The sequence below is a fragment of the Trachurus japonicus genome, chromosome 3, assembly GCF_045865225.1.
Source record: "Trachurus japonicus isolate A0001 chromosome 3, Traja_1.0".
NCBI classification, from domain to species: domain Eukaryota; kingdom Metazoa; phylum Chordata; class Actinopteri; order Carangiformes; family Carangidae; genus Trachurus; species Trachurus japonicus.
In genome coordinates, this window is record NC_140909.1 from 8,339,208 (window position 1) to 8,483,386 (window position 144,179).

The 144,179-nt window shown below is 40.9% G+C and overlaps 6 protein-coding genes across 10 annotated transcripts in view; 3 read left to right on the forward strand and 3 right to left on the reverse strand.

Annotated features, from left to right (window-relative positions):
* Window positions 1-1,249: 1,249 nt before the first annotated feature.
* Window positions 1,250-34,058, forward strand: lgr4 (leucine-rich repeat containing G protein-coupled receptor 4). The gene is made up of 18 exons (XM_085759117.1): window positions 1,250-2,168; window positions 13,169-13,240; window positions 18,614-18,685; window positions 19,503-19,574; window positions 22,440-22,655; window positions 24,180-24,251; window positions 25,274-25,342; window positions 26,192-26,263; window positions 26,463-26,534; window positions 26,717-26,785; window positions 26,880-26,951; window positions 28,318-28,383; window positions 28,514-28,585; window positions 28,679-28,750; window positions 28,853-28,978; window positions 30,125-30,222; window positions 31,977-32,030; window positions 32,156-34,058. The coding sequence occupies exons 1-18, from the start codon at window positions 1,987-1,989 to the stop codon at window positions 33,583-33,585; spliced, it is 2,958 nt and encodes a 985-aa protein (XP_085615243.1). The 5' UTR covers window positions 1,250-1,986; the 3' UTR covers window positions 33,586-34,058.
* Window positions 34,059-39,026: 4,968 nt separating this feature from the next.
* mybpc3 (myosin binding protein C3) lies at window positions 39,027-76,897 on the reverse strand. Its single transcript, XM_085759178.1, has 33 exons — window positions 76,817-76,897; window positions 73,132-73,401; window positions 71,505-71,648; window positions 71,259-71,336; window positions 70,876-71,024; window positions 70,241-70,358; window positions 70,082-70,130; window positions 69,038-69,076; window positions 66,559-66,615; window positions 65,612-65,638; window positions 61,446-61,612; window positions 61,221-61,353; window positions 61,051-61,053; window positions 60,836-60,960; window positions 60,636-60,741; window positions 59,495-59,661; window positions 57,526-57,691; window positions 57,339-57,445; window positions 57,217-57,246; window positions 56,399-56,538; window positions 55,936-56,007; window positions 54,274-54,433; window positions 53,684-53,788; window positions 53,036-53,224; window positions 48,420-48,554; window positions 47,479-47,646; window positions 47,246-47,334; window positions 45,587-45,782; window positions 45,337-45,476; window positions 42,919-43,078; window positions 42,641-42,777; window positions 41,414-41,600; window positions 39,027-39,956 (listed from the first exon to the last, which is right to left on the reverse strand). The coding sequence occupies exons 1-33, from the start codon at window positions 76,839-76,841 to the stop codon at window positions 39,880-39,882; spliced, it is 3,915 nt and encodes a 1,304-aa protein (XP_085615304.1). The 5' UTR covers window positions 76,842-76,897; the 3' UTR covers window positions 39,027-39,879.
* Window positions 76,898-81,368: 4,471 nt separating this feature from the next.
* Window positions 81,369-88,715, reverse strand: spi1b (Spi-1 proto-oncogene b). 3 transcript variants are annotated; one of them, XM_085759145.1, is made up of 5 exons: window positions 88,336-88,645; window positions 87,680-87,770; window positions 86,271-86,425; window positions 84,207-84,363; window positions 81,369-82,142 (listed from the first exon to the last, which is right to left on the reverse strand). In XM_085759145.1, the coding sequence occupies exons 1-5, from the start codon at window positions 88,375-88,377 to the stop codon at window positions 81,829-81,831; spliced, it is 759 nt and encodes a 252-aa protein (XP_085615271.1). In that variant the 5' UTR covers window positions 88,378-88,645; the 3' UTR covers window positions 81,369-81,828. The 3 variants fall into 3 exon arrangements, with proteins under 3 accessions (XP_085615271.1, XP_085615263.1, XP_085615256.1); XM_085759137.1 differs by having other exon boundaries at window positions 81,421-82,142; window positions 86,271-86,467; window positions 88,336-88,715; XM_085759130.1 differs by having other exon boundaries at window positions 81,542-82,142; window positions 86,271-86,506.
* Window positions 88,716-101,210: 12,495 nt separating this feature from the next.
* Window positions 101,211-117,164, forward strand: slc39a13 (solute carrier family 39 member 13). 3 transcript variants are annotated; one of them, XM_085759150.1, is made up of 10 exons: window positions 101,211-101,434; window positions 103,022-103,387; window positions 106,562-106,669; window positions 107,912-108,045; window positions 109,662-109,784; window positions 111,297-111,386; window positions 113,947-113,997; window positions 114,697-114,829; window positions 114,917-115,016; window positions 116,192-117,164. In XM_085759150.1, exons 2-10 carry the CDS (start codon window positions 103,060-103,062, stop codon window positions 116,265-116,267), a joined length of 1,143 nt encoding a protein of 380 aa, XP_085615276.1. In that variant the 5' UTR covers window positions 101,211-101,434; window positions 103,022-103,059; the 3' UTR covers window positions 116,268-117,164. The 3 variants fall into 3 exon arrangements, with proteins under 3 accessions (XP_085615276.1, XP_085615289.1, XP_085615284.1); XM_085759163.1 differs by having other exon boundaries at window positions 101,221-101,434; window positions 107,912-108,049; window positions 109,669-109,784; XM_085759158.1 differs by lacking the exon at window positions 101,211-101,434 and adding an exon at window positions 101,597-101,716.
* A 3,943-nt stretch (window positions 117,165-121,107) lies between these two features.
* tmem276b (transmembrane protein 276b) lies at window positions 121,108-131,945 on the forward strand. The gene is made up of 4 exons (XM_085759187.1): window positions 121,108-121,735; window positions 125,933-126,046; window positions 129,686-129,823; window positions 131,354-131,945. Exons 1-4 carry the CDS (start codon window positions 121,291-121,293, stop codon window positions 131,602-131,604), a joined length of 948 nt encoding a protein of 315 aa, XP_085615313.1. The 5' UTR covers window positions 121,108-121,290; the 3' UTR covers window positions 131,605-131,945.
* A 1,410-nt stretch (window positions 131,946-133,355) lies between these two features.
* Window positions 133,356-144,179, reverse strand: part of gas2b (growth arrest-specific 2b) — a 25,229-nt gene continuing 14,405 nt past the window's right edge. Inside the window, exon 8 of the mRNA XM_085759199.1 lies at window positions 133,356-136,928. Coding sequence (XP_085615325.1) covers window positions 136,695-136,928 — 234 coding nt within the window. The 3' untranslated portion in view covers window positions 133,356-136,694. The remainder of the gene's footprint in view (window positions 136,929-144,179) is intronic.

A 144,179-nucleotide genomic window follows, 5' to 3' on the forward strand; every position in this document is an offset into this window, starting at 1 on the left:
CTAATAATGTTCTCTCATAACTTGAAAGCTCAGTAGTTTAACTAAAATTTGAAATAAAAACATGCCTAATGGTAGCAGGCATGTGATTTAGAAAGGGAACAGGACACTTATATGTATGAAGACAGACAGAGATGTTTGTTGTTGTTTAGTTTTGCATTAACCTTTAGCTGCTTTGCATCTAATTTTGGTTGTTTTGAGTCACTTTGTGGTTGATTTACATCTCTCTACAGTGGTTTGGGTCTGTTTTCATTTCAATATTGTTTTGCAGTATGTTCATCCTATTGTTTATACTTTCTGCATTTGCCATGTTGTTGCATTGAGTCTATTTTAGAGATAATTTTCTTTTTTTCTTCTCCATATTACACCTATTTAAAGTCATTTGGCATCTCTACCTACTTGTTGTCTTATAAATGCGTGTACTTGTGGTTAATTTACGTGTCTTTGTTCACCCCCCCCCCCATTCTTTGTGTTTTTGCATCCTTTAATAGTTGCTTTAATGTTCATTTTCTTTTCTTTATTAATCGAAAAATCAACATTCATCCCTTTGTGCTTTTGTTCCTCTCAGTCTAATTCTTGCATGTTAATGGTCATTTGTTGGGGGGGGGGGGGCAGAGGGCTCTGGGCCAATGTCTGTGGTAGCTCCGTCCATGCTTGGATGGAGCATTTTTACAGTATTAGCGCTGATACTAAAGAAAAAGGAGCTGACTACTTTGGGAAAAACTTTTACACTCTGTGTTTGTTAGTTGGTTGCTTTGTTGTTGCATTTCTGTACCCCTACCCCTAGTTTTTAAGTTTTTGCATCTGCAATTGCTTATAAATGAAATTAATAAAACCAGCATTAGGCTACATCTCTTTGTGCTTCTATTTATCCCCCATCTCTGTTATTGTTGTTTTTTCTTTTAGTCTAATTCTTGCATGTTAAGCCCAGGGGGGCCCCTGGTCATTTGGGGGGGGCTCTGGGCCAATGCCTGTGGTAGCTCCGTCCATGCTTGGATGGAGCATTTTTTTTTTTTTTTTTTACAGTATCAACGCTGATATCAAAGAAAAAGGAGCTGACTACTTTGGGGAAACTTTTACATTACCTGTGTGTGGTTGTTTGTTTGTTTGTCTGCGTGCGTGTGTGTTTGTTTGTCGGTCGGTTGTGGAGTGTGCATGCATGCAGCCCTGTGGGTTGGCAGCGGCTGTGTCTGTCTGTCGCTGTGGTGCAGGTCTGAGCACAGGCCGGGCCCAGTGCTGCAGGTTGTCCGGTAGGGTGCCTGCAGAGCTACAAGCATGCTGTTAATGTCAGGAGCAGCAGCAGCAGCAGCAGCAGCAGAGGAGGGGAACGTGAGGAATGGCTGAAAACTGACGGTGATCTCCCGCAAGGAAACATACCAGGACAGCTAATGATTGTGTGCGCTGCTGTGTGCTTTTAAACTGAAACATTTCGCTGTCACCACCACCGGGGTCAGTTTCTTGTTTGCGACGCGTTCACAGCCACCTACTCGTCTTCTTTTTTTTTTTTTTTTACTATTATTATTTTTTTGGGTTCAATTTAATGGGACAACGAAAACGCAAAAAAACGCAAGGTAGGCTGCTGCTACCGCTCCTGTCGCCAGCACTGCTGCTACTTTATTTTCATGGACTAATACGACACACACAGGGGGCTGAGAAATGTTTCACAGCGAGGTAAATCAGAGACGGTGTTTGGTTTCGAACTAGACGTTAGCGTGGATGTTTGTTTTTTTCGGTTGGAGCCGTTAACGTACCGAATGTTCGAACGTTACATTTTGTATTTTTAAAAAAAGCGACGGTTAGGCTTCATCTCTCCTTCTTCATGCCTCAACCGACCAAACCACATGAGAAGTCGACGTCCGGAATAGATTAAAACCGCAAACAAAGCCTCCCCTGTCCTGTCCGCCTTTTTTTTTTTGTTGTGTGTTGTGTGTGAGTGAGTGTGAGTGTGTGTCGCTTTCACCTGAACCCGACGAGGAGGAGAAGAAGAAAATGCGTGTGGATTTGTTTTGGATATGTTTGTGGTGTTTCCTTCGTCCTGGTGCCGCTGGTCAAGGGCAGTCCGCGGCCGTTTGTTCGCCCTCATGCAGCTGCGATGAAGATGGAGGTGCAGACTGCTCCGGGAGAGGGCTGACCACCGTCCCGACCGGACTCAGCGCCTTCACCTACTACCTGTAAGTACTAACCTAACCTAACTTAACATCCACAAACTCTATAAACAACCTTTACAAGCCTCACCGTGAAGGCCCAGTGCGTGCATTATGTGTAAAGTGTATGTGTATGTGTGTGGGGGTGATGTTGTATTGTATTTGCATCGCAAGTGAATGATGGACGTTCACCATCACCATCGGGTAAACTTTCCACAAACGTCTCACAGGAGGGAATTAGGCTATTAACCCCGGTTGAAGATGTTTTAGCAAGGCTGCTCTGACTAGGGGGTTAGTGAGGGGGTTTGTTGTACTGTAGCCTGAGTCATTATTATTCAATGTGTCACAACTCTCAAGGTCTTCCACCAGGTCAGTGAACTACACACACAGTTTTCAGCTTTTACAACTTGTTCCCAACTTATCTTCAGTGCAGCTGAAAAGTTACAGTCCCATTAGAAACAAACATCTGTGGGGCTCAACTACTAGTAGTACTTTTTTTTTTTAACTTTTAATCAAAGGCTGCAACTGATGCTTGTTTGCATCATCCATCATTTCGTTATTGATTAAAAGAGTGAAACTGCCTGGTTGAATTTCCTCAAAGCCAAGATGTCCAAGTCTCGTCCGATCAACAGTTCAAGACCCAAGATGTTCACTTTGCTATGAGATACAACAGAAAAGTGTTCACATTTCACATTTGAGGTCCTGCAACCAGTGACGTTGATATAAGAATGACCAAATGATTATTGAGCTATCAAAATCAGTGCAGATTTATTTTAAGACAGTCAAGTGATGGATTAAACAACAAATGGTTGTACCTCAGTCTTAAATCAGTCATGTTACAGTTAAGTCCTTCTGCAAAAAACAAACCCACAACTGTTCCATCATTAATGACTAATTTCAGCTCATTTGAGCAATTTGTGCCTCCAGCGTCTGAAAGTGAACTATTTCTGTAGTTTGGTTTTGTTCTCTGGGATACTTGAAAAGGACATTTTCACAACTCTTTTTTTTGACACTTTTTGAAGCCTGAGCTGTGTATCAAGAAAGTAAACAGAAGATTGACCAAATACTAAGAACAATTGTCAGTTGCCACTTGCCACATTCAGACAAAATAGTCCAAAATGACAGTCACAAGCTTTGAGATCCAGCAAGACAACTTTAAATAGTTTTCTCCAAACTGGCGATATACAGCAATAGACAGTCAGCAAAATCTCAGGTTTGAGTGTCTGGAGCCAGTGAATGTTTATGACTTTATGATCAGCACGGCTTAGCTCTGTTTATCACTGAAGCACTCCATGTGGTCCCTCAAACCGTTATTTGTTACGTCTTATGTGTTAAGTGGTATTTCTGCAAACTCAAATAAGTCTTCTTTCTGCCAGGAATGGTAAAATGTTTGTCTATGGCCAAACCTGCTTACATTTGGATTGAAAACTGGTCAATATTGGATTTAAACTCTAGCTTGGCCCCTAATAAATATTGTATTTTTTTAGGCAAACAGAAGATGTTTCTGGGCTTGCAAAAACACCTTTTAAAGGAAAACCTACAGCTAGATAACGAGTGAAAACATCACTATTTGAACTGCTTCCCACATGTTTGGGTTGGAAATGCTATGCAACTGAATCATAGAGTAAAGTTTGGAGAGTGTTGGTCACGAATTGGGCTTGATTCTGGTGAGTTATGCTGCATGGATTGTAGCCAACAACGCCTTGTTCCTAGTGCTGTATATCTAAAATAATTAGAATTCAAACTTGTGCCATTATCATACTCTTACTACAAAAATTTTAACCACTGTGTCAAATTAAGTGTTTTTGCAAGATGTGGAGCTAATGTGCACCAGGAGGGTGGGATCAGTATGAGGTGGTGCAGATACAGTTGATGATTGCCCCATGAAGAAAACTTCTCAGTTTGTTCCGCGGCCACTGAGTTAATCATAAACCAAAGTAACCACCTCTGCAACAGCACTGAAAACAGCAATTTATTGTGGCTTGTTGTAGCATTACTGTGCTCCCATGAATAACAAATAGAAGGAGTTATGACTTTAAGTTTACTCAGGCACTCGTCTATTCAGAAAGCGTTGGTTAAGAAAATAACCTGTGTTTCATTGTCACCCCGCCTTGAAGTGTAAAGCTTTGTGTTTGTTTTCGGGGAAACCTCTGTGTTGTTTTTGCCACCTTCTAATAGTGGCCAAGGCCTCGCTACACCAGAACCAATATTGTGCCACTTGAAATCGCTATTGTTAGGAGAGTGTGTTCAGTAAAATAAGAGAGGGAGTGGATTCATATACCAGGCTGTCAAGACATGTCACGCAAGGCCTGCTGCTTACAGCTGAAACTCTCAGCGTACTTCTTCCTCTGGGAGAAGAAAATGCTCCAGTGTATTATGGGCAGTCCATCTCAACATGAAACAATGTTTTCACAAAATGATATCATACCTCTTATCCCTTCTCTGCTGGCCTATTTATGCCAAAATGGAAAACAATATGTTGTTTTCAAGATCTTGTTGTCTCACAGTCTGCTCTCCCCGTTGGTTATCTTGAAACTTTTAAACACCAAAGTGCCAGATACACTCACTTCAAAACCCCTTAAAAGTATGTGAAAGGTTGTTTGTCCCTCTCTCTCTGTCCTACTCTCATTTGTTCTCCTGGTCTCTTGAACTTTAGTTGTCCTCTCCCACTCCCTCCGTCTTTTGTATGTGAAGCACTGGGGTTAGGGATCATGATGGATTAGTGAGACATATTGCAGCTGCAAGGGCTCCTTCTCTCTAGGCTAATGCACCCACAATGGCCTGCTGATGTGTAAGGGAAAAGTTTCATATAGGAGTGTTTTGTTATTGAAATGATCTTCAGCTCAGCCTGTTCACATTTGTTTGTAGTTATCATGTCTTAAGAATAAAGTTGCTAGCATGAAGGCACTGAGGAGAAAACCCAGTCTAGGCAGTGTTAAAAAAAACAGGGAGGAAGGCGTGTTAATTTAAAGGTATGAACATGCACACATAATAGCAGAAACAGGCAGATTCAAGGTCGTGTTTTGTAAGCTGAACTCTGTCCAGAGGTCAGGAAAACCACTCTGTTCAACTCTTGAGTGTGTAAGGCTGTTTATTCTGTGGAGTTGTACCTTTTAGGAAAAAAAAAATACGTATGGCAATGGAGGCTCATACATTGTACAATAAATCATACGACAGTGTCTGAGTGGACTCTTACCTACAGCCCACAGGGGCTTGAGTTTTGGCATCTGTAATGGAAACAGCCCTGTCACAGGAAAGCAGATGAGAGGGAGAGAGAGAGAGAGAGAGAGAGAAGAGGAGGCCCCTCAGCCAGTTACAAAGAAAACACTCCTTTTTAAGGTATGTAGTTTACCTGTCACCGAGTCTACTCTGCACAGGTTTCGTTTTTGGCACCGCAGCTGTGTTAACTCTTGTGCATTTTAAAGGAGCGAGAGGGAGTTATTGCAGCTTACATCTCACTTGAGTTAGGCCCTTTCATAGTGTGAACAAGGTTGGGACTTAGGGAAAACAGAGGGGTGGCGTCAGGGGTCCTGCACTCTGCTGGTGAAGCTTGCCGGCTTCACCACTGGTGCCCTCAATCCATTTTTAACTGAATGATACTTTTGTTCTTGGTCAGCAGAGGTGAAAGGAGCCAGTCAGTGGTTCCCGCTCGCAAACAGGATGACTTGTGGATGGGGGAATATTAACGCTCTCTCTCCCCCCGTCTCCGCGTCCCCAATCCTGTCCTCCACTTACACACCTATTCCCATCCCCCCCATCACATAGTTTCTAACTGCTGTAGGTTGCATGGTTGAATCTGGATCTAAATCTGGAGCCCAGTACGTACTCAAAAAACTATACCAACCCCAAGCTGAGTGTGGTAGATTTGAAAGTTTTGAAGTTTTTGACTCAAATCATATAAAGGACAGGGTGTAGGTCTGAGAAATGTTGATAGGACGTGAAAGGTTTTAAAGAATAATGGGTAAATGCTCAGGAGTCAGTCTGAAACATTGCAAATAATCCTTAATGTTGTCGTGTGGAGAGCTTGCAAGGACTTGTGACAGCAATTCTGGATAATCTTGGGTAGTTGACATTTATTCAGTGTAATAGCCCAGGACTGAAACAGGAGGAAACTGCTACTTGTGAATTCACCATCCGTAAAATAACTGCACCGAAACTCCCATTTGTTTCTTTTTATTAATGTTGCATAGTAGAGATAAGTTGGATTTTGAATGTTCCCAGTACTAAACAGTGCACATATCCCCTATGTCTTTATCTTAACTGTCTATTTAACAATAACATCACTGATTAGGTCTTGACAGTTGTCTGCTGCAGCATGAATTTAATAATCACTATCTAAAATACTATCTTGAACATCCTTGAGTTTATGTTCTGTGGACATTGATGCATTGCACCACTGGCTTATTGAAGTTATCTATGATTTATGAAGGGTGACAGTTTTCTTGTGTGTTGTAGAAATAAGGTTTGTTGTGAATCAGTGTTTGGTTACAACAAAGCGACGATGTCAGACCTGACGTTCAGGACCAGTAGTTTCTCAAAACTGATAGAAATCTTAGCAGAGTTTGGTTAAGTCTTGGTCTTTGCTGTCAAAAGTTGAATTGTTAAATCAGGCAGAGAGAAGGGAAAGCTCTTCTACGTCCGGAAATCAGGTTTCACAAGAAGGAGATGATGGAAGTTAAAAGAAAAGTATGAAGGAAGTGAACTGGTAATTTGCATTCGAAGATATGTAAACCCTGCTATGAATATGCAAAACCAGTGTGAGTACTATTAAAAATGTTGTATGAAAATGTACTTCATACTGTTATACACTAGATTATTATTATTATTATAAAGGGCTCTTCACTGTAGAAATAGGTTTGAAATTTATCAAAAAAGGAAAACTTTGTTGTTTATTCAGAGCCTTTGCTATGACAACTGATTTCTTTCCTCAGGTGCCTCCCACTTCTCTTTATCATCTTTTGAGATGAGAGTCCAGAAGTTTCTCTCATGGATCTCTGGAGCTCAGCCAGAGTGGCCATCAGGTTCTTGGTCACCGCTTTTAACCACGGCGTTTCTCTTCTGGTTACTCAGTTAAGCCAGACGTCCAACTCCAGTCAGAGTCCTAGTTTCTCTAAGCTTCTTCCATTGAAGAATTAAGGAGGCCACACAGGGCTCTTGGGAAACGTCAGTGCAGCAGAGTTTTTTTTTTGTTTTTTTTTTTTTGCAGTGACCGTCAGATCTGTGCTTCAACACCGACCTGGCTCTGAGCTCTGCAGGCAGCTTGTTTTGTCCTCATGGTCTTTGCTCTTTGCTCTGATAGGCATTGTCAGCTTATATAAACAGGTGTGTGCCTTTATGAATCATGTCCAACCAGCTGATTCGACCACAGATGGACTCATGTCAAGGTGTAGACAAATCTCAAAGATGATCAAGAGAAATGGGGAAACAAGCGTGATGTGATATTTCAGTTTTCCCCTCTTTAAAACATATTTAACTTCTCAGTTTTCACTTTGTCAAGACACTGAGTGCAGATTGATGTGGGAAACCATTTTTTTAGTTTCAGCATAAGGCTGTAACATCACAGAATTTGAATAAAATGAATGGATTTGAACACTCTGAATGCACTGTACAGGCCCATGTAGGTGGTTGTGTTGGCAGAAGTTGCATTTTTTCTTCTTCTTTTTTTTTTTTTCAACTCGGATGATTAATAGATTAACGAAGTCGTTCCTGATTAATTTCCAGTCGGTTGACTGATCCATTAGTCATATAATTGCTTTAGTTCTGACAAATCCCAAACTGCAACCATTTGCTCTAAAATGTTCACACACTCAATTCCCTGCGAGCGGCGTGCGTGGCTTCTCCATCAGCAGACCGCCCGAGTGACCCAACAAACTGTGACAGAAACATTAATGAGAACATGCAAAAGATTGTCTCCATAAACGCCTTGAAATGTCTCCATGGAGGAAGGAGGTGTTTTTCTGTTTCATTTTTCCAATGTTCCCTCCGGAGATGACTCACCCCGTCACACATTTATATGTCACTTATAACCACAATCTGTTGCTCTTTTTTTTTTTTTTTCTCGATTGGCTGGCTGTGGTCAATTAAAATCATAAAACACATATTGTTCAGCAGTTTAACCACCGTCAGTGTGCAAGTTTTATTAAACAGTGGGTAACCATAGCAACAGGTCCCCTTCTTTATGCTACCAGTACCATCTCGTATTAGCTGTTGTCAGTTAACGGTGTGTTGTAACTCACAAATGCAAAACATGTCGTTGCATGTGTGGTGATGTATAGCTCAACAACATATATTTACATTTAATAAGGTTGTCATCTCAATGTGAATTTATGGTGTTCTCTGGTATTATATCATCCACTGCAAGAATATACAGGCTAGTCACGTTTACAGACCGAAAAAATAGGCACTGATGTGATAACACATGTACTGTAGAAGCCAGCACAATAATAAGTCATAAGTGTTTGTTAGGACTTTGGGGAGGTCGTTTTGGGGATACTGTACTGGTTAGGGAAAAAAAGCCTCTTTAAAAAATATTTTCATTTTGTACCTCACTTTCAAGGAAGGTGAAAACTAGGGATGCACACTTTTAATTTTTTTTCTGACCGATAACCGACGCTCGTCAACCGATAAGATTAAAACGCTTGCGGGGGCAATCGATGGTGCTTTTTTTCCCCGTTATAAAACACACACACTTGCGCTGCAGCAGCTGATAAGCGCCGCATCCACTGATTGCACTCAGATGGAGGTTAAATCTTCCAATGTTGAACTATTTGAACGTTTTTATACAAAGTGCAGCCAAACACCAGGCTGAAGAGAGTCTGATAGCTCCTCTGTGGAGCTGCAGGTGAACCGGCTGGAGAGCAGCGCCATCCGTTTTTCTTTTTTTTCTCCAGCGCCGTTGTGTTACAGACGATGCACATCTTTGTCTGTGTGGGCTACATTTATTGTCTGACCTTCCCTCACGAGGACTGCGCTGCATAAGGCACGTAACTGTCAGTCCTCTTGTGTTACTTTTTGCTGCGAAATATGACTGAAGGCACGAGTGGAAGTCTGCGGGTGTCGACACACATTGATTTGAATTGATTTATTTAGCACACTCAATTACAATAAAATAAAGTAAAACAAACAAGAAAAAAAAATTAACCGATAGTATTAATCGGTTAAAGTTCTTGTTATCGGTTAACGGTTAATCATGTGCATCCCATAGTAAAAACAAATCGATGTACCTGAATTTATAGCTAAAATGTAAAAAAATATTTTGATAAGCATGCAAACAGTTTTGCAAAATGGAGTTGGAGTATGTTTTCAGTATGGTGTCTGGTCTTTTATACTATAATGGCTGAATTGTTGGATTTTAGATTTATCAGGCCACAGGATCTCTGTTGAAAATCTGTCTCTTTTTTCCGAGGAGTACGTTTGTTTTGGCTCGGACACACAGGCTTGATTTGTGAAGTGCTGCGCTGATTGTTGTCCTTCCGGGGGAAACCTCTCATAGGAACCAATGAACTCTCTAGTTATGTTACAGTAGCTCTTGGCATTTTGGCTTCTGACCTCAGAGTCTCTTCCTGCTTGTTTGGTTTGGTTTTTGAGTCGAGGTAGCATATGTTTTTTCTTAGGCAGGAGGCCCATTGTGCTTTTACAAATCACTTCACAAAGTTTCCCAACAAGTCAGTTTTATCAGGTGGTTAAAGCGACTCCACAACAGTTACGCCCTGTAGTTATGAAGTGTAAATATTTAGTCACAATTAAGCTCTTTGTGTGACTTAGTTTGTGAGGTTTTTAAGTGACCTGCAAATCTGTGCTTGGTAAATACTTCACACTATACATTTGCCAAGTTTGCAACTGCAACTGGTTTCTGCTGTATGCTTCATTTATGTGTTAAAGTCCTGTCTTATGTGGTGCTGAATATGTGGTTGTGTAATTACAGTGAGTTGCAACAGATACACGGAGATGAACATACAGTACGTGTTGGAGCAGGAACACATAATTTCTGTAGATGTTCACTGCACAAATGACACAACAAATTGATCTCCTAAACTGAAACCTATACCTTTTATGGCCTTTTACACTGTCACTCCTCCTGTTGTTGGACTGGACATAATAATCCAAGATAAGAATCAGGACATTCACAGATGAAACAATAAGTCAATTATTAGATTGCAAGAAAGGTTTATAGATAATCAATTGATTTTTATTATTTATTCCCCAGTGTCGGTATGGGCCTAAGATGTCTGGACATGAAGTGATTTATGACATTATTGTGTTTTCAAAAGGGTTATTGCTGCATATCGCTCCTATATCATTTCATCAACTTTATCTAGTTTCAATCTTATCTTTCTGTACGATGGCAATCTACGTCTGCCCATAGCACTGTATGGTAAAATATTTAGAAATTGGGCACACTAATGGGAGGCATCCATGTGATGCTTCTCATGAAATTAAATGTTAGTGCCTCCATCATGAAAAATCTAACTTGGTATGTTCACATGTGAAGTTTGAATGTTTGGAAGGAGGTACCAAAAGATTTGTTGGATTAAGCCAAGATTAGTGCACTTCTGTGATATTATATTGGTGTAACTGACTTCCTGGTATGTTGTGGTAAAGTGTTGATTGACAGTTAGCCAAACTCTTTTCTAGTTAACAGCTTAGTTCTTCATGTAGTGACTGGATGTTGAAATAGAGCGAAAAAGCCATTGCTTTACTGAGGTTTGGAAGTAGTTCTGGAAACCGCTGGTGTTGGTGCTGACTCCGATGGCTGGCAAGCAAAGGGCTAGCTAACAAAGGCTTACTATTTCCTGTTTCCTGTTCCCAAGACAAAACTCCAACAGATTCACTTTCTCCGAAGATGAAAGTTGGCCCAGATGATCTTCAGACTGAGTTGAAAAAAAGCTACCAGATTCTTGGTTTTTGAAAATGTCCATTTGTCACAACAAATGAGAACGTCTTTATACGAAAACTAAACTCCATATGTTGACTCCATCAGCAGGTAGCTCAAGAAATCTGGAGTCCTTTGACTTCTAGGGGGCTATCTATGCAATAAGGATTAACATTTTACCTTACAACTGTTGATGTGCCTTAAAATCAAAAGTCTGTCTAGTAATACCATAGAAGCGCCAAAGATTCTTCTACAGCTTGTCATCATGTCGACCTCGTTGATAGTTTTTTAATGTAAAGATGTTTTTTTGGCTACTATTCTGAAAACCTTGTCCGATCTTTGCACAGATTGGATCAAATCATCTTTGGATCAAGTCTCAGAAATTGAGTCATACCTGAACCAGTTATTAACCACCTGCTTGCTGCGAGTGCCTACAACCATGCCCTTGACACAATGACACCATGTATCCATGGCAACTGTGTCCTGCCGGGCAGCTGGACCCCTCACATCGCTGCCTGCAGCTATATAGTTAGAAAATGCCCTTACTATACCGTAGCAATCATATTTTCCTTTTCTCAAAGCATGTCTGGTTTTTTTTTTCCTCCGTGATTCTCTGCTTCCTCTGCTAAAACGAAGCCAAATGGCACATGTGAGAGAAATTTACTGATACCTGTTTGTAGAAGCATTTAGGCTTGTCACCATTTATCACAGCTGCATTTTTAGTGTCCTCTTCAATCTATCTTAGCTGGGACAGGCCAGGACCTTGATGAGTAAAGCAGCCAGGCACAGAGGGAGGGAGGAAGTGTGATAGAGTCGTGCAGGCCTCCCTTAACTCCCCAGCCCTGCATGTGGTTCAGAGCAGTCAACAGTCTGCGGAAGATTTAGTCAAACGGTTTAAAATGTGGTTTGGGATGCATCCATCTGACCATCAGTGGTGGCAAATCTGCAGCGGTGGTTGCAGCAACACCACCAGAGATGTTGTCAGGGTAAGAAAAGAAAAGGAAAGAACCATAAGCAATGTGTTGGTGTTGATGGAAGTGGTGTTATAGCTGCACAGTCTATATGGTAATTGGATAAGCAGGTAAGTGGAGATAGGACATAAGTCGCAGGGATGATGAGGGTTCTGTCAGGGCCCGCCTTTTAAGGCCTCTTTATGTGTATGTTTGTGTGTGCGGTGTGTCGTTGGGACTGCAGAGGAAGGGCAATATGATCCTTGTAGGATTCAGGGGCCCACACACAAGGTCCTAGAGAGATCTGGCAGTGAAATTCAAGATGACCAGTTGGAGAGTGAAGAGGAAGGGGCGGGGGTGGAGGAGTGGAGGGGGTGAATCCTGGATGTTTTTTCAGTCTTGATATGAGCCATCTCTTTACATATGGCGTCCGGAGGTGGGGAAGAGGAGGAGGAGGGGGGTGGGGACTTGGGGTATTTTGAAGCAGGTTAGTAAATTCCCACTCAAGATTAAATTAAACATCCAGAGTTGAGTTTACTTTCACAATATAGCTCTCCCTGATAGACCTAATATAGCTTTTAGCCCCTTACATTGCAGCACCAGTCGCAAAAACACAGCCCTGCTTTCCTAAGGATAACACAGTCTCATTCTTAGCGAGCGTATACCTATCAGTGTTTTCTTTGAAATATCATTATGAAGATGTAAACACATATCCCTGTATTAGCTTTGGCGGGGAAGCAAATCAAGTCCTGTGTGCATATTTTTCATGCTGCTACATGCCTATCTTTACTTGAAGTTGGTTTGAAAACTGAAGATCCCTGCGGCTAAGGAGAAGGGCTTTTTCAAGGCTTTTTTTTTTGTCGTTGAGGTTGCACTCATGCAGGCACAGTCAAAAGACATGAAAAAAAAATAAAATAAAACTGCCATAAGGGATGTGTCACACAGCTACCCTGTTGTTTGTATATGGAGTTTACCATCGCAAAGACTCATCATGTTAAGATCTTAATTGCATGTTTGCCATAGTTTTTTTCAGACCCCACACACAAATGAGTTTCTCTTATTGAAAGTAAAGAAGAAAATCCTAATATCTGTTCACTTTTGAATAACATAGTTTGCTGAACAAGATCTTTAAGGAAATTCAGACTTAAAGGTTTCAGGTTTTACTGTTTCTAATGAATTCTCTCTCTTTTTTTTTGTCTCCACAGTGATCTGAGCATGAACAACATCACTGAGCTTCCAGCATACGTATTCAAGAACTTCCCCTATCTGGAAGAACTGTGAGTACATGCCCCCCACCCACCCCTCTTTTTCTCTTGTTAATGATGTATTTACTCTGTACAATGTTGACATGAGGGCCGGGCTTTATGATATGCACCTGGGTATTTGAGTTTGTGCTGCAAAACACACACAGCGTAGGTGCACAACATGCCCTCATTCTGCGCCGAGGTAAGATAAGCGTGGCGTTACCGCGAGCGAACGAATCACTCACCATTCATGAATTGAGCAAGGGCAGTTATAAAAGGTGCAGTAAAGCTCAATTAAAAAGGTGAGGTGAGACAACATGTATTGAGGCTGCGATCATGTGACATCCTGTGTGCATTTTTTTTCCTTTTAAGGGATTATCAGGGTGGCAACAGAACATCTACGCTCTGGGACTGTGCTGAGTGGCACACAGCTAATCTTAGGGAGGGGGGGGGTTTGTTATTTCTTTATTCTTTAAATACTCGCCTGTCTGGCTAGGTGCTGCTGGGAGTCAGAGATAAAATCTGTCTACCTGATATCAGGTAACATGCAGCCCTGAGAATGCAAACTGACCAGCGAGTGAACAAGCGAACGCCACTTCCAGCTCCCGTTGTTTTTTTTTTTTCAGCTCTCGTCGTCGTGCATCTTTCAGCCGGCCGGGTCTTCACCCTCTTCTTTTCCATACACCACTCCAAATCTGCTTTGTCGAAAGGGCAATTTACTTTTCATCACATTGTGTGGAGGAATGCAAGGCAGGAAGGAAGAGGGCAAAACAATGGTTTCCATGGTAACGGGGCTAAAAAAAAAAAAAGCTACCCAGTCTTACTGCCATGTCTTAGATCATCGTAATGGATGGACTTGCCTATGGGGTGTCTTGTTTTTAAAGAAGGGTATTTTGATTGACATATACCCTTAGTTCATGTGTGTGTTTGTTTAACTGGTGTTTTGGGGAGTGTGTGTGTGTGTGTGTGTGTGTGGGGGCTCGTCTCAGTGAACTTAAGTGCATGAAGTTTTCTCGCTGCGAGGCTGCTGCAGTGTCAGTGAACCAGAGCATGGGCCCTGAGGGCAAAGGCAGAAAGAGAGAGGGCCATCCTCTTCATACAGGACAGGACCGGAGACGAGTGAGGAATATAGCCTCCTCCGTAGTCACGCAATCTCCTCTTCTCTCTTTCTTTCTTGCCAAAGGCACAACAAAGCTGAGCAGACGTGATGACAGGTATTCTCTCACTCCTTTGCAGTTTGTTTGTATTCTTGAATATAACCTGTGACCAATAGGCTCTATATGTATCCACAGTGAGCTGTGATACTGACATCTGGGTCAGTCTTGCGTAGCGGATATGTTGCATTTTGTGGAGAGAACGATTCAGAGCACTTATTTCCATTGATTTAATGGGTTTTTTAAAATAATTTTTATTCACGATTTGCACACGGTGCTGCATCCATTCTGTTTTGGCAGTACACAAAAAACATGGGCTCATCACCACCAATTACGCAAGAGCTCACCAAGACATTTAAGGCTGGTGATCAGTAGGGATGTGCACGGTTACCCGAGTAGGCAATCTGCTATCCGGTTATGAATTTATTATCCGGTTAACCTAGGATTAAAAAAACGGCACGTTAGAGCGCAGTCTAGTGTCGGATCAAACTACATTATCATGCCATGGTTCTGCTTTTTGTAGTGTTAAACGGTTTCGGATCAAGCAACATATGTGCATCTTAAACTCCAGTCTCTACTCTTATTATCCACCTAATATTTTGTCTGACGACGCTGTGTGTCAGTAATGCGGACTGTCTGACGGACAGAGCGCATTTATGCCCCGGCTGCGCTCTGTCCATCAGACATGACGTCATTTTATTTTTTATTACAGTATTCGGTTACCCGGTTACGACAAGGTTAGGATACTCGGTTAGGAAATGATTCGAAATGCCTATCCCTAGTGATCAGTTGTGTTAATGTGATTGTGGAGCTGCAATCAGTACGTTTACATGCAGAGCTTAATCGAGCTATGCTCAAAATTCGATTTTGGCGTCTAATCAGACTTCTGTCCTTGTCCCAGTTTACATGCAACTGAGAAAATCGACTAGGTGGCGATATGCGGCATTTCAGCGGGTTAACACGGCCTCCTTTCTGGTTGACCTATTAGCCAGGCGGCAGACCGGCATTTTGGAACAACAGCCAGATGGTTAATCGTACAGTTTTGTTCATCTCGTACGTAATGTGCGCGTTACTTGTTGTGCAGATAAGGTGCACGCTATCCCTTGTGGTCGTGGTGATTTCGAGAGGCAGACAAGAACGCTACAACAATAGCTTTGGGACCGACTTTCTTGGATGTTTTTGTTCCGGGGTCTTATGCCAGCGCGGAGGGTGTGGAGTCCAGTTAAACTCTGATTAAGGCGTACACATGACGGGGAAAGTCAAATTCCAATTGCATTATGTGGGCGTCTTAATCGGAGTTGGAGAACTCAGATATTAGTCGGACTAACGCGTTTACATGCACTCAGTCAGTTGTCCAGTTATAGTGTGTGTCATAATAAGTGTAAATGTACTGACTGACTCTTCCTCCACAGACACAAACACCTGAGAGCCTCTAGCTTCAACACACCTTTTACTACCGTCTCTATTGCTCCGTCCATACTCTGAGCTGAGATTTGAACTTATGCTGTGGACTTTGAACCCATTGTTTGTTTCGCCTTGTTCTCTACAGTGTATATGGATATCTCAAGAGCCTTGGCTGCATACTGCCATGGAGTTACACTTATTCCGTCATCCGAAATTCAGTGAATGTGATTGGATGGTTTCCTGCTTACATTTAGAGGTTATTTTTTTTTACGTTTCACCTTCAGATTGTTTTTAAATAAAAAGAACTAGATGTTTTAATTCAGTGGTAAATCTCATTCACAGATGACTCCACTTAGAGAGTTTCATGCCTGTGACTCCTTGTGAGTCTGTTTTCTGTTACTGAGGCACTTACCAGCTGTGTTACGGTGACATGAACACGGTGACATGAACATTTTCATTGACAGCGTGAACATAGGAACTGAAGTCATGGGCTTATCTTCTATACCGACACTGATACAAAAAGGTGTGTATTTCACATGTGCGAGCATGTGAGCACGTTGTGGGGGAGGGGTTGCCGGGTTTAGGATTTTCTTTTTTTTTCAGTTGTCGCTTCCGATACAGAAAGTTCAAGTGAATTGTTACAGCAAAAGTTGAAGCAAAAGCCTTTTTTCTTTTCTTTTGCTAAACTTAATAACTCATGTTTATTGCCCTTCTGTCAGACAGCACTGCAGGGCTCTTTGTGAATCTGCTCTTGACAAAAGTAGACCTGAAGGAGTGGTGTTGCACAAGGAGAGGATTTAGCCTTTCCTCGGCGAGATTTAGCACATTCTTCTGTCCTCATCAAAGCCTGGGGGGACGCACTGAATTTGCTGAGAGATGCAAGAGGAGGAGAAGCTCTTTATATTGTGAAACCTTGAAGGATCTAAAAGATTTGTCAAACCACCTTTGCATGTCGTGGTTAGAAAACCTGCGACAGACGCTGCAGGTTCTGCATTGTGTGAGGTTTCAAAGAATGAAAGTCTTATCGAATTAACCAGATTGGCCACTGTCTGTTTGGAAATCAACCAGAATGTGTCATTTTTAATTTGTAGGCGTCCACAATGCGTGCGACAACTCGTACTGTAGTCATGACTATAACTGCAGGTCCTGGAATGAACATGCACTTTCAGAAAAGCTGTCAGAAGACACGCTTTTGACAAATTGTGGCTCGGAAAGAGACAAATGTTCGCAGTGATTGATTTGGTAGTATTGTAAATTGTTGAATATGTCTTTGTTTCAAAGCCAAGTCGATCTGAATTGACAGCCTTTTCTTTTTATGAAGCTGCTGCTGAGCATTCACATCAGAAATAACAGCTGTAGTCAACCACAACAAATCAAACTTAAAAATTGCCTGCAGATGTGAACGTCCAAAATCTGCTCATGATCATGTGCATTCGGAGCAGTTGGTCTGCCGTTGGTGAGATGTAAGTAAGATTCTCACTCTGGATCTCAATCTCTTACTCACATCCTGTCAAGATGTTGGAAACTTTCAATTTAAAAGCACAAGAAAGATTTTTATTCAACTGTTTGAAGAATCCACCGTCTTTTTTTTTTCTTCTTTTTTTTTGGACGGGCCATCTTCTCTGACATTGTCTCCTGGCTGCAGCACAGGTGACTTTCCACTCATGTGGTAGATGGAAATTTATTGGTAATTTGTTGCCTGTTTGAGCCAGGTTTCCATTGAAATGTAATGTAGCAGCTCTAACCTGGACCAAAATTTCCAGAAAATCTGCAAAAGATGGTACAAAATAAATCTGCATTTTTTACATTCATGTTGGTGTGTTTTAATAAAAAGTTGGTGGTGCAGATTGTCCAGTTGATTGTGAGAAGAAGAGGACACAATGAGGTGATTAAGCAACCTATTCAGAGGATGTTTCACTCACATGCTTCATGATTATCAAAAGTTATTTGTTGTGCTTGTGCATGAGGAACTCCGTGCTTTTTTATGTGCAAATGATAAATGCATCTGGACAAAAACAAGCCAATTGAAAACTTGTGAGAAACCAGTGCGATTTTTTTTTTTTGCACACAAACAAAAGGCCAGTTTCGAGCCCATGTGAAGGGTACATGGTCTTCTAGCACAGTGAGCCTCGGTTCTCAGGCTCACACCCAGCAGCTCTTGTTGCAGGGAATTCGGTCTGCCTGACTCACATTGCAGAGTGATAAATCTGTTGCTAATCTCTCAGGCCAGATAGTGTACCCGGGCTCTGTGTGCCAGTCGGCCTGTCCCATGCTTATTTACACCCCTATTTCCTATACGCTTCCTGTTCCGAGCAGGAAAGGGAGGCGTCCCCTCAGCCTCAAGTTAATTCGTGCTGAGACTGAAGCAGCTGCCTTTATGATAAATGTTACAAGACAGGACTGTAAAAGGGAAATAACGCTGGAGTCATACACAGTTTGTATCAGCCTCAGGGGCGCTGAATTATTTTTTCCCTCTCTCTCTCTCTCTGAAAGCCTCTCTAAAGGGGGAGCATTGAATAGTGATGTCTGGGAGGCCAGGAACAGTTTCTAATCTCTTGTGGGTGACAGACGAAGTGACAACAGGCCGTGGCACAGACGCATGTCTTTGACACCCCAGACCCCGTGTTCAGCTCGAGTGCTGGAACCTGATCTACCGAGCCACTGGATGTCGAAGACGTTCTCAACGCTGTGTATTTGCTTTTATTCAGAAACATAATCTCTCAATACTCTCCGGGTTGTTGCAGGATGTTTTCTTCATGCACAAATCACGGCTTCCTGTTGCTTTTAAAAAAAAGAAAAAAGAAATATCTGCAGTAAAAGCATTTCTCTTTCTCTCTCTTTCACCCAGACGACTTGCGGGGAATGACCTGTCATTCATCCACCCTGAAGCCCTGTCTGGACTGCATCAGCTCAAAGTCCTGTAAGCACACATCCTCTCTCTGCCACCACCACCATCAGTGTCAGAGCACACACACACACACACACACACACACACACACACTTATGACAGCGAGAAGTTTTCCACACACACTGGGGGAGAGCGTAAACACTGTAGTTTGTGGTTACATTGTGGTACTGTCAGTTGTTGCCCCCCCCTCCGTAATCATCATAGTCGTTGAGCTTATATCCAGTTGGAATAGACCAAATGCACTTTTCCATTCCTGCCCCAGCTGCAACATCAACAAAGAGCAGTATACAAGCTTGAAGAATTAGTTCTGCATAATTTACAACAGGCTACACACACACGCACAAAAAAAAAAAAGCAGAGCCCTGTTGATTCTGCGCCGAGCCAAAAGTTTAAAGTCCTGTTGAGTCAGAAGAGGTGAGGGCTTGGATACGAGACAGTAAACAAAAACACACAGAGAGGTTTGTGTATTCTTATGTCAGTCGGTTTGTTGTCACTTGTGTAGTTACAGGTAACAATGTGAATAAACTGTCAAAGTATTATTTTGAAAACACTTCCATTCATGGTGGATTATTAGACACAGTCAGTGGGCGTCCAAAGATTCAGCTTTGCAAACACTGCGAGAGGAAAAAATCAGAAACCACTGTCCAAAGGAATAACTGTAACCAATCTGGATGAACATAAACAACAACACAGATGAGACCTACAGGACGCTCACAGCCAGAGTTAGCAGGGAATATAACTGAGGATACATATTGTTTTGGGTTCATGGTGTAAAGAAAAAATGTTGCAAATTGAGTTGAAACCTTCACTTTGACCATTTCACCTGCAGGATGCTCCAGAACAACCAGCTGAAGACTGTTCCCAGTGCAGCGCTGAAGACCCTCCACTCTCTGCAGTCTCTGTAAGTCATGTGTCACACGCTCACAAACACAAACAGCGAAGGCATAATGCATGCAAACTGGAGTGTAGGGCATTGTCTGCTCTCACTAGAGCCGTTGAATCGTTGCACCGGTCAGATATTCAGTCGGACTAATGAAGCTTCAGATGACGGCACTGTCAGACACCTCCCTACAGGAGAGAGGAAACAATAACAAAGGGATGTAGAAGTGGTGCTGCTCTACTACTCTGCTATGACAGTCTTAAGTCACGGTGTCAAACCAGCCCTGGTAGTGAGTTTTCTGAATAAATAGCCCTTGTTCTCTTTAAGAAGTCGCTGTTAATGAAAAAAAAAAAGTTATTTAGTCTTGAATTCCTGGAGCCGAAGATACACTGCAGTCATCAGAAACAGCACTGCAGCGTATTTACACAGCCTGTTATCCAAAGTGGAATTCATAGAGTTTGTGCCAAACTAACAACCACGTTCGAGACAGTTACTCACAAAGATAATAAAGCCACAGCAACGGCAGAGCAGCAATAAGACTAATCTACCAAAGATCTAAACGTTTTGTGCTAAAAATTTGCAAAACAAATTTATGCAAAAGTTGGTATATCGGCAATAATGGAGTTTAGTTTGAGGCTGCTGAGGCGTCAGCGTGAATGACAGATGAGATGCACCCAGAGCACATACAGAATTGAGTTCAGTCGTTTCTTTTGCGACACAAGGTGCGTGAGTGACTTTATAGTTCAGTTGGAATAAAACATAGAGTTGGATCACTTCCTCTGACTATAGTGACAACACCAATCCGCTGATATTTGTTATTCTGAGTTAAATGTCTCATCAACAAATGGAAAAAGCTGCCATGAAGTTTCTCACAGGCGTTCAGTTGAACTGCTGATCTTTGTCGCTCAGCATTTTTCAGTTTTGCAATACTTGAGCTTTAGATTGAGGGTGGAACTAATCAGTAAATACCATTATGACACATTTCAAGATGGCGAACATGGTAAACGTACCTGTTAAACACCAGCATGCTGCTAACACAAGAACGACCTCACAGAGCTGCAGACTCCCAGCCCTCGTAGACACATAAACTTTAAAAGCATCCACTCTGTGCTCCAAACAACAGGGATTTGTTCCATATTGTTTAACATAAATATTTACTCTGTGTCACATAACAGCTGGGCATCCACATGGAGTCGAGTTGATTGTTCCAACTATATTTAGGATAATTGTAATTCACCATGATAGTTTGAATTAAGTTAATTAATATGTGGCTGCAGCCTGCACTTCTCATATGTCAAATAATATTTACAGTACATGAAGACAGTGAAGGCTTAAAATGAAGCAGCCGAAAACTAATTTTCTCATCAACATTATTGACGTCATTTAGGAGCTGCAGCGTTTGTTGTGAAACCGAGCCAAGCAAAAGCCCTGTGCAAATGTCAGTCAGTCCAATTCAGCAGCTTTTTCAATGAGCTTGTGTGTTTCTACATGTTTACTCATAACTGTCAGCCCTCTCACCGTTTCCTGATCTGCTTGCTTGCCCTCCAGTCTCGGCATTGTATTTCTGCGTCTACTCAATGTCAGTTTCACTGAGACCCTAACATGTACACGGCTTCATTTGCACCACCTCCCAACACCACTGTGCCTTTTTGAATTTGACAGTGACTAAAAGAGAGATGGATCCAGCTGGAGAAACGTGCTCTCAGCCATTATCACTCCTCTATACCCCTCCTTATGTCTCTTGCTTCCTCTCGTCTTTTTTTTTATGTGCCTCTCTTCTTGCTTTTTAACAGATGTCTTTTCTCTGTGAGGGTTTTAAGGTCTGTAGCTGAAGTAATATGCTTTGACAGAGCCAGGACTTGGTTTGTATAAAGCCTTAGAGAGCTAAATGTCAATCAAGACTGTTTTTCTTCCAGCCCAGACACTTGAGGAATTTTGAGGGAGGGTGAGACACTCAGTGAAGGAGGACTGCACAAAAAACAGTGCGATGATGGTGAAAAAAAAAACACTTGTGCATAGTAATCTTTAAGTTACGAATATTTCCCCTTTTTTAAATTCTTTGATCAGGATTTCATCCACAGGGGTCAAAGCTCTCTGGTTTATTACAGTCCATAGGGAACAATCAAACATCACAGACATGGCATGAAACTTACGTTCTGTCATAAAACTTCCATTTTGTAAATAAAGCAGTAAGAAAATGACAGGTTAATATATCGCATTTACCAGATAAACATTCATGACTGAATCTGAATCTGACATCCCCCCACCGCCAACGTTTCCCCCAAGAGACGAATCGTTGGCATTTTTGTTTCTCATTAATGTAATGTTAAAAAAAATAAGACATTTGAAGATTACTGTGGTTGCAATGATGCAGGTGTTGCTCTGCCCAGTCGTTGTGTAAAGTTTGGAAATGACCAAGGCAGACTAGAGTTTTCAGTCCAGGCGGATGTTGATGTTGAGCTGCTGCCCCTCTGCACTGAGGTGCAGGTGTGAGGTTATGCAAATGCCACATAGGTGCTTTTTTTTGGAGGTGTTGTGGGTGGAGCTAATACGGTGGTGGAGACAACATGAGCTCTGTGGTGAACACAGAAAAAAAACAGGCCCAGGTTGTAACAGCGGTTTACAGAGTCTGGATGCACTGAATAGATTTATCTTATGCAGGGATTGAGAGCACATTGGGTTCTGTAGACGGTGCTGTAAGAAGTTGTTGGTACAGGTTATTTGCTGCTTAGTTAAAAAAGTAAAAAGAAGGATGCAATGCTACACGAATGAAATAAAAGAAGTGATTGAAGTAAAATAAAAAGTGTTGTGAATGTGAATACTTTTGCTTTAGAGTCCTATTTTCAAGACAACATCATATTAATTAAATTAATCTGTGATTTGCAGTCGTCTGGACGCCAACCATATAACCAGCGTCCCAGATGAGAGCTTCGAAGGCCTTCAGCAGCTGCGCCACCTCTGGCTGGATGACAACAACCTGACGGAGGTCCCCATCAGTTCTCTGAGACACCAGGCCAACCTCCAGGCTCTGACGCTGGCACTCAACCGAATCTCGTACATACCAGACAACGCCTTCGCAAACCTCACCAGTCTCGTTGTGCTGTAAGTTATATTAAGCTACTGTACTAATCCTTTCCAAATTGTTTACGCAGCAGCACTGATCTCCTCAGGTGCATAAAACCAAACACTGTTGTATTTTACATCGCTACGATATGTAAAAACACTCAGAAGGATGCCTTTTTGTAAATGAAGGTAAGTGTTGTGTCGTGTTGGGAGTCAATCGGCCTCTGGATTAAGTGTTTACTAATTAAATTTTAATTATTCAGGCAGTTATGTATCAGTATATTTCATCAGTCAAGGCTGTGGGTCAGATGACTTTACTTTATGTGAGTAAAAATAGTCTCAGAGCTTCCGTGTGTGAAGCCTTTGTAGACCTAAATAACTGAATAACGTAAAATAACTCAACAGGAACAACCTGCTGGTGTACTTCTCCGAAACCTTCATTAATCTGCCACACTGACTAAGAACATGCTCATGTTTACCGAAATGACCTGAGGGAGAAGCTGAAGAGGTCACAGTCACACGGTGTGGAGCAGAACGGGATATTTCTCAAGTTGAGAACCCAACGCATGCAAATCCTCGGCAGAGAGATTATACAGTAACAGTGTGACGTCTCTGTGTAGTATCTGAACCATGAGGTGTAACGAGTGGGTGGACACGTTTTTAAATTAATGTTTAGGGATGTTTGGGGGGGTGGGGGGGTAATCTCTCTAATTAACTAACTTAAACTCTTTGTGTTTGTAAAATATTACTGTGCAGTTAGCTCTCCCTCTGAATTAAAGAAGCTGTAACTCACAGTTTTACACACACATCATCGACATCATGTCACCACAAATCAATGCAAAGCACCTCTCCTTGTTTTCTGCTCGGGCTCTGAATGTGTCCTGTGAGCAGCTGCAAATCAGATTCACACAACACAACACAAACTATGTTTTATTTATCTCCGCAGCTTAGAGTTAATAAGTCAACAAAATGGCTCGCTGCTCGTGCCCTGTTGTGTTTCTGCATGCAAGAACTTTTACAGCGAAATATGCCATTGGGGTTTGAATTTGAATGTTAACGACACTTTGATGGTAATGTAAAAAAGAAAAAAAAATCAACATTATCTTGTTGTTTTATGCATGAAACCTTCCATGAGAGGAACTTGTGCAAATACTGTTATGTGGTGCATTACAGATCTCAGGGATTGTTCCAAACTTAGGTTTTCTTTTTCTTTTCCCCCCCTCGCTTCTGCAGCTGTTATAGAATCGCACAAACACGGACACAAGCACACAGACACACAAGACACACATTGAATGGTATTGCTGCAGGCTTCGTATAAACATGTCAGGATAAACAGGAAGAAAAGACCTCGGATCTATTAGGCTGGGAAAACCAGGCTCTACTGCATATACACATTATAGTAGTACACACACTGTATTTCGCAAATCACATGACTGGATTAAAACGCACAATGAACGTGAAATACTATCTGTCACAACAAGAAAACCTCCCAGATGTGCGTTTTAAACAGCTTTTTTTTTTCTTTTCTTTTCTTTTTTTTTTTTTGCATTTTTTTTTTTCCAGGCATCTTCACAACAACAGAATCAAAGAGATAGGAGACAACTGCTTTGGTGGACTCCTGAACCTGGAGACACTGTAAGTGGACAGTCAGTCGTACAGTGTGCATCAGTTAAAGTGTGTTTGTGCTGGTGTTTGTGTGTGCTAACAGCTCCCCCACCCACCTCTGCCCCAGTCCTCCAGACATCATTGTGTCCACTTCCTCCTTTAATTGCTCTAGGATAAATAGAGCAAAGTACATGATGCTTATCAAATCTGCCCTCCCACTGTTCACTTCCTCCTGACACACAGCCTTTACCTAATGGCACAACAGCTACTGTACAGGCCACAGACATTTACAGGAGACCCGGGATCTCCTGAGCCGTTTTAGTTTTTTTTTTTTTTAGTTTTTTATCCTAACTTCCAATCTCATACATTTGAAATGAAGTATTTACTGGTAATCGTGCTGATCCGCTGTTTACGTTTTCCTACTTAACAACACTTAGTTTGGCTGAATTAACATTAGAAATGGCCGCTCTGCTGTCACGCATTAGCAGCCTGTAGCACTGTGTTGCGTTTTGTATAAGATCTGTGAAGAGAGGAGGTCGAGCTGGTGTGAGAGGACGGTTTAGAAAGTCAATTGATTAGTTGATTGGCAGAAAAATAACGTTTTTTATTGATGGCTCATTAAATTACAATTGGGTATCTAACAAACTAATATTTACCGTAATCCAAAAAATAATTAAGAAATCAAAATTTGTTGGAAATTACAACATGATCTGTTAGAAAAAGGTCCAAAGTTTTAACATTAAGTTATTGGTGTTATATATTATATTTTATTTGAATATTTGTGCTGGTCATTGATTGACTTTTAATCATAAAGCTCTGTTAGCGAGCCATATATTTTGCAAATATGATTTTAACAGTGTAAGTGAGCTTAGTTATTCGTAATTACTTTGTCAACTGTCACAGAGACACAGAATACATGAACACACCTCGGCTAAATTACAGACATTTTTGTTTGAATGTATCATTAACTACTCTGCATGTTGACAGGTGGATTTGTTTTGCTGTTTAAAAAAAACTGAGCCGACTCTTTGTCTCCTTCTGTCTCACCACAGAGACCTGAACTTCAACAACCTGATGGTTTTTCCTAAAGCGATCGAGGCCCTGCCCAAACTGAAGGAGCTGTGAGTATATTGTCCTGATTCTTCAGTCTGTGTGTGTCTGTTTGGGGAGATGGGGGTGGGCAGGGATTTATTATACTAGCTTGACACTCGAGTCAGGGGCTCGTTAACTCATGAAGTCTTGACAGAAGTCCTTACGTTTTAATGTGATTGAAAAAGACTAATATCTGATGAAGAAGCTACAAACTAGACAGATGAAACCTGCCTTTATTGTAGTGTTAGTTAAACTCTCTGAGCAGTTTCTGTTCACATACACACATCAGGTTAAAAAAAAATGGCACATAATTAGGGATGGGTACCGAATTCTGTACTTTATTTTGGTAGATATAGTCTCATGAACTATTAATTTCTTTTTTCATTGAATGACTATTTGGTATTCAAAAATCATTTCCCATCCCTAAAATATAAAATACTCTTAAGAATTTTGACTATTATTTATAGACAAAATAACTTTAATTACCACACTTGCACACAAAAAGTACCAAAAACAGGTACTGTTGTGTACTGGGACCGAAGTATCGGTACCGTATCGATTCAAATGTGAAAGGTACCCATCCCTACAGATAATCCTGTTTATTATCCTATTATAAAGTCATAACTAATCTGGGCTCTTATCTAGTGGGTGTGATGTTTCAGGAGAAATAAACTGGTTGAAATTCTCTGCTACGTTTCAATATTTGTGGCCCTTTACATTCAGAGCTTAAAACCAGTTGTCATTTTCTGCTTCCTCTGATCAGCACAGTGTTCAATATGTGTGATTTTTTTCCTACATGAGCTCAACGTATGTGAGATTTCATCTTGAACAAAGTGTCTTTACACCGTCTCCTTGACCTTCCTCCTTCCCTCCTGCAGCGGTTTTCACAGCAACGATATTGCTTCTATACCTGAAGGTGCCTTCCACAACAACCCGCTGCTGCGAACCATGTAAGATCAAACTCCTCCTCCGAATCATGATGCGCATTCATAAACGTATTTAAATGCCACCGTGCACACTAGTGTAGAGGTTGGATGTGAGTGAGTGTAAGGCCTCAGTAGACGAGTGTCCAGAAGATGGTGCCATTCTCGCATAGTAAATGACTTTGGTTTGAACTCTTCCCCCTGTGTGCTCTCGCTGCCCTCTCAGACATCTCTATGACAACCCGCTGTCCTTCGTGGGCGCATCGGCTTTCCAGAATCTGTCCGACCTGCACTCCCTGTAAGTCCCACTGTCAAACACGACTCCTGACAAATCGCTGCTCTGTTCGAACCCAGTCAGTCAGTTAACGACCTAAACGTTACAACAAAATATTCATGTGTCCTTGTGTCTTGTTTCACTGAGCTCACGTCTTTGATTGATTTTGATTTTACTCTTCTTCACCGTGTGTGTGTGTGTTTCAGGATGCTGCGTGGGGCCAGCATGATGCAGGACTTCCCCATCCTCACGTGGACTAACAACCTTGAGAGTCTGTGAGTGAACTTGGACTTTATTACTGCAGCATCTGCTCCTGCTTCTGCTCCTGCTCCTTGTTTTTGTGTGACTCATTAGGTTTTTCACCTCCAGGACGCTGTCGGGAACCAAGATCTCCTCCATCCCCGCTGATCTGTGTGAGGATCTCAAGTTGCTCCGGACGCTGTGAGAGACTTTCTCCTTTCTCATCACCTGCAGTAGAAAATAAGACATTAAAGGGATACTTAATTTTCTACTCATTATCATGCCAAGGAAGGGTTTGGAGTTATCAAAACGCTTTTGGAGTTCCAGGGGGATCTGGGATTTGCATATAATGGCGGCGGATAGAGTTCACTTTTGAATCGTCCAAAACACACACTGTGAAACATCCAGATACCTCCATACTGCTCATCTGTACTGACCGAAGTGTCCTGAAGCTGCCACATGAAAAAGTTGTTTGGAAAAAATTAATTTGATCTCTGTTTTTAGCCTTGATGTTGTAGTAGTAGTTCCCAGTGGCTCTGTTGATGTTTGTGCACATGCGTGAGATTTGCTGCGAGATGTTCGTTCGTCGTTGTAAACCATTGGATGTATGATGTAAACATGGAAGAACATCTCACCACTGGGAGCTACTGCTAACAAGGCTAAAAACAGAGATCAAATTAATTTTTTCCAAACAACTTTTCCATGTGGCGGCTTCAGGACACTTAGGTCAGTACAGACGAGCAGAATGGAGGTATCTGGATGTTTCATAGTCAGGGTTCTTACGGATCCTTAAAAAGTCTTAAAAGGCATTGAATTCATTAATCTAAAAACAAGGCCTTAATTGGCATTAAAATATCTTAAATCAATTTTTCAAAGGTCTTAAAAATGTTAACACTTGGTAAGTGGGATTTTATGGTTGTAATTAGTCTCAAATCTCAAAATAATTGGTAACATTCCGACATAGAGAAGTTAGTGGCGGCCGGCAACGCTAAATTTCTCACCGCCACAGCTCCCAAGTCAGTGTTTTTTTTTTTTCAGACTTTTTATGCATTTATTTTGAAAGGACAGCTGGAAAGAGACACAATCCAATGTTCATGTAGCAGCCACTTTACCTTGGAAGTGTGTGAAACTATTCCTAACCCTATGTAATTGATGTGGTGTTTTTTTTTTTCTTTTTTTTTCTGCATTTGTGTTTATTGTGAAGTCGGTCTTAAATTTCATTTCAAGTGGCTTTAAAAAAGTCTTAAAAAGTCTTAAATTTAACTTGGCTTAAGCTGTAGGAACCCTGATAGTGTGTGTTTTGGACGATTCAAAAGTGAGCTCTATCCGCCGCCATTAGTATATGAAAATCCGTTGCCAGCCGGATGCCAGCCCCCTGGAACTCCTAAAGCATTTTGATGAACTGAAAGTTCTCCCAACCCTTCCTTGGCATGACGGTGAGTAGAAAATTGGTGAATTATCGATTTTGGGTGAAGTATCCCTTTTAATGGGACAAAACAAATCCAACCTTTTATTATTCCATATTGTCCCAGTTGTCTAATTGTTGCTGTTGTTGTTCCTCCATCAGAGACTTGTCCTACAATGAGATCAAGGAGCTGCCGTCGCTGCAGGGCTGCGTCCTGCTGCAGGAGATGTAAGTGTCGATCATGTAGAACTCAGTTGATGGTAAAGATGAAAAGATTTCATCCAAAGATTACGATATAAAAAGGTAACGGATGCAATTGTCACTAATATTATATAATCTGTTACATTTCAATCTACAGAAGCTTTCAGCACAACCATATTCAACAGATTGACAGGGACACTTTCCAAGGTCTCTCTGCTCTGCGTTTACTGTAAGTCACACACACTCAGTCACACACACTGGACTCTGTAAAAACACATTTTTTACTCCTGGATTGTGAGGTCGTGCCTTTGTGATTTTACAGAGACCTGAGTAGAAATGAAATCCGAGTTATCCACAGAGACGCTTTCCTCACCCTCACTGCTCTCACCAACCTGTGAGTACGACCTGAGAGACAACAACTCCGCTCACATATCGTTGTTTTGACCGCACTGTGTTGACAAACATTAATTTTCCTTTTTCTTTTCTTTTTTGGCAGAGATCTGAATATGAACTCTCTGACTGTGATTCCGACAAATGGGCTGAGCTCCCTCAGTCAGCTCAAACTCTCAGGGAACCCACAGATGAAAAACGTGCTGACGGCCAAAAACCTCCCCAAACTCAGGTAAGGAACAAAATCTGTGAGATCCAGTTCTGTTATCTGGAGAGTTTAAAGGGGACAGACACCTGGCAGTCACGTGGATGTGGGGTTTAAGGTGTTATATCCCAGATTCAACTGACGTGAATTTATTCATTTATTTATTTAAAAGGATCCCCATTAGCTGATGCCAATGGCACAAGCTAGTGCCATGAGCTCATGCCAGGATTTTCTTTTTTTAGCTGTTTGTCAAAATCAAAAAGACAGGACACAGCCCCTCATACAGATATTGCCAATTTCTTAAACACAGATTTCCTTTCCATTAATAAATAGAGATATACAGCATAATGACAGCATCAGGTCATGGTGTTGTTGAGGAATAACTTTTGTCAACATGGTCTCCTCAGGTACTTCTGTATATTGTATTTAACCAATTAACTGATTTATTTTTCCCTCTCCTTTTTAGTGTAGTAGTAGTGAAAAATGAGCCAAATCTCCTCTTTGCATTTTATGAATGAAAATATGTTGAGTGTGTCTTACTGTACGACCTCTAAATGTCTCATTCATGTACATAACTGTATTTTCACAGAGAAAAAATACTATAATGATCCTAATGAGCTTTGAGTGCGCTGTGTTGTTGCATCTAAAACACATTTTGCTGTAACACAACAAAGACAAAAACATAGCACACATGCTACACACTCACTCCAGACAGATGATTTGTTAGTCAGCATGCAGAGATGAACTTGAAGTAAAAGATAAAACCCTCACTGCTGCGTAATATGTAAACAACATAAATTGGACAAGACATGTAGTCGACGAAAAGCGTCCATTGATCTAAATGTATCCCTCTGCTCTCTCCTCTCTGTCTCTGTGCTGAGATAACAAGTACGTGAGCGAGCGACAGGAAAACCGAACCACCTCTTCACTTGTGTTTAATGAGGAAGCCAGCTGAATCTGTTTTCTCCACAACTGAAGACACACTATGGAAACATCCAAATATTATTATTGAAAAAAAGAAAATCAGAAGAGCCAGATACTTGCAGACAAACACATTATTTATACTTTTTCCAGTATGGTTTTATGATTCTGGAGCATCTGTGTTATCAACACTGGACCTCAGTAGGATGTTATTGGACTCTCTAAATGATCTTTTATGTTTTTTTCTCAAAGGTCCATATCTGTCCCTTACGCCTACCAGTGCTGTGCGTTTGTCGGATGTGACTCGATGACGAGCTCCTCTGAGGAAAATGACGTGAAGAAATCTACAGGTGGGAGTGAGTTCTGCTGCTGTCAGAGCGTTTTCCATTAAACAGTTTACACGTTAGTTAAACTTTATGTGTTTTATTTACATAAAGTAAATAAAATGTCAATGGAGTTTGTTTCACAACAGCCTCCTAACAGCAGCTTTTTTAATAGGCAACCAGATATCAGTTACACATGTTTTTTGACTTTTATATGATCCACTCTGACTTAACAAATAAAATTAAATACCTTGCTACATTTCTTATTTCACTGGTGATAGATATAGAAAACATTAAGGGAGTATGTATTTTTTTTAATCACTGTTACCTCCTCTTATCTCATTTTTTTTCCATTTGCACTCACACACTCACATTTTCCTGACTTCATTAGCTCACTGGTGGAGGAGCAGAGCACAGCTGAGAAGTGTTGAATATATTTTGTTGTTCCATTGACATCTGTTGTGTTTGTAAGATCCAGCCACTGAAGAAATGTTGATGTTTTTCCTACTTTTCCGGTTCAGTAGTTTTGCTTTCCTGGCAGCAGAGTGGTGCAGTGTTATGATTTAGTTTTTTGAGCATGTGCTGCCGAGTAAATCCACATCACTGGTTTGGTGTCGGTGGATCGAACCAGAGGGAAGTGGAAGTAGATGTCAGTTGTGTTGAGTGTATAAATGCACATGATGTCGGCATCTAATGATGTGTATCTGTGAGTGATTGAATGTTGCTAAAGATGTGCTATTGACTTATTACTCTACATTAGTTATTGAAAATAACGATTTAAGGATTTAAGTTTGCTTGATTGCGCTATTTTTTCCAGTGCTTTCCAATAATGAGGGTTGTTGGAGATCTATTCTTGCTTTGATTAAACGTCTTAATCCTCTGTATTGTCGGTATTGTTGCTCAAAGACATTGTGGAGGTGTGTGATCCCCTTTTCTTTTAATTTAGTTCCTATTAATTGTCTTTTATTTGATGTAATTTTTTTTAATTATATGGACTTTCCACCAAAGTGTCAAGTTGTAGTGAGATTCATGTGATCAAAAATGGATTTTTTCCAGTAGTGTGTAATATGTGAGCTTTAGTAGAAGGGTCACTTGGTGGTTGATTCATTAGGATTTAGGGTTACATCGTCTGCATATAAACTGATGTTATGAGTTTCTTTTCACTTCAGATGCCTGTGTTGTTGTGTTGCTCCAATGCTGCTGCTGCTAATAGTTTGATAAACAGAGCAAATAATTAAGGTAAACGCGGACGTCCTCTCCTTGTGCCTCTGTGGAGCTTTTGTCAAATGTCAAATGCTTCCACTTCCACTTGTACAAATATGAACATCCAATTCGTTTTGGTGGCACATACTGGATTTATCAAGATGAAAGACACCGGTGTATAATTTGAAGATGTCCTGCCATTGATAAATCCTGTTTGCTCTTAAAGTAAAGAATTATAATGATGATAAACTTTATTTATAGAGCACTTACTGTATCAAATGAAACTAATGATAACAGTTAAAACAATAAAAATAAAATCACAAGGGATAAAATTAAACACTAAAATGACAATAAAGCTAGCAGGGCGATATGGAAACCAACAGGTAAAAACAGTGGGAAACAGGAAATCAGCAACTCAGATAAAATCAGGAAATGCTAAACGAAAGAAATGTGTTTTAAGTAGAGACTTAAAAGACGACACTGACTCCGCTCCACCTTATTTCCTACCTCATTAATAACTTATTCTGTCTGGGTTGTTGGTGTTTCTAACATTCGTCCATCATGTGTTTTCATTTCAGCGGGAGAGGATGTGGAACGGATCTCCATGATCATGCACTGCTCCCCGTCACCAGGTAAACAAAACATCTAACAGCTTCTTACGAGGTTTATTTTGTATCTGTATGTTTGTTTTTGTCTTTCAGTGTTTAAAAGCTTTGAAATGATCTGACAATAAACCATAAATTGTTTCCACCTTCAGGAGCTTTCAAGCCGTGCGAGCATCTCCTCGGCAACTGGATGATTCGTCTGACGGTCTGGTTCATCTGCCTGGTGTCGCTCGTCTTCAACAGCCTCGTGTTGGTCGCCACCTTCACGCCGACGCACCGAGCCGCCGGCCACTCCCACGCCGCGGCGCTGTCCCTGTCCCCGGCGCGGCTGCTCATGGGGCTGCTGGCGCTGGCCAACCTGCTGACGGGCGTGTACGTGGCGGTGCTGACGGTGCTCGACGTCGCCACCTGGGGCTCCTTCGCCGAGTTCGGCGTGTGGTGGGAGATGGGCCCCGGCTGCCAGATCACCGGCGCCCTCGCCGTCTTCTCGTCGGAGTGGGCGGTGCTGCTGCTGGCGCTGGCGGCCGTGGAGCGCAGCGTTGCCGTGCGGACGATCCTCGGGAAGGTGATGATGTCGCCCCGGAGGAGCGGCGGCGGCCACCGCGGATGCTGGCGAGGAGACCGGCGCTTCGGCCTGGCGGCCGGCCTGCTGGGGCTGCTGGCGGCCGCCGGCGCCTGCCTCCCGCTGCAGACGGCCGGCGACCAGTCGGCCTCGCCGCTCTGCCTCCCGTTCGCCGGCGGCGAGAGCCCGGCGCTGAGCGTCACCGTGGTGCTGGTGCTGCTCAACGCGCTGGCGTACCTGTTCACCGCCGCCGTGTACACGCAGCTGTACTGCCACCTGGGCCGCGTGGAGCTGGCCGACCCGGAGCAGACCGGAGCGCTGCGCCACGTCGCCTGGCTCATCTTCACCAACTGCATCTTCTTCTGCCCCGTGGCGGCGTTCTCCTTCGCGCCGCTCCTCACCGGCTCCACCGCCGGCGGCCCCGAGATCGCCAAGTCCGTCACGCTCATCTTCTTCCCGCTGCCGGCGTGTCTGAACCCGGTGCTGTACGTGTTCTTCAGCCCGGCCTTCAGGGAGGACTGGCTGCGGCTGCGCGGCCGCGGGGCGTCCGCCCGCGAGGTGAAGGCCGGCGCGGAGAGCCACGGTGACGACGGCGGCGGTGGCGGCGGCGGCGGCGGGTCGGAGCTCACGGACGGCGGCTCGTCCACCCAGCTGGGCTTCGACTGCGGCGTGTACTCGCAGCTCTGCGGAGAGACGGTCGTGTGCGAGCAGTGCGAGGCGGCGCTGCGGGCTCGGACCTGCTCCTCGCCCTCGTCCTCCTCCGTCTGCAGACACTTGGTGAAGTCGCACAGCTGCCCCACGCTGCTGGCGGGCGCCGCCGTCTGCCCGCGCGCGGCGGCGAAGGGCTTCTGGGCCGACAGCGGCACGCCGTCGGCCCAGTCCGAGTACGCCGACGAGGGCGACTCGTTCGTGTCGGACAGCTCGGACCAGGTGCAGGCGTGCGGCAGAGCGTGCTTCTGCCAGACGCGCGGCCTCCCCCTCGTACACTACTCATACAATTTACCTCGAGTCAAAGACTAAAGACGCGTCACCGCTTCACCGTGTGCACAAGATCTCTGTCATGTGAATTTAGATGCTACAACAATATGTAAACCTTTTTATATTAAAAAAAAAAAAGAAAAGAAAGAAAAGAAATGTGCCAACTACCCTGTTCACAGACTCTTGAGCAAGCACTTAACGTAAACAGAGACGCAACCAATCATTTAAAGGGAACTTGGAGCTTGGATACTATTTTTAAAAACGGGCTGAACTGAGCACGTCATGTGACACGACGGTCGACAGAGGAAAAAAAACTCGCCGCAGTGCCTTCCTTTCGCCTCCGAGTGGATATCATGATTTTTTTTTTTTTGCGAGCTTCAATTCACGTGTCAAAGACTTTATGGTTTCTCTGTTTTACCTTTTACTTTTAAGCTTTTTAAAAAAAAATGTTAATTTTACTTGTTAATTTTTAAAGCTTCTTCACAGCAACTGTTGATTTTATACTTAGATTTTTTTTTAAATATAAATGTAGCAAATGTAATAATCATCCTAGACTTTTCTCTGTGTGAATGTAACTTCTTCTTCACCCACCGGAGGGGGAATAATAATGTAACGTCGGCGTGCGATAACTTCGTACAGTGTGAGAATGGTGAATGTCAGTCTGTCGTACAGTGAGCTTCTTTTTCTTCTTTGCTTTAAGTTGCTGAGACTGAGAATGTGATAAAAGTAGCAGATATCACTGTTTTAGCAACGGCTGTGCTTGGTGGTTTATGAAAGATGTTTATTTATTGTGTGAGCAGCAGCAGCAGCAGCAGGAGCGTCCGGGTGGAGACGACTTCAGGTGTGCGAGAGGCGGCCTTTCAGTGACGAATACACAATATAACCCCAATACTCACCAAAACAGTTACACAACAGTTTGTTTGTTTTTTCAGCACAGTAAACTAAGACATGCACACAGGTCAAGGTTATTTCCAGTAATCTCATGGGTAATTCCTGTTATTTTTAAACCTGTTTTCTCTTTTTCCATCGTGTTCTTTGATTTGGAAGTTTTTATTTTCTAACTTTCAGAGCTATTTAACCAAAAAAAATCACACAAACATCCTCCTCGTTACACTGAAATAAGATTTATTTTATCTGATGCTCGGCTTATTTTTGGCTGAAAGAACAAGGCTGACCTGCTGTTCTGTTGAAGACAGCATCAAAAACTGAACGACTCAACAAGTATGGTAACACTTTATAATAAGAACACACTATTAAGCATTAGTTAAGCATTAAAAATAACAAATTTTTCATTCATAATGCATGAATATTCATTAGTATGTAGTTTATAAACACAGTTAAAAATATTTTACTCATCATTGATAAGCACTAACTGTATAAACTACATACTTACCGGTATAAGTATTCATGCGTTATAAATGAAGAATTCAGTATTTATTAAAGCTTAATTAAAGCTTAACTAATGCTTAATAGTGTCTATGTATTAGTGAGCTTGGATTATGTTCCCTTCGTACAGACTGAAAGGAGCTGTAAATCCCTGTTTTCAAGCTTTAAGCTAAGCTAACATACCAGACATGAAAGTGGTAACTCTTTTCTCATGCAACTCGCAAGAAAACATAGTTTAGTTTTTATTTTACCCCATAAATTATGATGAAACATGAATCCAACTCCCTTCTATTCACATCATTCCCATTAGATAACATCTGATGTGCGTTTGATTGATTTAAAACTCATTTTTAAACACAATTTGAGTTCTACCCAACAAGTTTAAAAAGACATGAAAACCGTCCAAGTTCAACACGTGAAAGTAACACATTGCAGATTGACAGCCAGCTGAGTCAACAAGAAGAAGTAGAAGAAAGTGTACACACAGTGCAAGTTTGAAATGGACTGTTATTATTGAAAAGTGGGTGATCATTATCCAACCACAGACGTTTAACAAGTATCTACAAATGTTTTTTTGGGGGGGAGAGAGAGGAGTTGTTTGTGTTCAGTTTGTGTAGCTGATGCGTTACTTACAGTGATGAAAAAAGACAAAATGATGGAACAAAAGTAAGAAAACGAGGCGTATGTTGAAAATAAGAGGAATTACCTTTACAGAAATTCACTGTTTTATTGTTTTTTTTGCAGCTCAGTTTCATGATCAGTGGATCGTTCAAGGCCGCGTCGTCCAGTTTTTAATGTACAGGTCACCAAGGATAATAACATTGTTGTACTTTTATAAAAGCATATTATAAAAAATGTAGACTTTTTTGTCTTCTGCCCTGCGATCTTTTGACCTGAGCGATACTGTGACGAGTGACGAGGGGTTGACTGATGTTTGGTGTGCCGGAGCATGACCGTACACATTGAGGCGGATACACCCTCGGAGCGTGTATCCACAAGTGCACGTCATGTGAGTGCTCAGGAATTTAGACAATGTAGGCAAACGTTTTTTTCCTCCACCAACAAGACATTCTTGTCGCCTTTATAACGCACCGGTTTAATTGTAATCTCTCTCTCTCTCTCTTTCTTGGGTTTGTTTTCTGTTTTTTTTGTTGTTTTTTCACTTTACGTAGTCTCGACTGGGTGTGTTAAAAAAAAAAAAGAAAAAGAAAAAAAAAATCTTCTTGCACCAACCAAAATGAAATGTCCGTTGATTGTCTGAGATGCCTGATGTCCCATCTGGTGAAAGATGTACAAAACGTTTAAGTAGTTTGGTTCTTGGTTGTCTTTTTTTTTGTTTTGTTTTTTTGTTCTTTTTTTGTATTTGTATGTAAATTATTATAAGTAATCAAGAATGGGATGCTAACCAAGGAAGCTACCTCCTCAACTGTAGTGGCTACCAGCAGTGCTTTGTAAAAGAATAGTCTGTTTTCTGTTGTTTGTCTGTCTGTATGTCCGTTTGTTTGCATTCTGGGCTTTATGTTGACACACGTGGTTGTACATCATCATTTTAGTTGAGTGCAAATTGTGGGAGGAATCTATGTACTGTATACTGTGATTTTTTTTTTTTTTTTTTTTTAAAGCAAACTATAAACTATGAATTTTTTTGTTTTTTTGTTTTATCTTTTATAGATACAAAGTGCAGAATAATACAGATCATGAAAAGTATCTCACTTCATTTCATTTCAAATTAAATCTTGTAGTTTTTCATGTGAGATCTCCCCACGTTGTTTTTTTTTATTCTGTTAAAGTAGAAAAATAATTCTATGAAATGTGTATGAATAAAATTAAGAGAACACAGCTATTTTTATTTACCTTTCTGTTTACTGTAGATAAAAAAAACTCTAGTGACCGTTGTCTCATCAAATATACAGTATATAGTATATGACACTATATCTAAAATGATATATACGCAGCTCTGTTTACTGCATTGTGGATGTTTTATTGACAATAATCCCTCGGTGGCCTCAACAGAAGACAAGTTATTTGTTCATTTTCAAAGATGATGATGATCATTTTAATACATCAAGTCAAATAATCACTTAAAGGGATAGTTCAACATTTTGGCAAATTGGCCCATTGCCATAATCCCTATAGTCATAGCAGTAGGTTCGTTACCTTTAATTGTTGGTGCAAGCTGTTTTTAGAACAGCGGAGCAGAGTGGCGAGCTGCTCAGAGCTACGCTACGGAGGCTCATGGGATTTTTTTGGTTTCCCTCATCAAACTCATCAAATACACAATCCAACAACTCCACAACGCTCTGGTGGACAAGTTGTGACCTGCACATTCACCACACTATGAGATAATAACACAACGTTACCAGACAGAGTTGTTTTAGAGGCAAATGTAGAGACTGCTTGCTGAAAAACTGTCCCCGACATCTCTATCTATCTCTAAAACAACTCTGTCTTGAGGGCCACAACTTGTCCACCAGAGCGTTTTGGAGTTGTTGGATTGTGTATTTCATGAGTTTGATGAGGGAAACCAAGAAATCGCATTTGTGCTGGTATCTGCTTCCTGTTACTCTAGTCATCACATGATACTTCAGATGGCGTCAATCTGTATTTCTCAAGTCTGACGAAGAGCTGCTTCTGCTCAAAACGTTACTTCTTTTTCTGTGCAAACAAATGGACTGCAAATTGGAGCCCTGCGGTGTGCGAGCCGTTTTCTTTTCCTTTTCACATTTGTATGTTTCCGGCTAAGCACCTGCCCAAAGCTTTTTTGGCACGGATGTGTGTGTGTGTGTGTGTGTATTTTTCTTTTTTAACGGACCTACTATGGCAATGGGCCAATTTGCCAAAATGTTGAACTATCCCTTTAAGTAAGGGAAATAATTTGAATTTTCATTATAGATGTTGTGTCTAATTTCTACTTGAGCTGTGTATGTGCACCAAAGCCTGTGGATCTGTGTGCAGACACTGACGTTTCCTGATTACTTCGCCTCCATGAAGTTGATATTTATCATTATGAATGAAATATCTTATGAAATTAATATCTCATGAACTATTATTTGAAGAAGTTCTTATATTGTGATCTCTCAACTTTTCCACTAGCTCCGTCATCAGCTCAAAACAACCAGTGACATTTCCCATCAGCCTCAGCTTCACTTTACTATCAGCAGCAGTAAAGTCTGCACATTGATGCACCAGAAATTATAATCTCTATATCATTCTGAACTGTGCAATTCTGCCTAATTAACACATTTAAAGGCCCCATGGCATGAAAAATGTGATTTTGGTTATTTTTTGGTGCTTGGGGAGGTCTCTGGGCCACGTATATACTGCCCCATGCATCAAACTGGTCATAAACGGAGAAACACACACCGCCCATTTGTAGGAACTGTCTCTTTAAGACGAGCAGATAGCACTTCCTCCTTTCTGTGATGTCACACACAAGGTAACTCCGCCCACCATGACCAGTTGTTTTTTTTCAATTTTTATGAATGCAGCTTAGGCTTCAGTTACTTGCCTGTGATTGGCCCGACCACATGCCACTCAAAAACAGTCAGCCAATCAGAGGAGAGGTTCTCATTCTCTCTTCTGATTGGCCAAATGACCTGTGCCTGCTACTAGAGCTCCAGAAAGAGGCAACGGAAAGGGGCAGTATAAACAATATTAAGCAGATTACAGGTACTCAAAACCAATGGTACATCTTGTTAGGGATATCAGCAGGTAAATAAACCCAGAGAAAAGTGCACAGCATGGGCCTTTAAAGTACATGTGGATGCTGTGCTCTGTTGTGTTACTGTTGTTGCTCCGTCCACCATGTTGCCATGTTCGCTGTGAGCGTCGTCGCTGCTGCTGCTTCGTGCAGCCTCACGCGGCTTCAGGCAGGATTATCAACTTACTCTCATTAAACTATTTTCAGTTCCCTGTGCAAACACTATTTTAGGGGCTCCAGGCCTGTTTCCTCTGTATGAGGCCGTTCAGCGGAGTCATGTTGTCCACCACCGCGGGCTGCCTTCACACACACACACACACACACACACACACACACACAGGACTGAGCTGTACGACGGTGATGAGTGAAAACTGACATGAAAGGAACAGTTCACTTTGAAGATTTTCATTTTGTAATTTGTTGATTTTTAGATGAGTGTGAACAGTGACACGGTGACGGGTAAAAAGGCCTTTAGAGGATCAGTTGCAGCTGGAGACACACACACACAGACACACACACACACGGCATCAAAGGGCCTTGATGAACGCCACCATGTGTTCCACTTCACTGACACGTGTCCCCAGTGGGGAGAAAGAGGACATCCCAGCTATTCCAGCCCTCCGCTCACATCCATGTGTGGCGTGCACATTAGGCGCATGCCTCGCACCTCTGGCTTTACTGAGGCTTTGTTTCAATAAAACTAAGCCCTCGACAATTCTTGCAGGGTTCCTCTGGACTTCTGACCATCTGTGGCATCCTTCTCCGTGTTTCCACTTTACCGCGGCCTCCGAAGGGGTCACGGCGGCCGTTGGAGGAGATATTAGTACCGTACCACACTGTGTTATTATCGTAGCTACTGTTGAAACTGAATGAATTCACTCTGTGTTGTTGTTCTGAAGAAGCTTTTATGCACACAAATCAATTACACTTACAACACTATAATCCAGTCATAAATTAGTTTCATAAATGCTGCTTTTATCTATTATCCAACATGGATTGCACACAGTTATCAGTTGAAGCTTCTGAAATAAAAGGGAGAAATTGATCAGCAAACCATTATGTTTTTAGAAAATAAATAAATACCAATAATTCCTGATTGAACAGTCGTTAATTTAGCTCATTAATTTAGGAGCTGATGATGTGGGATAATGGGTCGTTAAAGTGGCGTAAAGTGAAGGTGAAAAGTGTCTCATCGTGGCACAAAACAGTCAACATGCAGGAAGTCGCCGGAGAGGAAATCGATCGTCTCTTCAGTTGGCAGGCAGCTCTTCTTCCACTCTCTCTATCTTCTTCTTGGCGTCTTTCTTGTCGTCTTTCACAATTTGAGCTGCAAGTCCAGACACAGAGGTGTTAATCAATCAATCAATTCATTCATTAATTACATAAAGTGATGTTGGAAGCACAGTGTTCATCAACGTATACAAACGCTGATGTTTAACCATCAGGTTTAGTGTTAAAGCAGAAGTAAGCGATATATTTGTGTTAATATAAGTCTTAAATAGTTATATCTTCCGACAGCAATCACTTACATAGAGTGTTTGGACTGAAACACGGGTCTCTCAGTCACTCTGCTCTGCTCTGAGCCCAGGAGAAAACATTTATCGTATCCTACAATTTTTATCCAATGAGGAGAGAGAACGGCATGCAGGGCTGTGTGTGCAGCCAAGGGATGCGCCTGAATGTGGTGACGTAGGGACGAGGACTGCTATGGTGCGTTCAAGGCAGCCCGTAAGTCGTGTTTTTCCGACCTGTGAAGTGGTACCAGTTCGATCTGGTACGAGTTCACGGGTCGGAAGTTACGAGTGGCCGTTATAGTGACTTTCACCGGTAAAACAGGTCGGAAAAACACGAGTGGGTTGCCTGGAACGCTACAAAGTCGTAAGTTGTGACTTGAAGCTGTAATTTACGGTTTCAAAAGCCTGCCTGGAACGCAGCATTAGCCAAAACGACCGGATCGCTTACTTCTGCTTTAAGTTAATGTGTTATTAAACAAGTGTCTGTCCATTTGGCTCCAGTTTGGTCTCCACCTCCTCCTGAAGGGGAATGTGTGACTCTGTAGCTGCTAAATGAGCTCGTCTGTGTTCGACAGCTACTTCCTGTGTGTGTTTGTCTGTGTTTCGGTGCCGAAACAGAAATCTACAGTACATAAAGTTTATTGTTGAGAACGATGCTACCACAATACCACGGTGGTAAAACTGCAGGAAGAAACGGTCTGCGGTGGTGATGTTCAATGTGATCTACTGTTGTTGACATTAAAACACTAATTATAGGTCATTTAAAAACCTGTTTAAAAAACCTTTAAATGTAGCTGACTGGACAAAGAAGGAGGGAGACTCTTGTTTAGCGGAGACAAATCTAGACAAGAACCAGTTGTTGTTGTTTCTGAAACTTTCCTGGCCCCGAGGGCTGTGATTTTTCCATCGATCAGAAACACAAACAGTTCTTTCCAGGAAACTTCTTCTTGAAATAATGCATTTTCCAATTTTTCCAACACATGTTCGATCAATTTTTTATTTTTTTTTAAATCCACCACAGGGAAAATAAATGTTTTTATTTTGCCTGTTGAAATTTTTTATTTATTTTTTACTAAATAATGACTGACATTCATTTGATGTGGACTTTGATGATGTGTGTTATTTTTAAAGGAAGATACGGAGGGAAAGAGGAGGATGCCAGAGAGAGAGAGAGAGAAGCTGGATTGTCTAAGTGGGTCATGAAAAGGAGGACACATGTTTCTGTCTCTGCACCGTGCAGTGGCGGCGGCGGCGGCGGTGAAACACTTACAGCGAACCTCCAGTTTACACTCCACCACGTCTTCTCCGCTGTCGTTGACGGCCTTGCACATGTACACTCCCCCGTCGAACGGACAGGGTTTGCGGATCTCCAGCGTCAGGACGCCCTGTCTGCTCAGCATCCGGAACTTGGCTTCGTTTGACAGGTCCATCTTGTTTTTGTACCAGGTCACTTTGGGCTGAGGAGGTCGAACAAAAGAGTTACACACTGCAGCGCTGCTCCAGCATTATTAACTACTAGGGCTGCAACTAACGATTATTTTTTATTATCGATTCATCTGTCAAATATAAACCATTAATCGATTAGTTAAAAAATGTTGAAAAATATCAATCAGTGTTTTCCAAACCACAAGATGACGTCCTCAAATGTCTTGTTTTGTCCACAAACCAAAGAGAGACTCAGTTTATTGTCATAAAGGAACAAACAAACCAGAAGTATTCACATTTAAGAAGCTGAAAACAGAGAATTTGGACTTTTTTTCTTAAAAATTATTCAAAAAGCTTATTCACGTATCAAAATAGTTGACCACTAATTTAATAATCAATTATTGTTTGATTAATTGATTAATTGTTGCAGCTCTATTATTAACACATCAGCAGTCACTGGTTCTATCTGCAGGACACTGGTTAAGGACAGGCTGTAAATAATCCCGCAAAAAGGCCTGGATAGAAAGGTGTGTGTTTCTCTTTGGTTTCTTTTTTTTGTATTTAAAAAATAGTTTTTAGTAGTAGTGATAATAGTATTATTGTTGTTGTTGTTAATTATAATAATACACTATTTATAGAGCACATTTCATGACATGAATTGCAGCTCAAAGTGCTTCACATAAACATTTTCAACAAGTCAGACATATTAAAACAACCAAAGAACATGTGACAGAAAAAAAGAATCAATAAAAGCAATAATTAACAGCAATAATCAATTGAAGTAATAAAAAAAATACCATGAGATCCTGGTAAGGAGGAAAAATACAGTATCATCAACCGGTGAATTAATAATCATAAAAACAAGTTTTGAGCTGCTTCTTTAAAAAGGTGGAGCATGTTCTTGATCCTCTGTGTCGTCACTAAAGGCAGCATCAGTTTAAATAGGCCAGTAGGTCATAAATAAAAGTAAAAATGTTGAATTTTTTATATAAAACTTATATTTTCAATTATTTATGATACAAAAAAATAAAAGTTATGATGACAAACTCCATCTATGACCTGCTGCACTGACCTTTGGGATCCCTCTGACGGAGCAGCTGAGGGTGGCGCTGTATCCCGCGATGATGGAGCGGTTCACCAGCGGGTGTGTGAACTTCGGAGCCTCAGAGAAGTCGTGCTCCTTGTAGTTCGGCGGCTTGTACGCGATACCTGCAAAGAAAACCATGCAGGCGGAACTTTTTTTACGACGACTCCTCAGGTTTCACACACACAGTACTGTATCTGTATTTACAGTTGGAGGACATAAAGCCCAGCGCCGTGGCTGCTCTGTAGCTCCGTGCTGGTTCCCACCTGTCTTCTGGATGAACGCGCTGTCTTTTGTGTTGGAGGCCTCGTCGCTGTGGCCGACCTGGTTGATGGAGTAGGCTCTGAAGACGTACTCGTTCCCCATGATGAGGTCGGACACGATGCAGTGGGTTCGTCTGTACTGCTCGAAGACTGTGAACCACTCCTTCATATGAAAGTACACAGAAAGTACTTCAGGTTTCACAATTCATTATATATATATTTATACATGATATCAGGTCCTTTTCAGTCATGTACATGCGTGGATATGCACACAATCACATTTTACAGCAATCGTCTCCCATGAAACCTTCATCTACTGTTGAAAACTCTTTAAAGGGATAGTTCAACATTTTGGCAAATTGGCCCATTGCCATAATCCCTATAGTCATAGCAGTCGGTCTGTTACCTTTAATTGTCGGTGCAAGCTATTTTGAGAACGGCGGAGCAGAGCCGCGAGCTGCTCAGAGCTACGCTACGGAGGCTCATTTCTTGGTTTCCCTCATCAAACTCATCAAATACACAATCCAACAACTCCAAAACGCTCTTGTGGACAAGTTGTGACCTGCACATTCACCACACTATGAGATAATAATGTAACATAACGAGACGGAGTTGTTTTCGAGGTAAATGCAGAGACTGCTTGATGAAAAACTGTCCCTGACGGGAACGTGCATCAGCGGTTTTGCATGAATTTACCTCTAAAACAACTCTGTCTGGTAACGTTGTGTTATTATCTCATAGCGTGGTGAATGTGCAGGTCACAACTTGTCCACGTTTTGAGTTTGATGAGAGAAACCAAGAAATCCCATTAGCCTCCGTAGTGTAGCTCTGAGCAGCTCGCGGCTCTGCTCTACCATTCTAAAAATAGCTTGCACCGACACCGAATTAAAGGTAACGAACCTACTCCTAAAACTATAGGGATTATGGCAATGGGCCCAAAATGTTGAACTATCCCTTTAACTGTTTCACTTGTAAATATGGTAATAAAAAACAAATACAATAAAATATAATATTTCATTGCACTAATAAAAAAGGCAAGGAAAAATTGAGTTCTTCACATCAGATTTCTGTAGTTTTCCCAATTTAAAGGGACAACGAGGAGTTTCTAATCGGTTATAAAAAAGTCTCACGTTAATGTGGATGAATCTCCGCTACCCACACTTGTTAATGGGCCCATTTTCGATAAATATATCGTTCTGTCTCTATCGTTATTTTGTTATTATTAGTGGTGGAGGAGATGCTGGTCGAGCCGACCAGCATTTCTTTACTTTCAGTTTCGCAACGATCGCCGTTTAACTCCGATTTAAAATCATTCACGCCCACATAAACTGAAACAGACTAAACTGAATCTATTCAATCAGATAAACTGAACAGTATTTTTATATTCAATTGTGTTTAAATTAATTTATAAAGATATAGGACTGGAATATTTGCGTCAGGGCAGGGTTGAGTGAATTTAAAGTACACGTGCCCTCAGCGCCGCTTTTATCTCTGACATCTAACAGGTACGCGGTAACTTGATCAACATCCCCGCGCATGCTAAAAAGAGATGCGAGTGAAATTAATTTGATCTAATAATGACCACAGTGAAACACGAACCCTCGGCCGAGCTGCGCAGGAGAACAATGTCCCTGCGTCACCGCACACACCGGGTCAAGGCTACCGGGATAAGATTAGGACATTCCTGGCCGACGTTGTTCCTGGCAGCTCGGCGGTAGCGGCGGTGGCCCATAATGCATCACCCACTGATGCTGATTACAGCATATGTGTCACAAGGGAGGCTAAAATATCCCTCTGTGTCCATGCAGCGTTCATCCTCCCACATGCACACACACACACACACGCGTTTGTGTGAAGGAAACTATGAATTATAATGACATGGTGACATGATTTCTTTTCTTTAAAGAAGCTCTGGAAGTCGTATTTGTTCCCACTTGGTAATTCAGATTTGACTTGAGAGGCAACATCTTTTCTTTCAGTCTAATTGGATAAGACAGCGTCCCAGCGTAATGTAGTCCGACCTCGCTCTGTCTTTCAATATGACTAATTCCTAAATGTACCATTAGATTTTTTTTTAAGGAGTCTAGTGCACAAAAAATCTCATTTATTCTTCCTCTTTCCAACCGCGGCTGCTCATTATCTGGTTGAGGAGCAACATGCATTTTTTGAAAAATTGGCTTCAGGTTGGTTTTTTCCCTGCCGGGAGTTTTCTGAATGTCAAATGCGATGTCAACGCTCAGAGAGTTTCTTCTGGCTAATTGCTGTAAAATGATTAAATTTCAATGAGAGAGAGCTGTGTTTCATAAGAAGCTTATTTGCAGCTTCATTTGAATTTAAATTAAAAATAAAACAAAAACAAAAAAACAAACAGATGTGAGCCAGGTGTGTTTGCCAGGGCCCGAGGGAGCGAGTGAGTCTCACCATGGTTTTCTTGTCAGCTTTCTGGATGTTGTAACCGGTGATTTCACAGTTACCGTTGTCCTTCGGGGGCTTCCACTCCAACGCCACGTTGAAGCCCCAGACGTCCATGATCTTCAGAGCCTCCGGAGGCCCGGGGAGATCTGCAGGCAACAGAATAAACCATTCGCAGGCAAAACCAGAGTGAGTGTTTGGAGCTCAGTTTAACTATAGATATTGGTATTTGTTGCTGTTTATTGGGAGTCCTGCTTACCGACAATCTGCAGGTTGATAGTGGCCGTGTCTTCAACGTTCTCAATCTGCACCTGGAGGTTGTACTTCCCCGAGTGTTTTCTGTCCACCTTGCGTATGAACAGGATCGTGTCGACGTCGCTGTTCCTCACGTTGGCGACCGAGCTCTCCAGAGGTTCTCCGTCTTTGCTCCATGAGACCTTGGGCCTCGGCTTTCCCTGCAGGACCGGACCGGACCGGAGGAGGAGACAAGAGGACAGAGTTTCACTTAACGGTGATGAGATGTCGGGCGTCCTTTTTGTCACTTTACAGAAATAAAACTCAAACGTTCATAATCCTGAGCTTGGCGATGACTAGGGATGTCACAATAACTTGTTTTCACAATTAATCGCGGTATTAAACGCCACAATTAATTGATCGTAAAGATTCCTAAATACCGCCACTTTCCGAAAAAGATTATGTTGGAACTATATCGGCAGATGTGGCGCCAAAATAAAGGTAAAGGCACAGATACCGGTCCATTTATCTAACGTAACACTGAATTGGTAGGAATTTAAATGTCTGCGTGTCATTTGTATTGTAAAAAAAAAATATTAAAAATAAACTTAAACATTTGATATAGATGACAATTAATGACTTAAATATTTCAAACACTTCCCCTGGCGGATTAATAACTGGTCCTATATTAAGAGATTAGATGTAATTATATTTTGACTATATTTGATTTTACACATTCATATTGTTTTGAAATGTATTGATGCATAATAATCGTGATGATCGTAATACCGTGATTATTTCTCTGACAATAATTGTACCAAGAAAATCTATAATCGTGACATCCCTAGCGATGACCTATCCTTCCATGTAGAGCATGGAAGGATAGCACACTAAAGGTGCACTTCAGCTTTTAATGAGACAATGGCCCCTGAACTGAAATACAGAAGGTAAAAGGCCCCATCGCCATGTCACATCCAGTCCCCAGAGTCAATAGAGACTTTTAAATCCTCCTTACTGCTACTACTTGTTTATTTATAGCTCATTTGTATTTCTATTGCATTTTACTTATGTACTTTATGGTATTTTAATAATGGTATGTTTTTATTGATCTGTACAGCACTTTGGTCAACTTTGGTTGTTTTTAAAATGCTCTATAAATGAAGTTTGGGTTCAGCTGAGTTCAGTTCAGTTCAGTTGAGTTGAGTTCAGTTCAGTTCAGTTCAGTCGAGTCTCTTTGTGGTTGTTTCCAAATAGTTGAGTCCAACTGTAACACAGCGGCCACTTCTCTTAGAGGACACAACCTCGTGTAAAGGTGTCACCTTTCAAAGCCGTTGAGGACATCAAAGGCAAAACTGAAATGTCCACTTTTGATTCAATACTTTTGAGTTTTACAACATGATGTACGATCACATTATTCCAGTTAATGTATTATGTACAAAATTAGGAATTACTTAGATGAAATGGGCGAAGAGAGAAACCAGTTTTTAAATGTTTTTTTCATATTGATTTCATCCTTCTTTCTGCACCTTCATTTTAATTTTTGATTTTAACACATGAATAGTGTCTCTGCCTCTGTGCTTGTTTATACTGTGTCAAGTCATGAGTCAAGCTCCTGGGTGATTTGATGTTGATTTTTAAAAAATGAATGAGAGTTATTATTTATTTAGTCTAATGTGCACTGCACCTGGAAAGGAATCAAGAGGTTGACACTCTCTCCAACTTTCCTGATGAGAGTCTGGCGTAGATTTCTGGGGAGCCAGATTTTAGGACGTTCTGTGCAAGAAATGAAAGAAAACACAAAGTAAGAAGCAAAAGAGAGAGAGAAAGTGGAAGAAAGTGAAGAAGCTCAAGGATGAGTTTGTCTTTATCGTGTCTCATGTTTCATATCGCTCCGCTACCAAATCTTTTTCTACTCACGCATGATCTCTCTGATGGTGACGGGCTGAGCCAGAGTGGCGGGGCCGCTGGGACCGGCCATGTTGTAGGCTCGCACCCGGAACTGCAGCTTGTCCCCGGTGGTCAGGTCTTTGACGATCAGGGACGTCCGCTCGGTCAGACCCTCGATGGCCGGTATCCATTCATCAGCTGGGGCCGAGAAAACACAAGATTCACGTGACTGCAGATGTTTCTAAAGGTGATAGTTCAACATTTTGGCAAATTGGCCCATTGCCATAATCCCTATGGTCATAGCAGTAGGTTCGTTATCTTTAATTGTCGACGCAAGCTATTTTTAGAACGGCGGAGCAGAGCCGTGAGCTGCACAGAGCTATGCTGTGGAGGCTAAAGGAATTTCTTGGTTTCCCTCATCAAACTCATCAAATACACAATCCAACAACTCCAAAACGCTCTGGTGGACAAGCTGTGACCTGCACATTCACCACGCTATGAGATAATAACACAACGTTACGAGACAGAGTTGTTTTAGAGGTAAATACAGAGACTGCTTGCCGAAAAACTGTCCCTGAACGCAACACGCATCAGCGGTTTTGCATGAATTTGCCTCTGAAACAACTCTGTCTTGAAGGCCACAACTTGTCCACCAGAGCGTTTTGGAGTTGTTGGATTGTGTATTTGATGAGTTTGATGAGGGAAACCAAGAAATCCCATGAGCCTCCATAGCGTAGCTCTGAGCAGCTCGCCGCTCTGCTCCGCCGTTCTAAAAATAGCTTTCACCGACAATTAAAGGTAACGAACCTACTGCTAAAACTATAGGGATTATGGCAATGGGCCAATTTGCCTTTAACGACAGAGAGAGAGAGAGAGAGAGAGACAGGAGGAGGAGGTGCGACATGCAACAATCAGGGATGTTGTGATAACATGGTTTTGAGTCTGGCGCTCCAGCCGCATGCAGCACTTACTGCCCTCCTTGCAGTACTCAACCCCGTAACCCTCGAGTTCAGACGAGCCGATCCTCTCGGGCGCCCGCCACTTGAGCGAGATAGTAGTGTCGCTGATGTCGTCCACAGACAGTCCGATGGGCTCACTTGTAGGAGCTTAGAGAGGCAGAGGGCAGATAAATGGCCTGTGTTAGTCAGTTACAGCATTAACGCAATCATCTCAGAGCAGATTACCGACCAAGTGGATGAACCCGGTCATGAATTCACAAATTATGTAAAGTAACTAACAAGGTTTCGTCTCTATCGCCACCATCCATCACAACTTTACTTCTGTAATCCACTGTCTAATTTTCACATGAACGTTTCATTTCATACATATATACATTAGATCAGAAAAGACAGCAGGGTTATTTTACAAAATCTGCCAGCGGAGAGTGAGTAATGTGACAAAGGACACGAGGTTTTTAAATATAGTGTGTTGTTGTAGATTTACTGACATGTCAGCGTGGGCCTGCAATGCTTCCAGTGGCATCTCCTCTGTCACATGACATGCAGAACATCCGTCATGACCGAGCCGTCAAAATTAAATACTGACGTGAATATTTTTCTCAAATTAACGGGGATGAAACTAGACAAGGTGAATTTTGTGTGTGAAAGGTGAACAGGTCCTCGTGTGTGTTTTTGTGGAGCGATTCTGAGAATGATTTATCAGTGATGTCAATTTATAGGTACTGTAAGGTTGTTTCTCAGCTACAAATGTTTCAGTGGCACATCTAATTTCACAAACACGAAGCACATACAGTATAGTGTCATCAAAAATAATTTTACAAGCAGCATCATTATTATAAGCTTTATTTAGTTGAAATTATGATCTCACTGTTTCTGTCTCTATCTGCTAAATTAACCTCAAAGTAAAAATAGACACAAATAGTCCAAAATAAAAGTTAATAGATTAAAATTCATTCATGTTGCAAAGAGCTGTAAGTCAGTCTGGTTAGTGTAAAATAGCTCTTTGGTCCTGGTGGCCACACAATGTCAAATGTGCAGTAATAGCTGTAGCTGTAATTCCTTGTTGTAGTTGGTTGTCTTGTGTTGTGGATGTATTTGTGTGTTTTTTTTTGCACATCGACTGCAGCTGGTTTGTGTTTAACATCAAAAAGTGTGTCCCTCAGGATGTGATTTTAATTCACGTTAAGAGGCTTTTGCAGCACAAGCAACAACTAAAAGCAAGCAACCAGTGTCACAACAAATTTGTGAAAAAGGTGTGAGCATAAAGCAAAGAGGCTGATGAAAAAACACTATTATTATTTCAGTGTTTAGTGCTGGGATTTAGGATCTAAAGCCTCTGTTTTAGTCAGGAGGAAGAAACATGGAGCAGTGTGTGCTGACACCAAAAGAAGCTCATACAGTGAATTAACATAAACTGTAATCACTATTCTGATGAGATGATTGAAGCTTTGTCTCTTAGTGATGCACAGGCAGGAAGTCTCCATAGTTTTTCTAACCCAGTGGTGATCAAGTGTTTGTGTAAAATGCTGCATAAAGTGTCCTTTTTTATTATGAAATTATTGCTTAAAAATTCTTCTTGCACTGGGAAACAGCCAACTCAGGTGTAAAATCATTAACACCTCCAGCATCCAACATATTGATATACAGTAAATGGTTCCCAGCAGAGCCCTGTCCTCTGCTCTCAGGTTGGTTGTGGAGGCATCTACTGTATGTAGCTGTCCTGGTGTAAAATATACGACTGCTGCTGCTGCTGCTGCTGCTGCAAGGTGCAGCACACGTGGAGAATCTTTCAAGTGCCAACAACAAAGGACATCTGTCAGTCATATATTTTTACGATGTTGCAACAACTTGTCAACACCACCACGAGGACGGACGGACGGCTGAAAGGTGCTCAATTCAATTTTAGTTACGGCCTTGTCGTTGCCTGAGGTGAAGGCCTCACGTCAGAGTCTAAGTATACAGGGATGGTAACACTGTCGGTCAGAGGTCAAGGATCTCCCGGGGTTTAGAAAGTCACTGTAGCTCAGGTTAGTCCGGGATAACCGTTGGTAAACTTTTGACATCATCATGACAGGACAACCATGTAATAGGCTTTATGCACAGCTCCACTCTGTCTAACATTATTGGACAAACTGATTAATCCAGGTGTGTCTGACCATTGTTGTGACTACTGAGGTCAGAGTCAGACACACCTGGATTAATCAGTTTGTCCAATAATGTTAGACAGGAAATAAAGGAGCTTGTTTAAATTCAGGAAGTAGTGGAGCTGTGCATAAAGCCTATTACCACATCATGCGTAATACTCAGATACGTCAAAATATGTGTATGTCAGATATTTGCACCACTGAAATATGCAGCCAATCTTTCACATATGAACAAAACTGAGGATCATTTCGACCTCTAAAAACCTACACGACAAGGCAACATCTCAAAACGAATAATGCCTACTGCCAACAGGTTGCGGCTCTGGCTCTGGCTCTGGTTCAGCAGGAGGAGCAGACTCAGCAGCAGGGGCCGTCTCCTCTGCAGGGGGACCACTTTCTGTCGGGGGGGCACCCTCTGCTGGCGGCCCCTCGCCCTCAGCTGGAGCCGCCGCTGCCTCTGCCTCTGCAGGTGCAGCTGCTGCTGCCGGTTCCTGCTCTGCCCCAGGAGGCGGAGGTGCAGGTGCCTCCTCCGCCTCAGGTTTGCTCACTTCCACCTCTGCTGGCGCCTCCACCGGGGCATCAGCCGGGGCATCAGCCGGGGCATCGGCCGGCGTCTCCTCCGCTGGTTTCTTCTCGGCCGTCTTAGGAAGCTTTGGCTTGGGCATCCTCTCTCAGAGTGAAGCAGTCCTCCTGCTGCTGCTGCTGCTGCTGACTGAAGCTGGTGTTTGCACAGTACGTGTCCTCCTTTTCTCCTTTTTGCAAAAACAACGACTCCCTCTAAACCTTTGCTTATGCTCTCATCCTCTCCCTCACTCTATTGTTCCCTCCTTGCAGTCCGGTCCCTGCTGTAGTCACAACAATGCTTCTTCTTCTTCTCCTTCTGCAGCCAGCCAGCCAGCAGCCTCCACAGTAGCACGAACCCCTCTGTGTTAAGCAGCTGGTCCCAGCAGAGCCGAGTGCTCCCTTCGCCATTATTTATAGAGAGGAATGCCATGGATAGTTTCCTAATCAGCTGTCTTACAAGCGATTGGCCACCTGCATACAATGATAGTCCCTCTTAAATCAACAAGTGGAGGATGAGATGGTCGTTAAAAATCACCGATAGGCAAAACCTGAGCTCTCAGCATGAGGGATCCTGTTACAGAGAGCTGAGAGTCTGGATCAGGAGCTTCAGGCCTCGGTAGCACACTTTGATTATTTCACATTTCACATTTCAATTAAAATAGTTTTCTCTTCATGCTGCTGTTTTGATTTTTTACTAGTGACCAGACTTGCCTCAATAACGTTGCTTTGGGTAAACTCTGGACTATATCCCTTCAGGACACTTGGATTGCCACGGACGAGCGGCGCGGAGGAGTATTTCAAGGTTTTTGTGTAGTTTTATGGACCTTTTTGTGTCGGGTGCTATTATTGACTCTCATATGAAGTTTTCGTTGGACTACGAACCCCCCTCCCGGGTCTCCAGATGCACTTTGAGGAATAAAACACTTCAAAAATTCATCAGAATGAGGGTGAGTCACTAATGACTGAATTTCATTTTTTGGTGAACTATTCCTTTAATGTGGCTCTATAACATCAAATATATAGGACTTAACCAGCAACAATTAACTAACGGGGGTCGGTCTGGGCCTGAATGTGCCCTCTTTGTTTTAACAGCGTGAACAGTACAGATGCATCTTGGGCCGCGGTTTAAGGACGACCAGGTCAACTGTGACCCTCCGCCTCGGTGGAACTGCACACGCTGTGTTTCACCAAGTGCTTGCTCATGGTCATTGTTGGATCTCTATAAATAATTTTTATAGACAGTTCAGTCTAGACTTGTTCTATATCAAAAGTTCCCTGAGGTAGCCTCCTCCTTCATAAATAAAAATGGGTTTGACTGGACTATTTATATGCATGTGGTGCTTTTACAAAAATCATTCACCCATGCATAAACTCCTCTATCCGTCACCTGTGGGGATGGCACAGACACACATAAACACACATAAACACACATAAACACACACACACACACACACACACACACACACACACACACACACACACACACACACACACACACACACACATAACCCTAACTCAGCAGTGACCTCTGTATCATCTACTGTATGTGCAACCCACATTTTTGTGACACAGTCAGACAATCCGCAGACTTCGAGGATTACAACAAACGTAGGGAAACCATGACCCCGTTCTGGTCACGACCACATCTCAACCAGACCCTGTGACCTGCGAGAAACCTTTAAGACTGAGCAAACCAGGCGTGACACAACCCCGGAGCCATCGAAAAGTCAGACATGTCACAACATCATCACCATCCACCACCACCGTGGCGTGCGTCTGTCTGCAACAGTTTCCGCAGCGAGCGAGCTCCTTTCACTGAACACGCAGCGGAGGGCAAATGTGTCAAAAAAAAAAAAAGAAAAAAGATTAAAGTGCTGCACGTGATGCGGAGCAAGTGGAAACGTGCAGGTGTAGACTCACCGACTGGCACAAAGGGCTGCGAGGCAGGGCTGTGACGAGACATGCCGATGCCATTGACAGCATAAACTCTCATTTCGTACGGCACGCCTTCAATCATCCGCTTGGCTTCATAGGTGGTTCCAGCGAAAGGGTCAAAGTTCAGCCGCATCCACCTGTAGCTCTGCTTCTTCTTCCTCTCCAACACATAACCTGAGGATCAGGGTGGATACAGAACAATGAAGGAGGACGGAGGAGGAACCACAGAATAATTTCATTTTTATTTATTTTTTATTTATGTATTTTTATAGTTTGAAAGAAATAGATACTGTACATATTAACAATAGTTGGTGGTGCCACACAGAACAGTATAGAGGTTTTTTGACAGACGTTTTGGACAAACAGGACATAGGACATAAATAATGGCACAACGACAGAATAGCAGATCAGCTTTTAGACATTAAATCTAGAAAAGGTTGCCAGATTTAAAAAAAGATTTCCTCTTTAGCAGACATAATGTGCATGATTTTCTCCAAGTGTAATACTGTACTACATTTCCCATCTCTCTCAACCGCATTTCAATTGTAGGAAACCTTTCAGATAATTGTATCAAATTAACCATTTTGATGTGTTTTATGTGTTTGTTTGTGTGTTTGTTTTTTTGTTTTTTACCAATGATTGGCTGCCCGCCGTCAAACTTCGGGGGGTCCCACTGGACAACACAGGAGTCCTCTCCCACGCTGAGGACTCTGGGAGCCTGAGGAGGATCGGGAACATCTGGGAGGGAAACATTGATCAAAAAATATTTAATATTTTACTTTAATTGGTGTCCTGTGGAGGTGCATCTCAATACATTAGAATATCATGGAAAAGTCTATTTATGTCAGTAATTCAATTCAAAAAGTGAAACTTAATACATTATATAGATCCATTACACAAAGAATGAAACATATGGCTTACATTTAATGAAGACCTACAATTCAGTATCTCAAAACAATTGAATATTACAAAAGAACAATTTTTCTTTTTTTTTTTTTTAAAGCGTTTTTAATATGGAAATGTTTACCTTCTGAAAAGTACATCCATCTATATGCACTCAAAACTTAGTTGGGGCTGTTTGACTTAAACTACTGCAAATGGACTTTTCCATCATATTCTAATTCATTGAGATGAACCTGTACGTCTGTGGTAATTGGCTTTGACAAGGTGTGCGACGCCTCAATGTTGTTGTTTGTTAATTTGACTGTGAGTTTCTGTCTCACCGACAACTTTGACGTTGATGTCTGCCGTGTCCTCGCCAGCAGGGTTTCTGACCACGACGGAGTAGACTCCCTCGTCCTGCCTCTCGGCGCCCTCGATGGTGAAGACACAGTGGCCCTTGGTGGTTTCCACACGGACCCTCCCGTCTCCCTCTCCAAGGACCTGACGACGACAACAACCAGAGAGGAGTTACTGGATCTGCTGGTCACTCTCCTCTCACCCTAAACTGTGTGATGACGTCTCTATTGGACATATACTGGAGGTGAAGATGACGGTACGGTAGATGACATAGATGAATGCTTTAACACTTTCCAATTCAACGTTCCTTTCAGTCTTTGTGCAAATCATGCTTCTCAAGGACAGTAGCACATGTCGATTTGAACACACGACTCCAGATGTCACCATGCAGATGCAGAAACGGTGCTTAAAAGGGACAGTTGTGTGCATTTCTTGTCATTTAAAAGACATAATTATCAAAACTGTTATTCTATGTGAAAGTGTTTAGCCCTTTGAGTCTTTAGATTCTTGTCTGGTGTCTGATTAGTCTGAAATTCAGACTAACAAGGAGTCCTGCAACAGATGGTGCAGCTGTCACAGAGCCCATCAGTTTAACGAGACAGAGGAAACTTAGAGAGACTAAACAAAAACACAGAAGAACTGAGGCAAGTACCTTTGTAAAACCATGTACTGAGGAGAACGGGCGTTTTTTTTAAAGGGTAGTCATAACAAATACTGCTTTAAAAAGGTTGTTTGTGCACTTTGTGTGAAGGCAACTGAGAAACAAAACCTGATAATAACTCTAGCACTAATCTTACTGCCTGCCTACGACCACTGCACTTCACTGTGAAGCACATCGATCCTGGTACAATACCTAAAGTCACTACATGACCTACAGGGAAATGTTAAGAATCTAAGTGAAACAGGAAGTACCAGTAATAGTAATCTGAAAAAAAAAAAAGATCTAAAGGTCGACTCTCTGGCTAAAGAAGCAGCTTTTGAATCAGAAAAATTGACCTTTTCACGCTGTAGAAAACAAGCTCCTTTTAACTTTTCTCTGCTGATACCTGCAAATCTGATTTTAATACCACAAAATGTAAAGTTTTATTTGATTATATACACTATTTATGTGTTTGACAGGGTCGTTTTTGCACATTGAAACATTGAAAATTACAAACATGTACTTACAGTTTCCTCTGACCTGTGTCTGTCTGAAAGAAGATTCAAACATGCTCTTACCGTACTGACATGGTGGGACACGGGGTAACACTGCATGCAGTTATTCTATTTTATTTTATTTTTTGCTTTCTTTTGACACATAAAAGCAAAACACACACACACACATGAAGGCTGTTAAAGCTGCTTTCTCTCCGTCGTTGTGTCTGCTGCAGCCTGTTCTGTCTCCAGGGTTGTAAATGAATGAAACTCAACCTGTTAAGTCGGGTCGTTCGCAAAATCAATTCTCCTGTGCTCCGGTGGCGGCTGCGTGCATTAGCTTTTCAACACATCGAGAGGTAACACGACTACACAGGGCGAACTCATTGTCAAAGTGCACACATGGGCACAAGCTGAGAGGCACGATGGCAATGCTGTCAACAATCAGACATGGATTTTGAGAGTCAGAGTGCTACAAGCCGGATGTATTCATATGGGACGTGCACACTTACTTCCCCATCCTTCACGGTCCAAGAGGTCGTCGCGCCTCCTTTCTCCTCTCCATCGGGTTTTACAGAACTAGCCTACATTTGAGCAGAGCAAAGCGGTAAAAGCCGAAGAGAACCAAGAGGCCGTGGTGGCGCCTCTCTTTCTCCCCAACTCAAAGATCAGTAGGCTGGTAGGCATCATTGATTTGAGCTGTTAGTGGTACTGTACTACGCTATAAGCCAAATGTTAGACACATCGTCAGATCTACAGAACTGTGCCGTATAGTTAGTTGATAAAAAGTGTAACAACTCAGCTTGTATTAATTTATATCTACTCCACATATTGATTAAATTTGCCAACATTTTCCTGAAGTAAAACATTTCAGCATTACTTCAAGTTGTCCTGAAGCCTCTGGTTTCAGACTTTACTTACTGATTTTTTTGGGGTGGATGACAGATCAGTAACACGAGTCGTTGCCTGTTTTACCTTTTCTCCTTTGGTCCAGATAACGGTGGGAGCAGGGTCTCCGGTGATGGGGACGTCCAGACGCAGTTTGTTGCCCGCCACCACCACGATGGTTGACTCAGGGGTGCGGCCCATACAGTCCAGGTGAATCTTAGGAGGATCTTAAAAAGTGATTTAAAGGGATAGTTCAACATTTTGGCAAATTGCCCCATTGCCATAATCCCTATAGTTTTAGCAGTGGGTTTGTTACCTTTAATTGTCGGTGCAAGCTACTTTGAGAACGGCGGAGCAGAGCCGCATCAAATACACAATCCAACAACTCCAAAACGCTCTCGTAGACAAGTTGTGACCTGCACATTCACCACGCTATGAGATAATAACGGAGCGTTACGAGACAGAGTTGTTTTCGAGGTAAATACATGCAAAACCGCTGATGCGCGTTCCCGTCGGGGACAGTTTTTCAGCAAGCAGTCTCTGCATTTACCTCTAAAACAACTCTGTCTCATAACGTTTCGTTATTATCTCATAGCGTGGTGAATGTGCAGGTCACAACTTGTCTACGAGAGCGTTTTGGAGTTGTTGGATTGTGTATTTGATGAGTTTGATGAGGGAAACCAAGAAATTCCAGCAGCTCGCGGCTCTGCTCTGCCATTCTAAAAATAGCTTGCACCGACACTTAAAGGTAACAAACCTACTGGCTACTGGTATAGCTATAGGGATTATGGGCCAATTTGCCAAAATGTTGAACTATCCCTTTAAGAAGGACATGGTTGAAATGAACAGAGCGGTGCACTGAGGTTTTGTTTTGCACACTACAAGAGAATGAGTTTGTCGTTTACCTTGGCGCGGCACGTAATCGATCTTCACCTCTGGGGGACACAAGAAAAAAGAAAGTGAGAAAAAGATACAAGTTTAAATTAGCTTTCATGTGCTGAGGATGAAACTGAAAAAAAAGTTTTACCCAAGAAATTGAGTTTGGCAGAAAGGTTGAAAGCGTAGCCGTCTGGTACAAAAGTGTAGTCGCCCTCGTCCTCTGGTTTCACATCATCGATGGTCAGTTTGTGGTTCCTAAAATAAGAGTTTCCAAGAGTTTCACTTCACGGTGTGTGTATGCAACATTTGTAATGCACGCATGAAAGTGTCCTCACCTGCCGATGTGTGTGATATTCACTCTGCCTTCGGCCTTGACTTCGATCCCGTTCTTGTACCAGGTTCCCCTCACGTTCTCGTCTGACACTTCACACTTGAAAACTGCCTGGTCCTTCGCCTTCACCGTCAGGTCTGCAATGCTCTGGTAGACCTCCAGATCTTTCTCTACACACACACACACACACACACAGGTTCAGAGTGCAGACAGTGGAAAGGATGGAGGTCGTCAGTCGTCAGGGGAGGTGCTACTTTATGAGGCATAAGAATAAGATGCACTAATATGATCATGTGTGAGGATAATGCGATAAAAGCAGAGATGCAGCTATTGTATGTGAGGATAATATGGTAATAATATGTTCAAGTGTGAGGTGTTCATTATCTTTGTGCAGCCTTTGTGTGTTGTATCATAGCAACAGACACAAAGGGGAATAGTTAATTGGATTTATGGTAGAAAATGAAGTGGGAGGATATGAAGACCAGATGCAGGAGCTTCAGGGCTAATACGGTATATCACAAGAAATAATGTACATGGGAGTTATTAAAGTTATCCCTAAGAAATTGTTATCTGGGCGCGATGACTCACACCATGCTCCCTGTAAAGGTTACAGGAGTTTTTACGTCAGCTCGCCTCGCCACGTCAGCAGGGGAGAGCAAATAACATGTGAATGGCATTATAATGGAGGTTCGGTGTTGATCCCTGCTGCACGGTGGCAGCTGCTGATTCTTGGCAGACGGATGTAGTGGTCGATCGACAGGCCAAACAAACTTAACAACAGCGGGAGTGGGAACAAAGACTGGGTTCAAATCTACACACAACAACTCCTAGGAGACACACATGTGCATGAATATATATATACTGTATATATATTCACATATTTAGCTGCAGAATAACTACATTATACCTCCTACTGGAAAACACAGGTGGTGAAACGGTGATGAAACATTGATTATATCTCCTACAGGAAAACACAGACTGATGGGTTTCATTTTGTTTCCTAATGATACGGAGCTAATGGTGCTACGATGAAATGATTACTGGGTGGGAGGGAAAAAAAGGAAAAAAAACGGAGGGTGAGACTATCTGAGGTTTATATTTTGCCTACGTCCATGTACTGATGGGTTTGAACCGTCACCATCCATCATTTTTAGATCACCTGTGGATTCAAATAAAGAGCTCTGAGCACATGTTTCCAGCTTCAACAGCAAAAAAAATGTCTTAAATGCACTAAAAAAAAACCACCACATGATTGAAAAAATCTAATAATGAAACTTACAAATTTCTGAGGGGACTGGTGCAGATCTGTCATCAGCATCACCAGGCCGCTGAGAGTTGGTACTAGAGGAAAATCTATCATCTAGTAATAAAACATACTTTTAAACCACAACTTTCTCTTTATATGACTTTTTTTTTTACTGTCATGGAGGATTTGTGCATAAAATATTGAAGACTTTTGAAGCTAATAAAAGATGAGGTCGCTCCAGCTGAATGAGTGCATGTGTGTGTTTCTGAAATTTCAAGTTTTATTTTTCTCAAATATTGAAGATTTTTGAAGCTAAAAGACGAGGTTGCTCCAACTCTGACTGCCTGAATGAGTGTGTGTGTGTGTGTGTGTGTGTGTGGTATTTTCTGTTCTAACCTACTGGAATTTCAGGTTTTATTTTTCTTTGACAAAGAAACGACAACACAGCAAACAAAGAACACAGAGAGAGAGACCTGTGCCCTTCAGGTGAAATATTGTCCATGTTTTCTAACTTTAGCTGGTATGCACAAACCACCGCAGTAACCTTGGCACAATGGTGCGAGTGATGGCAAGAGCCATTACATCCCAAGGATAGACCGCATGCCAAGAGAGGCAAGGCCACATGACTATTGGTGGGGCATGAGAACGGGCACTTGGAGTATTTGCCACTGACAAGAAAAAAAAAGATTCATACTCATACTGTACTCACAGGACGCCTGACACTCACCCTGCACCATGAGCTCAGCCATTGACTCGCCGCCATTTGTTTTAACCTTGTAGTGGCCGCAGTCTTCCTTCGTGGCCTCATTAATGATCAGAACATGTTTGCAGCCGTCCTTCTTGAAGCGATACTTGAGAGCCTCGTCTCTTGTCAGCTCCACGCCGTCTTTCTCCCTGCACAGAAATTCACACAAGAAATCAGGCTGGTTTGTGATTAAATATATCACACAACAGTTTTTTTTTGGGCAGCGATTCAAGAGCTGGACGAAACAACGCATGGAGCGAGTCCAAGCCCAAAAGGTCTGCTTACTATTTTTGGAGCTTTCAGCCACATCTCACATTGATACATGTATGGCCACTCGTTTTCACATGTCCCAGGGTTCACGTTTAGGTCACATGATGACAACTGAGCCAGCTCGATTTACTGAATGAAGTCTGTGAGATGTTGTTGAAAGCTATGAAAACAAGTGTTGGGTGACCTTTGAGCTGACAGCAGATTCCTAAACACTGTCCCCAGGGATCAATAATGGACATCCACGCTCAGGGTGGACACATAATTTCACCTAGAGAGTTTGTAAAGGTTTGTACTCCAGTACATTTGTGACTAACAGAGTGTGTTGTTCTGTATTGATCAGTGGCTTCTTTTTTACAGGAATTTTTTTTTTTGACCCAAGTAAAAGCCAGCCCACACATTTGCAGCAGCTTTCTCCTTCAGATAAAGGTCACATTGGACATAGTAAAATGCTGATGTGATCTTTTCATTGAGGTAGCCTAGTAATTTACAGCTTCAGTCTGTCACAGAGGTCTGGCATCTGTCTGTGGACATAACAAACTCAAATGCCATCTGCTGGGTGCCTGAGCAACAAACTAAACATTTGCTTTAAATTGAAAGACAGACTTTATTAGACCTGATTAGATTTGATTTAATGGCACTTAACCTGTGTGAGCCTCTTTAATCAACCCACGGCTCGCTGATTTTATTTATGGAGGCTTATTGCTTTAGAAACTTAATGGCTTGTGGGGGTTTATGCCAGTAGTTTTGAGTAATGATACAGTTTTTGTTGATTATTTTTTAAGATCTGTGTGAGGCATGAAAATTCAGCTACTAAAAAATAGATGATTTGTGAGCGTAGAGAAAAATAGCTCACCATTTAACATTGGCTCCTTCCTCTGAGACTACACACTCCAGCTCCACCCGCTCACCCTTCATCACCATCTGATCCTCCAGATTCTTCACAATCGTGACAGGAGGCTCTGCAGAGAACAGATAAGAATGACAGACTCCACTGCAACTCTTTATCTTGCAAAATGTACATTATCTTGTTTGTTTCCTGTGAAGCTTAATTACCTTTAACAAAGAGCTCAGTGGTGCTTTTTTCCTCCCCCACCACACAGGTATATGCAGCATCATCTGCCAAGGAGCAGTGGTTGATGGTGAGGTAGCGCATGTTGCCAACGTTCTCAAATATGTACCTTGACAAAAGACAGGAGGATTTTCACACTTTTAATCAATTTAACACTTAAATAAAACATATAAAACATGATATTTTTCACGAAACTTACTTGCTGGTGATGTGATTAAAGGAGCAAGTGGGGAATTCAGTCATATGTTCATGAAAAAAGAAACAAGAGAGAGAGAGAGATGAAAAACTCAAATTATAATAGTAGTAACCTATATAGTTTTGATAATGTATTGGTAAAGCATGTTTGATGGAGCCATGGTGAACTCAAACCTTCCAGTCGGTTGAATCTCTTTCCCGTTCTTCAGCCATTTCACATCAACATCTGCATTGGCGACCTGGACTGCCAGTTTTATTTTATGCCCCTTTGTCACTTGGTAGGCAGGATCCAACTTTTTGAGGAAAACTGTGTGTCAGAGAACACAAACAACATTTAACACTGATCCTTTATATTTTGTGAGGATACAGTATGCGACTTCACAAACTCTAAACTCAGACCTTCGCTCTTCTTCTCCTCCTTCTTCTTCATCTGCTTCAGCCTCTTCAGCATGCCCCTCAGGTCGGTAATGCCGTACTGGAAAGCGATCTTCTCGTACTCTGAAGCAGGAGCAGTCTTGAGGATGTCCCACACGTCCACATCGGGCTCAGAGCTCATCACCACAGTTCTGATACAGATAAACCAGCCAGAGGAAGATGTTAACGCCAGTTAGAAAGTGAGAAAGTTGCATTATAAACACAGTGCAAAGAGGGATACACTGACAGTTCATTAACAGATTGGCTATTTATTTCACACACAGTTAATTCACTGATAACTGTTACGAAGCAACTAACAAGCAAGTGATGATTCGTCAACTTCATACATTGTTTACTAATTCATAGCAAGTAGGCTAAATGATGTCAGTGTTTGAAAACAGACTCTGTAAGTTAATTCAGACCAAATAGACAAGATGAAAACTACCAAAATGCTGTACTTAGCCTAATCGTTTGTTTGATATTGCAGCTTTTATAATCCTACATACCTTTTCCTTTTATCTGAATCAGATAGACTTGGACTTTTTGCTGTCTCGGACTTCATAAAAAGAGACGATATGATCTTACATACTGTATTTTGTACTAGTTTATGCGAAGATCATGCAATGCGTCCAAAACCCTACCAGTTGGGCCTGACAAGATTATTTTTCTCGATCAGTTTAAAAAGAAATGTGTTGCGTGTTTATATTTTGACATTATGATCCAGCGAACACAGATTTATTTTACAAATAAAATAAATATCTACTGGGTGTGTCACATGCGTGGTAATGACGACTGACGTCAGAGGTCAGGTGTTGAAGTTAGCGGTAAAGCTAGCTAGTCGCTACAGACAAGTATAGAAAACAAACATTGGAGCGGAGCGGAGGAAGAGTGAAGAAAGAGAGAGAGGTGGAAAAGAAAATTACGATGATATGGTGAAGTTCGGTTAAAGTTAAGTATATTTAAATAAAAAAAAGTTGCTACTTAGCTTGTTGCCATTAGCAAAGAGCTAGCTAGAGAGGAGGAAGCTAGCGTTGCTAAGGACGGTAACGCGGCAACAGCAGCTAACATGGCAACAACAGCTGAAGTCGATCCAACTGGAAAACGGAAGAGAGCCACAGCCCACCTGCTCCACTTGAGGAGGCTAGGCAGGCTCAGAGGTTGCGCTAGACTTTTTCGTCGCCGGTCATTTTGACTGACGGGGTCATAAAGATTCCGTCATAATCTATTTTTACCGGTCACTTTATCTATTTTTTTAAATGATAATAATGCCATATTCAATAGCATTCAATTTTAATTCATGTTTAATTCATATCAAGTCCAAACAAATTGAACAGAGAATGCTCCGGAGCAGAGTCTGCGTCAGAGCACATCTAACTGTGGGGTCAGTCACAGTCAGTGAATGCGGGGGTCACTTTCTGCCACTCAACATCTAAATACAACGTAAATACCTGATGATGACATCAGTTTTCTGTCAACAATCAACAAGCTAACCCATGTGTTATACCAAAACATCCAAAGGAGCACGTTTTCACATAGGCACCGCATAGTGCACCGGCGTTAGCTCTCTCTCTCTCTCTCTCTCTCTCTGTGCCTCTCATTTCTCTTTTACGCACGCAGCCACTGCGCATCACTGAAACAACTGAAGCTATAGACCACAGCCAGATGCAGCACAAATTCAGACAGGACAAGACCCACTCAGCTTTACGTGTTATAAACAATGCCACGGCGGGCAGAATACATTAAAATAAGGCTTAACGTTACCTTTGGAAGAGTTGTGTGCGGCGAGTGTGTGAAACGGTGATGTCCTGCCCCCACCGCTCTACCTGTACCTACATCCATGACCTGTACCGAGACACACCGCTGTGTAGCAGCTACGTAACTTAACAGCTGACTACTGTCGGCCCCTCGGACACTGCAGCTGAATCTCGCCCGTTAAATCATTATCGACCGTCATATTTGCACTGACACGACTCCCATCAACATTTAATCCACTTGTAATGTTTGGAGTTTGAATACTGCGGGAAGCTTTCTGTCTTCTTCTCTGTTGTTGGTGTTTATGTGTGGCAGCGCTACAGCGCCACACACGCTCCACACAGGCCTGGAGGAGGTACTACAGCGTTTTCTACTGAGCGCACCAGCCAGCTGTGAGGTTTTTTTTTTTTTAATCTAATTCTCACCATAGTGACTTTGAGACATTGTATATGTTTTATATCGTTATCCACTGCTCCATTTATTGATTATCCGCCGGCTTCATTGTAAACAAATGCACATGGCCAGACAGCCATGGCTGTGAATTGCAATCTGTCAAAATGACGGATGGCCTCAAAATTTTTCCGTCACCGTTTTAAAAAAACGGTCAATGACGGAAAATATCCGGTTAGCTGCCCCTCAATTTATTTTTCCACTCGTTTTTACACATTTCAATGAAAAAAAAAAGTTAAAAATGAACTGAGAACAACAACGTTTGGACTCTACATCAGTCTTTTTACAGTCTATGGTCTGAACTCATCGGGACTCTGATGTTGTCGAGAAGAAAGGGGAAGTAAGGTAACTTAGGCTATTTCTCATTATTATTATGATCAACTATCCTAATATAAGTAGTAATTATGTAATATTTACTGTGTTTCCAATGTGTTGTGTTTATACAGTACAATGACACTGGTTAGTTTCGTAAATATTCTTGCATTATTGATACAGTGTAGGCTAAATCCTGTATGATGCAGGTTATGTTGCTTAACGTTAATTGCTCTTGGTCTGCCTGTATGAATCTCTCTCTCTGTCTTTCTTTGTTTGAGTGTGTATAGGAAGAATCCACAGTGGAAATATGGGACATGTGGAAAATAAGGTGAGTTTGTTTGGTTTATTATTATGTCAACATCACATGGTTCAGATATTGTTGCAAATATGTCCTGTTAACTTACTGTAGCTCAGTATTTAGACAGGTCTGTCACATTTCTGTGTCCCTGGAAACACTTTTGTTGACAATTTGATGTAGTTGTTTTCTGAATGTGTGTCTTTGCATCATGGTTTCAGTGTATTGACTCCTCAGGGCCACCATAACAGTCTGAATCATGCATCTGTATTTTGTTGTAGGCGAAGCATTAGCATTGGTATTGGTGGCTTAGGAGATTATTACTTCAATCATGTATTTCTAAATCCTGCATGATAGAATATACCTTCAAGCGTTGATTTTGTCCTTGGGGTTATGATCATGTGCTGTAGTCTTTCAGTGTAAATCCTGTATGCTACAAGTGTTTCCAATAGATAAAAACCTTGGGGTGCTAGGAGAGCAGAATGGATTGGAGACAGTGTGTGTAGGGGCCCAGAACACAGTATATGGCCTTGCTCATGCTGCTGGGCTTTCTCATGGGAACTGTACAGTCAGTAATAGTCATATGTTTGATAAAAGTGTGCATTATCAACTACTATGTAAATTTCCTCTTAAGATTGTATACATACATTTTATTTTTTCCATCTTTTTGATACTTTTCTAGAGTGAACACATTACATCTCCCACACATACATCTGCTCTCCCCCTGGTTTTACTACACCTGTCCACCAGGTGCCCTCAGTGACTTTTCTTCCTCAATCATGTGATCGCTGACTGCATTTGCTTTTGCAAGTGTTGTATGCAGCATACAGTTTCCAGTTAACTCCTAAGTTCATCACTACAGTACAGCAGTTTTTTAAGTATCTGTTAGATTTCCTAAGTTGCCTGAGTTTTTTGTTCTTATCTGGCCTTCTGGTTTCCTGTTACCTGTCTTCATGCTTCATGCCTATGGCAAGCTTCTGCCTCTGGGCTTAACTGATCAGAGTAAAGTGGTTTTTAATTTAGATAATGATTTGTCGACAAAAGCTATGGACACCTTTTTTTTTTTTTACCACCTTTGAGATACTAATAGTATTTAGTAAAATGGCTGATCTATGATTAAATCTTCCCTGCAGTTCACCTTATGGTATAAATTTGTAAACAATGTATTTTGTTGGTCATCATCAAATAATACACAAGTCAAAACTATACCAATCAATCCAAAATCACTAAAAATTATATAAATGTTCATGGTTTCCAATAAATAACTCAATAACTTTAATAACAGAAGCAACAAAAAGTATCCCTGTGACTCTCCAGATGCCCCTCAGCACCTTCTTACCGATTTGTGGATTTTACGAAACTGCTGCTCATTCAGATGTTGAACCCAAGAGGCAAATATGGCAAAACAAACCAGACAGGTTAAAACACAGCAACACCATCACAACCAGCATATTAGAAATATGCTTTTCATATATATTAAATATTGATACAGACAGTAGTAAAACTGCAATAAAGCAAGACAAGGTAACATCATCAGTTAAAATGACAGGCTAACATCATGCTTTGTTTTAGAGGTCGACATGGTGTACAGATCTCTTGTGCACAGGAGAAGTGTGTGGTGATGGTGTGTGGTACACATGAGTCACTGTTGATCGTTTGGAAAGGTGGGGAATGATTGCAAAGTGTCGGAGAAAGACAAAGATGATTCATCATCAGGTGGAGTGTGATAGTACATATTATGTCACCGGCAATAACATGTGTGAGGGAGAAATAAACTGTGGAAACTGCTGCTGTTTCAGACTCTGTTGTTGAGTGAGACGGTGTTCAAGCAGGAAAATGCAGGATTAATGATCACAGGATTAAGATGTAACGATAAAAGAGACATAAATTAGGGCAATTACATTTTCAGGAAGCCATAGGATGGAAAATTAGCACTTGAATGGCTTCATGTGTATATATTTTGATATGGTATCACAGTGTATTTTTACTGGAAGAGCAATTAAATCCTTTGAAAGCCAAATCTAATTTTGAAAACACAGAATGCATCATTTCACCCTAATTTATCATTGTGCCTTGTGTGTTAGTGTTCAGGCATATATGCATGCAGGTAAGTGTTATCAGGTGATCATGCACCCCTCAGAAGTGCAGAGGTTGCTTACTCTCTGAAGATGAAGGATGATCCAGAGAGAATGAGAATGACACAGTTAGATTATGGAAAAAAAAGAAAAAAGAAAACTACCTCATCTCCAGACACATTAAGGAGTTACAGTACTGTCATTTGTTTACCTCTTTTTTAATAAGGTGCTGAAGTCCAGCTCTCCATCATCATTTCCATCCAGGCTACTGTAGAAACATCAGCCACCAGCAACAAAACATCAACATCAACGTCTCCAAAGAAAAGAAAAAGGTAATACCTCACAGTCATGGTTTGTTTAAACTGCAGCAATCTTTGTTCAGTCTATTTGGCATAACAATAGTGAACTGTGTAGTGCAGCACAAATATTCAAGTGAGATTAAATAGAGAAACTCGACTGGACATAGTCACTCGTTAAGACCAAAAGTGTTTGATTGATAGAAGACGTGAATATACAGGCAGGTGTTTTGCTGGAGAGACGGTGCTGCCATGTTTGAAGGAACAGGTTGATATTTTTGGGAAATCCACTTATTGATATACCACAGTATGAAATGAAATTACAGTATATTTTCTGTGTTGATTAATGAACCACAGCTGGAGTATTATAGTTTGGCTCTGGGAGAAACTATTACCACACCTCAACGATGGCGTCTTTAGTGTCTCACAATGCATGAGCTAAAAATTTACAGGTTTGTTCCAGACAGGGTCTATTCAGGAAAGCAGTCTTCGTGAAAACTATCTGAGTTTCTCAACCCTGAGATGAGTGAAACTGAAACTAAGCGTGACTCAGTTGCCATGGTAATTTACTCTCAAGTTTCAGTCTCTGAAACAGAGAATATGTCTCTTTTACAATCAGTCATTGATCTCTGACATTTAAATAGTTATTTGTAATACTGAGACTCAGTAAACAATGAGTCACCTCAAACATTTACTATGTATTCATCAACGATGTGTGAATTTATGCTTTTTAAGTCGAAAACTCAAGGAGCTGTTTCTTGGCCAGGATCTGTCAATCGTAGATCTTTAAACTTTAATCTTTATCTTAATACAGTGGAGGAGGCCGTGCGCTTTATGTACAATAGTGAATCGTTGAATCAGAACTCGATTGGTGATGTTTTTTATGCAGGCAGTTAACACAGTGTGTTGATTGAACTGATTTCTGTAGCTGTTGTGTTTTCCCATCTCAGGGTTCATCAACTCAGATTTAAGGGTTAGAGTCAGAGTTTGTTAAACCTGCTTTCTGGAATAGACTCCACGTGTCCTGTGAACAGTTTTACAGAGGTCTCTTTCACCATGGAGCAACTTTTCAGGCCATCACTGTTGTTGCAGTACCTGTAGCGGCCACTGGGCAAGACAGTGAGGCAGAGCAGGGGCACTACTACCTGTGCCTATATACATCTCTATTCAAACACGGATGAGACAGGTATCCAGACTCACTCCAAAGTTAAAAACCACAACGGAGCTTTTAATTGACACATTGCATCAAAATTATAACTTAAGTTTATTTAAAACAAGTTGAGAGGAATTGCTCTAACTCGCTCAAACCTACAGATTTCTTTGTGATATTATCATAAGAAATTATGTTTGTTAATGTTGTATTCCTTTTAGTAATGGGCCAAATAACAGATATTGTTTTTGCCATTTTCACCCCATTGAATAGTTAATAGTGAAGAGGCCAAGGAAACAATAGTATGACATTTGAACTATTAATAGAATTTATATCAGGGCTACTAGAGTTTCTTAATAGAGAGTCAGGTTTGATGTTTATTCCTGATTCCAGCTTCAGACATAACACACACAGATCAGATATAAATGATGGTCTCAATCTTTTTAAACCTACTCCTGGATTTAAAAAAAGAAAGTGAATGAGTGAATTTCCCAAAACAAAACTGTTCCTTTAAGCCATGGGCAGCAGCAGCGGCTGTCCGAGCAAGAACAGTACAAAACACTCAAGGTTAAAGAAACCAACAGTCACTAAACAGGATCCGATCAGTGGGACGACAGATAAAGACAAGGGCATAGATAGGACTGTGTGCTTGTCTCCCGCCTCTGATCTGAGAGCAGGATTAGAAGGTGAGAGTCTGGTTTATGAGGTGAAGTTACAACACACCACGGCTGCATTTCCTTCATGTGGCAACCGTGTGGAAGAGCGCGGCTCGCACTTTCAGTATCATCAAACCACCGTCAAAGCTCACTCTGTGGGGTGGCTGTTTGTGCAGCTGGCTCTGCTGTTTTGATTGAGACCCAGGAGGAGATCAGAGAGAGCTGGCGGCTGCACCGAGCGGATGTTGCATAACAGCTTTAATAAAACCAAATCTCTACATATTGAGCATCAAAGGTTAACACAATCTCTGCTACTATAATTAGCAACTACAACCAGGATTTTGAATGTGAGCCGTCCATCTCTCTCATGGTCTTCCTGCTGTGGTTACTCCACTTCAAACTCAGCAGATATGAGGCTGCGCCATCCACAACACTGGTTCTGTTTGACTCGAAGGCAGAGAAGAAACAGGCCACAGGAGAGAGAACCGGTCTCTGATCCTGGTCCTGGTTTCTCTGTTCTTACACAATCAGAGCTCTCAGAGTTTGAATTTCAGCCTCCATTGTTGCAACAAACCCCTTCTTTACTACCTTGAGGATGGTCCACTTCTCTTCTTACCGACTTCACTCCTGATAGGTCAGCATTCCCACAGTTATTTTCTTTTTTTTTAACATAAAACATGGTAATACTCCACTATGGGGCTTTTTTTCTCTCTCTCCCTTTAAATCGCTTAAACTTTTTTCAGCTAATCAATATAAAATACATATATTCCTTATCAGCTTTGCTATGCACAGAGTTTATTTTAATCTCATCACTACATCCTCTTGATCTCTACATGATCTTGAATTATGATACAACACATGTCAAAAAGCAAAGTATAAAAGCCTCAGATGTTGCATATAATATGATTCAAACGTGCCTGTGTTGTAACAATTATATTCATATTGTACTCTAGTGACTATTCCCCCATAGACGGAAGCAGAGAGATTCAAATTTCACTCCCATTTTAATTTGGTGTCACATTACATTTCATAATGACTCAGAGGCTTCACTTTAAATTAATTTGAGATCAGGAGAATTAAAATGTAACAGAAAAAAAGATCCTCTTCATATCCTTTATATAAATTCATACAGTACCTAATCACCCCTTATCAGCTACGTGGTATCATATTACTGTAGGTGATTTCTTAGCTCAAAAATGAAAAAATGTGGTGTTTCCATTATTGGCTGACAGGTTCTGAGCTGCATCTGGTTTCAAGCTCACAAACTTTTGAATTTTTAATAATTTTAGATCAATTTAAAGCAGGATGGAGGCTTCAGAAATGTTTAACAACTTCTCCAAACTGATCAAATATGGCATTAAATCATACATATAAATGAAAAGTGAATCTATTATGTGATTGATCTGAGGTAAAGTGGTTTATATATGCCCTGTAAAAAGAGGAAACAGTGGGATCCAAAAATGAAGATGTCACTGAGCATTAATATGAGTTCCCCTTCACGTCACAGTTTATAGCTATGGCAACAACAGTGAATCAACATATATTGAATTTTCATGTAATGTGTGATCAGTTTTTGTATAGAACTTGGATTTTGTATTTAATGTAAAGTAATAAAGTTAGATAAAAACTTACGTGCGCCTGAACGCTGCTCTAATGTCGAAGCCTTCAACAGCCCTCGCCTCTGAAACACAGAGCAGCATCCAGAGGTAATCATGTCAGTGACTAATCTGATGGTACAATCATGGTTTGTTGGCACAAATAAAATAAAAAAAGACTACACAGCTTCCTCACCGTGTACAGCCAAATCAAAATTACAGCTGTCAAACTTGTCCCTGGATGTAACCTCACATCTGTACGCTCCTGCAAAGTTTGGCTTGGCAGCGACGATCTGCATCTCAAAGGTGTAGATCTGCAACCACGTGCATGAGCAGAGATGTGAGAGGGACTAAATCAGACGCCAAAAAAAGACTTAAATCTATCACATTTTACACCATAACCTATAAATATGTAACATTATGCATCGGTTTCAGATATCGTGCCATTGACGTTCCCTCTCTGTGAACTCTTCAGCCGCCACACTCTGAAACTCAGATGTAGACATGCAGGGGTCATGTCTGTACCACGACTTAACCCTCAAGGTAGCGTGCATGCAACTCATCACGGTATTTTGCTGAGTGAGGAAAGACCTTGCCTAACAGAGTGTGAGAAGGGCAGCGCTTGGGAAACACCTTCGTTGCCTCAAAGTAAAATGTTACATGTTGCAGTTTTAGGTTCATTCTGATGGAGAATGCTGCATGTAGCTGCTCATATGCTTATATACTGTATATGTGTGTATATAGAGAGAGTATATATAAAGAAAAGAAATCATCTTACTGACTTGTGACAAAATCCTGTTTAAGTTCAAGGTTTCTGCAGCGGTGCTATACCTTTGTGTTGCGATCGTACGTTTCCTTTAGCTGCAGGTGTTTTCCAGTTTTGCTGGCGAGGTCCATCCACTTCCCTTTGAACCATCTGACGGTGGGTTTCTTCAGAAGTGACTCAGCATTGACTTTAGCCACAAATGTGATGTTTTCCCCTGTTCACAACAGCATGTTATTGTGTGGTTTGTTACCATGGATTCTGATATCCAACTTCCAAAGTCAAAAATGTGACTTTTTGTTGTTTTTGTGTTTATTCTGTGAGTCAAATTAACAGCAAGTTTTGTTCTTTTACATCTTATTCCACACACTTTATATCTTTCATTCCCTGAGGACGGTTTAGTTTTTAGACCATATCTCTGTTCAGTGGTATTTATTGTGCTGACACTCACCTACAGTGACTTCTCCTGAGTGGGGTTTCTCTGTGAAGAGTCCGGTCAGGTCCTGTCTGGTGTCTGGAGGCTGTCCCTCTGAAAAGTCAGTGTGGTCGAGGCAGAGTTGAGCTCGGTGCTTTCAGGGATATTTGAAGGTTGTTTTCCACAGAATTACATGCAACATCTGGTTCTGTGTCTATATCTGTCGAACTGAATGTGCTCTTTAAACTGGAAACTGAGTTCGCCACCTTGTGAGTGACTCACCCTCAACAACAGGAGGAGCATCTTGTGCTGGGGCAGCAGTCTCCTCCCCTGCAGGTGCAGGTGCAGGTGCAGGTGGAGCTGAGTCTGGTTGTGGTTCTTCACTGGACTTGGCCGGTGGTTCTCCACTGGACTTGGCCGGTGGTTCTCCACTGGATTTGGCCGGTTCCTTAGCCTTAGCTGGGGCCCCAGAGACAACAAGGCATAAATGAGAGATACAGTACCCCGAACAACAGATAATACCACTTAAAGTATGTAATCATGTCTTATTTAACTTATACTTAAAAAGAATATTCTGTATATTAACATTTCAATTTGAAAAATGAGCATTAAACTCAAATTTGTTCAGTAAATATATGTATTTCTTATGTACCAACTAAGTCACATAAAAAAGGTTTGTGTTAATAATATTCAAGTCATTTCATGTAATTCAGATTCTTCGAAACCCTTTTTTGTCACCAGCAAATATTTCTCATGTCTTATCTGTGGATGGTAAATGGTTTTCCATTTGTTATCAGCTGCCTCTCATGCCTATCCTGAGCGCCAGTCAAGTGGTGGTTACTCATGAGGAAATCATGCGCTGGCGTGTGGGTCAAGGTCACCGTGCAGGCACAGTGAGAGCGGCTCTCATATGAGCCACAGACAGACAGCTGTGGGAAGTTGTTTGTCCCACACTGGGCCGATTAGTCCGCTGCCTTTCTTCAAGATTTGTTTCCACCTTATCAAACCCAAACAAACGACCTCAGCGGGTCACACTGTGTCAGACTAATGGCACACATGTAGCTCGGTGACACACTTTAACACACAGCAGAAAACACAGTGCTTTATGGATTTGGTGAAGTGTTTGACACAATGATGGTGATCAGGCCAGTGATAAAAACATGCACATAGACTAAAAGGAACAGCTGGATTTTCAAGGAAATGTGTTTATTTGCCTTTGGATGAGAGGCCTTATACAGCCCTAATGTATGTATGATAAATTTGAAGCTACAACCAGCAGGTAACGTAGCTTAGCATAAAGACTGGAAACATCTACAGCTCACTAATTGACACGTTTTAAAGAAGAGATGTCGGAAAAATGATTTAAAGCGCCCTCAGACAGTAGGAACCTGTTATCTTTGGTCGAATAGACTGGTCTGAGCAGGAAGTGTTGGTTTAAAATATCATGACAGAAAAATGAATGAATGACCTTGATTGAGGTTCTGGTGGTCTTTTACTGAGGTTGTGAGTTATGTTTTTGGAGGTGTACCATGTCAACTCGTGAGCTTTACAGGCTGATTTTCAAGTCTTTATGCCAACTGTCTCCTGGCTGCAGCTCCACCTTTACCACACAGAGTGGTATTAGTCGTCTCATTTACCTGCTGATAACAAGGGGAATAAAATGTCAAAGTAAGCAAGAACATTTCTCAAAGATAGACAAAACACAAAGCTGTTTTTCAGCGTGAAGTCGGTGCAGAACGTGAGTCCGTGTGCAGTCGCCGCCACGTGCATGCAGCAGTGCATCAAGTATTTACTCAGTGGCTCAGTGTTTTTTTTTCAGTGCTCTGCTTTGCTTTGAGCTCTGTGACGACTACACAACCCGGAGGTGAGCGAGCAGACGCGCAGCTGCAGCATCAAAAGCTTGTCCCACCTGGCTTCGCTACGACCTTCAGCTCAAACTTGACCTTTGACCCCCCTGCAATCACTGCGTAGACATTGGCGTCTTCCGCGGTAATGTCTTTTATAGCGAGGGAGTGCTTGTTTCCGTCGGCTGTGATCGCGAATTTGCCGCCGCTGGCAATGTCCTTTGAGTTGCACTGCCATTTTACTTTAGCGTCAGGCTTCTCGGTCTCCGCTTCAAAGACCACAGAGGACCCCTCCTCCGCCTCTCGGGTCTTTGGTTTCTTGGTAAATGCTGAAACTGAAGAGGGAGGGTGGGTTCAAAATAAAAAGAAAGCCCTTTGAAGTGTCTATTAGACTTTTTTTTTTATAGGCGGAAGGGACACAGTTGTCTCCCTGATGAAAACTTTATCACAAAGGAATCAAGTAACTCTTTGCACCTCAAGTGTTTTGTGAAGTTAAATCACACATCGAAAACACTGTTTGTGTTGTTTTTTGCATTTTGAACTTAATCTTGTAAGCTTTAATTTAAACAAAACAACAACACATCAGTATATGCCATAGCACATTAAAGAGTGAAACAATGGGAAAGGAAGAGAGGCATGGAGGATTCATAGTTAAATGAGAGGAAGGCCCATGAGCTGAGTGTATCCGCTCCATGTCTGTAAATTTCCCTTTTCCCATTCCACACAGATGTCTCAGAGCACAAACATCTGGCTTCATGATAACTCATATTTGTGTAGTCTTGGAGTAGCCCACTCTGACATTTTCTGAACCGTAGAATTTGAGCCTCATTTGGACAGGATAACATAATAAAAGGGTCATTCAACATAAACATCTGCTAATCAGCCAATGAGATTCTGTTGATTAGTCTGTTTGAGTTCATAATGTGGCCTCTGGAGCCAGTTTGTAGTTGTGTTCACAGTCTGAGAATATTAGTGGATTAAGAATCTACTTAATTTTAGTAAAAGTAGAAATTTCTCAGTTTAAAATACTCCATTACAAGTTAAATACCTACACCTACACATTACCTAAGTGTAAGTGTTGATCATCTAGCTTCAGCTATCCTGTAATAATGCATAGTAATAATGTAATAATATGTATAAGATAGGAATTAGGCTAAACAATACAGACCAGAGGATGCTGTCCATCGCAGGACAAACAACATCATGTTATATTGAAACCATCTATCTCTTTTTGAAACTTTTATGATGTAGCATCCAATCAAAACTTTGTTAGCGTCATTACTATTTTTGATTGTGATGTTGAGTGAGTAAACAAAATGACAATGAACCCAACAGCTCCAAACCAGTCCCATGATGACTGGAGACACTGCAATGCAACAATGCAAAAACAAAACCGCACATATGAATAAAACTCAAGATAACAAATATGGGTCGTTATAAAATAAAGATAAAAAGGAAGAAATGAGTACATGGTGTCTGAGAAAAACTATTTATAGTAAGTTTTATGTTCTGTGTGTAAAACACCAGCTGTGGTCTCCTGCTTATTCTTTTAAAAACGTTATAAAATTTGCAAAGCAATGTCAAACCCAGACGCATGTCATCTTTAAAAGGAACCTAAAAATAGTCAACTATAAGTGTCAGTGCTGACAGTAGACATGACTTAAACAGTAACACTATGCATTTGGAGCCTTAAAAATGTATGTAGGTGTAAGTCAGATGCACGTTACTTCCAGGTTTAAGGCCTCCGCAGTTAAACAGAGCATTACAAAACCATGCCAATAAAAAAAGACTAAAACTCTACGTGCTGCAAGACGACCCTATGAGTTTAAATATAGGATGCATATGTACTGGACTATTAAATGAGGTTGCCAGGCTTCAGCTGCAACGGGGGTGCAGGTATCATAGTTGGGGGATTAAGCCGACTCTATTTTTGTGACCCTGGAGGCACCAAAAGAATGACGCGCCCTCCGTCTGTCTCCAGCCAGTGTTCTCCACATCTCTGCTCATCATGTCAGTCATTTCTGCTGCTTCACCTTTCACACATTTATCTGGAAATGCATTTAAAGTTTTAAAAAAATGACGTCACTTTCTTTAATTTGAATTTGGATGTTGTTAATGTTAACTCCCACAATGCACCACATTGTTTGAGATGAATGTCAACATCCGACTGTGAATTAACTGACACTGACAATTAAGTACTGATGTTGTTTACTCTCAACAAATATCTATCTTATACACTGTCAACAAGCTTTGTTCTGTCAGGATTAAGTACAAATGTAAATGCATTAGTGTTTAATTAGTTTAGATTGAAATAATGTTGTGATAAAACACATTTAAGATGAAGGTCAAAAGATGTTTGACATTATTTGTTTGCCTAAATGAGTGTGCATCACCATACAAAACTATTTATACGCATAAATTACTTCATTTTTTCAGCTATTCATATTCATAGATAATAACTTTGCTATTGATGTTTTGGAGCAACTAAACTTAGAGTTGCAAAACCAAAAACATCCTGTTGATTGCAGAGCATGTATAATAATTGAAAAATAATTCCCCCGGGCTCAAGACAATCATAACTGTTATTGTTCAGGACAAATCCCCGACACTAAAAGTCTTAGCACACATGAGCCACTCCACTTGGTGCTGCTCTGTGTCACCTGATATGTGATACTACACCCTCAGTCCACAAACAGCAAACAGCCATCCATTCCCACTGAAGAGAGGGGGGAAAAAACTGTGGAAAGTCATTTGTCAAGCTGGAATCCCGTCAGGCATTTTTGGATCAGTGACGCTGGAAATGTGACAGTGTCCATTTCCAGCATCGGACGATGTTTCCACCTGGACCGTGTGACGTGTAACTGGGATCTGAACACGGCCAAAAGGGGCTTAGAGTAACTTTCACACCACTGGAAAAGTCTTTGAAGTGAGGATGGATAATTGCGTGCACTGTATTGTGATCTGAGCTACTGGCTGTGTGAAGCACATCACATACCAAAACACCTTGTTCCACCTTTATTGAGCCAAGGAATTTATTTGAATCACAGGTGTTGGGGGCGCAGGCTAGTTACGTTGGCATATTAGTAGTATTTTACAGTTTATTTGAGTTTTTAATGTCTAAATTGAATGTAGTAAGTGTTTATGTTTATCTTTGTGTAACCTAACAATACATCTATTCTTGTCCTGCTGCTGCTTTCCCTGAATGAATAAAAGTTTATTTTTAGAAAAAAAAACACCACCACTGGCACACAATATAGTGAGAAAGAGCACAAATAAAGTTTTCATTGTGACTGTTGTTCAGTTCAACACAAACACAGAAACAACAACATTTTTTCACATTTGCTGTGCAGATAGATAGTCAAACAGCAACAGTATGGCTGGTTATCGTGATAGGTGCAGATCTCAAGTAAGTGGTTTGGTTGTGGTTTTAAAAGTTGCTTAAGAGGCGAGGTGACCCAACACAGTTGAATATTTTCTCACACATATTGTAATTTCACATAGTTATTCTCTTAAGGGGAAGTTTCACTGTAAGATGAAGACAGCACAAAAGAAGAAATGTTTACCACTAGACTTTCTGCTGCAGCATGATGATAACACAGTTGGTGCTGCCGAAAATTTACAACTTTCAAGAAATGTAATTTTAGTCTAGATTATGCTAAGATTAAAAGATGTGGGTTTTTTAGACAATGCACAGTGAGTTGCTTCTTCCTCGTATGGTGACTATGTTATTTTGAAAAGAAGCACACTTACCTGCTTTTTTGACTGGCTCTGGCATCCTGAATGGTCTCCTCTCCTCCACAATAGTGTGTGACTCACTTTTCCTAAACAGTCGTCCGTCTCTCCCAACCCTCTGCCTTTTAATAGTGCTGCTGGGTGCAAATGGCCTCCCCTCCTTTCATGAACCATCCCACCTCTCCTGACATTTTTTTTCCTTCCTCGGTCCAACAACACAGTGTCCAAAAAACAATAACCACCCCCTCATACTCCCCATCAAAGCTTGTCCCATCCCAGCAGCAACTTGGCTTCCACCCCACCCCCAGTCATGTTTGACCTCAGGCTATATTTCAACCATCCTTTCCTCCAACACCTCGGCTGAATGATAGGCCTTGAGAGGGTGTGGAAGAGATGTAAGGCAACGTTTAAATTTAGAAACTTGGATTCGCAGAGCGAAAAGGTTTGTTTGCTCTCCCCACATCTGTGCTGCTCCCCCGTCACCCTGTAAATCTAACAATGAGTCCTACAGTGGTTGAAAGAGTGAGATACCATTTATTTCATCTGTTGACAGAGCTGAGGAGTGGTGAGGTGTTTTTTCTTACCTGATGGATGAGGTGTTTCAGAAATCCCTCCTCTGAAGATTGTTTAAACTCTGCTCACTCTGAAAGCTGTAAGTCCAACTTGCCAATTTAACAAAGTATGAAGAAGTCAGGAACCCCAAAACATGACACAGCTTAAAATGAATGGCGATAATTACACAACTGAACTCAAGGCTGAAAAAATATTGTTTGACTAGTATTTATATAAACAACTTCAGCAAAAACACTAAGAAATAAAAATATATAATACAATCTTTTTACATGTTAACACATACTATTGGTTTTGGTTGTAAATGATTAGTACAGTACAATATAGTTTGGTACTGTATGGTATGGTATAGTGCAATAAAGTTATAGTATAATATTGCTTAGTGCAGTGGTTTTCAAAGTGTGCGTGTGTGTGGGGGGGGGGCTATGGTACATAATTACATGGCATGGTACGGCATGGTGTGGTGTGGTATGGTGTGTGTGGTATGGTATGGCATGGTGCAATAAAAGGGATACTTGACCCAAAATCAATAGTTCACCAATTATCTACTCACCGTCATGCCAAGGAAGGGTTTGGAGAACTTTCAGAGTCATCAAAACGCTTTTGGAGTTCCAGGGGGGGTCCAGCTGGCAACGGATTTTCATATAATGGCGGTGGATAGAGTTCACTTTTGAATCGTCCAAAACACACACTATGAAACATCCAAATGCCTCCATACTGCTCGTCCATACTGACCCAAGTGTCCTGAAGCCGCGACATGGAAAAGTTGTTCAGAAAAAATGTATTTGATCTCTGTTTTTAGCCTTGTTGTTGTAGTAGTAGCTACCAGTGGCTCTGTTGATGTTTGCGTGAGATTTGCTGAGATGTTTTTCCATGTTTACATCATACATCCAGTGGTTTACAACAAAGAATGAACCTTTTGCTACTGATGGTCACAGTTTGTTTTAGATACATGACACCAAACTTCCATTCATACTTGCCTGAACAGCTGAATAGTAGCTGTGGTATACACTCATTATATCACAGTTAACAACCAATCAGATTGACGGATTTCACCTTTCCATTTTATAATATAGTATAGTATAGTATAGTCCTATAAAAGTTACATATGGCATGGTGTGGTTTGGTATTTTGCAAGTATGATAGTACTACTGCATGGTATACTATAGTTTAGTATGGTATGTTTGTGATTTTTATACCCATACTGGAATTATAAATTAATTACATCTAAGTGCAGCAATGTTAATTCTGTTGTATTGCATTCTGTTATTTGTGGCCATTTCTTTTCACCTGCTCAGCTGTTGGTACATTGGTACAGTATCAATTACCACTTCACCATTGAGGGGAGCTGTTGGCTCTTGGGACAGCAGGTGCTGCATTATATTTATATTTACACACTGCACACTACAGTTTCCCCTTTTTATACAGTGTTTTTAGTGCAATGTTATTTATTATTTATAAATAGATTACTATAAATTATTACTATATCTTTGTAGACTGTTATTAGTTGTTCTATCATGTTATTGTGAAATGAATTTCATCTTTTAAAATAGTTTTGAAATGTGGTGGTGATGATTGAACATAGGCTGCCTAGTGCATACTTCCTATTTTTTCTGTTAAAGGGGAGCTGTGTTAGTGAAGTTTATTAGCACAAACTCTCTGTCTTTGAACATTTGAGACTGTTTGGTAAAAACTTAATTCTTCTGGAAAATGATGAATGTGCATGAAAAATACAGATACACAAGAATACAGCTGTTATTACATGATCCAGCTGTTCAAGATAAACTACAACATTCAACAACCAACTAGATACAAAAGTGCATTGAGTGCTTGTGTTGACCATAAATATGAAAACTCCAGATGTGTCACTGTAGGCTTTACTTACACCCACAGGCGCCTGCAGTGTGTCAGGGCTCACAGGCCGATATACATAAGAACTGGGCGACAAGCCACTTCACCCTCTCTGCCCTGCATTAACTTCACAGTTCCTCATACTGTAGTTTGCCAGTTATCTTTATAGCTGTAATGAAAGGTGAGAGAAGTCATCTGTAAAACCTCGCACTATACAACTTTATACAATATTAACTTCTTCTTCTCCTTCCTCTCCTTCTCCTTTTTTGCCCTTTTCCTCTATTGTGAGATGTTATCACAGTCATCGTTGAAACAGTTACAATGCTGAACAATTCATTTATTTATTTTTTACAAGCAATTACAGAGTTTTTTTTTTTTGTACAAACCATTTTATTATCATGTAATTAACTGTGACAGTAGTACGTCCAACCTAATCACAGTCGCTACTCTATAGGTTAGTTTATATCATTCATGACTTATTTATGACTTGCTGTTTTAAATATTAAATGGTAATAGAAATATGTACAAACAAGAAGCACTAACTATAATTAACAGAGAACAAGTCCGACAATGTCAAACACTGTAGGGAGAAGGTTTTCAAACCTCAAACCTCAACCCACATACCCATATAGTCAATATTTAAAATGTTTAAAGAGACATTTCCAGATACATTACAGTATGCACTGATATGTTAACAATGTGAAAAAGCATCACAGTGATCGATCTATGGTCTTACTATATGTACCATATAAATGCACCTTGTTCTGTTGCTCACCCTGAGGTTTCTCCGATTTTTCCCTGTTAAAAGGGTTTTCCATGGAGTTTTTCCTCAGTCGATGTGAGGGTCTAAGGACAGAGGATGTTGTTACGATGCGATGTAAAGCCCTTTGAGACAAACTGTTTGTAAAAACGGGCTATACAAATAAAATTGCCTTGCCTTGCCTTGCCTTGCCTTGCCTTCTTTCTTTTCCCTTTTGACTATGAAGCTAAACCCGGTGCTAGTGTACTGTCAACCTTACAAACACAACACAACTTCAGGAAGTTGCCTCTCCGTGTCCGATCAATTGCTTCCACAGAGCAATTGTACATATTTATAGTTGGCATATATTTATATTTATAGTTTTGTTACCATTGGAGACAGATGTTGAGCTGTTTCCAGCAAAGATAAGATCAACCACTGGCCATACGCTTCATATATCATACAATCATCATCAATCTTCTCATTATACTTCCCAACATTTTCATTAATTTCCCTTAACATCTAATAACCTTCTAACTAAGAAAAAGAGAAACATTTTCAGATTGTTTATCCAGCTCTACTGCTGTGATGTTGAGAGAACTTTTTCTGAGCACCTTTACTGAGCAGTTTTCTTTGTAGAAGTTTGTGTTGGACAGAAGTGGTTTTGCTTTAACATTGATTTATCTGTATACGCATGAACATAACTATGCTTCGGCCCCTTGGATATATTTATCACTGGATGAGGTTTTCAAGTGTGGCCTTTATTTTCATTGAAGGTTTCTCATGCAGGATATACTGTATGCTAAAAAAGTTTCTTAGGCTTCCTGTTGGCTGCCTGCAGTGCTCATGCATTTTGGTCTTACTCTTGCAGATGTCAGCTGCAGCCTTCAATATGAAATATGCATTTTTTTTTTAAGTACACCTAGCTAAAACTAATGCAGTCTAATACAACGGCTTGGTCCTGTCTTTTCTAAAACCCTTTAGAAACATATTGATTCAACTTTAAGGTCACTTTGGAGGACATGAGTTATGGTGATGTTGGATTTAACTATCTTCAGTAATACGAATTGGATTGAATGCAATGGATTGTATATTCAGGTCTAACAACAACAGGTTATACCAATTCATCTGCAACAACATAGTGTGCAGTATTCAGGGAAAATTGGAGGCTACAGTCAATCACTATCAGAGAATGACACAATGAATTCACATATGCTGCACAGCTATTAATGCTAATGGTGGCTATGTAGCAATGGCAGAACGTACAAATAGCTCCTTTAAAATATGAAATCCAGTGAGTAGTTGAATGTGTGTGATCAGGAAATGTTCCTCTTTCTTTTTCTTCAGCTGATATTTATTGATTTTTCTCTTATTATATATAAATGACCAACATGTCTCAGAAGAACAGGCTCACAAGACTTGCAGTTCTCATTGGTCTGTCTTATGTTAAATCTGAAGGAGACAAAAAGGACAAACTTCCACAAACAGGAGATTGTTGTAATGCTTCTTTTCTAATCTGGTTACCTATCCACAAATGTGTAAATGTGTACACATGTTTCATACCGCTACTTTCTGATGGATAAAACCACACTGAGGTTTCTGTGGTATCAGTTGTCTACTTTGGATGACAGTTTCTAAGTGATCTCCAATATCTCTTGTTATACAGAAAGTCTTTGGGGATTTTGTCTGTTCCATACGTTTACCAGTATTTTTTCAAGGGATTGGTCCCACTCTACAGCAGTGTTGGTGCTATTCACAGGCTGCTGCAGTGTTTATCGGAGCAACAAGGTTGATTAAGCATCGAACACCAGAAACTACGGCTCTAATGTCAACACTTGATTCAATCCAAACATTTCAGTATCCTTCCTGCCTACATGTATGGCTTTCTCTCTAGATGAGTCTTCCCCAGGACCTCATCGCTGAACTGGTACGTTAGCTTCTTCTTTATTTTTTTCACCTCTCCGGTTTTGCCATAGTTGCGCAAAGCTCGAGCCATCTTCTGATAGGTCATTTTCTTGCGATTGCCCTTCTGGATTCCCCAACGGTGTGCGAGTGCCTCTTTGTGTTTGGAGGAAAACTGGAATGTCCCTTTATCTCTGTCCACCCACCAGATACTGTCCTTCATATCGCCGCTCCTTAAAAGGTCCAACAGGAACTGGTACAAACGGATCTTCTTCTTGTTGCCTTTTGGAGAAATCAAAGGAAGAGTTGTTCAGAGTCGCATCAGTCAGTCTGTACAGTCATTATTACTCATCATCAGTCATGCAGATAGACAGGCATTGTCAGAATATGCTACATAACATCTAGATATCCAATTGTACAGCTTTGAAGTATAGTACGGTGACTACAAAAGAAAACTGGGGAATGCAGGCAGATGCATCCCTCCATAATTCCTTGTTTTAGTACTTACATTGAGCTACATGATGTGGCTAAGTGATGACATATTACTGTCCTGAAACAGATTAACATCACATTACAGTTGTTTAATCTCTAATATCTTGTGTACAAAGTCTAGGAAAATTACAAAATTACAGAAGAAATAATTGTTTCCAATGAAATAAAAATGAAATTATAAGTTGGAAAAGTTACTGTCATCAAAAGTTATATATATATAACTGTAGTTCTGCAAGTCTCTCCATAGTCAACAAAGGATATTCTTTATGATGCAACATGTGGAAATTTAAGGATCATCCATCGTCTGGAGCTCGTTCACGAGATGCCACGAGTCAGACAAACAGCCTCTCCACTAAAAGAACCATGGTTACTTACATCTCTGAAGGTACATATTTAAAATGTGTTGACCATGTTTGAATTAAAAATGACACTACATTGGCAAAAATGCAAAGGGCTGTCGTCTGCTCTAAGTACCAATGAGGTAGATGACCTGCAGTTACCACCACTGAGCTCATCTACTGTAGATGGTTGAGTAAAAAGAGACTAATACAACCACAGTTACTGTGACAGGCACTACAGGCTCCACTTATCCTGCTGGATCTTTAGCTCACAAAAAGAGGAAGTGGAGGCTGTTAAGTGAGCCAGAGCACTTAACTCAACTATAAAGTGAAAAAGACATTATCTGAGCCTAAGGTCTACTGACAAAGGCTTTCAGTAGCTCAGGTGGAACAGAAACAACAAACGTGGTTCTACCAGACACATTTATTTATGTAGTAAAACTAGACAAGTGGACCAAACGTTCACTCCACTCCAACAAGTGGGCACCTCATAGAAGGTAGAGAAAAACCGAGGAAATAGGAAATACAACAACAACACCAGTGGGTGATTTCCAACCCCTGAGACCAACTATATAGCATTCTTTTTCTGTGAGCCCACTTCTGTTGAAAATGCGTCACCATCAGTGTAAAAACAGTTGTGCAACAGTAACTCATCCTAAAACTGTATCTGAAGTTGTCAGCAGAACAAAAAAACTGACATGATGCAATATCAGAGCTCGACCATCGCAATGTGAAGACACTGGTCTTTTTAGAGCAGCTCTCGGTCTTAGAGGGGGGGTGGAAAACAATAATACCCACTCACTCACAGTTTTTCTTCTTAACTGAGAACAATAAGCATTGTTACACAGTATAACTACAGACAATAATAATCAATCTGCCAGTACAAGTTAGGGCTGTCAATCTTCCCCCCAAATCAGATTCAAATTTTTGATGTTTTAGCTCATTATATACAAGTCTATATACTTCAAGAAGAGAAATCTAAATATTATAAGTAGTGGTGCAACAGATCAGTTGATCCGTGATCCGTTCTGATCGCTCTCCACGGATCGGTCTGCGGATCGATCGATAAAAAAAAGAAGGTGTGCGTGTAGTGTGGGAACACGTAAGTGCACCGCCCAACATGTTTACTACCCCAAACGTTGCCATGCACAATGTTAATTTGCGTCGTTGTTGACAGCACACGTTTGAACTTGAGTTTCCACCTTCTAATGTTCCCATTTTAAAAATAATTCAAATTCTGTTTGAGTTGTGTAGTGAAGTTCGTTCTGACAGCTCTAGTACAAATGCACCAAGTCAAAGGCAACTGGACCTGGTGCAGATTCTTGAATCTCAAATATCTAAAGCAAGTCCAATGACTTGTTGGATATAGATATAGATATAGATATAGATATAGACATAGATATACCATGACCTGGATGACTGAGAGTCTTCACATGGTCAGCACAGTTGCTGTGTCTTAAAGTACAGGTGTTAACTGCTCAGTAAAGGACTGAGGGCTGTGAATCCTGCTCCTTACCCAGCTCTCCAGAACTGACATAAGGGAGCCGATCCCTCAGACACTCCTCGTCGGACACCTCCAACGGGGGACTCCGTCCTCCGTGGTCTTCGTCATCAGAGCTGCGCTGGGACACGTGTTGCGCATATACAGGTACACCCCGAGGGAAGAAGGCTACCTACAGGACAAGTCAGAATTAATTAATTATTACAAATTTAACTTGGAGCTTTCTGTTTTTGTACATTGGTCATTTATGTTGCTCTGAGGTTTTAAAAAAACTAAAACTGCATGACAATGTGATGTATATTCTTAAAGTTTTTTTTATCGATGCAGTTGCCATGATAAAGAATCCATGCAGCATTTCACAGAATACAGCATGACCTGTGGAGAATGCTTTGATCCTTCTGTATAGTTTAGCAGTATTGGTACTTGATTATTTTCATTTTAACCAACTTTACACTTCTAGCTCACTACTCCACTTTTGAGGCCATCAGATGATTGGGGAACTGTTTTCTTGTTTGTTTGATTGTAAATTAAGGCAAGGAAAGGCAGGGGAGTTTTTATAGCCCATTTTTACAAACAGTTTATCTCAAAGGGGCTTTACATGGCATCATAACAACATCCTCTGACCTTAGACCCTCACATCTACTGAGGAAAAACACGTAAAAGTAATTTATCAGGTCATAAAATGTACTGTATATACTAATCAGCAGTTAAGATTAGCTGGAATATTTAAGATACTCATATAGAATATATATTGTTCATATTTCTTTGGTAATAGTTCTTTGTTCTGTTTTTAATCCACTGAAAACCACAGATCCTCATCCTCCTTATTATATTTTTTAAACAAATATGACTTTTTTATTTAAATGGCTAAAGACAAGAACAGGTTTTCTGATATACTATATCTGTCATTGTAAGTGTAAAACTATCTCTACATCTCTCTGCATGAGCTGTGACGTGTGGACGCTGCTGTAGCTGTGATGTCTGGGTGGGCAACAGAGCCATAACATCCTTTATATAAAAAAAGAGTCAAAATAAGATAGCCTACATGTGAATTCCACGTGTGAATAGAGTTTCATGTTGCGTTCTCATATCACGTTTCAGCTGATGCATTAACACTTTTTCCCCCCACCCCACACTCATTCCCATTTTTGCCTCCATTGTACAGTTAAAGTGACATCTGTTTTTTTCTGAAAAGGGAAACTTCACATGTTCACAAGCGAAAACCCACTTTGTCGGGGGAAAGACTCACACAGCAAACACACAAGCTGTGGAGCAGAAATGAAATGTACAAACAGTTACATGTTAACAATAATCCTACTCATAGATGCATCCGCGTTTACTCTGTACTTTTTGAACGTGGTAACATTTTCTTTCCTTTGTCTATTTCTTTTCATGCATGTCGAGCTCTTCTACATGCATTTCCTTTGCCTGTTGCACTTCAACCACTATTAACTGTTCACATCGACTTGGTTAGACGTGCTGCACTTTAATGTTGTGCAAAACCAGAGATCTCTGTTCTGGTTCATTGGTTCACAACTGGAGGGTCGAAACATGCAGTTGTGACTGAGTGATCTTAGCTAAGCCCTCTGTGCCTGTTTAAAGAAAATTAAGTTTTCCCTGAAATTAAAAAAAGACAAGAATTAATGTTTTTTCTTGTAACCCTGAGATTCACTTCCTGATTTTTGTCACAGGACCCTAAAAGGCCTCCAGTTCCCTGTGTGTCCTGACTGACCTGAAACCCAACGATGACTTTTGAAGATGTCGACTTAGACGTTGAATCAGACGTTTGACATTTGTGAATATAGAGATGTTACTGTACACTGTACCATCACCAGATAGTGTGTGTGTGTAAGTCATCACACCACACCAACAACCAGGAATTGTTGAGTTTAATTTTAGTAAGATAGTGGAACAGAAAAGTCAGTTATCAGCACTTAAACAGTGATTAATGACAACTTGATACAAACGCTTCTTTGACCTTTTTTAGTTTTATGCATCTTAAGCAGAATTGCATGTATATAGGAATGCATGTAGTTGTGTGTGTGTGTGGGCTTCTTTCTGTGTGCCCTGTGGACTTACTTGTTGCTGTAACACATGTGGATGTCCCCCGAGAGTTGGGTCGAGCAGGTTCTCTGGGTCGTATCTTATGGCTTCGTGTCGTATGATGCCGGGCTGGTGGAGGGCCTGCACGCTCTGCAGCTCTGTAAAGTTGGCTTCTTGAAGGTTTTCAAACTCTGCAGGGTGCACATGAGGGTGAGCGTGGTAGTCCCAGTGGTCTAAATAAAGAGGGTGAGAAACGGCATAATAGCCACAGCCTGTTGTAGCTGAAGATCACTGGTTTGCCGTGTCAACAGTTTTAACAAATTTGATGGAACAGAAAACTGGTATTTTTAATGATTGGTGGTGACTAACGGGGGGGGGGGGGAACCTGACTGTCTGAAAACTCATCTTTGTCATAAATTACAAGGTGAAAAAACAACAGGAGTCAACAATGTGCTGCTTACTCATAGTGCTTAAGTCCGCACAAACTGAAACAAAACGAGGAGAATAATGGAGAATTCAGCATGAAGCTCTTTCCTGTTTGTTGCCACACGAGCAGCGTTGCCACAGCCGTAGACTGTGACATTTTAAACTCCGTTTCACGTGGTCATTGACCCCCTCTCTGCCCCCAGGGAGCATTTCACAGGTAGATTAAGTACATTTAAGAAGCAGGCTTTAAAAGTTGTAAGAGTTTAACATATTTTAAGAGTGAGATATATCTTTTAGTGTGGGTTAAACTGGGAATCAAAGAGCCAGATAAGTTTGTGACCAAGCATTTCATAGGTCAGCAACACACTGTTGATAAAGATACTAAAGCCTTCACGAACACCCAGTGTAACAATGTGAGACCACGACCCCCACCCACCAACCTGCTGTACCCATCCATCCGTCCATCCGTCCATCCATCCCTTCACACACTGTTTATGCTGTTTTGGTGCAATATTCAAAACAGTTGATTACAAGAGAAAGTAAAGCACCTCTCATGTATCAATAAAACCCCATGGGGGCGAAAGTTGTTCTATGTCTGTAGTCGTAGCAGCCGAAACAAATGGCATCTGTTTCCTGTGTTCCATACACCCTAATGTGGTGTGCTCCAGCTGCACTCTGCAGGCGTTTTAAGTAGGCTCACAATACAACAGAAAAGTCGGTGTCGCCACATCGGGTCATCGTGGTTGATTTGGAAAATTTAAAAAAGAGGAGATGGCGAAAATGATAGAAGTTTATTCTATTGGTAACCGAGAGCACCGATTGCAGGATTCATTCCAGTAAATTCAAGTCATTGATATTCACCCCACAATCACTGTCATATGTATTTTTTAGTGTTTCTAATTATAAAATATACATTTAAATGTCACCCACTTTAAAAAAAACAAACAAAAAAACAGCAATTGGTGATTTGATCTCAACTCAAACAATGTAAGTAAGAGCAATGCTGAAGTAAAACTCACCTGCCTGGATATCTGTTTCTAGGACATATGGATTATAATATTCTGCAATTTGATGTCTGTAGATCTCTGGGTCATACATTTCTTCCGAGTGCTGCAAGATGCAAATGAAAAAGAAAAAAAAACAACGATTTCAGCCACAAAATATCAAGAAAACAACTACAACAACAACATTTTACTGGTGAATGTGTTAAATAAGACAAACATTATACCACCACTCACCAAACATTGATACTCACCATTTGTCTTTTATGAAACTTTCACAATGTCTCAAAATAGGCTTACATTAGATTAGATGTAGATAAGATGAGGCATCAGCAATATTTTTTTTTTTTTTTTTTTAAAGAACAGTGACTTTTTTTTTCTTGCCACCACTGTTCTGAAACTCTCGAGCGTCTGAGTTTCATTTTCACGATTGCCAAAGTATAAAAGACTCTAACACTTTGTATCCTGTAGTCAAATGGAAGAACAGTAGATTCACATTAAGTCGTGTTATATGAAATTACCAATGTATATCGTCCATTCTCTAGAATAAAAAACACATTTTGAGTCCAACGCTGCGTTAAAAGCAAACTCCTCAGGGAGTTTTGTTTTTTAAAAGCCTCAGATTATCAGGGTCAACTGAGCGTTTCTATGTTAATAAAACAAATCATACTTACAGGTGGGATGAGATAGCTCTCCATTCTGTATGGATGCAACATGGAGACCTCTTCTCCAACGGACCGACTCTCAGACTCTTTGCTGGCAAAACACTCTCACAACCTTTCAAAACTTTAGCGGCACCATTGCACAATGTTTCAAAATTTCCTTTCATTCAACGAAAACCAAAAGGTGTCTCTCTCCCTCTCTCTCTCTCTTATTGTATAGCGTACACTTATGACCTTAACTACTGTCGGAGGCCTTCAGCCGTGTCAAATAAAATGAAATAAGCACTGACTCTGAAATGAAAAAGGAACTTTTGACTTCTGTTAAAAAAAAAAAAAAAACTGTGTGGGTGGGAGCAGCAGAGTGTGTCTGCAAAAGGTTCCTGGCCATTGATGATTTGACAGAGGAGACCATGAAATTTTTATCAGGGTCTATCTACTGTCCCCTCCCTCTGCAGCCAATCATCATCAAGGGTTTTTCTCACAGTCTCACCCCGGCCAAAGAAAAAGGAAAAAAAAACTCTTACAGGTGGTAAACACTGAGTGTGGTCGACTGATGAATTTTTAATGTTTTCACTGTGGTTGATTTTATTCGTGCCTTGTGTTCTTTGGCACTTTTTAAAAAAATATCTCAACATCAGCAAAAGTGTGATTGTGAAACTCGTAGTGGAGAAACTTTGTTTTACTATTTATAATTGACGGTCTATCAGCTTTTCATACACACAGATGAAGACCGTTTGAAAGTTTTGATCAATGTGTCTTTGCTGATAAAACTGCAGTTTAATGGTATTTTAATTGATAGCTATCGGACATATACTGTATATTGCATTACCATCCGTGGTGGTTTAAAGCACATGTATAAGTCTCTGTCCTTCTCATCCAATCAGAGGAAGACTTTGCATTAAGAGGGTGCAGCTCACATGCAAAACACAGATAGTGTTTATTGTGGTTTTACTGTATTTATAGTTGCAGCTCACTGTAAACAACCATGCAGCCATGTTTCTGAAACTGAAGTGTGCCCTGTGACAAAATGACTGAAACTTGGGGTTTGTTTGCTGACGTAAACAGAAGTTTGTTGAGGGGAACAATGTTGGTTTACCAACACACTCGCGCACGCACACACACGCACACACACACACACACACACACACACATATGCACACACATCTGGAAGATAAGATTGAAGTACAGTATCTGTGTTGAGAGATACTAGGTCAGTCATGGAGAGGAGGGGATGGGGGGGGGGGTGACTGACTAGTTTCAAATGATGAACTTTTGTTACACTTTATAATGTGGTTAATTATTGAGTCTGTACTGCATTAGGACAAAACAAAAGTTAAATATGTGTGTTATTGGTCTTTGAACATATCTGACTTCTGTAAGTGAATTGAAGATACTGCATATTTACCACATGCAAAGATAATGGTTGAATGGTACACAGTACAGTAAGAGTGTAGCACAAATCTGAGTGTGTATAGTTAGCGGCGCCGGTTTAAGAGCTCTGCTGCGCTCTGATAAGACAATGTGCTGAAAATATTACTCTGAGATCGAAGTGCTGAGGTTATGTTTATCTCCCAACTAACATCAGTGTGTTTGTTCCTATGGCTGCTGAGAGCTCAGAGAAGCTGCAGCAGATAGTGATTTTCACTAAAGAGTCATGCACGAGTGCATTCACTGTTTATCTTCCCATGCGCACTGTCATGTCATAACAACACTGTTGGTTTTGATCTGTCCCCCTCTTTTATTCTTTTTTTTTACGGATTGAAGACCATAATCGTCAGAATCTGTGTTTTTGGGGGAGCTGTTAAAAACCACACAGACTGTGGCCTGCCCCCGACCGGCCCCCGACCGGCCCCCGACCGGCCCCAGGGTTAATCACAGCTGGCTGAGCAAAACTGACGGCGTGTACAGCAGCATTTTCCAGGAGTATTAATACACAGCTGCAGCAAAACCAGGCACCAGGCATTATTTCCATCAGTACTATTTTCAGTGAAGACAAAAGATATGATACGTGACAACATGACTTTTTTATGATGTGTTTTGGTTTGGTAAAGTTACTATAAAATTGAAGACACAGTGTGATACTACATCAATTTTCATTATTTAAGGTTATATAACTGTGTTGCTGTTGACAACCGTAAACAAATGGACCAACAGCAGCTCAGTTCAGTTGTTAATCTCATCTGATCATCATTCGCCTCAAATTAGAGAAGTACTCAGATGTGGCATTTGAGTCAAAGTAGTAATACATTCAAAGTTATATTTCAAAGTACATTTTCAAAGTAAGAAAAACATAAAAATACTCTCCAAGTATCAAAAGTACTAAAAGTACTATACATGTGCGTCTAAATCTTTGACCAGCTAATGAAGGTGACATCATTACTTGTTTGATGTTTGACGTTTGATTTTATTCATGATCAAAAGTATTCTGTGACCACAACTCACTGAATAAAATGGAAATACTGAAGTTCAGTATACGTAATACCTTCTTCTACTATGTCACTTTATTTAATTTAAAGATTTTTCTTAAAGCCGTCTCATGAGTCAACAGCTCGGTCAACGGCTGTGGTTAACCAGGGGAGTAGGTTTTGCTCTCTAGTACGCAAACATATAGACATAGTACATATGCGTTGTGTGTAAACTGGTGTGTAGTCAAATCGCACATCATCAAAGTTTATGATCCAGTGTTTAAGAATTCACCAGACGGACATTTTTAAATGATTTGTTTTGTTTTGTTTTGTTTCTTTTAAGTTTTTTTTATTATTATTACTTTTCCGATGCTCTGTTATCTGCCTTTACACACAGAGCTGCAGTTGTGTCAGTCTTCCCTGTGGCCTCAGAGATGCTTGCACACCAAGGGGGTGACATATTGTTAAATGAGGAACTGGGAATTAGTCTTTCAGATTCAGTTCCTTGAAGGCGGCCTTTAAATGAATCCAGTTCGTGTCATATGGTCAGGATGATCCCGGCCCCGATAAGATCTGGCTGCTTCTCTGTTGGTGCGTTTCGTGTGTGAACTGAAGCCCTCGTGGTTTAATCCACTCTGCTACAGCCTCGGTGCCGAGTCTCTGTGCTAACACTTTGCTTAGAATGAAACTACAGTGTCAGCCTCCGTGGCAAAGAACAACCAAAGTTTCTAAATGATCCTAAAATAAGTACTTAGAAAGACATTGTTCAAGGATGTTCGTGTAGAAAAAAAAGAGCTGTAAATAAACATAATCAAAAACTGGAAATGTTGACATATGAATAACTGCAGCAGACACACGGAGACAGATAACATCAGGGACTTTATTGCACCAATTCCACACAAAATCCAAATCAATTTCCACAAAACTGTTGTCTAATTATGTCTACATAACAGATAGTTAAATGAATGTGACTGATAAACTGTGATAAACGCTGCGTGTTTAGTTGAGCCTGTGACACTTTTTTTTCACATTCTGCAGAAAGATTGCGACACTGTAGAAAAACCATAAACACCATTAGACAGATCACATGCCCTGCCTTTGTTTTTCCAAAGACGTTTCCATGTGTCATGTGCATGTGCATGTGCATGCGTGCTTTACTTGTCGCTGTCTAACAGTGACAATGTTCAATTACCACTTAGGTACATCTTTAAAATCTACTACTACGCTATCAGTTTTGTTTGAGGTGTTAATTTTGGCTGTTGTGTTGAGCTTATAATGAGAGATGTAATTGAATACTAAAAATCCATTTTAATATAGTACAATCCAGTGTAAAGGCACATCGAAACGAAGAGTAATAGACCTGGGAGTGTTAACATTTTGTCATAAATATAGAAATACAGATACAGATTGGTTGGACATTACATTTTTACAGGTGAAGCCTACCTAATAAAGTGACCCGCTTTCAAACTCCTTTAGTACATATAGCTATAACTATATCACCCATATGTCATTATTCATCATACAGTGGTGGAAACAATAACATGAGCACTGGTTTTATGCAGGCCTAATGGAATATTTACATCTTTGTACAAAAAAATACAGTTTAAACTTACAAACAATACATAAATAAGCTCTACCTCAGCCAGGTACACTGCAATGTTATTTAGGTATGCATCATTCATCTACAATCCTCATTGTTCTGCAATTATACTTCAGCTTGATTTTGCATACATACTGTATAAGTGATCCTGTAGCAACAAAGTCAGATACTGTGTTATGTAGGACAGTTAAATAAGATTAATAAACTCTGCAAGATGGTTTAATAATCTCAATTAAACTTCAAATTTAGCCTAGATTAGTCTCATCAAAACCACCATGTGTTTTCTTTTAAAATGAGAAATGAATTTTATTGCTTATAATGTCAAATGTTTTATAAGAGGAAGAATGTGTAATTTCTTATTTGAAACGTTACATAATATTAGCATAAGGAACATTTTAGCATGGGGAGTATTTTCACATTGTAGTTCTGCTATGTGAGGGAATTGTTTGTCATTTTGGCAAATACACATAGGCTTTGGTGCCAAAAGGTAGATGAGAGGATGAACGCCACTATGTTGCTACTGCTACCGTATGATGCTATAACTAGCAGACGGTTAGCTCAACTGAGTGCAAAGACTGGAAATAGAGGGAAACCGCTCTTTACATCTTGTTTGTTTTATCTGGGCGCACATCTGAGGTGTAGCTTTATGTGGTGGAGTACTTTTTTAAAGTGATACGTAACATGCTAGTGATCTTTAAAGGTGCTGGTACCTGTCTCCACACATGCTAAGCTAAGCTGAGCAGCAGCTAGCTGTAGCTCATCTATGTCATGTGGAAAAACACAAATGAACTTACACTTTCTATCAAAGATGTCCAATTCCAGCATGAGCGTGGACACAAATACTATTTAAAGACATTACATTACCTGTACATTGCTGTACACTGAATAAATTTTCGTATCATTGCGTGCTGAAAGGTGCTGCTTGTAGCTACACTATAAAAATAACATGGTCAGTGAGATGTGTAGCCTACTGTATAAACTGAAGTTGCCGGCAGTGATATATTTGTTTGTAAGTGTAAGTGACACTGTGAAGTTGCTCTGACCAGCTACTGCACTCTGGTTTGGCCCCACCACAGGGTGTAACTGAGCACTTCACAGTTTGCTTGTCTGAATACAGTCACAAGATGCATATCTCTGATGGTCTGAGCCCACACAGGCACGCAAAAACTGTTACACTGGCACCTCTTAATTCGAGCACACATAGTTTGGCCCCTGGAGTCTTTGGGCCTGCTGTGTGGAGGTGTCAATGTTCTCATCACTATCTTTGCTGGCATTTATTTTAAGACGCTACCAATATTGTGAAGGGGGCACAGCCTGCAGGCTATGAAATGCTGCTATTCTTGGTTCTGCTACAGTTTGTTTAACACTTGAAAACATAGGGATTGAACAGTGGAATATATATACAGTAACTGCACTCTGCCCCTCAATGTGATATTGTTGCTAAAAAGTTTGTTTTTTCCCTTTGTCAGACATGTGGAGGCTCCCTCAGTCTCAGTCTCAGAGGAGTCACAACGCAGGGTCACGAGATTGTACCCACACTGCCTGAGCAGAGGGGAATGACACGCATGACCACTGACTGTGGAAAACAGGATACAGGGTACGTCGCAACAGGAAGTGTTGCACTCCTCCTCTGCAGAACATCAGTTTGACCAGAATGACTGCAGGTTGATGTCCACACTCTGTAACTCCTGTGGCAGTATTCAAATTTCGTAATCATCTTCGCTCACCATTTCGTCTGAGCTAGTTGAGTAATTCAGTAAGAAAAAAAAAGTCTTTGTCCAAAAAACACCAAAAAAAAAGCCCCAAACAACAGGCAACTAACTATTCTTTATGCAGGATTCATGCAAATAATAACTTAGTTTAGTGGTGGCAAAAGCAGCATAAACTTTATGTTTAGTGAACTTTTCTCTAAAATAAGTGGGGGGGGGGGATAAACAAAAAACACCATAATTATTTAAACAAACTGAAGAACATACATTTCTATTGATTTGAGCATGTTAAGTAAATACAAGATGTTTCAGCCATGTACATGAGAAAATGTGAAACACAAACATTACAACTTAAACTGGACTTTAATAAATAAATGTACAGTGGTGTCACAGATCTATCTACAGATCTACAATTATATATCTGTTTTAGTAAAACAGGCTATCAGTAACTAAATTTAAATCTTGTGTGAATTCATTTACATTTGAAAGCATAAAAAACAATAAAAGACAACAACACATTTCTGTAGATAATTCAATCTAAGTGAACTCAACCTTGTTTACCCTGAAAACTCAAAGAAATACTAAAACTCCAGTGTGTGCTCAGGGACGTCAGGAAACGCCCACAGTCTCAGTCAGAGAAGAAATGTAGTCGTGTCTTACCTTCAACCTCAGAACAATATGCGGTGATGAGCAGTGAACGTGTCCACACGGGAGCTGCTGAACTACTGGGAGCAATTTGCCAAAGGTGGTTTAAAAATGCAGGCTTTCTATATATCTGTGAATTAGCAGGGGAACTAAAAACTTCCTTAATTCTACCAATTTAGGTTGGTACCATAAAGCTTCTTCTTCTTCTTCTTCTTCTCCTTCTTCTTGTTCCTTATTAAAACAAGAAGGTGACAAACTCTTCCTACTGAACTGAACTGAAGTGTTTAAGGCTGACGGCCCAGTGCCGCTGCTCATTCTGTCACATCTGGACTCTAAAGCCTCTGGCCTCTGTTAAATCGAACCTGTTCTTTTATGTTTTATTGTTATTGTTTTAACACTGTACATGAATCGCCAACACACAATGCCACACTGAAAGTGACCACTTTGTGTCAACACATGCATGACCATCAAGAACTTAGTTTTGGCTTTCGTTTCCACATGTTTGAGAACCAGTATGAGCTGTGGGAAGTGATACAGGTTACATGTAAAAAATATGAGAGAGTTTAACAGAAGTTTTGTCACAGTTTGCATTAAATTACACCAATTTATTTTTAAAAAAAGTGGCAAGAGAGTGGTGAAACATTAAAACATATTTCTGCTCGTGGTTACACAACAGCATTTGTGCAGCGTGACATCCGTCAGGGTGTGACTAACTGATATTTTTGATCATTTTTGAAGTGTCACACCAGCAACGGCGGCGGCGGTGGCGGTGGCCGCAGTACTCCGGGCATTCGAATCATTCATTTTCATTTGTTCTCCCTAAATGAATAAGAGGAGGTCATTAAAAAAGCAGAGCAACTGTGTTTTTGTAGCAGGTGAAGAGCAGCAGACGAGAAAATCAACTTACAACTTTCAACGGCTCTTGAATCACTTTAATGTTTCTGGAGCTATGTAAAGCTCCCTTCATATAACACAAATATGAAGAGTTTAAATTAAATGTGTATGCCCAGCATGCTGTATGTTTTTTAAGTTAAGTTAATGAGAAATGAATGAGGTAAACGTGACTTTATATGATTGCACCATGAGCTCTGATGCGTCTGCAGCAGTGAGCTAAAGAAAATCAGCCAGGGACCAATTGAATTCGATAAAAACAGAAACACATGCGTCAGATGCCGACTCCGTAGAGCTCATTAATGCATGAGACACAAATTACCAGCAGCACAAAGAAATCGTCACTTTAACGTGCATGTTTTTCCACTGTTGCCTGATAAGAACTCTGACATGCAACACCAACGAGTCTCCCCGCTGAGAAAACTGGTGCCCAGTTCACCCAGTCAGGTACAAAAGTGTTTTGCTCTGTTTTCACTGATTGTTCTTATGAAACCTGCAGGAGGCGAAGAGAGTACTACGCAGAATATTTCAGTTCTGCGGGTGGACAGTCCACAGAGAAGGGCGATGTTTCCTGGCTGATAGTCACCAGAGGTTTCAGTGGCCATCGTGTGTTTCACAATGACATGGATCGACCGCTCGACATGCGTGTAAGGGGACATCCAGCCCTCTCACTTCTTATTCCTGATTCCTCATTTTCTCTGGACTCCACAAGATTCAACTATCAGACTGGGCCTGTGGGTATTATTAGACAAAGGTGAATCACAAGGCACAGAGACGCACAAAGTGTTCATGCACACGCACAAAAGCACTTGCAGTGTAAAAATAATGTGGTTTTATCTTTTACATGACACCTTTGAATGCAACAGTAGCACCTAATCTGCTGCCTCATCCTGTTTAACAGTGTTTGACTTAAACTTTTTTTTTTTGATTCCCAACTACAAACACGCACATTTAACCATACACCCTTATAAGGCTTTGGGCCTCTATCCCACCAAACAACTAAGTTCCTCTTTCTTTATGTATTGCTCAAGTCAGACAAGGATGACTCAGTGCGGATATTAATCATGTTTTTTTTTTTTTCCTGTTATCTGCTCATCTCACCCAAGTTAGCTTGTCTATTTTAAAAAACCTGACAACCTAAAGGCTGGTCAGACTTCTTAAATGTTAAAAACAATCTCCTAACATGGTCGACTTGACCTCAACAAGCTGCGTATGACGTGCGTTTGTTAAAACTGTTCATCATCACATGTTCAGACATTTAAGCTATTTTATTTACTGGTAATATTCCTCATTGTGGTGGCAAGAATGATATAAAATACAATGTTTTCATAGCCAGAAGTGCAAGACTCTGTTAAAGAGAAGATGATGCTGTAGTAGGATATGAAATGTTAATGCTGTGATAATAATGGCCTAATGAGGGTTTTGTTTCTTGGCTTCAGTTGTCGGGGTAAATTTGATCCTCCTGTCACATACACCACCTGGTGGACGGGCAGTTTATTAGGAGGCTTTACTGAACAGTTGGTCCTGGGTTCCTCTTTAAAGATGAGGATGGTGACAGATAAAACTATAAAACGTACTATTTTAGAGCTGTCATTGCTTATAATAAGAAGTGACTGAGGTAAAACTACCAATGCATGAACTGTAAGATAAAAGTAAAAGTACTGTCTTTGAGTTAAAGCGCAGTATTATCAGTAAAATCTCCTCATTTCACAGAAAAATGGTTCTAATGTGATACAGTATTATTGTTAATACTTGACCAAAGTGTAAGCCAACAGTTGACAATATTAAAATTATGTTGTAAACTTTAAAATGAAGTGTAATTGCACAATAGGATTATAATGTTACACATAGTATTGTTTTAGCAAAAATGCAAATCAAAATGCAATAATCAGTTTCTGCATTTCCATTGTGCTCTGCATGCTTTCATTGTGTGCTGAATTTGCATAATGAAATGTCAACTGTCATTTTATTTCTATTTTAAAAATTGTTAGAACATCTTGTTTTATTTGTGACTGTATCTCTGCTCACATAAATGTAAAATCAGGTTAAATTGTCTATGTTGCATCAAATTAACATTTCAATACTGGCCACAAAGGTGTATGAATGTGAAAATGAAATGTCAGCTCTTCAGTTTTCATTTTGACATGGTCACCCACAGGAATATGTGAGGACTGTAGCGTTGTTTTCTTCAAAAAAACACTTTCCTATGTGGTATATTAGCAGTTGCTGCTAGTGTGGACCTACAGTAAGTTTACATCATCATTTTTTATATAGTTTCTATATGCGTCCATAAGTAGAAGTATGAAATGGAAGTAGTGTAGTTCTTTGCGACACTCCTGCAAGATTTTTATCAACTCCAGATATTTCCTGTGGCTTCTTGAGTTTATTAATAAACCCCATTTTCTCCATCTCAACTGATCCAGCGTATCTGTTTATACCACAGAGCAAAAGTGCTGCAAGGATGCTGTGGCTTAAACCGTGAAAAATGTACGTACACTGCTTAATGGTTCACTTCCAGGTTAACATTAGCTTTATCTTTGCTGAAGTTTTGAAGCAGACAATGGGGGAAAAAATCTGTCCCACAATGCCCAGGGATGGCAACAAGATTACAGTGTCTTAACTTTTCTACTGTTCTGCTCCATGTGAGACAAACTTACACATATCTGTATTAGTATCAGACCCTTTCCACTCACATCAGCTGAGCCGACCACAGGTGAGCGCCAGTCAAGGTGCAGAAACATCTCAAAGATGATAATGAAAAAACTGGGCCGCACCTGCATCAAAGCATGCCATTGTGATATGTCAGTGTTTTAACCCCTTTGAATAGATTTGCAAAACCATCTACAATTGTATTTTTGTTTAGTCATTGTAGATTGAGATTAGAACAAAGCTGCAACATAACAAAAAAATAACATTTTGAAAGGGTCTGAACAGTTTCCCATGAGAAGCTGTTGAGATTGGTTTCACATGTAATCATAATCTCACACAAACACCCCTATACTCATCTTACATGCACAATCATACTTCCTGTTATTTACCATTATGCTCATACGGGGATTAGTATACTCCCACATACACGGCTACAGTCTGTTATATTATTATTTACTTTCATACACATAAATGCACATAGTACTGCCTTGTGCAATATATATGCTTGCACAATACAGTATGTAATTAACTTTGTCAATTAAACAGGCTCCCATACTTTCCAAATGCACTGTTTATAACTTTTACGACATTGTGCACCTTAGTTAAATCTGATAATTTAGGTGAAGCTTTCCAGTTCTCAGTAAGGTCCAAATGTATCCAAAATGCAGTTTTTGCAACAGATATTTTAATTTGTCACAGTTAACTGGTGTTACTATAAACACTGACAATGGTTTGGTTTTATTCAAGTGTATTCAAGTGTCTCAGTAAGAAAGTGAGCCAGCATGAAAAATACCAGCAGCCTGCTCTGACATGTCAACATCATCTCTCAAGAGATTTGACAGAAGTTCAATGATCCCAGAAGAGTTAGTTTTTTTTCCCTCTCAAGATACTCAGTAGACGCAGAAAAGTACATACAATGTTGGATTTGGCCTACTTACATGATAAATATTCAGGTAAAAGGAAACGATACTACTGTAGTTGAACAAACAATCATAAACAGATATAATATTATGTGGATAATCATTTTTAAAACACAAAACAGTGTGTCCAGTAGGTCTTTGTCATTTTTATGCTTGAAAAATTAGTAAAATAAACTGGCTGCAGATGAATCTTCTGTTCATTGCCTCATCAATTCATCTTATTAACTTATAAATGTTATTTTCATCTGTATGCATGCTCCATCATGCTTGTGCTATACTTTCCCTTCCTCTTCTTCTTCCACTACATATTATTGTCCTTATAAATTATTTAGATGCCTCCTGATGAAATAACAACCTTGATGATATTGAGTGTTAAAGTGGATGTGAAATTCACCTAAATGTCACATAAACTACATTGGTGACTTGACATAGATATAAGAGGTATAAACATCACTGGTTTGTTCATTGGTCTGTTTATCTGCACTTTTTTCCATCTTGTTTCTCTGTATGAGTATCACAAACCTCCTTCTTCCTCAGACCACCTCCTCTGCTCTTCTCTTTGTGTGGAGGGAGTTACTGAGACAGAAAATAAGGATACTCAGTAGACATAGAAAAGTACATGTAATGTTGGCTGATTTTGGCCCCATTAAAATGATAAAATATGCCATGACTGTAGTTGAACAAATAATCCAAAACAGAAATATTATTATGCTGATAAACATTTTTTAAAACAAAAACAATGCAACCAGTAAGTCTTTGTCATTTTGTGCTTGAAAAATGAGTTAAACAAAGTGGCTACAGATTAATCTTCTACTTCACTGCCTTATCAATTAATCGTCCTACTAACTCCATCTGGAACAATGTTACACGTTAGAAAAAGACAAAAAAACAAAACAACAACAACAATATAATTTCATTTATGTTATGTTGATTTGCTTGCATGCTCCATAATGATTGTGTTCTTCTTGTTCTCTTTAACTTCTATTATGTAGATGCCTCCTGATGAAAAACAACCATGATCCTCTGATGTTGAGTGTAAAAGTGGATGTGAAATCCAGCTACTGTAAGTGTCACATTACACTGGTGACTTTTACACTGCTAAACAAACTTATCTGGTTTGTTCATTGATCTGATCTGCACGTTTTTCTATCTTGTTTCTCTGGAGTTATCACAAACCCGCCTTATCATAATGTTATTTTACTAACTCCATCTGGAGCAAATACACATTAGAAAATAGATAACAAACATAAAGACCAAAAAAACAATATCATTTCATTTGTATAGTTTGATCTGTTTCCATGCAATGCTTGTGCTAGATAGCCTACTTTCTCTTCCTCCTCTTTTTGTTTCTACTGTATTATGCCTGCTGATGCAATACAGCCTTGATGCTGTGATTTTGTCTTTTAAGTGTGTGTGTTAAATGAAGCTAAAATGTCACATAAAATAGGCTACATAGGCTGCTGCTGTATGAACAGGACTGGTTTGTTCATTGATCTGTTTGATCTGCACATTTTCCCCCCCTGCATCTTGTTTTCTAGGAGAGAAAAAATGCCTTATCAATTAGTAATCTTACTAACTCCATCTGGAGCAATAATACACATTGGAAAATAGATAAATAACAAACAAAAAATACAATGTAATTTCATTTGTGTTATTTTTATCTGTTTCTATGTTCCATAGGCTAATGATTGTGCAATACTCCCTCCTCTTCTTCTAACTAGCCCACTTATTGTTGTTTCTTTTATTTAGATGTCTCCTGATGTTGAGAGTTAAAGTGGATGTGAACTGCAGCTAAATGTCACATAAACTCCATTGCTGCTAAACAGGACTTAATTGATCTGTTTAGCTGCACTTTTTTCCCCATCTTGTTTCTCTGGAGTTATCACAAACCTCCTTCCTCCTCCTCAGTCCAGCTCCTCTTCTCTCCTCTGCTCTGCTCTTTGGTGTGGAGGGAGTCATCATCGAGGCAGAAAAATACAGTAACTTCCTGAAATCTTAGTGAGGAGGGCGGGATCCATCCTGACACTCCTCTCCTCTGCTCCTGTGTATGTTTTTTTTTTTCCTCCAGGATCGTGATACGTGGCTGTTTTTTGGGGAAAGCCGCCGTGATCGACCGAGTGAGTGAGTGTGTGAGTGTGTGACTGGAGCGCTGCAGCAGCTAGCGGCTCTCTGCCCCTCAGCAGCTGCCTGGTGGGGAGAGTGGAGAGAAACTCAAGCCTGCCTTCATTCACTAAAATTAAGCCGGCCTGGATGGCAGGGACACACTGGTGCAAAGACTGCCGAAACCACAAGGTATTTAAAAAAAAAAAAAAATCTGTGTGGTGCTTTGCTTTGCTTTCTCTTTGAGCCGTTAAAACTATTTTCACGGCTGCTGCTGCTGCTGCTAGCTCTAACAGTTGTTGACCGTTGGTGTTTAAAAAATCTAACAGTTGTGACCGTTGGTGTTTAAATCTGCAGTGATTGCGTACGTACGTTGGAGCTAATCAGCCCCGGCTAACGTCGTTAGCCTGCTAACTTTCCTCCCTCCTCCTCCTCCTTCTCCTTCCTTCCTTCCCACGGACGTTGTTGGAGTTGGTGAGTTCACGGTATAGTTTATTTAAAACAAAAAACGACCCGTTATCAAGTGTGGCGTCAATTCATCGCGATGTTGTGCAGTTTCAAGTGTTTTCATGTTGTTTTATGTCGCAACTGAAGCTGTAAGTGTTAGCTGTAACAGTGAGTGAGTGAGTGAGCCAGCGAGCAGGGGTCGACTCTGTCCTGCTAACTTAACTGACCCCACGCAGCAGCAGTTTGTCTGCATGTGTCCACTCTGGTTATAATAATAGTAATAATAATAGATATGTGCTGTTTTTTTCCCCCCCTCTGCTGATGATGGGGCATGAACGCCTCTTAAACATCTCAACTATGCAACAAGCAAACAACAAGAGGAGCAAACACTGTCTGCATACCTCTGCTCCACTACAGCTCTCACACTGTTGTGCTTTTATTTTTTTACAGCATGTATCTGACAGCATTTAATGACTTTTTATACATTAAGATTGTGCAAAAGATGAAATATGACCAGTTGCAAAAATGCAACAGTGATTTTTCCACTTTGTTTTGACCCATCACAAAGCAGCAGTGAGGGCCCCTATAGATGTGTCAGTTCCACGCTGTTTAACTTTTTGATAACGTCATGTATAAATAAGGGTTTGATACTTATCCAGGTTAAATGAGCCAGTATTTTGCAAAACAAAGCAAAAAAAGTGAGTTTAATGTCTAAACTCTTTAGAGGTTTGATATACTGATATTGTGCTCACGTAATGCTATGAAGTCTATCTGTCACAGGCTGAAACTTGTACTTTGATAGTTTGCTGATAATATATCTGCACTTTTACTGAAGTGCGTTGATGTGCTGATACTTTTCCTAAAGTTATGGTAAAAATGTAACATTAAATCTAACTTCATAATGTATCAGCAATTCAGCATCAGCATTTGGGGCTGATTTGAGTTTTAAAAGTAACTTATTACCCTTGATTTTAAGTTTGTTGTTGCAGAGTAATCTCAAGCTCCAGAAATGTTTTAACATGCTCACTCTATACAGATTTTTTTTAGTACGAGGATGCTAATTAGACTAAATTAGAGCCATATTATATATTATCTTATCACAGACATGTCAGTCTCTAGTTTGTTCAGCAGTTGGCAGGAGTTTATCTTACTACTGTAAAATGTTCCACTCAGCTTTGAGAAGGCAATTTTAAGGGACCCTTAAAATCATCATCCTGTGTTCAAATATCAATATCCAAATGATCCTGGAAAACACATGCTTGCTCTGTATTTGGTTGAAGTGAATACGTAACTGTTTGTTGAACACAATATTTATTGTCGCTCGTCTTCCAGCATTACTGGTTGCAAGTGCTCTTCGGACCGTGGGACGGATGAAAGCTGGAAGCTGTAGGAGGCCCAGCTGGGCTTTAGCTGCTCTGCTTATCCCTGTTACTCTGCTGGTGCTGGCCTCCAGAGGAGCATCCAGCAGCCAGAAGATGAGTCAGACAGCTATGTCTCATGCAACAGCCACGGCAGCAGGACAGGGGCGCAGCCTGACGGATGACCTCCCAGGCCTCCAGGCGATAGCAGACCTCTTAGCCAGCGAGCATGCTCATGTTTGGCTCCTGTCACTGGTGGGCTCTGTCGCTGTGGGCTTAAGCGGGATCTTTCCCCTGCTTGTCATTCCCATCGAGGCTGGAGCAGCCCTCAAAACAGAAGGTAAGAAATGGCAATGTAGGACCTAAATATGTCTTGAATTACTTGGTAAAGCACAACATTGCACTGTCACAATACTTCATTCATGATAGCACAGTATCGGGTCTGTGTTTCCTTTAAAAAAAAATGGACCAGTGTCTATGAGGATGCGATGCTGGCCTGACTAATACAACCAAGGCTTGAATCAAGGACATGAACCCAGTTAAGGTCCTGTCTAAACTGCCTGTGTCATCCTCTAAATCCTGCCGATGCTCCTCTCTTCATGCATGACCTACCACTGCACCCTCTCTCCTGTCCTCCTCACTGCTCTCTTGCTTCTTTTTCCATTTCACATGCACTACCTGTCTTTTAGGGCTTAGATAGGCAGCACGTAACCAATATTTTCATTCTGTATAGGCATTTGTATGTTGAAATCCAAAATAATCTTTTTATTACCTTTTTTAAAGACGGTTTTACATTCATTTATTAACTTCAGCTCATCCATAGTCACCATCCTCATTTCTCTCCTCAATCGAACAGTGTAATAGATTCATCTGAAAATTAAATATGATTTAATTGTCAAGATGTTTCTGTGCAGTACAAATTTGAGTTTAGTCTTAAACTATCTTTTCATACGAGAGTCATACAACTCTTCATGCAGCTTTTATCAACTGACACTGCAGCTCATACCTTTTCTCTTCATTCACTGCTTCACCATCATGTTTCTGCTGCTTTCTTGTTTCACTTTGCCCTAAATCCCGAAGGAGCTCTGCTACTCTAACATCACCTTATACATAGATATCCTTTAAAGAATAAGGAGACGGGAGAGGAGGATTTGATGCTCTAGTCGAGGACCCAAAACAAATCCAAGATAATTGTAGGTGTTGTTGTTCTCACAAAGTGTGAACACAACGCAAATGTTTAGTAGCCGGTTGATATGAATGATTGTGTGAAATTCTATCAGCTGCGCTCATAGTCTGGCAGCAGCAGTTCCCTCCTGTCGAGTGAATATGAGGGAGTTAGTGAGATTGTTATAAGCAGGACCAGTTAGTAGCCTTGACAAATGTTTACTTGTCATCTTGCCAAGCGCTTCAAGAGGGTATGTTGTGACCTTTGAGCATCGCTGCGTCTTCAGGGCGGACTGGCTGCTACAGAGAGAGAAAGTGATGAAATGATCAGGGTGAACTAGGGACAGATGGTCGCTACGTTACAGCTGCAACTTAAGAAGCAGAAAAAGAAGTGATAGAAATGGAAGCACAACAAGAGTTAACATCAGTGTAGTTTTCCAGACACTGCAGACGGCTCATCTTGAGGGAAGGAATGAAGTTTGATGCAAAACAAAACATTTGGTTATCTTAGCAGAACTTACAAACACTGTGTTTGAAGCATCCAATGCAGAATCATTTACTTTATCTCTGTGCTACATTATGAAGAGCAAGACATAGTAATAACAGTCTAGTCCTAATCCTAATAAGAGTATTGGGAGTCTAACAATAGTATTTTATTGCATACACATCAACATGAACATAAATCTTACAATCTTAATGGGGAAAATAAAAACCAATAAAAAAGTGTTAAAAGCAGAAGAGTTCGGAGTTCAAATTTCTGCAGTAAAAGTAGGAAATGTCTCATTAATCCAACAGAATGCATCACATCCCTGGTTCATGTTGGCTGCGTTAGAAGAGCTGCGGACAGAGCCATTCGTCTGCTCTGGCATCCGCAATTCTCACACTTCTCGCAACTATAAATAAAAACTCCAGCTCTTTAGTGGCTCCGTAGTAAATCTCGGCTCTCCACACCCCCTTAACAAGAGAAAAAGACTGTGGTGGGCTCAACACGTAGCACTGCCAGGTTTTGTCAGCCCAGCCGAGGCCCAGCTGCACCCTCTTCATGGTTTACAGTTTCAGATGGGGCACAGCCTTAAATGGAGGCACGGGCTTCCTGGGTCAGGGAACATCTTCAGTGATGACTTCATCAACTTCATTACACGTTTCTCTGCAGGGAAGGATTCACCCTACTGAAAACTTTTCTTTAAAAGTCCCACTCTTCATACGTAAGCACCATATAGAAAAGAAAACATAAGTGTGGAAGACTTTAGAGTATTTATCATACAGTTTAAACTTGTAGATCTGAAGACACATATTCTTACAATAGGAAATTAAGAAATACATTTCTGTTTATGCAGCAGCCTCCACTTGTGAATGCCAAGAGCTTGATATCTCAGTAACGCCCTGAGGGAGTTCCTTCAAATGTTAACTTGGACTTGAGGGTGAAGTGATAAGAGTTTGGTGGTTAAAGGTCAAATAGTTGTGTTTTTTTGGGCCATAACTCACGGATTATATTATTGCAACACAATTTAAATCTATCAATTTAACAGGATAAAAATTGTGGAAGTGATGACGTCTTGTATTGAAACGGTCAAAGCTGTTTTGCAAAACCCTTCTGCCCGTTATTAAATGCTGTAACTCGGGAAGGAGAGGTTGTGACCATACCTGTCAAGTTGTCAAGTTAAATGGTCATCCAGTTCATCATCAAATAAAACAGAAAGGCACAAACTGAGAAAAAAATATAATTAAAAATGAAGTTTGTGTGTAATCAAGTTTAAAGTTAAACTCTTGTGTCTGGCATCCAGACAGGTCCCTTTTTAAACAAGAATAAGAGTCTCTCTCTCTCTCTCTCTCTTTGAGGTTGCACTGAGGTGTACAAGTGTTTACTTTAAACTTTTAAACACCTCTGAAAATGGTCCATTGATCTCCTCACTCACCTACTGAACTTCAGTGAGCAGGGCTGAGAGTTTGTGGGTCAGACTGAGGCCTGGAGCCTCGTGAGCGGCTCCACCCACAGGAACGTGGCATTCCAGATGTATTTTTGGTTTTCAAGTGCAGTCCTGACCGGAGGTTAGTCATTACCAAGGGAACTCCTCAAAAAATAAAAAAAGAATCGGTGGAAGACGTGAGTAATCGCAGCACGTGTCACTGTCCCAACTTAGAACCACCTTTGAGCGTTTATGTGGATGAAGTTTTATTCGTTAGGAAATAATAAATCAAAGGAAAAGGTAAAAACAAAACGTGGAGCTGTAAGTATTTATGGCTCAAGCCAAATGAAAAACAACATGAAGTTAATGAGGTGTTTTTTATAAATCACCCTGCACAGTAATTGCTGACGTTGTCTCTTCGCTCTTTCCTTGTGTTTCCTCAGCTGGATGCCAGAAGCTGAAGCAGCTCTTGAGCTTTGCTATTGGTGGTCTCCTTGGTGATGTATTTCTTCACCTGCTCCCTGAGGCGTGGGCGATCTCTGTCTCTTCAGGTTGGTCTCCTTTCGCACCACAGCCATTACCACCTTTGAAGCATTTGTTATGTCTTTGAACCGTTCTTCCCACTCAGACATTAGACATGAATTGGGTAGTTCAACCAAAGTGGCTAATGACATGTTTGCTATTAAAATAGACTGTGATACTTTTACTGTTGCACTGCATTTCCCTCCAGCAATCTGCAAACTCACACACAACACAGAGGAATGTAATGTCTATATCATAGACGTCACTTAGAGACTGTATTTGTTTTGATAAACCAGGCATTACATGGCAGTCTTGTTTATAATTATAAGTGAAAGGCAGTATTGTTAAAGGGATAGTTCAACATTTTGGCAAATTGGCCCATTGCCACAATCCCTATAGTCATAGCAGTAGGTTCGTTACCTTTAATTGTTGGTCCAAGATATTTTTAGAACGGCAAAGCAGAGCCGTGAGCTGCTCAGAGCTACGCTACGGAGGCTCATGGGATTTCTTGTGTTCCCTGATCAAACTCATCAAATACACAATCCAACAACTCCAAAATGCTCTCGTGGACAAGTTGTGACCTGCACATTCACCACGCTATGAGATAATAACAGAACGTTACGAGACTGAGTTGTTTTAGAGGTAAATGCAAAGACTGCTTGCCGAAAAACTGCCCTCGATGGGAACGTGCATCAGTGGTTTTGCATTAATTTACCTCTAAAACAACTCTGGTGGACAAGTTGTGACCTGCACATTCACCACGCTATGAGATAATATCAGAACCGCTGATACGCGTTCCTGTCGGGGGCAGTTTTTCAGCAAGCAGTCTCTGCATTTGCCTCTAAAACAACTCCGTCTCAAGTTCCATTATTATCTCATAGCGTGGTGAATGTGCAGGTCACAACTTGTCCACCAGAGCGTTTTGGAGTTGTTGGATTGTGTATTTGATGAGTTTGATGAGGGAAACCAAGAAATCCCATGAGCCTCCGTAGTGTAGCTCTGAGCAGCCCATTCTGCCATTCTGCCGTTCTAAAAATAGCTTCCACCGACAATTAAAGGTAACGAACCTACTGCTAAAACTAAAGGGATTATGGCAATGAGCCAATTTGCCAAATGTTGAACTATCCCTTTAATACAGTGCTACACGTGGCTGTAGTTATTAGACACAGTGTTGTTTGTAGCACCGTCATTCACAGACCCCGGCATCAATATAATGCTCAGTTGTTCATTCAGTCTCATGTACAATCTGCCTTCTACCTCCTTCTCCTCAGCTGGTAAACACAACCACTTCATGACTCAAGGATTGTGGGTAATTTCTGGCCTGTTGGCCTTCCTGGTCCTAGAGAAGATGTTCCCAGACCAAGAGGACTCCACTCCAGAATCAGACCTGAATTTTAACTCTGCTGTAAGTATCTCAGCTGCTCCCAGACGTGTCAGTACAAGCAAACACATTTTTATTTTTTTTTCTTCATAGCAGAGTTTAGTCCAGACCTAATTCGTGCTTTGTCTGCATATTTCTGTCTGTGGTATCAGTGTTTTGGTCACCGACCGTAGCATCAGATGACCGACGCGACTGTACAATCATCATATCTTTCATCTGTTCCAAGAAGGGAGCGTCTTTAAAGGAACAGTCTGACTTTTTTTGGGTGGGAAATGCTCTTATTGACTTTCTTGCAAATAAAGAGATTAGAGGATTTACCAGCACATGACCTGCCGATAAAACCACAATGTGTTGTTTTTATGTTGGAGCTGCAGCCTGAACCATGTGAGAGGTTGCGTCTCCTGTGCACTGGGTTGAAACAGCTGCTCGCGTTGTTCTTTATTTAATGAGTGCGTTAACCGGTATCAAAATGAGCAGCTCGCTCTAATAGGTGTTTAACACATTGCTCCTTTGTAGACGACTGAGTGCGTGTGTTTCCTGTATGTTTGAAGAGGAGGTGTCATCCTCGCTCCTGTCTTTGTAGTGCCAGTGAGGGAGAAGATTGGAATCCACGGCTCGGCTCCTCTACGAGTGTCTATTTATAGAGCTGGGGTGAAGCAGCTGCTTTAGCCATTTCAGTGTCCACAGAAAAGCACTCAGCTTATATAGACAGAGGCAACAATAGACGGGGACAGAGAGCGACAGCGACTGAGAGTCAGAGGGACGTTAGAAGTGTTTCCTCTAAAAAATACTGTGTGTTTTCACATCATCTTCCCAAGAGCTGCAACGACTGCAACAAGCTCGATTACTTTTTATTGTGATGTTGTGTGTGTTTTTTGATGGATGGCTCATACAGTACAGTGAGGAGACATCTGTAAATGATGCATGTTTAAATAACTCATTAAACAAAACAAATTAGGGCGTTTTGCTGTGATAGTTTGGCCCCAACCTGTTTTACAACCAAGAGAAGATTGATAGACCTGAAAATTCATCACACTTTATTACTTCCTCGTGTTTCAATCATGGAGCAAACGTTTCCTTGCCAAGGCCAGAAGACAGCAGGCGATTTTCCTTTCACTTAATTTGACTATCAGTTTAAATTGCAACGTAGGTGGTTTCTGAATGAGGGAACAGGGAAGTTGGCTGTTCTCGGAAAACTGTGGCTGTAGCCCCGACATGACTCTGTCTCCTCTTCTATATTTACAAGACTAACATGTTGAACTTCATGTGTTACAGAGAAGCAAAGCAGAAGTACAGGTTACTGCATTTGTAAAGGAAGTTATTAAAAATAATCAGGACTTTTTTTCTCTATTTTTTTTAAGTAGCTGCTCTGCTGCCGGTAGATGTTTGTTACACAGTGAAATTCCCGTTTGTTGCACTTGACCCACAGTTTGTGTTAAAGATCAAGGTGGACAATATGTTTCCTTAGGGGGGGACAAGTCCTTCCAAGTCAGTGGCATATTACTAATGGTAGACACAGATGGTTTATAGGAACATAAACATTACTTATTTAAAAAAATATATATATATATTAACAGAGTGCATATGGGGACAGCGTTCATTTTAGCCCTGTTTCTCTTCCTTTTTTTTTCCCTCCACAGACACCAGCATCTAATTCAGTTTTCAGTGAAAAGGCAGTGGCATCACTCAGAAATGGGCACCATGCTGAGTCATGGAAATCCCCCAAGCAACAGAGTCTGCCGGAAAGATCAGAGAAAATCAAGGTAACGCTGACAACAGAAACATTTCCCACTTAACAAAAAAGACAAAAAAACAAAACAAAAGAGAGACATGACGGGTTAAACTGTTGATACGAGTTCCTTGTATAAGAGCTGCCTGTAAGGAAACAGTTCTTAAAACAGAGCCATGTTTATCAGAACCAGCACTGACTCACTAACTTTGACTGGCAGCTTCTCACACAACTGTGTTTCAATTACTGAAGGTCTAAACCTTTGATTTATTAAAAGGGGTTGGGTTATTTACGACACTATTATTAGGACATGTCATTTTCCATGTGAAGAAACATAAGACAATGCGCCACCCCACACTCAGCTATTATTCTTTTTAAAGTGAGTGAGTCCTGGAAAAAATGACCTGGATTATCCATCCATGACGGCAGGCGTCCAAACGTGTCTTTTGTTTTCTCACACTGGGCTCAGAATCAGAGTTTCCTCCAGAACAGATCATTTACAGTCTCGTATTTAATGAGGTCACACGACAAAGCTGAAAGTAACTAAAGTTAAACATAAGACTGACTTTATATTAAATATCACTAACTACACAATGCTGTAGGTTTGATGTCACACTAAAGCAGCGTTGTTGCAGGACTGTCAGCACATAAGCACCAATCTGTGCAATAAATGGGACAATTTGTGCAATACTGTCCACAAAATGCTCTTTTTATGTGTTTTTTTTATGTTTTCTTTATATACTATGACTCGAATGACTGTGTACATGCATATGTGGTGTATTTGTTTGCTTCTTTTATTCAGGCATGGCACAGTGAATTTGGTTGTCAAATATTTCACTTGAACAGATGGATTCTTGATAGTCTCAAGTCTACAGCAGGAATAAACTGTTTATTGTCTGGTACAAACACAGTTTGGGTCTCCAGAGCTAATTCCCTGTTGTATGACAACTGTGGAGGGGGGTGAACATTTATATAAGTCACTTAAAGTTGAACCTTTAAAGGGATAGTTCAACAATTTGGCAAATTGGCCCATTGCCATAATCCCTATAGTTTTAGCAGAAGGTTCGTTACCTTTAATTGTCGGTGTAAGCTATTTTTAGAACGGCGGAGCAGAGCTAAGCTATGGAGGCTCATGGGATCTCTTGGTTTCTCTCATCAAACTCATCAAATACACAATCCAACAACTCCAAAACGCTCTGATGAACAAGTTGTGGCCTGCACATTCACCACGTTATGAGATAATAACGGGATGTTATGAGATGGAGTTGTTTTCGAGGTAAACTCATGCAAAACCGCTGACGCACACGGCACATTCCCATCGGGGGCTGTATTTTGGCAACCAGTCTCTGCATTTGCCTCGAAAACAACTCTGTGGGCCAATTTACCAAAATGTTGAAGTATCCCTTTAACTTCAGACCTGCTCTTTAGACGTCTGTAGGTCATGTAGACTACACTCACCCTTGTTTACAGGCTATTGCTGTGACTGAATGAAGGGTTATGTGACAAACAGCAGCCTCATCTCCATCATTCTGTTTTGTGTACTCAGACCAGTGGATATCTAAACCTTCTGGCCAACTGCATTGACAACTTCACCCACGGGCTGGCAGTGGCAGGCAGTTTCCTGGTCAGCAAAAAGGTAAGAAGCTGTGAGGACCTCAACACTACAAACCACCTCTCTACAAATAAAGTCCACATTTTCTGTTTAAAATGTCATTTGTGTTTGTTTTCACCGTCATCCACTCACCCTGTGGCTGCTGTTGGACCACTGGGCACGTGTTCTGTTGAACAGGAGCAGCAGCTTCGACAGTGGTTACATTTCTAATCTCAGTGGTTTAGCAAACTGCTCGTGTGAGAATGTGATTTCACTCGCCCTCTGTCCTCACCGTGAACTATAATTGCAGGTGAAATAGCTCCCTGGTGTTGCAGCACATAATCAGAAACAGACAATCACTGCCAATAAATACTGTGCACAAACTCATGCTCATGTCAACATGGAGAGATATAAAGACATATTGAATATAGACCTTGAAATTGAATCTAGGATTTACCCATTTTTGCAAGGATAGACGTAAAATGCAGTTGTACAATCAGATGCCAATGTGTTTTTACCATTTAAAGGAGCAGGCACTGAAACCAGCCGTTCTGAACAGGGCTGTTTAGAGAGGATGAAAAGAGCTGTGATGTTTGATCTTTGGGGTATTTTGACCACAGCATGTCACAGATATGTCTTTAAGACACCTGGGAACTATTTTAATTTGTGGGAAGGGGGCATAATATGTCTCCTTTAAAAGACTGAACTCTAAATAAGATATGAATGAGTATAAGCAACAACAAATTCAACCCTGTACTGATCTACTGGAAACACCTTAGTGGATTGTCTCACAGTCCAGCACCAGACCAATACAGTGGACCACCAGGTTTTCTCCTGGTCGGGTCGTTTCTTGCTTTTGGATCATAGCTAAGCTGTTTGTAGATTCAGATTGTTTTAAAAAAAAAATTTCAGATGTTTTTTTAAATTTATTGTACTGAGAAAAATATGATACACAAGAACAGTTTACAAGCAGATACAGGAACAGGAACCCCAAGCAAGAAATGTTTATTCTATAGATATGGGACCCGTCCCGACGTCCGTGTTGATTTGATAAATCGCAACAAATGACATGTTTCATGTGCAGCGGTGAAAACATGTGATACTCTTCTTTGCCACGGTGGTGGTGCCAACATTACATGGAAGTGATGGGGGGGTGAGAGGGGAGGGGAGGGGGGGGTTGGTATCTGTTGGCACTTCATTGGAAGCAAAGGACAAAAATATATCTGGGGAGTTTGGACGTATAAGAGCTCCCTGGTGAGTGCGGTGTTTGGCAGAGAGTCGGCGTAACACTGGCGCAGCACTACACCTGTTTCACCAGCTCTCCCACTGTCTGAGCAGAGGCTTTCATTACAGGGTACAACAAACTTTCTCTCTCACTTAAAAAAACCCCCCAAAAAAACACTGCTCTTGTCGTGTCGTGTTGTTTTGTTTTTACAGCCTTGACCACAAAGGTACACACACACACACACACCAAAATGCACCAACATGGGTTTTTGCATTGCCCTCACCAGTTTACGGTGTATTTGTAGCTGTGGGACTCAGAGTCCAGCTGGAGGGACATAAGGCTAGCAGCATGAACCGTGGACCAACGTGCCAGAGAGGAAGTTAACTAGATGTCTCAAACATACACATACAAGACATCTCACCAGTGTTTTCTGTTTATGCTCAGGCACATTTATCACTATGTGAATTTTTAGCCACAATGAAAAATACTGGATGAAAATGATCAGTGCTGACGCAGTATCGACTCAATGCGAATAAATACGGTTCTGGGTTTTTATTTCTGAATGGCAGATGCTCATATTTCAAACTGGTTATTAGTAAATGGCACTGAAGGATGTCAAGGTGATGTCAATTTTTTATTTCCCCTCTGAAATCAGTGAATGATGATTAGACTCGTTTCCCTGCTCATTGAGACTCGTCTTTTTCAGGAATGTTTTTTTTTACTCACTGATTTAATGACAGAATTTTGATTGAATGAGCTTTGGGCTTATTTTATCAGCTCATCAGGCTTCATTGTGCACTTGTTTTTCCACCTCATTTGAATTGAATAGCTTTTCAAATATTTAGCTGTGTACACATTTCTCCTTTTTAATTATAGTGAAACCTGGATTTTTACTCATAAACACCATCCTCCGCAAGAAAACATGATGCAGCAGCATTTTCGTTTACTTTTGCACATTTAGTTTAGACTGCAGTTGAAGAACGGCCTGTTTGTGTTTGCTGCAGGTGTTGTTCTAACTTATCGCCACTCGACAATCAGCAGATTACGTAATTTGCTCGTGAGTGACAACATTTGCATACAGCTGCACATTATGCGTCTAAAACCAAACCGCCCGACAGTCGGACAGCTCTGCACCGACACGTAACGAACGCATAACTCACTCCTGATCTCCATTATTGATATGTCTCATTATGCTCCTCACGTAGCACTATTTAATCTTTCACTCTGCTCCATAAATCTTTACTATGTCATTTACATTTTCCATGTTTGCACTGAGAAACAGTTCGAGCTGAGCTCCTCCAGCTTCTAGCAACATTTTCCCTTTGATACCACAGATCACATTTCTGAGACAAAGCCGTGTTAATGAGACTTGTCTTGCAGGTTGGTTTCCTCACCACGTTTGCCATCCTGCTCCATGAAATCCCCCACGAGGTAAGATTACACTGTTTTTTTAATTGTACGATTATCGTTTCTAAACTTAGAGACGCAAGGTTTCATGTTTTCATGGTTAAAGGGATAGTTTAACAGTTTGGCAGATTGGACCATTGCCATAATCCCTTTCGTTTTAGGAGTATTTTTAGAACGGCGGAGTAGAGCCGCAAGCTGCTCAGAGCTACGCTACGGAAGCTAATGGGATTTCTTGGTTTCCCTCATCAAACTCATCAAATACACATTCCAACGGAGTTGTTTTAGAGGCAAATGCAGAGACTGCTTGCCGAAAAACTTCCCCGACGGGAGCACGCATCAGCGGTTTTGCATGAATTTACCTCTAAAACAACTCTGTCTGGTAACGTTGTGTTATCATCTCATAGCGCGGTGAATGTGCAGGTCACAACTTGTCCACCAGAGCGTTTTGGAGTTGTTGGATTGTGTATTTGATGAGTTTGATGAGGGAAACCAAGAAATCCCATTAGCCTCCGTAGTGTAGCTCTGAGCAGCTCACAGCTCTGCTCCACCGTTCTAAAAATAGCTTGCACTGTCAATTAAAGGTAACAAACCTACTGCTAAGACTATAGGGATTATGGCAATGGGTCAATTTGCCAAAAATGTTGCACTATCCCTTTAAACGTGTGTAGGAAGAGTCGGACATGCTGCTGTGTTTACGTTCAGACCTTCCTGTTTTATCTGCAGGTGGGAGACTTTGCCATTCTGCTGAGGGCCGGCTTCGACCGATGGAGCGCCGCCCGCATGCAGCTGTCCACAGCGCTGGTCGGCGTCCTGGGAGCGTGTTTCGCTCTGTGCACTCAGTCGCCGAAAGGCACAGGTACAAATATCAGGACCAGGACGCGTTTTTTATACGGAGCTGCCAGACTCACATCTCATCTAAATGTGTTTGTGATGTTTTTTTTAGAAGATGCCACAGCCTGGATCTTACCCTTCACCTCCGGAGGCTTCCTCTACATCGCCCTGGTGAACGTGGTGCCCGACCTGCTGGAGGAGTCCAGCCTCAGGTGCGTTGAATGATCTTTATATTCAGTCACATCCATGTTTAGCAGCTTGGAGACTTGAGTGTTAGCCTGGCTCCGCCCGCCTACGTACTTCTACTCAATTTTTAATTTCCCTTCAGTACTCCGGGGAATCCTGGGATTGAAACGCTTTTCTCTGCTGTTCTCATGCTGCGTTCAATTGCGCTCGGAAAGATCCGGGTAAGAAATTCCGACTTCGGAGGTAAATGAGTTTCACACAGGGTGATGTTTGTTTGGATGTCTTTCAAGCATCAAAAAGTACTGGTATGTACGCGCACAGACCTTTTAAAATCACAAATTCACAGAGTGGGAATTGAAATGCCGCTGCAAAGCCATTCTACACTTTTAGTAACACAAATGCTAAATTAGACGACACATAACAGTAAAAGTTGAGGAAAAAGTGCGACGGCATTTTGCTTTGACGTAATTCCGACCGACTCGGGCTGCTTGGATCCTACCTGCATTCCCGAGTCGGAGTCCCGAGTTCAAGGGCCGTTCTGTTGCACTTTTCCGATCCAGAGGTCAGATCTTTCCGAGTTCGAGTGCAATCAAACGCAGCATCATGCAGAGGATCTACCAGCCAATCGGCGAACAGAGGGGGAGCGGTTGAGAACAATTACAATACATACAATAGTTTTAAACTTTAAAGTGTGTCCAAGTAAATTTCCTTCGTTAGAATTTCATGATATATTTAACATAGAAAAATACATCATATTCTTGAATGGCCCCATCATTAAACTTGTGTATCGTGTCATGGGTAGGCTGTACAGCGTGGGAATAAAGTTTGAATTTAACTTATACAAACTGTCATAACATTATTATTTATTATACTGACAGAGATTTGCTTAGAAATTTGCTTTAACACAGTACCCACCTACCAGAAAATAAGTTTCTCAATGGAGAGAGGCCAGTTTCTTTCCACAAATGAAATGAAGTGCAAAGAAACTGGTTTGGACCAGACTAGGGGAAAGTGTGAAACCAGCAGCAGGACTTGACACATGTACATGGTGACTATGTAAAAAGAAAAACAAACCTTATCGTATCGTATCATGTGAAGTGTACGAGTTCTGTGGTGTGAAAATGCGCAGATGGTGAATTTCTTTCACGTCCTTGAATCTGTGACCTTCATTTTATTCCTTTCTTTTCTTTTCTTTTCCCAGACACTCTCTCCTGCAGATCCTGCTCATTTTCTGCGGCGTGGCCGTCATGGCTCTGCTCTCCGCCATCGTCGACTGAACACGGAGGCCTTAACCAAAACACTAAAACTCAGCGCTGGAGAGAAATCCTGGTCTCCACCGGCCCCTCGGATCCGGTCCCTCTCGTTCCTAGAGACTTCATCCTGACAAAGAGATCACATCCTTTTTGATATCCCCCTCCTCATCATCGTTAGTCACACCCAAAGAACGTCTGGCAAAAGAACGGCACTTTATTGATGGATGACTGAAAGGACGAGCTCCTCGATCTGCTGACAGGACATTTAAAAAGGACACTTTATAATGTGCCAGGCTTGTAAAGTATCAAGGGAATTCAGCGGGTTTGTATGGAAAAAAAGTTACCAAATAGTTTTATATTGTTGATCAGACAATCATGATGTTTTGCACATACATTTACACAGGTACACCTGAACAGGTGTTTATTGGACCTTCACACGGGGCCTCCACCTTCTAAAATGTACCAAACTGCCGAAATAGTTTAAACATTGTTTGTGTTTGTCGCTGTGTTGCTTCTTCTGTTTCTCATGTAGCTGCATATTTATTAAAAAAGAGACAAGTTTCCCCCCTTTTTCCCGGCCGTGCATCACGAGCACCGCGCCGTTATCTTGTCTAGGTAAGAATTAAGTGCCAAGAAGTCAGGATGGTCTGTTACGCTATCGTCAGCTCTGCACCAAAGAAGACGTTTTCTGGTTGTACCCCCCCACACACACACTACAGTCTGCACCACTTTAAAGCACAAACTAGTGCTACAAGAAGCTCTGCTTGAATAAATAATATTGTGATAAAGTATAAATTCTTGTTACTGAGAACTCTGAAACAGACGAAAAGTCTCAGGATTATTGGTATCATCGCATCGTTTATTCACTTCCTGATGAAAGTTTCCACTCCTGAAGAAATAAAACTGTAAATTTCTCTATTATCTGTGTTTTTAAAAGTCTGTTTATTTTCATCTTTACTTTACCACACGTACAAGTGGACGGTTAGTGAGAAGAATTAAGACACAGAGATCACAGTTTGATCTCAGCGGGATCAGGATCCTGTTCAGGTGCTGAGGACTGACCTTGCTGCCGTGAGTGTGTGAGCGTGTGTGTGTTTTTCACTGCAAAGATCCTACGCCTTGAAATGTCATATGGGAGTGGAGGGAGGGGGTATTGATTGTGTGTTTTCACACTTGTCCAATTTCAACACAGTCTGTTTGGCAAGCTTCTGTTGCCATAACGACTCCGCCGCGGGTCGCCTTCCTTAGTCATCAGCCTGTGAGCCGCCCATTGTCTGTGGGAGCCTTCCTCAGTCGCAGCGCACGAGGACAACAAACAGCCACGATGTCCATCCACTGTGGTGGGAGACGGTGCAAACACACAGGTGATGAATCTTTTATTGAAGGTTTAATAACTCCATAAAGTAATTTAAATGTTCACTCGGGATTGAAACAGTTGATATTTCACGGTTTCTCAGTGGTTTTGTGAAAACCACACAGAGAGAAATCAAACTATCACTTAACCACTCAAAAAAATCCTGTAGTTTCCCATCAGCTTTTTTTTTGTTTTTGTTTGTTTTTTTTTCGAATAGTTCACCAAAAAAATAAAATTCAGTCATAATTGACTCACTCTCATGCTGATGAATACTCCGGAGTAGTTTTTTATTCCTCAAAGTGCATCTGGAGACCCGGGAGGGCGGTTCGTAGTCCAGCGAAATCCTTATATGGGTGCCCGACTCAGAAAGTCCATAAAACTACACAAAAACCATTTAAAAAAAAAAAAAAAGAAAATATCATACAGTGACCCTTTTCGGTCACTGTATGATATTTTCTTTTTTTTGTGTGTGTGTATGGTTGCAATTGTGTATAATATGTTTTGGCTAAACTGTTCACACAAAATGGTTGATTTTGATGTTGGTGTTGTATGACCGAAATAAACAAATTTCAATTCAAATTCAATTCAATATTCCTCCACACTGCTCGTCCGCTGCAATCCAAGTGTCCTGAAGGGATATAGTCCAGAGTTTACTTGAAATGATGTAATTTAGGACATTTTTACAGCCTGAACAGTCCTGTATTGAATTTGCCTGGGGCAAGCTCTCACGTTCATGCATTATACAGGACTGTTTAGGCCGTAAAAATGTCCTAAATGACGTAGTTTCGAGTAAACTCTGGACTATATCCCTTCAGGACACTTGGATTGCAGCAGACAAGCAGTAAGGAGGAAGATCATGGTTTTTGTGCGAGCGCTATTGACTCATAAAAAGTTTTTGTTGGACTACGAACCGCCCTCCCGAGAGTATTCATGAGGGTGAGTCAATAATGACTGAATTTCATTTTTTGGTAAACTATTCCTTTAAAGTCTGTGCCGCAGCTGACAGCAACAAAGAGCAGGATGAAACATTTGTAACAGAAAAACTGTACGTTTCCCAAGTTTTACAAGTCCCACACATCAGAGCTCAAAGTCACATCGGTGTCTAATAATAAACACGGCTCGGTACTGAAGTGAGCTGCAGCCTACTACAAGAAGTCTGCTCCAATAAACTTGTAAACACAGGCTTCATCATTTCACTACAGAGCCGATACTGTACATATAAAGAGTTAAGAGTGTTAAATGATTATAATTAAGACCACCAGTGTTGACAAGGCAGGTTGTACAAGGTTTATGATACAAGAAGAATTCATAATAAAACACACAAGCACATAATTATGCTACAAATATATAATTCAGTTGTATAACAATGTTTTAAAGCGGGTGAACAACATTATACAGTATCACCAACATATTGTGTTGTAAAAAAAGACAAATCTAAGCATCATTTAAAATAATTAAAGGGGTTAAACTTTTGAAATAGTAGGAAAAGGACATCAGTATGTTAAATTTCAATCCTCCTACAATCTTTGATCTTTATTCATATATTATAAACTAGTCTGATCTCAACCTGGAGCATGACATTAATTAAATCTACTCAAACTGAGCCCACTATTGATTAATTGATTAAACCTGATATTAATGATAGATCTGAGTAAGATCAGATTTTAAAGCTTAATTAGCCTATATCTTTATCCCATTATTCTACTTTTCTTTTTTCCTTAACATTCATTTCTTTTTCTTTTTAGTTTTGTTTAATATTTAGCCTTAAAGTTCCTCTTACTTTGCAGCGTGCACACACAAAATCGAGTGAAGTGCTCTAATTGGACCACCCTGTAAAGTTTAAAGTGATATAAAATCTAGTTGTAAACATGTTTATATAAGTTTATATGCTGATCTCAGACAAGCACATGTTTGCAGGACACATGAGTAACTTACCACCTTCTAAAATTATATTTTACATGTAAACATTGATATTAGGAGTATAATATCACTTTTAAATCACTTAACCCACTTTTTTTTTCTTTTACATCTTCTTTCCGTCACCTATTTCATCTCACAGTTATACTCAAATGCTCTCAGTTCTACTTCATACCTTCTTCTGTTTTAATTCTTTTATCCCATCTTTTCTTTTATTATCGTAACTTCTCTTATCTCCTTTTATCATGTGTACCCCCCTTTTATTTATTTTATCTAATAAACTGCATCCTGCATTTTAATTTGAGTCCTGGTCTCAATTTGTTGTTGGGTTCTTCTCGTATTGCTTGGACGGTCCATATGATTTTATGGCACTTGTGTCCTTTGTAAACTTGTGTTTGTTTACACTGCAAAAACTCAAAATCTTACCAAGAATATTTGTCTTATTTCTAGTCAAAATGTCATTTCTAGTCAAAACAAATCTCATTGTACTTAAAGCAGAAGTAAGCGGAATGTTTGTGTTAATATAAGTCTTAAATAGTTAGGCTATATCTTCCGACAGCAATCACTTATATAGAGTGTTTGGTCTGAAACACGGGTCTGTCAGTCACTCTGCTCTGCTGTAAGCCGAGGAGAAAACCTTCCTTGTATCCTACAACCTTTATCCAATGAGGAGAGAGAACGGCATAAAGGGGCGGTCCTCTCTGTGTGTTCTCTAAAAACAAGTTGATTTTTAGATGATGAGTCTTATTTTAAGTGGAAAGAGATTCGTTTTGACCAGAAATTAGACATTTTGACAAGAAATACAACAAATATTCTTGGAAAGATTTTGAGTTTTTGCAGTGTATTATTATTATTATTATTATTATAAATTTGGTTATTAAAAGTAATTTAATTGTTATTGTTAGTGTCTGTTGTTGTTGTTATTGTTGTTTGTCCTGTTCGATATTTGGTTATATGGTGTCCCAAGATGTTTTTGTTGTTGTACGTGAGATATAATTTTTGTTTGGTTTGAAATAAATATGATCGATCAATCAATCAATCAATCAATCAATCAATCAATCAATCAATCAATCAATCAATCAATCAATCAATCAATCAATTCATAAAAACTCACAATTTTCTGCAAACACTGATTGTGTTAAAAAGCTGAATTACAGATATGATTAAATTCCCCTCCACTGCACCTTTGTTTTACATGTTTACTAAATCTAAATCCTAAAGGTGACCATCCAAGCATCACAAATGACCACTCCCTCCCTCCTTTCCCTCCCTCCTCCTCTCCTCCTCCTCCTCCTCCTCCTCCTCCTCTCCTCTCTCCTCCTGTCTGCTCCCCATCCCGCAACAACAACAACCTGGAGGAGAGAGCGCGCAACTACATCGCTGCCCTGCTGCCTCCTCCTCACAGCGTTGGTCGCCATCCATCCATCCCCTCCTCTCTTCCTCCTCCTCCTCCTCTCCTCTCCTCTCTTCCTCCTCCTCCTCCTCCTCTTCCTCCTGTACCATAACAGATGGTGGGAACAACATTGCATCCACCGGGCAGCAGCACCACCACCACAACAATAGACCGCAGCAGCAGCAGCAGCAGCAGCAGCAGCATCCAGACCAGACGACGCTGGCCTCGCACCATCATGCAGGGCTGCGTGAGGCTGTGAGTGCCGTCGTGATTTATTTCACGCGGTACCTACACCACCATCACCGCCACCACCACCACCACGGAGGAGGAAGAAGAACCTTCTTGCGACTGTTTGGGCTCTCCATCCATCGAGTGGGGGGAAGATGGCCGCTATGAAAATATTAACCAGCACGGGGCTCTTCCTGGCTTTCTGTGCGCTCGGGCTGCTCGCCATGGCGATCTGCACCGATTATTGGTACGAGACGGACGCGCGGAGACACCGGGAGAGGTGTAAAAACTATGCCAACAAGCGGAACGATCCGGGCTACATCTACATCTCCAACCACAACCTCCCCCTCCAGATGCCGCCTCCAAAGAGCCTGCTGCTGCTGGAGAGGAAAGGGACTAGCAACGGGCCAGATGCTGCTGGAGCTGGAGCTGCTGGAGCGGCTGGAGCGGCTCTCATCCGGGGGAAGCGGCACTTCTTGGCCGCGGCGTCCGCCATGGAGTCTCACTGCAGCCGCCAGTTCAACTCCACCATCTCCGGACTGTGGAGGAAGTGTCACCGGGAGGGATTCGACCTGGAGACCGAGGACCTTATTTATAAAGGTAAACACAAGACAAGACAACACTGTGTATGTGTATGTAGATGTGTGTGTGTGTGTGTGTGTGTGTGTGTGTGTTGAGGCTGCACCAGGCCCTGATGCTCGGCGCTGAGCACACACACACACCCATCCCGACACCCATCCCGAGGCCCAGGTGCAACAACACATTGACATGGAGCCTATATAGATTTTTTTTTTTCCATGTCAAGGTTTTAAGACTCAGGTTTGTCTGTTAAAAGGCTGAAATGTTTAAAGTCGTTGTCCATGGTGCTGAGTGGAGCTCCTCCTCCTCCTCCTCCTCCTCCTCTTTCTCCTCCTGATGCTGAGTCCCTCATCATGGATCATGGTCCAGTTTGACTCAAAAAACATCATCTCCTGAAGGTTAATGTGAGACAGGAGGAGGAGGTTTATAGAGACACAAGAGGCTGCTGCTGAATCACAACATACAGACACACACAACAGCAGGCTCAGGCAGCCCTCAAGGCCTCGGGCTGTGATGCTGTAGCTGTGATGAACCTGCTCCACAACCAGCTCCTTAAAAACTGAGCACAGACATGGAGATAAGGAGGGATGGGGGATGGGGAGGGGGGTTTACAAATTATTTTCGTGGTCACAGTCACCACATTTAATGGAGATGAACCTTCATGTATCAGTTCAGCTTCATTCAATGGCTCATTATTGTGAAACTATGCAAACACAGGTGCAACTGTTCTGTCTGTATTTGTTTGTGCACACAATAGACTTTTGGAAAAAACAAAACAAAATCACAATGTTTCACCATTTGTTTACAGTATTGCAATACAATATATATCGCTGTGTGTCAGTCATATCGTGATGCCACACTTCAGGATTTGTGTCCCATCTCCTGATTTTGATTTGCCAATACACAGCTGAAGTAGGGGGTGGGCGAGAATATTAAGCTAATAAGGACGAGTCAGGTTATTAAAACTCAGTGAGGTCGTAAAATAAATATGAAGCTTTTTCTACCCTGAGTAAAAGGTTCACAGAGAGATTATTTGCTAATTTTCTTGTAACCTGAGCACAGGAGGTTAAAAATTGTTGTTTTAATCACAGCTATTAGATTTAATGTAGATGAACCTTCATGCATAACTTTACCTTTACCTGTTTTCTATCCCAAGCAGCTGTCGCCAACTCTGTCTGTACCTTGATCCACCTTCAAATCTGGTTTATTATTATGATAAATGACACTTTTTTAGTTAAATTGAACCACTGAAACCTTAATAAGACAAGATATATTAAAGGTTTTGGAGTGAAACCATCTGTATACAGTATGGCCCAGGCCCACAGTTATATTTTGGTTCAGCTGAAACATGAGCTCACTACCTGTACATTGTCTCAGTGCTGCACACACTGTAAAAAAAAAAAACTACACCTGCTGCTCTCTTTCACATTGTGTCAGCAGAAATACACAGGGTACATTACAAGCATTACACTCAGGTATTAATAAAAATAATAATATGTATGCGTGATATCATGTCCGCACCTTGTACCGCTCAACTTTGATCATGGTTGCGTTATTAAAATGTATTTAACTTATAATAAAAGTCCTGCACCTCTGGGCCAGAGCCGAGCGGCCGGGTCGGAGGTGCAGAGCAGAATTTGCCTTCGTTGCAAGTTTGATAATGAAATGAAATCCACTGCTATTAGTTTTAGTTGCCCCAAATGAAACACTGTATGTGATCTATTTAACCTCAGCTGATTTTTTTTCCCTCTTTAGTGCAAATTTTAGCGTCGATATCTGAGCAACATGAAATGACTTTAATTCTGTCTTCAGTGATTATTCATGGAGGCCACTGAGTCTCCAAATCCAGCTTCGTAAACAGATAACTGTGTTTAAAGCAGGTTAATGAAAGTTTAAATGAACCTGGACTGAAATATAAAATAGCAGCTTCACTGCCTTTGTTCACTGCAAGTATCATAACATCCAATTGGAGCACGTGTCAAAGGTAAAAGTTGTTTATATCACACAAGTAATTAAACATCATTAGCTGTGAATGAGCTTGTTTCAGCTGCTGCTCAGTAAAGGTCAGAGTGAAGCTGCTGTGGTGAAAACGTACAGTGAGATCAGATGTTTTTAAAGTTTCCTTATTGTGACTGTGTCGCTGCACCTGTAGAAAAAAAAAACAAAACAACAAAGACGACGCAGCTTTCACGTGCAATTTACCAAACTGTGTTCACAATCAGACGGAGCTGAGGATGAAAGCAAAATGCAAAATGCTGCAAAATGTTCAAAAAGTGAAATGTGTCTCATCGGGGAACGTAGTCTGTTGAAAGTTGTTTTCTCAAGTGCTGCAGATTGTGAACTTTGATGGAGCAGGAGCGTAAAGGTGTCGGATGTTTGTCTAATCATTAATTACACTGTCTGTGATCACAGAGTTCAGATGACAGGAAGACAACAGTGTGTGTGTGTGTGTTTAACTCATTCTGACTTTGTGGACAGAAACACTGTGAATCGATCAGCTGACCGAAACAGAAACTGAATGATAACTGTTGTTGTTCATCATTTAAGTTTCTGTTGAGCTTAAAATACCAAACATTCACTGGTTTCAGCTTCTCATGAATTGTAAACTGAACTCTTTGTCTCTATCTCTGACAGTAAACTGAGGATCTGATGAATCAGAACAGAGGCTTGGGTTTAACTTTTTGCCAATTAGACACAATTTTTCTTGAATTTAGAGTTTCATTAAACTGAGGTGTTAAATTGAAACGGTATTTAAAGCAGGTGCAAACTTACGGGAGGAGGCCTCATTGATGCTGCTGCTTATTACATTATAAGATACAAGACACTAAACAGAGGTTTTAGTGATAAAACCAGTGATATTCACTCAGGACATTGAGATATAAAGCATTGTGGGATAGTTCAACATTTTGGCAAACTGGCCCATTGCCATAATCCCTATAGTCATAGCAGTAGGTTTGTTACCTTTACTTGTCGGTGTAAGCTATTTTTAGAATGGCGGAGCAGAGCGGTGAGCTGCTCAGAGCTACGCTACGGAGGCAAACTGCTTGCTGAAAAACTGCCCCCGACGGGAACGTGCATCAGCAGTTTTGTATGAATTTCCCTCTAAAACAACTCTGTCTGGTAACGTTCTGTTATTATCTCATAGCGTGGCGAATGTGCAGGTCACAACTTGTCCACCAGAGCGTTTTGGAGTTGTTGGATTGTGTATTTGATGAGTTTGATGAGGGAAACCAAGAAATCCCATGAGCCTCCGTAGCGTAGCTCTGAGCAGCTCGCGGCTCTGCTCCGCCATTCTAAAAATAGCTTGCACCGACAATTAAAGGTAACGAACCTACTCCTACTGTACGACTATGGCAATGGGCAAATTTGCCAACAATGTTGAACTATCCCTTTAAATCCATCCAGTAGTGTGTATCCATGCAGGATGCTGGAGCCAATCCCAGCTGACCGTGGTGGCATGTGGGGTTCACCTGGACAGGTCAACGTATAGGGACAAACAACCACACTCACATTCACATCTCTGGGCGCTTCAGAGTGGCTTTTCTTTTTTTTTTTTAATCTAAATGTAGCTGATATTGAGCAGAATTTATAATCTTAATGTGAAGGGATTCAATTGGAATGAGGACAATTAAAAGTCTGTTTATAGCCTTAAAGGAAATAATTCATTCCATATTGTTTCTTATGGAGGATTTAGGAATATAAGAAAATATCTACACACTAAAATATTGTGGTATTTTATGATATTGTATTGATATTCTAGCAATAATTTACATGGTGACAGTGGTGAAGTGCATTTTAGCCTCCGACAGGATGTTAGGATGATGTAGGATGTTACAGGGACAGTGAAATAGAAACACAGGTCTGAATGCATAAAAAGAAACAACATACTGTATAACATTTGTTGTGCGTACAACGTTGTGTGTTCTTTATACCATGAGCTTGGAAAACAACAATCACGGACTTACGGTTTCCCAAATATCACAATACAGAATATCGTCACCCCCCTTTTAGGATGTGCATCTTTTCTCCACATTATTAAGGACAAGTCAAGTCAGTTTATTAAATCTTAATATGTTTTTAAAGTAAATGTGAGGTTTTCCTGCCATTTGTATGTTGTGGGCAGAAGAGATTCTTACTTCCTTTATTTGTCTACTTGAACTAAGTTGCATTATGTTTGTGCTACGGTCGTAATTGTCTCTGTCACTGTTCTTTGTTCAGGAATAATTCAGAGATGTACTCCAGTCAAGTATCACTACTCTTCGTCCATCCTGCCCCGAAATTTACCCGTCAACATCACAAAGACCATTCGACAGGACGAGTGGCACGCACTCCGTAAGTCTCACAGAGTTTGTCTGTTTCATGGTGTTGGCTTAATATTTTAGTGTTTTTCTCCTCTAATGTTTTCATTTGCATAATAATATTATCCAATTGTAACATTTTATGTTTCCATTTCAACACTGTAAAGCTTCTTCATCAGCTTCCTTTGCATTTAGTGCATGAGTTTTATATATATGTGATATTTGGTGAATGTGGCGTCCCTCAAGGAAGGATTTGGGGTCCTCTATTGTTTTCTTTGTTCATGTTTCTTGCGATAATATTAGACATTTCCTCTGTGTTGTCATCATTTCCTTCAGTCTGTCAGATACTACAGTGATGCTATGACCTCTTTCCACTGGTTAGCTGTTAATTTCCGAATTGTTTTAAAGATTTTACTAATCACTTTAAATGCCCCCCTTATCTGAACGTTATCACTGCTGCTATAAGCCCCAGAGGTCATCAGGTCATCACTATTAGGACGCCACTGGCTTTAAAATGGCTTATCTGTGGACAGCGGGTCGGACAAATCACTCCTTAAAAGGAGGCTTGTGTTTCTTACTTGATCTCCTTGTTCAAAGCGATAGTGTAACAGAGCCGTTCGACCTTGGGTTGCGTCGGCAGTGATTTTTCAGTACGATATACAGGTGCTTTTATCTTATTGCTTCTAGGTGCTGTATGTTCAGTGCTGACGTGTCTGTGATTTACCTCAGTTTAAACCCAGTGTTGTGACTCTCAGCTTCAAACATGAAACGACATCTACACCACAGTATATTCTTATTATTCTACTCTATAGACGTCTTTATTCCTCCTGCTGCTATCTTCATCCCCCAGCGTCGTCCTTCACTGAGAGAGCACAGCTTTATTTTATGGATTCTTAATTTAAGAATAATCTCCTAATGTATTTCTATGAATTTTCCTGGAAAGAACTGTGCAATTTGGATTAGTTCACATCCTCTTCTTTTAATAAGCGTAAAGCAGGTCAGCTGAACATGCACAAAATGTGGAATTTGTCCACAGGCGATTGTACAGTTATGCAGTTTTGTTTCCAATAATAAATGTACAATGAATGAATATTTATTTGGGTTCAATGAGAGATTTTCCCTCAAAGATATTCCTGTGTTCGCTATAATTAAACCAAATTACGTAAAAACCTCCAGCATGAGAAATCATTAGAAAATGACAAGTGTTAATCCTATTAGCTTTCAGTCAATGCTTTGATATATGATAGTATAGCATGACTAGAATAAGCTACATGAGTGTCTCTTGAAACGATCATCAGGCCGTTGGTCGGGCTGTTTTATTGCATCTTGTATAAAATCCATTTTCTGCACCACTTATCCATCTGGGTTCACAGTCGGAGCTGCAGTCGACTCACAGTTAAAGGAATTATACTTTTATTTTTTACCTGCGTCGTCAAAGAGGCTTCAGATTTTAGTGGAAGAGTTTGAAGGCAGCGGCTTTAACAGCTTTAATCTTCAGCTGCTTTGAGCATACGGAGAGGAGTAATGGAAGAGTAGCAGAGGAGTAACTGAGGAGTAATCACAGGAGTAATCACTGGGTAATTACAGAGGTGTACTCAGAGGAGTAACTGAGGAGGAGTAATCACAGATGAGTACTCACAGAGGAGTAACTGAGGAGTAATCAAAGAGGAGTATTCATAGAGGAGTAATCACAGGTGTATTCACAGAGGAGTACTCATAGAGGAGTAACTGAGAAGTAATCATAGCGGAGTACTCACAGAAGAGAAATTACAGGAGTAATCATAGAGGAGTAATAGAGGAGTAATCATAGATAAGTACTCAAAGAGGAGTAACTAAGGAGTAATCACAGAGCAGTAACCTCAGAGGAGTATTATAGGGATGCTCAAAGAGGAGTAATCATAGAGGAGTACTCACAGAGGAATAACTAAGGAGTAATCACAGAAGAGTACTCACAGATGAAGTAATAGAGGCATAATCTCAGAGGAGTAATAGAGAAGTAATCATAGAGGAGTACTCAGAGGGTTAACTAAGGAGTTGTCACAGGAGTAATACAGCAGTAGTCAGAGAGGAGTAATAGAGGAGTAATCATAGATGAGTACTCATAGAGGGGTAACTAAGGAGTAATCACAGAACAGTAACCTCAGAGCAGTATTATAGGAGTGCTCACAGAGGAGTAACTGAGAAGTAGTCATAGAGGAGTACTCACAGAGGAGTAACTACGGAGTAATCACAGAAAAGTACTCACAAAGGAGTAATAGAGGAGTAATCACAGATGAGTCACTGAAGAGTAATCAATGAGGAGTAACTATAGAGGAGTAATGTAGCAGTCATCACTGAGCAGTAATCACTAAGGAGTAATCACAGAGGAGTTATCACAGAGGCATAATCACAGAGGAGAAATAGAGCAGTAATCTCAGAGGAGTTAGAGAGGAGTACTCATAGAGGAGTAACTGAGGAGTAATCATAAATGAGTACTCATAGAGGAGTAACTAAGGAGTAATCACAGAAAGGTAATAGAGGTATAATCACAGAGGAGCAATAGAGGAGTACTCATAGAGAAGTACTCAGAGGGTTAACTGAGGAGTTGTCATAGGAGTAATACAGCAGTAGTCACAGAGGAGTAATAGAGGAGTAATCATAGATGAGTACTCATAGAGGGGTAACCGAGAAGTAATCATAGAGGAGTACTCACAGAGGAGAAATCACAGGAGTAATCATAGTGAAGTACTCATAGAGGAGTAACTAAGGAGTAATCACAGAACCTCAGAGGAGTATTATAGGAGTGCTCACAGAGGAGTAACCATAGAGGAGTACTCATAGAGGAGTAACTAAGGAGTAATCACAGAAAGGTAATAGAGGTATAATCACAGAGGAGCAATAGAGGAGTAATCATAGAGAAGTACTCAGAGGGTTAACTGAGGAGTTGTCATAGGAGTAATACAGCAGTAGTCACAGAGGAGTAATAGAGGAGTAATCACAGATGAGTACTCATAGAGGGGTAACTGAGAAGTAATCATGGAGGAGTACTCTCAGAGGAGAAATCACAGGAGTAATCACAGTGAAGTACTCACAGAGGAGTAACTAATGAGTAATCACAGAACCCCAGAGGAGTATTATAGGAGTGCTCACAGAAGAGTAACCATAGATGAGTACTCATAGAGGGGTAACTGAGAAGTAATCATAGAGGAGTACTCAGAGGAGAAATCACAGGAGTAATCACAGTGAAATACTCATAGAGGGGAGTAATCACAGAACAGTAACCTCAGAGCAGTATTATAGGAGTGCTCACAGAGGAGTAACTGAGAAGTAACTATAGAGTAGTAATGTAACAGTAATCACTGAGGAGTAACTACAGAGTAGTAATGTAACAGTAATCACTGAGGAGTAACTATAGAGTAGTAATGTAACAGTAATCCCCGAGGAGTAACTATAGAGTAGTAATGTAACAGTAATCACCGAGGAGTAACTATAGAGTAGTAATGTAACAGTAATCACTGAGGAGTAACTATAGAGTAGTAATGTAACAGTAATCCCTGAGGAGTAACTATAGAGTAGTAATGTAACAGTAATCCCTGAGGAGTAACTATAGAGTAGTAATGTAACAGTAATCCCTGAGCAGCAGCAGCAGCAGGTCTGAATCCTCCCCTGACGTTGCTCCGGTCTCTGTCTGCAGATCTACGGAGGATGACGGCCGGCTTCGTGGGAATGGCCGTGTCCATCATCCTGTTTGGCTGGATCATCGGCGTGCTGGGCTGCTGCCAGCAGCATGACCTCATGCAATATGTAGCTGGGCTACTCTTTCTCATGGGAGGTACTGTGGAGGAACATATGCTCACATCCACACACACGACACCACGAGACCACGCTAGACTACGCAGACTGAACCCAATCAATTTTATTCAATGTCTATATTTGTTTGGTGACAGCTGAGAGCGTCTCAGTGGATCGATGCTGAGCAGTAACGTGATCGCTGCTGCAGTCAGACATGTAGGAATTTACTCACTGGTTCTTCTAGGTCAGGGGTCGGCAACGTTTTCAGGCCAAGGAGAGACGGAGCAGTGACCCCCTATTGTATATATTGTATACAATTGTGTTTTATACTGTATTAATGGGATAGTTCAACATTTTGGCAAATTGGCCCATTGCCATAATCCTTATAGTCATAGCAGTAGGTTTGTTACCTTTAATTGTTGGTGCAAGCTATTTTTAGATCGGCGGAGCAGAGCCGTGAGCTGCTCAGAGCTACGCTATGCAGGTGAATGGGATTTCTTGGTTTCCCTCATCAAACTCATCAAATACACAATCCAACAACTCCAAAACACTCTGATGGACAAGTTGTGACCTGCACATTCACCACGCTATGAGATAATAACAGAACGTTACGAGACAGAGTTGTTTTTGAGACAAATACAGAGACTGCTTGCTGAAAAACTGCCCCCGACGGGAACGTGCATCAGCGCTTTTGCATGAATTTCCCTCTAAAACAACTCTGTCTCGTAACGCTCCGTTATTATCTCATAGCGTGGTGAATGTGCAGGTCACAACTTGATTGATTTCTCACCGGCTTTGTTGAAAACAAATGCACATGGCTAGGAGAAGGGTTAGCAACACAGCAGAAAAGCGACCAGACTTGCATAGTTCCCCTTTAAAGGGATAGTTCAACATTTTGGCAAATTCACCTATTGACATAATCCCCATAGTCATTGGAGTAGGTTTGTTACCTTTAAATGTCAGTGCAAGCTGCTTTTAGATCGGCGGGGGAGAGACGCGAGCTGCTCAGCGAACACAACGGAGGTGCACATGGTACTTTCGCCTTTCCCCCCGTCAAACTCATCAAATAGACAATCTGACAACTCCAAAACACTCTGGTGGACAAGTTGTGACCTGCACATTCACCACGCTACGAGATAATCATGTGACATTACGAGACGGAGTTGTTTTCAAGACAAATGCAGCCGGAACTACATTCCAGCCACGGCTGCTGCTGGGTGGAGTGATTTCAAAAGCGCAAGTAGTTCTGAGTATTTGCTTCATGTGTCGTAATGTTACATAATTATACATGATTATCTCATAGCGTGGTGAATGTGCAGGTCACAACTTGTCCACCAGAGCGTTTTGGAGTTGTTGGATTGTGTATTTGATGAGTTTGATCAGGGATAAACGAATTGCAATCTAAAAACAACATGCACTGACAATTAACGGTAATGAACCTACCCCTATATGGGATTATGGCAATATGCCAGTTTGCCAAAATGTTCAACTATCCCTTTAAACATAAATGTAGAAACAGCACCTCCACGGTCTCTGTTCTAAGTCTTTCCTTGTGTCTCTTCTCTCACAGGAACATGCTGCATCATCTCCTTGTGCACATGTGTGGCGGGAATCAACTTCGAGTTGTCCCGCTACCCCCGCTACATGTACGGCCTCCCCGAGGACATTAGCCACGGCTACGGCTGGTCCATGTTCTGTGCCTGGGGCGGCCTCGGCCTCACGCTGCTGGCCGGCTTCCTGTGCACCTTGGCCCCGTCCCTGAGCACGCCCGCCGCTCGCACGACGACCCACAAGCCGAGGCAGGAGAACGGCACCGTGTGACAGGAACCGAGGAGAAGTAGAAGATAAAGAAGAAAAAGAAAAAGAAGCGATTGACCCACCGAACGCACAAACCGCACCCTTCCAAGTCCTGATGTGCAACTCTTGAAACAGTTTTTTTGTCTGATCACCATCTCACGACGCCCTCGACATCTCCATCCATCCATCCATCCATCCATCCATCATCCCCCGACCCTCCTCCCTCCTCTTCAGTGTTTTAAGTGTGCCTGAGTTGTGACGGACGGAGCATAAAGGATCGACAAAACTTTCACACACTCTCAGATCTCAGAATTGGCAGCGAGGGACCTGCAGGTACGACGAGAGCAACACCTACAGTACAACAACGAAACAAAACGACCGACCGAGGCACAGAGCTCACAGCACAAATATTGAAGACTTTTTGGTGGTTTTGTTTTTTGTTTTTTTCTTTTCGGGGACTTCACGTTGATCTAAAGGCGACTGTTTTCTCTACAGAGAATTTGTCTTAAAATGGTGCTCTCTTAAATACATAAAGCCACAAACACTCCCACACACAGTGCACACACACACACACACACACACACACACACACACACATATACACCAGCTTTTCCACACATGCTCAGTTAACTCTGGATGAATCATGAGAGAAATCCTCCAAAAAGGAACAAACATACATACAATACAAACATACAAACAAACCAACATCAGGCATCTTGTCAGCATTCCTCTTTCAGTCGAGTGTCGTGTGCTGTGTTATTGTTTGTAATGACAGAAAAAAAACAAAAAAAACAAACACATTGAGACGTCAGACGACTGCCCATCGCTCATCTTTTAGTGTAGCACACTTAGAGATATCAAAACATGATGAGTCCCCGGGGGTGTGGAGCGACCTGTGTACGACTACAAAAAAAAAACACACACACACAAAAGGTGAATTTGCAATCGAAAAAGCAAATTGTTCGATGCTTCTTTAACGATTCTATATGTACAAAATGCATCTCTGTGTAGATCCAGATCATCGTTTGTGTGTGTGAAGTAGATTTTTGAAATAGAAAGAGCGTTTGTTTTCTGTTTGTTTAGAGGTGGTAGCGAGCGGCTGTGTTCGAGTGTGTGTGCGTGTGCGTTTGTGTGAGTGACAGCAGAGTGGATCCGTGATGTATTCGGCTACATGAAAGTATTTTTTTTTTTTCTCTTGTGGTAGGAAAATGAAAAAGTGAGAGAGAGAGAGGCAGAAGAAATGTGACGGTAACTGCTGAGCTGTGACTTAAAGCTGCTGTGCTGTTCCCGCTCTGACAGACACAGTCGTTTGCTGACAGCTGAATCAAAACCTGACGGGAGCGAAACAAGAAGCCGAACTGTGGAGGAAGTTATCTGATTACTCCATTGTTTACTCTTAATAGCGGTCAGCCGGTTGCAAGTTAAGCAATTTTAGAAGAAGAGAAAAGAAAAGAAAAGAAACTTAAAGCGATCAAACTTAAAACGAAAGCACAAGCTGTGTAGATGTTTTTTCCTCATCGACACTGAAACAGAGCGGTCGAAGGCCAAAGTGTAAACTCAGTAACTAATGACTGAAACAACAAAACAATAGCATCATGTTTGTTCTGTTTTGTTTAGTAACCATGTGTGTTAGAGCAGCACAATCAGTTTAAAATGTCCATAAAGACTCAAACATTCATGACGTACAGTAACACACATACACGCGTGCATCATGACAAACCCGACAAATTGTACATGTGACGGATTACAGGACACAACGACGTCTGTAATCTGTATGAGTCAGTGAGTTTGAATGAGAACTCATGAGAAAAGCACAAATAGTCATTCAGAGAAACTCACAGTTGCACAACACGAAGCGCAGTGTGAACAGGTTAGAAACAAAACCAAAAGGTCAGAGTGAAGAAATAAATCCATTACACTTTGATCGATCGGAGCAACACAAACTTTAATCATCTTTTGACCAGTAAAATACATTTTACACTAAAAAAACCCTACACTATTTATCATGTAGCATGTGATAGGAACATGGGAAGTATTACAATCGTCTGTTTACTTTTGGATTTTAACTGTTGGACTAAAAGTTCATCAAAATCTCATATTGAAAAAGCACAAATAGTGATTTAGAAAAGCTTGTTTCCAACAACGCTCATTAAAAAGCTGTGATTCAAAAGTACCATCCACTCAAATCTGCTAATTTTTAAGAGATAACAGCTGTAAAAGAGGACGCTGTCTTTGTTTTTAATGTGGACAACAGCTGCATTTTACAAACTGACAACATAATTAGCAAAAATAAAGTCGTGAAATTCCTTGGAAAAGCGTATTTGATTAGATACAGTTTTGTCTGATGTGCGATTCGCACCTTTAATTGTGTATCATTAGTACAAAATTAATCTGTAGAATATAGATTTTTTGGTACCAATGTGCATGTACGAGACAGGACCAGTGTAAACAGAGGGTTTTAGTTTGTCCAGTGTGAATGGAAAACGATTCTTCTGCTGACATCCCAGCAGACTATTTTCAGTTTGACAAATTTCCCAATTTCCCGTCTCCATACATGTTGATTACTGGACACGAGTCATGGGACGATCCATCAGCCGTGAAGTCAGTGAACGTTCTCAGACATAAGAAAAAAAAACAAAAAACAAAAAAAAAAGGTGTTATAATGTGCGTTTACGACACTGTATGTGATGTTCGGTCCTTTCACCATCTCACCATAAACTCACCGCCACTCTCCTGAAGTCAAGGAAAATGTAGAACTGAGGCATGAGTGAAGACTGTACCTTCAGTTTACTTGTTGAATCTTTGCACTTTGCTGAGTGAACGCCATGAACGACGCGTGCGTGTGTGTGTGAGTGTGTGAAGCCTGAGGTCTGAGCAGGTGGTGGTTGCAGTTTTAACATTATGTGTGTTTGTCTGTGAGGCCACATGCAGCAGCAGCAGCAGCAGCAAAAGATGATCAGAGCATGTAACAAGCACCCGGTTGTGTCTTTTTACAACGAGTCTGGGTTTATACCATGTCGTGTGTTTAGGGTCAGTCGGTCCAGGCTCTTATTGTGAAAATATTTATGCCAGAAACAAAAAGGAAATGCCATAAATATAAAAAAAAACAAACACGTTTATATCTATGGTCATTCCACTGACGACAGGGTCGGTGTGTTTCCTGACTCACAGAATGCAGAATGCTGTTTGGTGTTTTGGTTTTAAGTCTTAAGTTCACACTCAACCTGATGCACAGTAATTGAAGTATTACTGTACGCAGTAAACTGTAATGTATAAGTACATGGTGCAAGTATAATGTGTTGTTAGGACTGAAGCACAACTGCACACAAATCTTACAATTGTATTTTTTTGTTTTGTTTTCTCAAACTTTTCCAGTACTGATGTGCCACCACTGCACATGTGCAGGATTTTATGTCAAAAAGTGTTACAAGCAAAAAAAAAAAAAGAACAGAAAAAGCACATATTTAAGCCCCCGTATCTCAGCTAGTAAACACACAAACACAAAACAACGTCTGTAATTTCAAACAAAAGCTTTTTATCAATGATTGGGTTTCACTTCGATTCAGAGGAACAGCAGCACACAGTAGCAACATTTACAAAAACATTAAAAATATAATGTGCTTTAGTGAGAGCGAACATGAGGTCAGCACAGTGTAACAGTGTATTTGAAATTGTTGTAAAATCCCTCTCAAGTGGCAACTTCCTGTGTTTTCATGAGGAACTTAGAAACGTACTCTGTGCAACGAAGAGATGCCCTGTGAAGACGCCACCGTTTAGAGCGGCGCCCGTTTCAGTAGCACAGCTATTATTTTCTACAAGTCATTTCTACTGTTTCAATCCACTGCAGATGTTAACGTGGGGACTAAAGACATTACAGTCTTGCATGAGCTCATTACAGCTAGTTTCTTTCAATATATTAAAAACTTGTGTCCATTTTTAATTAATTTATTTTACTGAAATAAAATATGTAATTACTAAATGTGTTGTGACTTTCAGTTGTTTTGCATTTTGTGCCTCGTTACTCTGCAGGGTTGCACACTTTGTCTGTGAATCCTCCCATCTTAAGTTTCTTTTTTTCTTTTTTATTATTATTAAATGTAACATTTCATAGGCTGGCTGATGAGGCAGCAGTGTGTTTCTGTGGGGAGGAGGTGGTACTTGGAGTTTATAACTGAACAAAAAAAAGAAAAAAAAAAGAAGTCGTCGTGTCCAGATAAGAGACGTGTGTCATCAAGTGGTAAAACATGATCATGACAGCTCAGTCCTCCTGCACAGACACAGACATGGAGGCCCGGCCCTTTGTCACTGAGGACATGGTGCCATCTAGAGGGAGGACTTTTAAAGGCCGAGGTGATCAGCTCACGACTGCAGGGCTGCAATATACAAGTACAAATACAAGAACATACGCATATAATATGTTCCTGCATCTATCCTGTATTACAAAATATAAACGAGAGTGACAAATTATGATGCATAAATGTGATGAGATGTGATTTTATCAGTTTATTTTAAACAGATTCTTCCCCAGTAAAATACAGAAAAATAATTTCATACCTCGGTCGGAAGACATTGGAAATATAAAAGATATAAACTCTAACTACAGTACCACAATAGATAGATAGATAGATAGATAATCTCAGAGCTGTATGTTTGACATCTACGCTACAGTAACAAAAATCTGTTATAATCTGTTATTCAAATTAGTTTCATTCAAATCCAAAACCCAGAAGAGTTTCAGACTGTGATTAGATATGTGACGACGAAGAAGAAGAGCATCAATCCTCACACTGGAGGAGCTGGTTTGGTATTCTCTCATAAAAAGTGTCCAAGAAGATTCATTGATTATTTTGATTATGATTTTCTGCTAATCGACTAATCATTGCAGTACGTACAGTCATATACAGCTTCAGTTACAGGTTGTTTCAGTAGGTGTGATGATTCATTCAGATAAAACTCAGGTCTTATGTACAACTTGAATAAAAAAAAAGAAGTTGGATTTCCCTTTAAACTTGAGACACAGAGGATTTGAACTGTGTGTTAAATCACTGACCTTTTTACGGTTTGGTCTTATTAAAGCAAAGCGGAGCCGGAAGAGAGGCTGAAGTCTCAGAGTCTTACTTCTTGCCGCGGTAATGAGCTCCGACCACCATGTAGCTGTCAGGTGACATGTTCAAAGTGGGCGGCTTCGCTTTGTACCGACAGACCCTGACCCCAGACCTGCCGCCGCCGCCGCTGGCCGCTCCTCCTCCTCCTCCTCCTCCTCTGCACGGGTCGTGTTTGTGCAGGTAACTGAGAAAGGTCTCCCAGCCGCCGCCGACACGCACCATCACATGACGCTCGTTCAGCATCTGCAGAGGGACGACAGTGAAGAAGACACTGCAGTCGAGACGGAGACTGACAGGAAATAACTTTAAACTTTAAAAAAAAAAAAAACTTTTAATCTGAAATCGTTTCTTGTTTTTATTTTGATAACAACTGTGTTTAACTTCCCTTTGATTTGCTCTTGTTTTATTAAGATTACCTGTAGCACTTTGAGATTTTGGTAACACTTTATTTGACGCCTATATAACGCATTATCACCATAGTTATACTGACATACATAACACACTATAAAGCATTTTAGGTCAGGTATTATAATACGTTGTAATTGTTAGTAACTCGCTGACAATGCCCACATTGATAATGCATCATAAATGTAGTTATAATGTGTTATAATTGGCTTATAAACGTGCATAACTATCAATATAAACACTCACAAATTATCATAAGGCATTATAACAATAAGCATAACACATTATAGAGCATTTTATAAAGGCTTATAATGTCAAGTACTATAATAGAGTTATAATGCTCTATAATGTGTTATGCTTATTGTTATAAAGCCTTATGATAATTTATGAGAGTTAGTTATGCACATTTATAAGACAATTATAACACATTATAACTATATTCATGATGCATTATCGATGTGCGCATTGTCAGCGAGTTGCTAACAATTATAACGTATTATAATACCTGACCTTATAAGTCATGATAAAATGCTTTATAGTGTGTTATGATTATTGTTATAAAGCATTATGATCATTTATGAGTGTTTATAACTATAGTTATACAGTGCTATAACTGCATTATAACTCATTATAAGTCTGGTTATAACGCGTTATAGAGATAGGCGTCAAATAAAGTGTTACCGAGATGTTTTGTTAAAATGTAAAGTGCTCTAGATCCTGAGGGATGATGCATGATGAACACAGCCTCCTCATTTGTTCTCAAGCTTTACTTTCAAATTATCTCCCGTTTCTTTTTCTTTTTCTCTTTGTTTAATTTTCCAAACCTGTTGAATGATATCTTTACCTATATCAATATCACAACTTTTATTTATTTATTTACTTATTTAATCTCCTTAGATTGGGATGCACTACCTGGGATTTTGTAGGGTGGGGGTAGTGAGTTGTTTTTGTATATGTGTCCTGTGAAAAATCAAAAAGTATTATCTTTTTATATGACTGTCTTTCTGTACCTTGTTCTCAATAAAAAGATAAAAGAAAGTAAAGTGCTTCACAGATAAAATGTATTAGTGCATGTATTATTACGCATATATATATATTATAAAGAGGTTTATGAACTCAATCACAGTATTAATCAGTAATGAACACTCACCAGTCTAATATTTACAAGCTTCCTCTGCATGTGTCGGGTCTGTTTATGAAAGACAAACGCTCTCTGATAGCTCGGTCCAAATCTCATTAAACCAAATGAAACAACGCGTCACGGCACACGTCAGCTGCGCTCACACACACACACACACACACACACACACACACACGTCGCAGCAGCACTAATCCACATACGAACATGCAAACACACGCACGCCGGCGATGACGCACCCACACGGATCTGCAACACACAAACCAACCTAATAAGCACTATTTCAAATTAAAACCACCGGCAGCGTTACACACACACACTCCCATCCACCACCGTCCCTCTAACAGCAGTTGCATGCATGGAGCCGAGGTCAGTTGTACATCGTTGTGTGTGTGTGTGTGTGTGAGAATCAACACATTCAGCCGTCCGTACAGCGAGAAAACCAACTGCTGCCATGGCAACTACTGCCACAATATAAAGCCTGGTAAAAAAAAAAAAAAAATGAAAGGAGAAATTGAGATGAGTTGAGCACAGACCCTCAACTCCCAGGAGACATTAACATTCCCAGGAGGAGCTTCAAAGCCGAGCGTTGTCCTGCCAGCAGCCGCCCCCCCCGCCCCTCCCCTCCCACCCCCACATCCTCCCCCTTCTGCCTTATCACCAATAAACCCTTCATTACGGAGCCATTAAGAATGTGATAATACAAGCAGATCAACTCCCCCTCATGTGGGGACTGGGAGGAGTGGTGGTGGTGGTGGTGGTGGTGGTGGGTCACGTGTATTAAAAAAGAAAAATAAGGGGAAAAAAAAAATCAACACCACGACACGGGGGGAACTCCAGACGTGTCGTGTTGTGTTGTGGTCCGTCTCAGCTGTCATCCTGCAGATTAAAACGTTGAGGTCGACAGGGGTCAAGTCTGACATCCTGAATAAACCGCTCTGCTGTCAGACCAGAGTCGAGACGTGGAGGGAATTTCACTGTGACGGCTCCTCACGCTCAAAAACTCACCCATCATCTCAGGTTCGCCAACAATATCCACTTCTATCAGTGAAATCATCTTCAGTGTTTACATTATTCTATAAATTAAATCCAGCATTATATTAATCGTCTTTTTTCCGTATTCCTTTAGTCCAGTGTTGTTAAATCTTTAGTGTTTACATTAAGTTACTTACATTGTTAATAGGGCTGAGTACCGCTACTCATTTGCTGGATCGATTCGATTCTATTCGATATTGATTCATATAGAGGTATTTTTGTTTTGCTTGGTTATGAAAGAGATTTTCACAGAACTAATGCTGCAAATTGTTCAAAGACCAAGGTGCGTTATTGAAAATATTAATGTTTACATTGAAAAGTAATCCAAAAGCAGTTACTGGTACGTTAATGCACATATATGTAACATGACCCACCCATCCAGAAGTTAACAGTGCAACTCTTCAGGACAGTAAACAAACAGGAAACAGGAAATTACATCAATCTAAGGATTTTATGAATCGATATTGGATTCCTCAAATAAAGATCGATTGGATAATTACTAATTTTTAATAGCTCACATGCTTTTTTAGACATGTATGCGTTGTTTCTTGTGTGTTTGACTATTACTGGTTTCAATCACATTACAAACACACTTCTGTGTTTCTCTTCTCTTTTAATTTATAATATTTATTTTTACATGTCTGGAGCTGTGAATTCCTCCGTCTATTCTGCACCAGAGGACTTTTAAAAGCAGGGCTGCACATATGAGGATGTTTCTGCACTGTAATATCCGACACAAGCCCTCTTTGTCAGGCAGACTCTTTTATTTCTGTCTCTACAACCACCCCTCCTCCTCCTCCTCCTCCTCCTCTTTCAGGTCTCCGTACAAAGTGTGCTACGTCTGCAGCCCATAAACTACCGTCTGGATTCCCCTGTGTCCTCCCTGGCAGCTCCATTGATTCCCTCCTCTCCTCTTTCCTGCTGAAAGATGCATGAGGGCTCTCAGGAAGGACGAGTCACTGAAACACGACTGCCAGTAGGAGGCAGGCTTTAGCCACATCCGCTGCTCCTCATGCTTTTTGGGTTTTTTCTTTTCTTTTTTTTTTTTTTTGGAGAACAGCTCAGTCCTTTGTAAATTTGCAGTAAAGAGACAAAGTGATGAAGGTTAGTTTCACATTTTATGAATGGGAAACATGGTTTTCCTCATGGAATCACAGGTCAGTGGATAGAGGGGGTGTTCTGTCTGATCTTTTGGTGAATATAATAAAACAGTGACCTGGTCCCCAAATGACTTTTCCTGTTCCTGTGCCACAAATTGCCACAATCTCGACAACTGGAATTAATAATTTAGAATTCAGTTTGACCGTCAATGGGAGTTCACATTTGTTTAGATGTTCATGTTCCCTTCATGCTGAACCGTTATACTCATATTTTCTGCTCTATTTTAGTCTAGTGTTTCTCTGTTTTTCCTGTACTTTCTTTTATTCTTTTTTCTTGCTTTTAAATTGTATTTTTAATGTTTCCATTTTTTACTATTTGGGGTTTTATTAAAATTTTTTAAAATTGTACATTTTCTATGTGTTTTTTTTTTTTTTTCGTTTTTCAATTCTTACTGTTAAATGTTTTGTTTTTATGTGAAGCACATCAAGTTGCCCCTTGGTATGAAATAAAGCTGCCTTGCCCTTATAACTTTGATATATATTGGATATTTCTTCATTGTAGTTGAATACAAAATACCTGCAAACTCCAAATATCTGCAGATTAGCCTCAGCTGGTCTTTAGCTTCAGTGATTATTAGCGATTGTTAGCATTTAGGTGGTGAAATGAAAAGGAGAAAACAAATGTAGTGTTGTGCTGTAAACATGTTTGCATTTAGCTCAGTAGTTGCTAATATTGATGAAGCCTTTAGGTTCACGATTTCATCACATCACTAATGATGAACTATGATTAATTATTTTTATAAATAAACGTGCGACTATTGGGAATCATTCAGTGTTTGCATTTCTTTCATCTGGCAACGTGAAGTCAGAGGTCGAGGTCACCTCCAGAACAACGTGTTGGAGGATGGTGATGATGATAATGATGACGATGATGAAGGGTTTCCTTTCAAAAGGCGAGAAAATCAGTTACCTCATCCTCATTTTGTTTATTCTGCTCGACGATAACTCGACTTCAAAACGACGAGATGTTTTCATTTCACTTTTTTTTTTAGGTTTATAACACGATAAACAAAGAGCTGATTTGGCGTGATATTGTGAAGTGTTTGAATGTCTTCTCCTTTCATTGACTCCGAGTCAGGCTGCATCTCCGCCACAAAGCTGAAGGAGAGCCTAATTGGGTGCAGAGAAGAAAGAAAAAGCCTTCCTCTTTTTTAGCACCAAAGAATGGCGGAGCACTCCAGGGCCGGCGTGATTGAATAGTCTCCATAGGGAATAGAGAGGAGGGGGGAGGTGGGGTGGGGGGTAGAAAGTTTACATGCGAGGAGAGGCGGTCATGCTCAGCCGCTCATTAACAAGCTGTCTGATTAAACCCCTCGCTAATGACTTTGTCTCGGTAATCAATAGTATCTGCTCTTTAAAAAGGTCTGTACACATTGAATGGCACGCTCTCTAAGGAGCAGCACACGGGTTATCATGGTATATGGTAATTGAGGTTTATGGCGTGTTTACCCCCCCTCTTTGCACACGTGTAGGCAGCTGTGAGCTTCAAGGTAATGGATGGAGTCGGGGTTGATGGGCTGCAGCGCTCTATTCACCCAGCTGAGGTGCGTTCGCTTGTCAGCGGCGAGGAGAAAAGCGAAGGAGTAGCAGCAGAGTCTACGAACTGGTAATTATAGCTGAAAACTGACAGACGGACAGAGTTTTGGTAAAACACTGTATTTACAAGGAGAAGGTGAGCACGAAAGGTCAACAACTGAGATGGTGCAGAAAAACAAACTCCAGCTAAAAGGGGATTTTTTTTTTTTACTTCCTCCTTTGTCAACATTTAATTTCCTTCCCCCCCAAAATGCAAAATGTGTTCAACTGGACCATAAACTAATAAACTAATAACATGCTGCGGTTATTACTTCTTTATTGCTGCGGGTTTCTTTGATGTGGAGTTCAAACACACGCTCCCGTGTTATTGACAGGTCGGACGTGGAGAAACAGGTGTTGTGTGACTTGAGGAGGAATGTTCTCTCTCTAAAAATGTAAATATAAAATATGTCGTCTGTCAGCCGACGTCAAAATGTAGACGTTGCTGCGCTGCGAGCAAACTGCTGCTGACAGGATTGATTACCCGTTTAGAAAGTGTTGGGGTCAGTGGGGTTTTCAATATGTTTAACAAAGCATTAAATGTGTTTCAACTAGTGACCAGTTTGTTACCAGAGTGTGTAGGAGATACACACTGTCAGGTCACAAAGGGAGAGTTCAACATTTTGGCAAATTGGTCCATTGCTATAATCCCTATAGTCTTAACAGTAGGTTCGTTACCTTTATTTGTCAGTGCAAGCTGTTTTTAGAACGGCGGAGCAGAGCCGTGAGCTGCTCAGAGCTACGCTACGGAGACTCAAGGGTTTTCTTTCCCTCATCAAACTCATCAAATACACAATCCAACAACTCCAAAACGCTCTGGTGGACAAGTTGTGACCTGCACATTCACCACGCTATGAGATAATAACAGAACGTTACGAGACTGAGTTGTTTTAGAGGTAAATACAGAGACTGCTTGATGAAAAACTGCCCTCGATGGGAACGCGCATCAGTGGTTTTGCATTAATTTACCTCTAAAACAACTCTGTCTGGTAACGTTCTGTTATTATCTCATAGCGTGGTGAATGTGCAGGTGACCACAACTTGTCCACCAGAGCGTTTTGGAGTTGTTGGATTGTGTATTTGTTGAGTTTGATGAGGGAAACCAAGAAATCCCATGAGCCTAGCGTAGCTCTGAGCAGCTCGCGGCTCTGCCCCGCCGTTCTAAAAACAGCTTGCACCGACAATTAAAGGTAACAAACCTACTGCTATGACTATAGGGATTATGTCAATGGGCCAATTTGCCAAAATGTTGAACTATCCCTTTAAGTTTGAATCTATTACTAATGAATTAGTAAATTGAAAATAATTTCCATCATCAACTGTCTCGTGGCTTTACGGAGGATGAATTACTTAAACATCCGACACACACAGAGGCTGCTGTGTTTTGTCTCCCCACATAAACGGACCTGGATCCCTGAGTGCACTGCCATTTGACACACACACACCACGGTCATACCTTCAAAAAAAAAATCATCCTGAAAGAGATGTGTTTGTTTTTCCTTCAGGTTTGAACTCTTAGCTGAAGGTCTATGTACTGAAATCATTGTCAGCCCAGTCCAATCCTGACCATTGGTTGCCAAGCAACTCTGCCTCCCAGAAGGCCGTTCCTCGAGCCTTTGTACAGGCGCGTACGTGCGAGGCACGACTCAGGGAGGCTGAAAGGCGCTGAATGTCTCCATCCTAAATGACTGCAAGTCAGTTGCTCTGACACAAAGCACTTGTTGCTGACGCAACTGTTGATTAATGACTTCAACCTCAAACCTGCATCAATTCGCCATGGTGACAGATTTTACAACAAAGTATTAGATTTTTTATCTGTATTTTTAATTTATTTATTTCACATTGTATCAGTTGTGGAGGTGGTTGTGAACCAAGCTCATCTTTTATCTAGAAAACACACGTATAGCCACTCATGTGTTCTGCCTTTTATGTTGTGATGGGCAACAACGTCGATGCCCGGGTTACGTTCACTGGCAAAGTTTCCTTCAAGAGTACAAACTAAGTACTACATATACTAAAGTTGTAAGGAGCAGGTCAGGGTGGAGGGGGGTGAACAATGTGCAGGACTGTGGTTCACATTCGAGTGCCCTGTGTGGCGAAGCAAAGTCTGCAAGTGATTGAACATGAGACATGAGGAGACAACATGATTGTGCAAACAAGGTTAAAAACCAAGTGCTCCTG

Excerpts from the sequence above, each read along its gene's own strand:
- lgr4 (XM_085759117.1), top strand. The coding sequence starts at position 1,987 with ATGCGTGTGGATTTGTTTTGGATATGTTTGTGGTGTTTCCTTCGTCCT. Across the intron at positions 22,656-24,179 it reads CTCACCAGTCTCGTTGTGCT|GCATCTTCACAACAACAGAA; the intron begins GTAAGTTATATT and ends TTTTTTTTCCAG. Across the intron at positions 26,535-26,716 it reads CTGTCCGACCTGCACTCCCT|GATGCTGCGTGGGGCCAGCA; the intron begins GTAAGTCCCACT and ends TGTGTGTTTCAG.
- mybpc3 (XM_085759178.1), bottom strand. The coding sequence starts at position 76,841 with ATGCCAGAGCCAGTCAAAAAAGCAG. Across the intron at positions 56,539-57,216 it reads CGATTACGTGCCGCGCCAAG|ATCCTCCTAAGATTCACCTG; the intron begins GTAAACGACAAA and ends TCACTTTTTAAG. Across the intron at positions 42,778-42,918 it reads CGCGTTCATCCAGAAGACAG|GTATCGCGTACAAGCCGCCG; the intron begins GTGGGAACCAGC and ends TTTTCTTTGCAG.
- spi1b (XM_085759130.1), bottom strand. The coding sequence starts at position 88,377 with ATGTTGCATCCATACAGAATGGAGAGCTATCTCATCCCACCT. Across the intron at positions 87,771-88,335 it reads AGAGCTATCTCATCCCACCT|CACTCGGAAGAAATGTATGA; the intron begins GTAAGTATGATT and ends TGCATCTTGCAG. Across the intron at positions 82,143-84,206 it reads TGTCAGTTCTGGAGAGCTGG|GCAACAAGAAGAAGATCCGT; the intron begins GTAAGGAGCAGG and ends TTTCTCCAAAAG.
- slc39a13 (XM_085759150.1), top strand. The coding sequence starts at position 103,060 with ATGAAAGCTGGAAGCTGTAGGAGGCCCAGCTGGGCTTTAGCTGCTCTG. Across the intron at positions 106,670-107,911 it reads GGCGATCTCTGTCTCTTCAG|CTGGTAAACACAACCACTTC; the intron begins GTTGGTCTCCTT and ends CCTTCTCCTCAG. Across the intron at positions 108,046-109,661 it reads ACCTGAATTTTAACTCTGCT|ACACCAGCATCTAATTCAGT; the intron begins GTAAGTATCTCA and ends TTCCCTCCACAG.
- tmem276b (XM_085759187.1), top strand. The coding sequence starts at position 121,291 with ATGGCCGCTATGAAAATATTAACCAGCACGGGGCTCTTCCTGGCTTTC. Across the intron at positions 126,047-129,685 it reads GGACGAGTGGCACGCACTCC|ATCTACGGAGGATGACGGCC; the intron begins GTAAGTCTCACA and ends CTCTGTCTGCAG. Across the intron at positions 129,824-131,353 it reads GCTACTCTTTCTCATGGGAG|GAACATGCTGCATCATCTCC; the intron begins GTACTGTGGAGG and ends CTTCTCTCACAG.